At 41.7% G+C, this 144,179-nt stretch overlaps 1 non-coding gene across 1 annotated transcript; it reads right to left on the bottom strand.

The window, feature by feature from the left end:
* Nucleotides 1-52,065: 52,065 nt before the first annotated feature.
* On the bottom strand, nucleotides 52,066-52,169 carry LOC115032361 (U6 spliceosomal RNA). The gene has a single exon (XR_003838040.1). It is a non-coding gene; the product is annotated as a U6 spliceosomal RNA (small nuclear RNA).
* Between the last annotated feature and the right edge of the window lie 92,010 nt (nucleotides 52,170-144,179).

Here is a 144,179-nt window from a genome sequence, read left to right on the forward strand (position 1 = left end):
GTAAGATAAAAGAATACATGCCTCTTTCATCATGGACATGTGTAGAGAGAGAATGGGGGATCTGGAAAACAAATTTATATATATATATATATATATATATATATATATATATATATATATATATATTCTGGAAATGGGAACCACTCATAAAACATTGAATGAGTTCAAGGCCTCCTTGCTCTCCTATCCTGCATCCCATCCATAAAGCTCATTGGCAACCCTGAGGTAGTTGTGGGGACTGGCACATTGCTGAAGGCATCTGTTTATCAAAACCTCAATGACAGTCCCCACCCCCTAAAAAAGTCACTTCCCTTTCAAAAAAGGGCAAGGTTATTATTCAGCAGTCATGATATATATATATAATTAAAGAGAAAATGAAATGGACTTTTTATTTAGGCACAAGGACTTGGTTTAGTATCACAACAGAAGCTGGAGGTGTGTGGCAAAATGTTAAAATCTTGGCCTGGGCTATGAAGCACCTCTGAGGGGTTCTCAGCGCTGTACCCCCGCCAGCATTTTTTATGCATGTCGTGGACTTGTTTTCCAGCTGCGTTCGTATGTGATCTCAGATGTCTCCCGGTACCTCTGGCCTCCCTCCGAGCATATTTGTGTACTATATGCTCTCATTAATTTTGGAAAGAATTTTAAAGAGTTCTGAAATATCGCTTCCAATTAGTTGCCGGTATGTATGTGTGTATATGTTGCAGTGCAGAGCTCACTCAAAGAACCCCAGGTGGTCAAATTTTATTCTAAAAACAGTCCCAGGTAAGAAAAAGACTAAATGATATCTAGGGGGTCTCACAGAACCTTCTGACATGCTTAAAATTCTGTTCTTGCTCTCTTCCCATCAGTGCCGCGTCCCACTTAACGAGTTCTGGTTTTTGCCTCTCAACTTTAGACCTTGAGCAGGCCCACTTCATTTTCTCCAAAAACTCATCAATCTCTGTCTCACTTCCGGGCTCTAGTAGCCTGGGTGAATTTGCATCAAATCTTTCTGGACCCTTAAGTGATGTCGATGGTAATTTTGTGGAATTTCTGTAGGGGTGGCATAGAGGGGCTGCAGTTTTGTTATTGAGTTGTAGAATGCTTCTGAAGAGGAGAGTGAAAGAACAAAGGGACACAAAAGAAACACAGCGGGATTGGGGTGGAGCGGCTTGGGGTATCCATTGCAATCACCTTTGCATCCCCCCAAGAGGGTGGAGTTTAGTGGGCAAGGCCAACCAACAGGGTTTCCTGGTCTCTGTATGCAAGGAAGGCTAGCTCACATGGAGTTGCTGAGCGACTAGGGTGTGCAGAGATGCCTGAGAGGTAGGAGATGGACGACCGATGGGGACAGCGGGAGAGGTTAGAAGCTGTGTGGGTGTGGCTATTCTTTCCTTTACCCAATGATTGGCATTTTATCTTCAAGTCTTTGCTCAGCCTTCTGGGTCTATCCCATGATTGCTGTTTTCCAGTAGGGGAGGCACCTCACTCCGCAGGACCAGAGGTGATTGCTCTCATTGTGACTGCTCCTGAGATGGGAGGTTACTCACATCATGCCCTGCCACATTGCCAAACACGGCCAGAGCATCCTTTTCATTTTCATGGCTATGTGGCTGATACCTTTGTTTTCCTTAAAAAGGACCGTGCACTATATGCAGACTACACTTCAGGTTATCAGGAAAACTTGGGAAACCTCAAAGGGTATTTTTTTCCACTCTAAGAAAAGATTATTTTGACAAAAACTAGTACACAGCATTGCCATTTAACTATTGTCATACACTTTTAGCACTTCTGTTTATTATGTATTGACTGTTTAAATTTATTTTAAGTTAATTTTGTGAGTTTACTACACTTTCAGTAGTAAAACGGAAACCTTGCCTTACTATAATCTTGTTACACTATCTGTTGCTATAATGGTAGTTAAAGAGTGGGTAATTTATAAAGAACGGAGTTTAGTTTGGCTCATGATTCTGGAGTCTGGAAAGCTTAAAAGTCTGGTGCTGTCGAAGGCTTCCTGCTATTTCAATTCAGGGATGGGAAGGAAACAGGGCACAAGGGCAAGCTCCCCTTTAACACAGTGGCTCTCAACCTTCCTAAGCATAAGAAGGACCCTTTAATACATTTCTTCAGGTGTGGTGACCCCAACCATAAAATTATTTTTGTTGCTACTTTAGAACTGTAATTTTGCTGTTAAGAATAGTTCTATAAATATATGATATGCAGGATATCTGATATGTGACCCCCATGGAAGGGTTGTTTGATAACCCCTCCCCAAAGGAGCCTCAACCCACAGGTTGGGAACTACTGTTTTAAAACAACCTGCTCTTGAGGTAATAAATCCAGCCTTGTGAGGACAAGTAGGCATTTATATCCCAGAGGTGTTTAAGCTGTCCGTGACCCAAATACTGCCCACTAGGGCTTGCTTCCTAACGCTGCCCCATGGAAGAATTGAGGCTAACATATGGATTTGGGGGGAACATCTTCAGACTATCGCCATTATTACAAACGTGAAATCAGCACCATCTTACTTAAGTAAAAACAGAATTGCAGCCAAGAAGCAGAAATATGTCACTGAGTTCTGACTCGTTCACTGCTGTGAACTGCTGAGAGTGTCGAGCCTGAGGACGATTCCTTTTGTGAATGTTTGTCTGTTTACTGTGTCTGCGCCTGAGTGGATGCATAGGTACCACATGTGAGCAGGAGCCAGCGGAGTTCAGAAGAGGGGGTTTGGAGTCCCTGGACCTGGAGTTACAGGCTCTTGAGAGCCGCCATGTGTGTGCTGGGAATAAAACTATCAACTCTGGAGTCCTTTGCAAGGGCAGCAGGTACTTCAGGCCTCTGAGTCTTCTCTCCATCCTGAGGTCTACTCCTTCTGGCGAAGAGTTAGAGGTGGCATTCATTTTGCAGCAAAATGGAATCTCTCCCTGATTCACCTTTAGGCAGTAGCAGACCTGTAAAGGTGTAGTCCTCTGAGTGAAGTGTCTGAGTTCAATTTTGTGCCCCTGGGTCACTGACACACCCTCTTTACTCTGGCCCATCCCAAGGTAAGCTTGAATTATATAAATCGTAAGGAAGGCATGAGGAATGGTCTTTCTCCTTTGCATGAGAGCCGGTCTAGGTGGACAGAGCTATGTAGTGAGCTGCCTCCTAGAGTCCTTTATGTTAATACTTCACCCTTTTTCTCCCCAAATGGAAGGTTCTGAGGAGAAGGGTTAACAGGGAGACAGCGAGCCTTGCAAAGTTTGCACTCTGACGAACAGCAGCAAAGCACTGTGTATGTGTGCTGAACAGGGGTTATCTCACAGAACACAAGAAGGGTATCTCTGTGGGCTCCTTTACATGGGTGTATAAGTTGTTGACATGAAATCATTTTCCCTCCTGAAATTCCATAGAAATTACTTATTAATACACAGACCATGACCAAGAAAGATGTCTTCAGGGATATGCAATCTTAGAAGACACGGAATTCTCACATTTTAGAGTTTGGTTCATTCCTGTTAAACGCTGGATTCAACAAATAAAATCCGAACTGGCTGACTAGGTGACCCTATAAAATCCAGATGCTCTCTGCTCCAAAGACCTGCAGTTCTCCCCCCACCCCACAATTAAAACAACTAAAATTCCCTCTAGTTTTGGACTTTAGATAAAGTGCATAGGTGCGACCGAGGTTCCAGTAGACACTCTCTCTATAAATGTTAAATTTATAACAACTTTATGTCGTGGGTGAGTCTATGAATAATGCAGTTTAGGGTCTCTGGATTTGTGAATGAGCAGGCAGCTCTGAACTCCTTGAGGGAAGAGGCGCCATATGCCATTCAAAGGTAATTCTCCTTAGATTTACATTTCATTTATTCATCTTGCATCTCCAATGCCAAGTGCTGTGTCGGGCCTTGAAAGGAAACATAACTGCAAATGGCACTCCACAGGACGAACGATAAAGCTGACAAATGGGAGCTTCTTCAGTAAATCTCGGGTGCCGCGGAGGGCGGCCGGCTGCTCGGCAGGCGAGGGAGGGCAAGTCTGCCGGTGAGCGAGACGTTAGGAAACAGAAATATAGGAGAGAAAGAAAACACTAGAAAGCACCTTGCCATGGCTTTATGAGTGAGGAAACCTCACCAAAGATTAAAAAGTGTTTTATTTTGTGAAGCAAAACCTTTTAGAATTAATTGCTAAGCATCTCTGGGGGAATAAAAGCATGCGAGTAAGTATTATGTATAATGATAAGAAAAGAGACAAAACCAGTCTGTTTTTAAAAAGTTAAGGTCAGGTCAGCGAAGACAGCAAGGCTGCAGTGTAGAGATGAGAGCACACAGTGACTGGAGCGGTCTGAGATAAGGAAGGGACCTGCTCATGTACACACGAAAGGCATGCTGGGAATCTGTCTTCTCCCGTTTGCCTCGGGAGAATTCCCCCTCCATGCAGGTTTTCCAGGGCATTACGATGAAAAGACTTACTGCAGAAGTCTATAAGGAAAAACAAGAAATTATTTATTGACAGCCGAGCTGCTGATCTCAGAAGGTGTCTGTGTTCATAGGAACACTACTTCTGGTCCCTTTGAGACCCACGTCCAATGTGGCAAGGTGATAGGTGGACTTGGCGCTGCAGCAGAGCGAGTAACTTCCTTCAGACTAGCTTTCTTGTGTGAATGACTTGGTTACTCTATCTTAGCATAGGAACAGAAGGTTAAAATAGAGAGACCGTCATTAGGGAAAGCACAAAATAGCCTGCCTATTTCTGTATTGTTCTGTCTCAACACTGTAAAAGCATCAGTGAAACCTGTTTTTTCTGCCTTTAAAAAAGAAATTGGCTAGGTTTACCAGAAGCTGCTCTGGGCATATGGGATACAAAGAAGATGAAGGATGAGATGAAGGGGACTTGGAATCTGCTCTCAGAATGCCTGGGACTCTGGATGTGAGGGGTCGGAGGCAGAAGGAACCTGGGTTATCTCATCAAGGGGCAGACTAGCATATTCTAACAAACACGTTTTGAGTGCTACGGAGGCAGCAGTAATTAAGCGCAGACCCAGTGCCAGCCCATAAGAAGCTTGTGTTCTAGTGGCTCGGGACAGGTGGTAGCTAAGCAAGTTATGGATATAGGTATCAATATGTTCACACACATACCTATGTGGACCTGTGTGGTGATATAGAGTAAAACAGAGTACATCACAGAGTCAGCTCTCGTCTGTCTGTCTGTCTGTCGTCTGTCTGTCTGTCTCTGGAGCTGTGTGATGGTTAACGATGCTTACTTTTAATTATCACTATGATGCAGTTAGGAGAGGATTTGTGTATATCAGGGTGTCCTGTGGGCATGCCTGTGGAGCACAGTCTGGATTAGGAATTAATAGATGTGAGAAGCCCCATTCTGTTGGGCCAGGGCTTTCGCCAATCCTAGACTGTGTTGTGGAGAGAGATAGCTATGCACAAGCCAGCATGCATGCATGCATTTCTCTCTGCTCTTGGGATGATGTGATGGGACCTGCTGCTTAGGTTCCTGTGCTTTGGGCTTCTCTGCAGTGAAGGGCCAAACTCAGAAACTGTCCACCAAACTTCTCTTTTAAATCACTTTTTTTTTGTTGTTGAAGGTATCACTGTCTCAACAGAAGCGAAGCTAGGACAAGCTGGTATTTATTTGTCTACTTATTTATTTAAGTTGGAAACAGAATTTCATAGTCTGGGCCATCCTCAAACTATGTAGTTGAGGCCAACCTTCAACTTCTGACCCTCCTGCCAACTGCCAGGATTACAGCACCACCGCACCACACCCTGCTCACTGCTATTTTCTGTAAGACCCCAGAGATAAGATTTCAGAGACTTGCCATAAGCTAGGACAGGAGCTCCGTGGGGAGCACTTTCCATGCAGCAGGACGCCTAAGGTGTGCATCTTGAAGTGTCAATGTGTGTGGGGCATCTGAGGAAGAGCAGAAATAGGCAAGGCAGAGATGCCTTAGAGAGCCAGAAGGGTTAGAGTGCCAGCTCAGGGCACAGAAAGAGCTCTTCTCCCAGTGAGATGGTGAGCAGTTTCGAGGAGACATGTGAAGACTTCTTACAAGGTGTATCTACATACAGGGAGCGCAATGGGAAAATGACTGTGACAACCTGGTGGCTGATGATTGTTGCTTGCTCTGGTAATGTTGATGATGAGACCCTGTTTCTGATTATACTTTTAAGAGGGACTGAGATTTCCTGACATATCAGATAAGGTGACAAAGACACTGGTTTGTATTGAGGCACTAGGAGGTTAGAGTTGTAATTGAGTGAGGTAGAAGAGAGGAGAGCTCCAGGGGAATTTCTGCACTGAGCCATTGTTCGCGGTCTCAGTTAGAACCTAACCAGGGACCCTAAGTGGGAGGGTATGGGAGTTCGGGAGGTGGAATAAGGCTGGAGAGAAAGAGTGGCTCAAGGTGGCAGTGTTTAAAGCCACAAGATTAGATAAGATCACGAGAGAATAAACATTAGTAGAAAAAAATATGGTGTTTTGTTTTTCCTTGAGCTTCAGATGCTGCTGTCCCCGAGGCTCTAGGTGGGGCTAGATGTTTAGAAGCCTCTATCTATGTTTTTCCTCCCTATTTATAATAAGATTACATTTTCAGTATTCTATTCAGAGCTCTTCATAGTTGGACATGTAGTCTCTTCCTACAGTTTGACTTTGGCAAATAAGACCTCCACGCTGTTTCATGCCTCAGTGTCCATTTTGCTTACTGGAAAGCCCACTCTGCCCCCATTCTAGCACACACATGCACATGCTACACGTATGCTTCTGACTGCTCTCTCACACACGTACACATACACTTCTGGTAATTCCTCTTCATTTTAAAGACTCAGACCCCGTGTCATGTCCTCTGGAAATCCTTCCTGCCATTTCCTCTTGGGCAGGCTAAGACAGGTTCTGTATTCTCTCTGTCAACCCACGGCTGGGAAGAATTCCTTCTCCGTCTCCTTTAGAATGACTTTCTCTTATTTCTGACCAATCTTTGTTATGGAGAATTCTCACAGTATTTTTTAAAAGCCCAAATGGTAATTTGGAGACATGAGTGATGAGCGATGTTAAGTCCTTCAACCCCACCACAGCAGCTACGTCACTAAATCCTTCACTGGCCTCGATAGGAGTTGCTTCCGAGGCCTGACCTCACTGCATGTGGAGGAACAGGTCTTAAGTGGTCACTTTTGGAGAAAAAAAGCAACCGATTATAAATAAACATTTTTTTTTTCAGGAAGGAGAAAGAAAAGGAAAAGGAAAAGGAAAAGGAAAAGGAAAAGGAAAAGGAAAAGGAGGTCAAGCTAGAACATTCCAATTTAAACTCATCTCTCATCTGAGTAATGAGAACAAATGTTCTGACCAGTGACACTCTCAGCTAGGGGCATATAAATAACTTGAAAATAGCCGGGCAGTGGTGATGTACACCTTTAATTCCAGCGCTAAGGAGGCAGAGACAGGCAGATCTCTGTGAGTTCGAGGCCAGCCTGAAAAAAAAACAAACAAACTTGGAAGTAGAGACTGTCTGAGCCAAAGAGATAATTATTTTATTTTTATTAGCATTTTTATTTTATTTTTAAAACAAACCCGCTGAGCTGTTTAAATTCTACTATGTAATGTCATTGGATACTTAATTTCAGGATGTAAATATCATTTAAAAGAGTTGCTGCTAAAAATAGCATCTATCTATCTATCTATCTATCTATCAGCTATCCATCCATATCTATCTATCTATCTATCTATCATCTATCATTCATATCTATCTATCTATCTATCATCTATCTATCTATCATCTATCATTCATATCTATCTATCTATCATCTATCTATCTATCATCTATCCATTCATATCTATCTATCTGTCTTAGTCAGGGTTTCTATTCCTGCACAAACATCAGGACCAAGAAGCAAGTTGGGGAGGAAAGGATTTATTCAGTTTACACTTCCATGCAGCTGTTCATCACCAAAGGAAGTCAGGACTGGAACTCAAACAGGTCAGGGAGCAGGAGCTGATGCAGAGGCCATGGAGGGATGTTCTTTACTGGCTTGCCTCTCCTGGCTTGCTCAGCCTGCTCTCTTATAGAACCAAGACTACCAGCCCAGAGATGGTCCTACCCACAAGAGGCCTTTGCCCCTTGATCACTAATTGAGAAAATGCCTTACAGTTGGATCTCATGGAGGCATTTCCTCAACTGAAGCTCCTTTCTCTGTGGTAACTCCAGCTGTGTCAAGTTGACATAAAACTAGCCAGTACAATTGACCCCTTGTCAACTTGACAGGAAAACTCATCACTAGTAAGCCTCAACCCTTACATTCTTATTCATCCCCAAGGTCTAAATAACTTTAAACATCCCACAGTCTTTACATATTCTTAAAATTTCAATCTCTTTAAAATATCCATCTCTTAAAATCCAAAGTCTTTTTACAATTAAAAGTCTCTTAACTGTGGGCTCCACTAAAATAGTTTCTTCCTTCAAGAGGGAAAATATCAGGGCACAGTCACAATCAAAAGCAAACATCAATCTCCAACCATCCAATGTCTGGGATCCAACTCACAATCTTCTGGGCTCCTCCAAGGGCTTGGGTCACTTCTCCAGCCATGCCCTTTGTAGCACACGAGTCGTTCTCTAGGCTCCAGATGCCAGTACTCCACTGCTGCTCTTGGTGGTCATCTCATGGTACTGGGATGACCAAAACACTGCATGACCCCTTCAGTCCTGGGCCTTCAATTGCAACTGAGGCTGCACCTTCACCAATGGCCTTCCATGGCCTCTCACAGTGCCGAGCCTCAGCTGCTCTTTGTGACCTCTTCATGCCTTCAAAACCAGTACCACCTGGGTGACCCTTACATATTACCAAGTCCCACTGCAGCAGGAGTACAACCTTGGCTATCTCTGGAACACAGCCTCTTTGTGCTTTCAGAAAACACTTCCCAGAAGATGTCACCTCAATGATGCTGGTCTCTTCTTAATCACTGCTAATTTCTTAGCTCCAGTTAACCAGCATCAATAGTCCCAGTAATGCAAAGTTTTTGCTTCAGTAGTTCTGGTATCTTGTTAATCACAGCTGATTCTTCAGCCCCAGCTAACCAGAACCACAGAATCTTCACAATCAAAACAGCAATCGCCCTGAAAAGAGTCTTTAATTTTCCCTCTGAAATTTCACAAACCAGACCTCCATCTTCTGCACTGTTCTCAACATTATCTTCCAAGCTCCTATACAACCTCTGACAGAGCTCTTAACAACGAATGGATCTTCAAGCCCAAAGTTCCAAAGTCTTTCCATAGTCCTCCCCCAAAAACATGGTCGGGTTGTCACAGGAATACCCCACTCTGCTGGTACCCATTTGTCTTAGTCAGGGTTTCTATTCCTGCACAAATATTATGACCAAGAAGCAAGTTGGGGAGGAAAGGGTTTATTCGGCTTACACTTCCATGCAGCTGTTCATCACCAAAGGAAGTCAGGACTGGAACTCAAACAGGTCAGGGAGCAGGGGCTGATGCAGAGGCCATGGAGGGAATGTTCTTTACTGGCTTGCTTCCCCTGCTTGCTCAGACTGCTCTCTTATAGAACTAAGACTACCAGCCCAGAGATGGTCCCACCCACAAGGGGCCTTTCCCCCTTGATCACTAATTGAGAAAATGCCTTACAGCTGGATCTCATGGAGGCATTTCCTCAACTGAAGCTCCTTTCTCTGTGGTAACTCCAGCTGTGTCAAGTTGACACAAAACTAGCCAGTACTCTATCTATCTATCTATCTATCTATCTATCTATCTATCTATCCATCAGTTTAAGCACTGTTGATATTCTCCCTTCCTCACAAAGCCTTCCTCTATAGGCTGTGGCCAGGCCACTTGCCAACTGGACGGCACTGTGGGCATTGCTTTCTTTTGTCCTGTAGCTTGACTTGGCGATCTTTTATTTATCATGTTGCTCAGTCATAAATTCTTAGGAGCAGCAACCACATGATGCAGGTACACTTAAAACTTGAGAATGTACCTGTATGACTTCTGTACATTTTGGGTGTCTAGTACAGAGAGTGTAAGTGATTCCGTTACAATTGCTCTAAAAATAGCACATTCACATTGAACCAGCATTGAAGGTGTATACCTACTTCAGCTCACTTTGCCTTAACTAAAACAATCAGACCTTGGGGGATTTAAAACAATTCATTCAGACTGGAAAACTAATTTTATCTAAAATTTCCTTAAGCATTTTTTAAAAACTTTACTTGACACATGTAAACATACACATGTCTTTGTCTTACACACATTCAAGCATGCCATTAATTAGGGAAGCCTAGCCCATAAGTGGATTTGAAAGTTCTTAAAATATTCAGAATCCTTCCTGAAGCAGACTGAAGCAGGCTGTGTTCTGTCCCCATTCCTAACCCATGGGAACTTATAGCTATTGACAGCAATTGTCATTAGTAGTTCTTGTTGAGTTTCCATGTGTGGTGGTAGATGCTGAATTCTAGCCTAGCAGATGCTGCCAACCAGATAAAAGCTATTTACTAGCTCAGCAAATATTGGAGTAATTCTTTTCATGTCTATGATTGTCTATGATGTTAGTTTGTTTTTCTTTTTTTTTTTTTTGGTGTGTGTGTGTGTGTGTGTGTGTGTGTGTGTGTGCAGAGGCCAGAGCAGAATGTCTTGAGTCTTCCTCAATCACTTTCCACACTATTGTTCTGAAAGACAGAGCAAGGTTGGCTGACCCACCAGCAAGCTCTCGAGATGTGGCTGTCTCTGCTTCCCAATGCAAGTATCTCAGGTACATACAATGATCCATCTTTTTTATTTAAGTAGGTGCTAAAATGTAGACAAAGTTCCCCAGGATTTGGATGGCAAGCATTCTATTAAGCCATCACGGCAGCCCCTATAACTTAGTTTTCAATGGCACTTTAGATAATTTATGATATAAATCTATGGTTGCTAGTGTGTATTAGCAAAGTACATGATTTTCATGAAGTTTTTGGCAGCCAAACAGTGATAGTAACAAACTCAACTCCATCTCTCCAGCGTCTGTGTAGAAAAGTTAGTATTTGGGGATGGCTGATCCAAAAGTCCAGCTCATAGTCTAAACCTGTGAATCAAACCTGCCTACCTAAGTTTAGAGGTTCCAAATTTCTCTCTTGAGAATCAGAGGAAAATATGTACAGTGTTTCTCCAAAACAAATATACAATATTTACTGTGAATCTAATTCATTTTAAACAAGCCTCTTTCGGAACAAGTGAGTGGGGGTGGCTTCTATAGCCAGAGCTTCTTATAGCCGGAGCCTCCGCATTCTGTATGTGTGATGGCAACAGGGTTTGTCGCTTCACTTGCAGTTCAGATTTATGAGTCTTCCAGGATACTTACAAGGTCCTCTCCAGCCAAATTATGATTATTAAGTACTTACATTTTAATCACATGATATATTTCCTCTTTATAAAGGGAGATGTTATCTGAGCAAATTCTGACTGCCGGAGGCTGAGGGAGATCAGGGACTTCGTGGAGTTTTGGGTTTTTTCTTTCCCATGAAGTATGAACATTTAAAACATTACATCTCTCAAAGAGAAAAATCACCATTAATCAGAAATTCCTTTGGTCTTCCTATCCAGCGAATGATCTCGGTTGTGTCCTGGAGAGCCCCAGTTCATCTTATTTATTTGTCTAAATGCCTCGAGATGATAAAGCTGCTAACTCCTCTGTCTCTATTATTTCCTGTTTCCGATGATACGGAGTCTCTATATCATTCTGCGGAGTCAGGTGGAAGGAAAGGGAAGCATTGTTAAAACCAATCTGTAGAAAGCCAGGGACAGGGTGCCTGCTTTATATGCCTTGAAAAGAAATCAGCTAATCAGCTTCAAACTTCTAAGTTTTGCAGCATTTTGTAATTATGCTCTTAGAATACATGATGCGTTTTTATTTTCATAATTAACAGGAAGTTCATGTTATACATTAAATGTGACACAAGAGATATAAATTATGCAGTGAACTTGGTATGTGCCGATGAGGCCAAAGCCCAAGGCACGCTCAGGCCAGCTCCTATGAAGATCTATAATGAGCTTCAAGTACATCGTTTCCTGGTGGAGGAGAAGAAAACATCCATCAATGCAAATTTCAGCACATTTTTTTTCCAGTCCTTATGAATAGTTTACAACTTCTAAAAAGAGTGTATTTCCAATGTGCAACTTGAGGACGGTTTCCTAGTGATTTTGCGTTAGACAGTGTAAGTTCATCTAGCACACACCTTGATCTAAACGTATTATGGAGCTATCCACGAGGGTCCCTAGACAATCTAAACGTTTTAAGTTTCATGTTGGTATTTAGGCTCACCATGGAACAAAAGAAACTCACAGTTGCACATCCTCTGCATTCAGAATTGTAGTTCTAGGACACACATGGCCAGCCATCATGCAGTGCAGACTTTGTGGTTCATTTTGTTTTGGAGGAGTTAGAATTATGATAAAGGTTTTGATTTAGAATTTGCTCCAGATTTTACTTTCTATGAGAATAGTATTCAAATGCATAAAACACTAGTGAGCAAAAGAGTGGTAAGAAGTTGGATACCAGAGACACATCACAAGTCACAGCCCTGTGCTGAATGTGGGGGTGCAACGGTGGGTTCTCAAGGCTCTGGAGGCTAAGATAGGAGGAGCTCAAATTCAGAGCCAGCCTGGGCTACATAGATGAGATTCTGAAGACAGACAGACAGACAGTCAGACAGCAAAACATTCTGTGGTCTGTGGAGATTTTTAACTTTTTAAAATTAAATTATAATTATATCATTTCTCCTTTTCATTTCCTCTCTCAAGCTTTTCTTATGTATCCTACCCTTGTTCTTTCTTAAATTCATGGCCTCTATTTCTTTAATCATTTATACACACACACACACACACACAGACACACACACACACAAATACACATACAGACACAGAGAGAGACACACACATATAGACACACACACATACAGTCACATACACATAAACACACACATAGACACACACAAACACACAGAGACACATAGAAACAGACACACACACCCACAAACACACAGAGACACACAGACACACACACCCACAAACACACAGAGACACACAGACACACACCCCTACTCAGTCCATATATTGTTACTTGCGTGTGTATGACCTCAGTGCTGACCATTTGGTATTGGACAACCAGTTTGAGGGCCTCCTATTTTCATGCTCTCAGAATTCCTTAGCTGCCTGTAGTTCTTTGTCTAGGCTTGAGACCCCATGAGAATTTCCCCTTACCTGTTAGCTTGTCTATTGATGTTATCCTTACTCAGGTCTTGTTTAGGCAGCCGTGATGATGAGACTTCATCTGACCTTTCTAAGAGATGAAACCTCACAGCAAATTTCCAGTCCCTTAGGCTGTTCCCATCCCTTGCTGCTCTAACCCCTGGGCCTTAAGTGCTAGAATTGTGTTGTAGATGTCTCAGTTGGAGCGGGCCAGTACACTCTCACGCATTCTCAGCTTTTTGTCCAGTTACGGTTTTCTGTAATGTTCCTGTCTGTTGCAAGAAGACATTTCTTCGGTGAGGGTGAGACTGCACTCGTTTGTGGATGTAAGGATCAATATTTAGAATTCAGATGGGCATTGTGCTGGTTTTATAAAGTGGTGATTGTAGGTTCTCCCCAAGGATCCGTGACCTCACTGGCCTCAGGTAGTTGGTTATGTGTCCAGTACCGGCCATGATCTCTAGCTCCTTGAGTGGGTCTTACATCCTATTAGAGACCCACTGGTTACCACTAAGGCGTGTATGCCAATAGTGCACCCTCAAGGGATACCATACTATGCTGCTTGTTGTTTTAGTTCATTATCTGGGTAGGATTTTTTTGCCTCTCTCCCTTAGAAGCTTGCATGGCCTTCTTATACTATGAAAGTTAGTTCTCAGGGAGGAAGCCTCAGGTCAGACACAGCGTGGATCCTTCAGGTCCTATGTCTGGACTGTGTGGTGTCTTCAGCAATAGGGACTTGCCTTCACTTTAGGAGGCAGCAATGGGTAACGGCAATAGTTCATAATATTATAGGAGTCTCTTCAAAAACCCTGACCAACAACTTCAAAGGGGTCTTTTCATGACTGGCGCTGGAGTTTTTGTTAATGTATGGCTCTTGCAGGGAGCACTGTCAGCCCAAATGGGGAAACTACATTTAAACTATATATGTATTCACAGACTTAGGTATATATTTAGATATACTTAGGTATATAATTTCAGGTAGGTAAGTAATAATGGGATTCCTTTTTGACTTTTTCAGATATCCTATCCCTATAGATTTAACATTAGTTATTATGTATAAAAAATTCAGTGAAACAAAAACTTCTCAAATGGTTTCCTTAACATCTCCTTATCTCACGCCAGTTTCTCTAATAAAGGCTGTCATCCTAAAAGCTGGTCAACATGGCTTGGCTGGCTCTAGAGCCTAGAGGAGGCTTGCCAGCTCTGCCAGCCTCATTCCAGAGATTCCTTCCCCAACTGAACCCTGACAGGCTAGCAGGAGGCAGAGTCAGCTCTTACTATTTTACACCCAGATTGATAGGAAGTTTCACTGCCCACTTTTCTTACATGTCAATTTTGCCCATTCTCTAGTTTCTCCACCACAAAAAGACAACTGCCCAAGAGTCTCTTAACACAATGAAAGACAAACAGAACACATGTCATCGCTGCCTTCTTTTGTAGTAAATTTTGTCATGTGTGGAATGACACATACCAACCATGTGCTGGCAGAGGCAGGACATCTGTCATGTGGAATGTGGAGCTCATCTTGACAGTCCTTGAGTCAGAGAGGGTATTGTCTCCTGTCTACAAGGGCACATTGTTAGGGCTTCCTGGTGCTGAATTTGGCACGTTTGTGCTCTGTAGATGTTTGCTGAAGTCAATTTAATTGACTCATAGATCTTAATATTTAATAGGCTGAAGAAATGGTGTTATTTTAATATTACCAGATTCTCTCTCTCTCTCTCTCTCTCTCTCTCTCTCTCTCTGTCTCTCTCCCTCCCTCCCCAAATGTCAAATACTTTGCACAATATAGAACTGAATATTTGGTTTTGTTGAAAACATAATTCTGATTCTTTAGAATACTCTGTAGCAATAACTATAAATTAGTAAAGGCTCAAATGTGGTGGGCAGTTCATAGCCTATGGTCATTTTCTTCCTCGTGCCTCTGGATGACATCAGACCTTTATTTTGTACCCTGATGGATGGAGTAATAACCCCCAAGACACTTGATGCACCAAGTGGCTCACTGAGGAGTTGAGCCCAGGTTTGTCTGATCTAAAGGATTCACTCTTCTGATGTGCTACTGAGTTCATCAATATATAGAATATAGATTCCCCCTCTCCCAGTCTAGGAAGTCACCAATGTGAGGCTTCATCATTCCCACAGCACATTCTTTCTCAGTTCTCTGAAGTTTAATGGTGGGAGCCATGATTTGAGTTGTTTATGACATGGGCAAGGGAAAATGATTTTCTGTGAAGTCTACATAGGCTTTACTGCTGGTTAGAAACTAGTAACGTTCGAATCTTCAATTTCAACTCCTGTGACAGAAAGAAATATTGCAGAAGTATTTCCATATTAAATGATACAGGCACAAATTAAACTCCCACATCACTTCTATTGTATATGGAAGGCATGGTGCTCCACAAACTATTAAACCCAACCTTGCAGGCGTACAGAGGAGTCTGTACACCAAGTGCTTGATGGGGAGTTATTTGATGCTAACAAGCCTAAAGCTTGTCAACATCTCCAGAGTTAAGAATTCCTTTCCTTTGATCATCCAAAAAGGTTTCCAACCCTGTAGGTGGTCCTAATTATCAGGGAGCTGTGATCTTTTTCTGCAAAACTCCCAAGCCAGGCAGTAGAACACATTCTATTAATGCTTCATGATGCCATATTAGTCAAATGACAGGGTCTCCCCAGACACACAACTGCTTACAAATGTGTGTTTGCCGTTTCTTATCTAAATATCCTCAGGGTTCCTGTAATCAATTATATTATCTTGTTACAGACTAAGAGTGTTCCCAGTCTCAATAATCCACATCTGAATTATGGTCTGCCTGTGTTTGAATTTGCGTAATCTCTGGGGGTTGGAGATGGGTATAAGGGTGTGTGTGTGTGTGATGTAACCTGTGTATTAGTTATTTTTCTATTGCTGTGTTAAGACATCATGACCAAGGTAACTTTTTTTTTTTTTAAAAAGCTTGGGTTTATGGTTCCAGAGGATTAGAGTCAGTGATGGTTGGGCAAAGGTACGATGTCAGGAACAAGTGAGAGCTCACATCGCAAACTGAAAGCAGGAGGCAGAGGGCACATTGTGAAAGGCATGAGTCTTTTGAAACCTCACAGCCTTATCCCTCCCCTCCTAGTGACACGCCTCATTAAACAAGGCCACACCTCCTAATCCTTCCCAAATAGTTTCACTAACTGAAGATCATCTATTCAAACATACGAGCTTATAGGGTCCATTCTCATCCCAACTGCCACAGCCTGCATTTGAGTACTTCTACTTTTATAGCCCGAAGAAAGACGCCTTTTGCTTTAAACACAAAAATCGCCTTCGATAATTATGTCAATCCAAGAAACAGTCTCCTAGTTTAGATTTTGTAGATCACATGGTCTTTGTCACAACTTCTCAAATCTGTGAGAAAAACATCTTCACACAATAATAACTAGTGGATATGGATGAGTTTCAACGCAACCATTGACAAAGATTACACAGTATGTAGCTCTTGGCCCAAGAGGCTTAGTTTGTGGACCTTATTTTAGACACATCTTAAAAATGGAATCTTAGCAATAAGGCAAATCAAACCAAAGTAGTCCATAAAGTATTTGCACGAATTTAGATTCCCATGAGCAATGTGTGAAAGCAATCCTTGTCGGGCATCTTAGGGTGGTTTTTTTTTTTGTTTGTTTGTTTTTTTTAATTTCTTGTTAGAAATTCTAACTCTTCTGCTAAACTTGTTTTGGCATCTGATTTTGAGTTTAAGCCTTAGTTCCCTGGCCAGTTATGATGTTTTCATGCGAATGAACTTGGATATAATATATTCATATATATTCATAGTATTTATTTTATATATACACACACACACACACACACAGAGGGAAAGAGAGGGAGAGAGAGAGAGAGAGAGAGAGAGAGAGAGAGAGTTATGCCTGTTCAAGTTTCTCTTTGTTTTATTAATTTTTTATAAGAGTTTCTGTTATTTTCTTAATGATTTGGTTTTAGAGTTCAAATATGTAGGTATGAATGTTCACTTGTATGTAGACACTTGAGTATGCGGGGGTTGTGGGCATGTATGAGCATGCTTGCAGAGACCTGAAGCTGACATCAAGTATCATCGTTGATAACCCTCTGCATTATTTATTGAGCTATAGTCTCTCTAGCAGCTAGAGAGCTCTCTAGTTCCTGCTAGTCTAGCTGGGCAGCTTGCCTTAGGCATCCCCTGTCTGCATTCCAAGAGGTGAGACAGCTGCCAGCTTACCTGGTTTTCTTATGGATTCTGGGATTCTGATTTCTGTTTTCTATATTGCAGGGCAACTGCAATATCCACTGAACCATTTCCTGAGCCCCTTTCTTCCAGATTTTAAACTTCTATTTAAATATTCTAGATACAAACCTTTGAAGCTGTTTGTGTTTGTAAATCTTTCCACATTTTAGGATCAGTTTTTATACTTTGAAATGTAGTTTTGAAAGAACAGATAGATGCTTTCTATTCAGTTGTTTCGTTTACCCAATTTCTCAGAACACTAGAAGGTCTGTGCTCCAGTTTTTCTTTTTAAAATTTTCTACTCTAAAATCTATATTTTATTTTAAATCCTTCATAGGTTTATCCTTCAAATGAGCATTTACAATCTACTTGAAATTACAGTTTAAAACATAGTTAGTTGTTCTGTCAGCTTTTAATTGTCTTGTGTATGAATAAATGATTGACCCAGCTTCCGGGGCAAAAGACACGATCCCTCCACATCTCCTTGTTATGCTAACTTTATAATGAAGCAGGGCAACTAAATGTAGCTATTGTTCTTTTTTAAAAATTTTTAATATTTTTTATTACATATTTTCCTCAATTACACTTCCAATGCTATCCCAAAAGTCCCCCATACCGCCCCCTACTTCCCTACCCACCCATTCCCATTCTTTTGGCCCTGGCATTCCCCTATATTGGGGCATATAAAGTTTGCAAGTCCAATGGGCCTCTCTTTCCAGTGATGGCCGACTAGGCCATCTTTCGATACATATGCAGCTAGAGACAAGAGCTCCGGGGTACTGGTTAGTTCATCATGTTGTTCCAACTATACGGTTGCAGATCCCTTTAGCTCCTTGGGTACTTTCTCTAGCTTCTCCATTGGGAGCCCTGTGATACATCCAATAGCTGACTGTGAGCATCCACTCCTATGTTTGCTAGGCCCCGGCATAGTCTCATAAGAGACAGCTATATTTGGGTCCTTTCAGCAAAATCTTGCTAGTGTATGCAATGGTGTCAGCGTTTAGAAGCTGATTATGGGATGGATCCCTGGATACGGCAGTCTCTAGATGGTCCATCCTTTCATCACAGCTCGAAGCTTTGTCTCTGTAACTCCTTCCATGGGTGTTTTGTTCCCAATTCTAAGAAGGGGCATATTGTCCACATTTTGGTCTTCATTCTTCTTGAGTTTCATGCGTTTAGCAAATTGTAAATTATATCTTGGGTATCCTAAGTTTTGGGCTAATATCCACTTATCAGTGAATACATATTGTGTGAGTTCCTTTGTGATTGTGTTACCTCACTCAAGATGATGCCCTCCAGGTCCATCCATTTGGCTAGGAATTTCATAAATTCATTCTTTTTAATAGCTGAGTAGTACTCCATTGTGTAAATGTACCATAATTTCTGTATCCATTCCTCTGTTGAGGGACATCTGGGTTCTTTCCAGCTTCTGGCTATTATAAATAGGGCTGCTATGAACATAGTGGAGCATGTGTCCTTCTTACCGGTTGGGACATCTTCTGGATATATGCCCAGGAGAGGTATTGCTGGATCCTCCGGTAGTACTATGTCCAATTTTCTGAGGAACCGCCAGACTGATTTCCAGAGTGGTTGTACAAGCTTGCAATCCCACCAACAATGGAGGAGTGTTCTTCTTTCTCCACATCCTCGCCAGCATCTGCTGTCACCTGAATTTTTGATCTTAGCCATTATGACTGGTGTGAGGTAGAATCTCAGGGTTGTTTTGATTTGCATTTCCCTGATGATTAAGGATGTTGAACATTTTTTCAGGTGCTTCTCTGCCATTCGGTATTCCTCAGGTGAGAATTCTTTGTTCAGTTCTGAGCCCCATTTTTTAATGGGGTTATTTGACTTTCTGGAGTCCACCTTCTTGAGTTCTTTATTGGATATTAGTCCCTTATCTGATTTAGGATAGGTAAAGATCCTTTCCCAATCTGTTGGTGTTTTTTTTTTTTTTTTGTCTTATTGATGGTGTCTTTTGCCTTGCAGAAGCTTTGCAGTTTCATGAGGTCCCACTTGTCAATTCTCGATCTTACAGCACAAGCCATTGCTGTTCTATTCAAGAATTTTTCCCCTGTGCCCATATCTTCAAGGCTTTTCCCCACTATCTCCTCTATAAGTTTCAGTGTCTCTGGTTTTATGTGAAGTTCCTTGATCCACTTAGACTTGACCTTAGTACAAGGAGATAGGAATGGATCGATTCGCATTCTTCTACATGATAACAACCAGTTGTGCCAGCACCATTTGTTGAAAATGCTGTCTTTCTTCCACTGTATGTTTTTAGCTCCCTTGTCGAAGATCAAGTGACCATAGGTGTGTGGGTTTATTTCTGGGTCTTCAATTCTATTCCATTGGTCTATTTGTCTATCACTATACCAGTACCACGCAGTTTTTTATCACAATTGCTCTGTAGTAAAGCTTTAGGTCCGGCATGGTGATTCCACCAGAGGTTCTTTTATCCTTGAGAAGAGTTTTTGCTATCCTAGGTTTTTTGTTATTCCAGATGAATTTGCAGATTGCACTTTCTAATTCGTTGAAGAATTGATTTGGAATTTTGATGGGGATTGCATTGAATCTGTAGATTGCTTTTGGCAAGATAGCCATTTTTACAATGTTGATCCTGCCAATCCATGAGCATGGGAGATCTTTCCATCTTCTGAGATCTCCTTTAATTTCTTTCTTCAGAGACTTGAAGTTCTTATCATAGAGATCTTTCACTTCCTTAGTTAGTCACTCGAAGATATTTTATATTATTTGTGACTATTGAGAAGGGTGTTGTTTCCCTAATTTCTTTCTCAGCCTGTTTATTCTTTGTGTAGAGAAAGGCCATTGATTTGTTTGAGTTAATTTTATATCCAGCTACTTCACCGAAGCTGTTTATCAGGTTTAGGAGTTCTCTGGTGGAATTTTTAGGGTCACTTATATATACTATCATATCATCTGCAAAAAGTGATATTTTGACTTCATCTTTTCCAATTTGTATCCCTTTGATCTCCTTTTGTTGTCGAATTGCTCTGGCTAGGACTTCAAGTACAATGTTGAATAGGTATGGAGAAAGTGGACAGCCTTGTCTAGTCCCTGATTTTAGAGGGATTGCTTCAAGCTTCTGACCATTTACTTTGATGTTGGCTACTGGTTTGCTGTAGATTGCTTTTATCATGTTTAGGTATGGGCCTTGAATTCCTGATCTTTCCAAGACTTTTATCATGAATGGGTGTTGGATCTTGTCAAATGCTTTTTCCGCATCTAAGGAGATGACCATGTGGTTTTTGTCTTTGAGTTTGTTTATATACTGGATTACGTTGATGGATTTCCGTATATTGAACCATCCCTGCATCCCTGGGATGAAACCTACTTGGTCAGGATGGATGATTGTTTTGATGTGTTCTTGGATTCGGTTAGCAAGAACGTTATTGAGGATTTTTGCATCAATATTCATAAGGGATATTGGTCTGAAGTTTTCTATCTTTGTTGGGTCTTTTTGTGGTTTAGGTATCAGAGTAATTGTGGCTTCATAGAATGAGTTGGGTAGAGTACCTTCTGTTTCTATTTTGTGGAATAGTTTGTGAAGAACTGGGATTAGATCTTCTTTGAAGGTCTGATAGAACTCTGCACTAAACCCATCTGGTCCTGGGCTTTTTTTGGTTGGGAGACTATTAATGACTGCTTCTATTTCTTTGGGGGATATAGGGCTGTTTAGATCATTAACCTGATCTTGATTCAACTTTGGTACCTGGTATCTGTCTAGGAACTTCTCCATTTCATCCAGGTTCTCCAGTTTTGTTGAGTATAGCCTTTGGTAGAAGGATCTGATGGTGTTTTGTATGTCTTCAGGATCTGTTGTTATGTCTCCTTTTTCATTTCTGATTTTGTTAATTAGAATGCTTTCCCTGTGCCCTCTAGTGAGTCTGGCTAAGGGTTTATCTATCTTGTTGATTTTCTCAAAGAACCAGCTCCTTGATTGGTTGATTCTTTGAATAGTTCTTGTTTCCACTTGGTTGATTTTGCCCCTGAGTTTGATTATTTCCTGCCGTCTACTCCTCTTGGGTGAATTTGCTTCCTTTTGTTCTAGTGCTTTTAGGTATGTTGTCAAGCTGCTAATGTGTGCTCTCTCTAGTTTCTTTTTGGAGGCACTCAGAGCTATGAGTTTTCCTCTTAGAAATGCTTTCATTGCGTCCCATAAGTTTGGGTATGTTGTGGCTTCATTTTCATTGAACTCTAAAAAGTCCTTAATTTCTTTCTTTATTCCTTCCTTGACCAAGGTATCATTGAGAAGAGTGTTGTTCAGTTTCCACGTGAAGGTTGGCTTTCTATTATTTATTTTGTTATTGAAGATCAGCCTTAGTCCATGGTGATCTGATAGAATGCATGGGACAATTTCTATATTTTTGTATCTTTTGAGGCCTGTTTTGTGACCAATTATGTGGTCAATTTTGGAGAAGGTACCATGAGGTGCTGAGAAGAAGGTTTATCCTTTTGTTTTAGGATAGAATGTTCTGTAGATATCTGCCAGATCCATTTGATTCATAACTTCTGTTAGTTTCACTGTGTCCCTGTTTAGTTTTTGTTTCCATGATCTGTCCATTGGTGAAAGTGGTGTGTTGAAATCTCCCACTATTATTGTATGAGGTGCAATGTGCTTTGAGATTTACTAAAGTTTCTTTAATGAATGTGGCTGCCTTTGTATTTGGAGCATAGATATTCAGGATTGATAGTTCCTCTTGGAGGATTTTACCTTTGATGAGTATGAAGTGTCCCTCCCTGTCTTTTTTGATGACTTTGGGTTGGAAGTCAATCTTATCAGATATTAGAATGGTTACTCCAGCTTGTTTCTTCCTACCATTTGCTTGGAAAATTGTTTTCCAGCCTTTCATTCTGAGGTAGTGTCTATCTTTTTCTCTGAGATGAGTTTCCTGTAAGCAGCAAAATGTTGGGTCTTGTTTGTGTAGCCAGTTTGTTAGTCTATGTCTTTTTATCGGGGAGTTGAGTCCATTGATATTAAGAGATATTAAGGAAAAGTAATTGTTGTTTCCTGTTATTTTTGTTGTTAAAGTTGGCATTCTGTTCTTGTGGCTGTCTTCTTTTAGGTTTGTTGAGGGATTACCTTCTTGTTGTTTCTAGGGCGTGGTTCCCGTCCTTGTATTGGTTTTTTTCTGTTATTATCCTTTGAAGGGCTGGATTCGAGGAGAGATAATATGTGAATTTGGTTTTTTCGTGGAATACTTTGGTTTCTCCATCTATGTTAATTGAGAGTTTGGCTGGGTATAGTAGCCTGGGCTGGAATTTGTGTTCTTTTAGTGTCTGTATAACATCTGTCCAGGATCTTCTGGCTTTCATAGTCTCTGGTGAAAAATCTGGTGTAATTCTGATAGGCTTGCCTTTATATGTTACTTGGCCTTTTTCTCTTACTGCTTTTAGTATTCTATCTTTATTTAGTGCATTTGTTGTTCTGATTATTATGTGTCTGGAGGTATTTCTTTTCTGGTCCAGTCTATTTGGAGTTCTGTAGGCTTCTTGTATGTTCATGGGCATCTCTTTCTGTAGATTTGCGAAGTTTTCTTCTATAATTTTGTTGAAGATGTTTGCTGGTCCTTTGAGTTGAAAATCTTCATTCTCATCCACTCCTATTATCCGTAGGTTTGGTCTTCTCATTGTGTCCTGTATTTCTTGGATGTTTTGAGTTAGGATCTTTTTGCGTTTTACATTTTCCTTGATTGTTGTGCCGATGTTCTCTATGGAATCTTCTGCACCTGAGATTCTCTCTTCCATCTCTTGTATTCTGTTGCTGATGCTCGTATCTATGGTTCCAGATTTCTTTCCTAGGGTTTCTATCTCCAGTGTTGCCTCATTTTGGGTTTTCTGTATTGTGTCTACTTCCCTTTTTAGGTCTAGTATGGTTTTGTTCATTTCCATCATCTGTTTGGATGTGTTTTCCTGTTTTTCTTTAAGGACTTCTACCTGTTTGTGTTATCCTGTTTTTCTTTAAGGACTTGTAACTCTTTAGCCATGTTCTCCTGTAATTCTTTAAGTGAGTTATTAAAGTCCTTCTTGATATCCTCTACCATCATCATGAGATATGCTTTTAGATCCGTGTCTAGCTTTTCCGGTGTGTTGGGGTGCCCTGGACTGGGCGAAGTGGGAGTGCTGGGTTCTGATGATGGTGAGTGGTCTTGGTTTCTGTTAGTAAGATTATTACGTTTACCTTTCGCCATCTGGTAATCTCTGGGGTTAGTTGTTATCGTTGTCACTGTTTAAAGATTGGAGCAGACTCTGTGTTCCACTCACCAGAAGTCCCAAAATCCTGTGGCGGGTGTCGTGGGTAGCTCGCGGGTGTCAGCCGACCCTGCGCTCTAGCTACCCAGGTGCTGGTGTGACCGGATGAGGCTTGTGGCCCTACTCAGGCTGGATTTCTGCCTCCCCAACCAAAGCAGTCTCAGTTCCCGCGTGATTGGACTGGAGCAGAAGCTGTGTTCCACTCACCAGAAGTCTCAAGATCCTGTGGCGGGTGTTGTGGGTAGCTGGCGGGTGTCAGCCGACCCTGTGCTCTAGCTACCCTGGTGCTGGTCAGGCCGGAAGAGGCCTGTGGCCCTACTAAGGCCGGTTTTCTGCTTCCCTAACTAATGCAGTCTCAGGTCCCGCGCGCAATTGGATTGGAGCAGAAGCCGTGTTCCACTCACCAGAAGTCTTAAGATCCTGTGGCGGGTGTTGTGGGTAGCTGGCGAGTGTCAGCCGACCCTGCGCCCTAGCTACCCCGGTGCTGGTCTGACCGGAAGATCGCTATTGTTCTTTCTGATGTCTCTTCATGCTTTGTGAGTCCGTCCTTGCTCCAATTAAAAGGAAGCCTCATTTTTTTTAAACATATGGTTTTATTGTTTTAAATCATATGTAGGTGTGTATATGTGTGTGCTTGTATGTATGTGTACCTCTGGTTATGTCCATGTGGGTGTAGGTGCCTAGAGAGACTGATTGTGTTGGATCTCCTAGAGCTGGAGTTGGCACTGGGAACTGAACTTGGGTCCTCTGGAAGAGAAGTAAATGACTTTAATTCCCTGGGGCCATCCTCCAGCCCTACTATTTCTGGTTTTTGAAAAGATTATTTTTAAATAGATAGATATTGTGTGTGTCTATGGCATATTCTGATGGCTAACCTTGGTTGTCAACCTGATTACACTGGAATCAACTAAAACCCAAGTAGCTAGGCATACCTGTGAGTAATTTTGTTGAATGGAACATTTGATGTGGGAAGACCTACCCTACATCTGAGTCATACCTTCTGGAGGTAGCCCACATAAAGGGGCTAGAAGAAGGTAAGTTTGCTTTTACCTGTTTGCTCTCACTTTTGCTGGCAAGTTCATCTACTCTGCTGCTGAGGCATTCCTTCACTGGAGTTAGAACCTACTGTTTTGGGATTCTAACATACTCTGAAGACCAGTGGCTCTCCAGAACTTTTCTGAGACTCCAGCACTAGACTGTGACTGCTGAGACATTGGTATCATGGACTGAAAATCTGCTGAATGCCTGGTTGGTCAGAAGATGGCTATTGTTGGACTACTTGGGACCATGTTTGTAAGCTATTTTAATAAATCCCATGTGAGATATCTATCTGTCTGTCTGTCTGTCTGTCTGTCTGTCTGTCTATCTATCTATCACTTTATTCTATCCATTCTGTTCTTTAGAAAACCCTGCCGGGCGTGGTGGCGCACGCCTTTAATCCCAGCACTCGGGAGGCAGAGGCAGGCGGATTTCTGAGTTCGAGGCCAGCCTGGTCTACAAAGTGAGTTCCAGGACAGCCAGGGCTATACAGAGAAACCCTGTCTCGAAAAACCAAAAAAAAAAAAAAAAAAAAAAAAAGAAAAGAAAACCCTGACTAGTCAAAATATAATATGATGTTTTGAAATTTGTACATGTTGTGAGATAGGTTTGTTATATGCAACAGCTCACATACTTGTTTTTCTGTGGTTAGAACATTTTAAAAAGCTCCCATTTTAGCAATTTTCAGGAATATCATTCATGTTAATGACAATAGTCACTGAATTATACTTTATATGTCTTGATACCATAATAGCTTTACTCCATATCTGTGTGTACTAGAGGCCTCCATCCCTTGATGTCACTGCTGAGAAGCAAACATGGACACAGTTGTCTCAGAGGTAGACAATACCAGGAGTGCATCTCTTTTTTTGTTTTGTTTTGTTTTTTCAAGGTTTCTCTGTGTAGCCCTGGCTGTCCTGGAACTCACTTTGTAGACCAGGCTGACCTCGAACTCAGAAATCTGCCTGCCTCTGCCTCCCAAGTGCTGGGATTAAAGGCGTGTGCCACCATGCCCAGCTAGGAGTGCATCTCTTTATAACTTTGCCAGATGGCTAGAACTTGCCCCATAGAGACTCTGTCCTTGCTGGATTCCGGGTCCCAAGGGAGGCCTTTGCCTTGTGATTAGCCACAGCCTTGTCCAAAGATCTTCTGTGGAAGATTCTTAGAGATGAGCAACAATGGCTCTAGAGTTAATTAGCGTACACTTCCCTAGGAATCTTTAGCAGTGCTGGTATAACCTTGTATAGCTTACGTGCTTGATTCCTGGTTCTTATATTAATCACATTAATGCTCATTTAACATAGGAGTACATTCCCTTACAATAATAAGATACATTCACGATAATAAACACCATCTTTTGGTATTTTGGCCTGCTTTAATATAAGTAAAACCCTGAGGCACAGAGACAACATGACAGATATTGGCCACTAGAAGTTCGTCAGTATATACAAAAGGACCCTGGGAATGAGTAGCAATCAGTGTCTGCCAGCTTGAACATGCCTGAAAAGGCACTTGCTGCTGTTGTGTTTGTGAATAAAACAATGATGTTGTTAAGTAATAGATTTCTTTACACATAAGACAAGTTTTGCTTGAATTATTCACTTTGCTTTTTCCATTTGTCTTACTCTCCTGTTTGGCACTGGTTTGACATCATAATGTAGCTGGGTGGTGGTGGCGCACGCCTTTAATCCCAGCACTCGGGAGGCAGAGACAGGCGGATTTCTGAGTTCGAGGCCAGCCTGGTCTACAAAGTGAGTTCCAGGACAGCCAGGGCTATACAGAGAAACCCTGTCTCAAAAACCAAAACCAAACAAACAAACAAACAAACAAAAAATGAGGTGCTGGAGAGATTGCTCAGTGGTTAGGAGCACTGATTGCTCTTCCCCAGGTCCTGAGTTCAATTCCCAGCAACCACATGGTGGCTCACAATCATCTGTAATGGGATCTGATACCCTCTTCTGGTGTGTCTGAGAGAGGAATGGTGTACTCATAGACATAAACTAACTAAATAAATAAATCTTTAAAAAAATCATAATGTATCCTTTATTCTTTTTTGGTCTTTTATTTTTATTTTTATTTTTTCTATTGTTTTCCACCATTCCTGTCTGGTTTGTTGCGCTCACATGTTTTGCTAGTGGCACTGTTGCTGGGGACAAAACCCAGGCAATGCCCTCAGTCTAACGTGCCTTTCATATGGCTGTGCAATAGTCCCTCACATAAGTCTTCGCATACACACGTACACAAGCGTGTGCACGCACACACACACATATACACACACGCACACACATACATGTACATGCGCACACACACATACACACACATGCACACACACAATACACGCACATGCACACACACACTGCAGATGGAACCATGGATCCTGTGTGTGCTATGCATGTGTTCTACCACTAAGCTACTCTAGCTGTTTTTTTGTTTTGTTTTGTTTTGTTTTGTTTTGTTTTGTTTTGTTTTGTTTTGTTTTGTTTTGTTTTTTCAGTTAAAAATATCCTGTCTTTATTGAGATGGCTCTGTCATCTTGCTTTTCCACGGGATCCAGGTTCATTTCCTAGCTCGCCCATGGGCATCTTACAATTGTCTTTAACTCCAGCTTCAGGGGTCCATGCCATCTTTTGATCTACCCAGGTACCCAGGCACACACACACACACACACACACACACACACACACACACACACATATGGCAGGAAAATGTACTTACATAAAATAAAACCAAAAAAATCTTTAGAAAGATTCTGTCTTCCCTGAGGCCTGTTTTATACAATGTACATTTTGCTTATTTAAATTGGGACTTCCAGTTATCTGATTTCCCCGCCCACTTCCCACCCCTTCCCCACTCTAACTCCCTTGTTTGATCTTCTTTGTCCCCTACTTTAATTTTTACTCAAAAACCTCGTTTATTTTTTATTTTTATTTCATTTTTTATCAGGTATTTTCTTCATTTACATTTCAAATGCTATCCCAAAAGTCCCCCATACCCTCCCCACCCCCACTCCCCTACCCACCCACTCCCACTTCTTGGCCCTGGCGTTCCCCTGTACTGAGGCATATAAAGTTTGCGAGACCAATGGGCCTCTCTTTCCAATGATGGCCGACTAGGCCCTCTTCTGATACATATGCAGCTAGAGACACGAGTTCTGGGGGGGGGGGGGGAGAGAGGTACTGGTTAGTTCATATTGTTGTTCCACCTAAAGAGTTGCAGACCCCTTTAGCTCCTTGGGTACTTTCTCTAGCTCCTCCATTGGGGGCCCTGTGATCCATCCAATAGCTGTGAGCATCCACTTCTGTGTTTGCTAGGCCCCGGCATAGCCTCATGAGAGACAGCTATATCTGGGTCCTTTCAGCAAAATCTTGCTAGTGTATGCAATGGTGTCAGCATTTGGAGGCTGATTTTGGGATGGATCCCCGGGTATGGCAGTCTCTAGATGGTCCATCCTTTCGTCTCAGCTCCAAACGTTGTCTCAATAACTCCTTCCATGGGTGTTTTGTTCCCAATTCTAAGAAGGGGCAAAGTGTCCACACTTTGGTCTTCGTTCTTCTTGAGTTTCATGTGTTTTGCAAATTGTATCTTGTATCTTGGGTATTCTAAGTTTCTGGGCTAATATCCACTTATCAGTGAGTACATATCATGTGAGTTCTTTTGTGATTGGAAAACTTCTTTTATTTTACCCTGGTTTTAATTTCTAAGATTTAAATAGTTTTAATTATGAGTGTGTGCTTGCCCCTGTTGCTCTGTAAGCACATGGGTAGGTGCCTATGGAGAGCGTTGGATCACCTGAGCTAAAGTCACAGGAGTTGTGATCCAGCTGGTATGGGAGCTGGGAATGGAACTCAGATAAGAAAGCAGTCAGCACTCTTGACTACTGAGATGCCTACCGTGGCCCCCCACCTTACTTGTATAGAAGGGCACTATCTCTCAGTTTTCAATGACCACATATTCTGGTGAATTTTCTTCTAGTACCATTTGTTTTCCTGTGTCTTTCCTTTTTTATTTTATTTTTTCTGTAGTACCTCTGGGTAGCTCTGTGCTTGTTCTATTATTATTATATGTTTAAATGAGATAAGGTCTTTCTGGGCCAGCTCTTCTCAGCTTTGTGGGGGAACAGCCTCAGCGTGAGTAGGGTGTTCTAGGCTGGTGCTACACTCCTTGGTTTTTAAGAAATAAATGTCCTTATGACAGAAGTGTGTGGAGTCAAGGGAGTTCTTGTGACCACTTTTTCCCCCACAGTGAAGTAGAGGCCCTGAATCTGCAGTCCCCACCCCCGTCACTGTATGCTGGGAGATGTCTTTGGGCCAGGATTTCATGGCTCTGTGCTCTGTCCCTCATTCATTTTGTTTGCTCTATCAGACCCTCTGAATCCTTACGCAAATCCAGGCCTTGAATGATTTGCTCTTCAGCTTTTAACCTGTATTTGGGGAACACGCCTATGTAGAGTTTTCTGGAATCTAGTGTCAGTTGTGTTTCTTTGGTATCTTCGCACACCTCTGCTAGACTCCTGCTGACTTTCCTCATTTGGGGGTGTGCAGCATCTAGAGTTTCAGTGGTGATAGGATTTACATTTCAGATCTTCACTTTTATTGCCTTAAAGCCACTGAGGGAAGGAGGCACGGATAGCCCTTTCCTGCCACCCCTTTCAAGATAGAAGCCGATGGCTTATGAGAGACAGTCTTAGTCTCACCTCTGTTTGTCACTAGTATTTTGACTTGTTCTAGTCTAGCACCTTCCGATGTGACTTGTGTGGTCATGAAAACGTCACATATGTGAGCCATCCAACATAGCCAACCTGTAGCCACTTGCAACTGCTGAACCTGTGTAATGTGTGAAACTGATATCTAAATTTTACCCACTCTTTTAAAACTGAATTCAATTGTCCAAATACTAGTTCCTTCAGGCCTCCCTAAAGAAGGACATATTTAGAAGGCGTATATTTTCTCAGGTTTCCTTTTCTGTGCTCTCTTTTTCACAGTAGAGAAGGAAACGAGGACAAGGCTGGAGAAACAGATGGATAAATACGGCAGAGATCTTACCCCTTTGTGGGCTTTGAGTCTTGGAGCTAGAGGCCAGAGATAACGCCCCCAGCAACTCCTCTGGAAATGGGTGCCCAGCCATGGCTTATGGCTTCCACAGGCATGTTGGCACATAAAGCTAACCAATGGTGCCTCAATCTTTAAACAGTTGGACAGGCTAATGAAAACAGTCACCTGGGGTACTGAGTGCAAAGGAGAATAGTAACACTCAGACTTGGCCGGAAGGCAAGTGTGCCCTGCCTCCCAGGGAGCTGGACACTTATCAATTCTTGGGTCTGTAGTGTTTTCTCGAAACTTTGTATCCTGTTCTCCTAGCTCCAGTGTCCTCTCAGACTTAGAATACAACAACCATGTTCTCCCCTGAACTTTGAATATTTTTGCTTCTCTGTTTGGGAATCCCCACCAGCCCTCTGCCATCTTTTACCCTAACTTTTCACACTGTGCCCACCACTGCCAGGGCCGAGTTCCTTTACTCCCCGGCTTACGTCACTCACAACTTGCTGAGGTCACCTGTCCCATACCCTCTGCGGGGAGGGCCATATTGTTTCCAAATTGGAGCCAAGACTGGGAACACCTTTCAATCTTGGATGTTCTCTGATGGATGGTGCTTACATTTTATGGAGCTTGAATGATGTGATTATGGTTTTAGAGGCGTTATCTAAGCCAAGAGCAGAGGGTTTCCTGGTTCTACCCCATGCTGTAAACTGTTATTCAGCTGTAAGCATATTGTTCTGTTCCTTTCCCCACACATCAGTAGAACAGTGAATAGGTTAGGTCACTTGAAACTAGACTCTTTAGTCCTAACAACAAAGACATGTTTTCATTCACAGAACTCACAGAAATGGGATACTTGTAAAGATGTATATCTTCTCACTATGCAGGTGGGATAAATTATGGGACACTCTATCCAACTAGGAAGGGTGGCACTCTCCCAAATACACCACGTTTTCCAGTGTGGTTTCCTACAGGGTGGTGCTCCTTGTTCCATACTATTATGTAGGGGCAGGGCTGGATAATGGGTGCATAAAACAGCAGGGCAGGGAAGACAAGGGAAAACGAGAGGGAGATTGGCTTAGGGTGGAGAGAAGGAAGTTTCAAAGCCCAATTCTCTCTATGTGAGAGAGCTTGGAAAAGCAATTTTTCCCTTTCAAAACCACACTGGTTGTGCTGAGCTGGCGAATGCTGGGTTAATGTCTAACGGTCTGTTTTGCTCTCTACAATGCTTATCTGATTATTCATTGACAAGGGAGACTTGCTGACCAAATAAGATGGACTTGTGTGAGTCTCCCATTGTATTTGGAGTAAGTTGTTCTTTAGCAACTGTGTGAAAGGACAGATGCCACTTCCTAATTGGGGTTAACCCAGGTTGGATGGCAAGAAAACAGTCTAGGTAGAGAAGGCAGCAGGCCATTTCCAAACGATCTGGACCCAGAGAAGCTTATTTGTCCTTTACAGACTCAATTTAGGTTTAAACTTGTAAGTGCACCAACATTTCTTATACTTTGTTATGCCACAATTTACTTTAGCTTGGTGGGAACAGATCCACAGGTCTCTACAGATGCCAAAGGTCTACGGGGTCAGCAGAACACTTCCGCCATCCCCCTCCTGCCATTCTACCCTAGCAGGGGACTGGATTATAGGTGGGAACTTTGCTTGAGGCCTTTCACAGATGACTATTATAAATTAGTCATGTGACCATTTCAAAATAGTGTGAAATAACTCAGCCGAGGCTAAGAAAATATTCTGTTTGTATTCAGTCAAAATTGTATTGATCAGTTCTGAATAAATCTTCAGAATTACTTACCTTTCCCTACTCAGAACCTGGAGGCTATTTGTGAGTGGATCAGCTAGTGTCCTGTACAATGTTAGTCCTATAGGCTTCTGTATCTTCAGCCCATCTGAGCACTTTGCTGTGTTGTACTCTTCAATTGAGGATACCCACTGCTCAGGCTGTGTGGAGGTTTGAATAAGAATGGCCCCCATAGGCCCATGTATTCCAATGCTTAGTCATCAGGGTCTGTACCTGCTTGAGAAGGATTAGGAGGCGTGGGCCTTGTTGGAGTAGGTGTGGCCTTTTTGGAGGAAGTGAGTTCCGAGGTTCCACAAGCCAGGCTCTGTGTTGCTCTCCCTTCTGCTGCCTGTGGCTCCATCTGTAGAACTCTCAGCTACCTCTCCAGCACCATGTCTGGCTGCTTTCTGCCATGCTCCTTGCTATGGTGATAATGGACCAAACCCCTGAAACTACAAGCCACCGCTAAATGCTTTCTTTTATTACAGTTTCTGTGGCCATGGTGTCTCTCCACAGCAATAGAACAGTAACCCAGATGGGCCGACTGTGGACTTTGTTTGGGTGATCTGTGGCTTCTTTTCCAAAAGGGGATAAAGCAGAGGAGAGAGTCGATGTGGGTCTCAAGGTACTAGAAGAAAACTCAGTCTCACAGAAGCTGCTTCCTACAGAGTCTTCAAAATACAAATGTATTTATTGATTTGGACACAAAGCTATTAACATGTGTCAATTGGAATTATCTATAGGGTAGGATTTATTTCATTTTGGTTATGAATTTTTCTCCATGAGCAGATAACCATGCTTAATGTAACAAATCCTAAACTGTGAAGATTTCGTTTCTTGTATTGACCTAACATTTACATAAGTTCTAATAAATACCTCAGGAATTTTCCAGAGGCTGTTGTCCTTTATATGTAAATGTTGGTTGAATTTTGTGTCCATCCAGTCTCCAAATAGTAGAGCTGTCTGGGTTAAGGTAGTGCTGGATGTCTTGGTTGGCATTTCTCAAAACAAAGGCTTCCTGGATAGCTAATGTCCATCCCAGAACAAAGCAGTAAAAGTTTTACACTTTCCCTTTCTTAATGTAGAAACAAAGGCTCAATGAGTCTGCCCACCATAGTTTTTCTCTTTAGGATAGACAACTGGATGAAATATCTTCAACTATTCTTTCAAAATGAAATACTAGAATCATGAAATTTCCAGTCACATTTATACATTCTTTTTACTGCCAGTAAGATTCCACACATAGCACATGTCATTGTCCTTTCTGTCGTCACTACCACCAGGTGTGTGCACACCCGCTTCTTCCAAGGCTTCGTTGTGTTCCCTTTTCCTCTGTGGAGCCACACCGAGTTCACTATAGTTAGTGCTATAGACCTGTCTATGTCCATCCAATAGCCCTTGCCCTGGGATCCTCTGCCCAAAGGGGAAGCTTTAGAGTTGGTCTTGGAGACTCTTTTTCTTTTCTTTTCACACCCGTCTACAAAATTTCTGATGAGTTAACCACCCTAACCAACTGGAGAATTGGGCTAAGGTAAGGCGTAGAAGGAAAGGTTGTTCCAGGAAAGGACTCAGGAGGTGTCTTCTATGATTCCATTCCTCTAGTTCCTTAAAAATGTATGGACTCAGGAAAAAAAATGCCTTCTTTCTGAATGCCCCCCCCCCCCACACACACACATTTAAAAGAAAGTGAGAATGTTTGCTCCTGGAGAATCAGAAGCCGTCACCTGCCAGGATTCCTTGTATACAGCCTCTTGGGTAGGTCAGTAAACACAGGTATGGGATCCTCCTGCTTCTGGAGATGGGCAAGGCTCTCTGACCACAGGAATGCTTACATTTCTCCAAGAGAAGGCAGAGTGACATTCTGGGCAGACGAGTGCAGAACCATAAGACAGAGCCCTCTAAGGCAAGCCTCCTTAATTTATGATTTGATTGAGCTGTCTTACTGTCTTTAGTTGGGTACAAATGAATATAGTTGCATGCAAAAGATTGATGTCTCTGGCATCAATATTGATTGATCAATATTGACTTCTAAATATTCTTATCTCAGCGAGCCTCATGGAGCCCTGTGGAAAAACCCTTCATACTATGCAACCTTGCAAAATGATCTTTATAATTTTTTTCTTTTTTCTTTTTTCAAAATCCAGCCTTCCTCAGCCATCTCTCACTCTTAGACATCCTGGAGCAGATGACTCAAGATTCTGACTTGAGAAGTCTCCCTGTGAAGACTTGTTTTCTAAGATTGACCACCAGCCAGCGCAGTCAACCACAGGGTGGAAGCCTGTCGCACTAGCACAGCTATGGGACCTCAGATAAAGAGAATTTCGCCATCTCTAACAGATAATTTCTTACTCCTTCTATGATGCAACATATCCCAGGAGCTTTAAGCTAATGCTAGAATTAGGTTTTTACAGGATTTAAATATGATGAGTGTGTCATGAGCCAGAGGATGAGAAGATAGGCAATTTAGATCTGAAACAGACAAAAATACAAGCAAAAAATAAATTTTTGTTAAATTTTTTATTTTTAATGCTTTTATTGTTTGACATTTGACATTTTTATACTTCTGTACAATGAGAGGAGAGAACAAGCTACCAAGAAGTGTGTGTTTGTGTCTGTGTTTGTATCTCTCTCTGTCTCTCTGTGTGTCTCTCTCTGTTTCTGTCTCTGTCTCTGTCTCTTTCTCTGTCTCTGTCTCTGTCTCTGTCTCTGTCTCTGTCTCTCTCTCTCTCTCTCTCTCTCTCTCTGTGTGTGTGTGTGTGTGTGTGGTTGCATGCACAGGTCTACTTCTCCAATTCTACTTGGTTGCCAGCAAGCCAGCTTCTGGCTTGTTTCCTTGATGTTATTTACTTAAAACAATTCAGTGCGGACACTGCTTACTGTAGGATTCCTTTCTACATCCTATTTTAGGCCAGCTGCAGTGTGCTGGACTCTCACTCCTTTTCTGGACTCTTGGATAGGTGGGAAAGCAGGCTGCAACTTCCTACTGTTCTCTCAGGCTGTCACCAGGTCATGGAAGGCCAGGACGATGAATGAATCATGAGTGTTTTGTTCATGATCAGCCTGTATTTCTCAGTTAAATGATTCAGCGAGCTGATTGCTTAAGCTACTTCCCCACTTATTTTCCAGTGTCTAGGAATCAGTTTTTCTATAAATCTTCTCTTATTAGCAGTTCGACTACAGTTCGGACTAACCTATTCCAAAATAGCTCCCTCATCACCTCCTCACTGTGAGGCTGGGCAGTTTTTAGTGTTGAGAATGAGAAAACATCCATTGAAAAAACTCTAAGTTATTCATTACAAGGGCATGATAATTTTGAAGACATGACACACATAAAAACAAATTCAATCCTTTTTATAACAATGATTGTCACTTATCGAGCTCCTGCCTATGCTGGGTAATTTCATTCTCATTTATCCCACAAAAATCTGCTTAGCATAGAATGATGGTAACGCTTTAGGTACAGTGGCTTTGTTTAGCACACATTGAGCCCTGTGGTTAGGGTGCTGTCCTTGGTCCCTTTGGGCTGGTGGGAAGAGGACACAGCATCCCAAGTTAGGTCTCACTTGTGCTCTCATGGTTGATGAGTTTCAAACTGGGCTTTGGATTTTGGATGGTCTTTCTTCACAGTTAGTGGACTCTTTTTTTTTTTTTTCAAGACAGGGTTTCTCTGTGTAGCCCTGGCTGTCCTGGAACTCACTTTGTAGACCAGGCTGGCCTCGAACTCAGAAATCTGCCTGCCTCTGCCTCCCAAGTGCTGGAATTAAAGGCGTGCACCACTACTGCCCAGCGTTAGTGGACTCTTGACTGTCCCATATGCCTCTGTGTAGGACACTGTGAAGAACATCTGGGCTCCCAGTTAGAAGGCCTTAATGGGACAACGAAGGGACCTCAACTCGCTAATTTGCTATACATGTGAGTTTTGATGGCTTCCTGGACTTCATCAGACTTCGGTTTCCCCTTCTGAATAATAAGAAGACTGAGTCACAGTGTTACTGGGATGAAATGAAGTATTTTTATATTTATATTTCATTTTATTGTTATGTATGTATGTATGCATGTGTCTGTGTGCATGTATGTGCACATGGGTGCAGGTGCCTGCCGAGGCTAGGAGCGCGTATTAGATTCCATGAAGCTGGAGTCACATGAAGTTGTGAGCTATCAGATACAGTCTTGGGATCAAAAAACCATGGTCTTCTGAAAGAGCAGCAAGTGCTCTTAGATGCTGAGCCATTTCTCCAGGCCCCCAAAGAGAATCCTCTAAGTGAAGAGATGCTCAGCACAGCTGCTAGGGTCGTTGTTAAGGAAATGTTGGCTTCATCTGAATTACAAGTTTAAAAAAACCATTTTTGTCCCCTGTTTAAGTTTTTGTCTTAAGAGTATCATTGGGATTGCAAGCTTGTACAACCACTCTGGAAATCAGTCTGGCGGTTCCTCAGAAAATTGGACATAGTACTACCGGAGGATCCAGTAATACCTCTCCTGGGCATATATCCAGAAGATGTCCCAACCGGTAAGAAGGACACATGCTCCACTATGTTCATAGCAGCCTTATTTATAATAGCCAGAAGCTGGAAAGAACCCTCAACAGAGGAATGGATACAGAAAATATGGTACATTTACACAATGGAGTACTACTCAGCTATTAAAAAGAATGAATTTATGAAATTCCTAGCCAAATGGATGGACCTGGAGGGCATCATCTTGAGTGAGGTAACACAATCACAAAGGAACTCACACAATATGTATTCACTGATAAGTGGATATTAGCCCAAAACTTAGGATACCCAAGATATAAGATACAATTTGATAAACGCATGAAACTCAAGAAGAATGAAGACCAAAGTGTGGACACTGTGCCCCTTCTTAGAATTGGGAACAAAACACCCATGGAAGGAGTTACAGAGACAAAGTTTGGAGCTGCGATGAAAGAATGGACCATCTAGCGACTGCCATATCCAGGGATCCATCCCATAATCAGCTTCTAAACGCTGACACCATTGCGTATACTAGCAAGATTTTTCTGAAAGGACCCAGATATAGCTGTCTCTTGTGAGACTATGCCGGGGCCTAGCAAACACAGAAGTGGATGCTCACAGTCAGCTATTGGATGGATCACAGGGCCCCCAATGGAGGAGCTAGAGAAATTACCCAAGGAGCTAAAGGGATCTGCAACCCTATAGTTGGAACAACAATATGAACTGACCAGTACCCCGGAGCTCTTGTCTCTAGCTGCATATGTATCGAAAGATGGCCTAATCAGCCATCACTGGAAAGAGAGGCCCATTGGACATGCAAACTTTATATGCCCCAGTACAGGGGAATGCCAGGGCCAAAAGAATGGGAATGGGTGGGTAGGGAAGTGGGGGACTTTTGGGATAGCATTGGAAATGTAATTGAGGAAAATACGTAATTAAAAAAAAAGAGTCTCATGATTAGTCATTTAAAGTATTCATATAGTGCATTTAATTGCCCAGGTGATCTCTGATTTTTTGTTTTCTGAATAAGACTCAGTTTGGGTTCCTAGGATGAACCAATAAAGAGTTCACAAAGAGAGCAAGAAGATGTAAACAACAGCAGCAGCAACAACAACAACAACATAAACATCGCAGGTGCTGGGCATTGAAGTAGCTGTAAATGTGTCCTGAGTCTTTAAAGTACTTGTCAAGGTAGGACAGGAAAAGCAGGAATTGGGTAGGAACCTGGAAGTAGGAGCTGGTGCAGAGGCCATGGAGGGGTGCTGCTCACTGTCTTGCTCCCCATGGCTTGCTCAGTCTGCTTTCTCATAAAACTCAAAACCACCAGACCAGGGATGGCACCACCCAAAAAAGGGCTGGGCCTCACCCCATCAATCACTAATTAAGAAAGTGCTTCACAGGCCTGTTGACTTAGAGCCCCATCTTCTGCAGGCATCTTGTCCATTGAGGTTTCTTCCTCCTGGGTGACTATAGTTTGTGTCAAAACTCGGTAGCCCAGGGGTAGGAGGAGAACAGACGCCTGCACAGACTTTGCCTGCCTCTCTATCTTAGGATTCTTCTCTCATTGAGAGCTCTTCAGTTTGACGCATTCTCCTGCTGGCTTTGATGGCTTTGATGCTTTCACTGAGACTGAGGTTTCTTAAGAACTGAATGTCTCGCTTTAGAATTTTAAATATTCTGACATCACCCTGATGTGGCTATAAAGCCAGGGGCTTAGGGTTGGATTAGTCACAAAGGGCTGCTTGAGGGTTGGGAGTGGGGGTTGCTCACGAAGAGCTCAGGAACAGTGATAGTTCTGTTAGATCCAGCTCTAAAACGACAAAGTCTGCTCCTCTAGACACTGACTGCAGCAGACAATTTTTCAGAACATTTTTTTTCATGTATTTGATTTTACCTTACAGAATTAATATGGAGAAAAATGGAAGGCACCGTGAATGTGAAACTTTCCACAGAATCATAAGGCAGCATGTTTTCTGGATGAATTTTATAGCTGCCCACAGGTTCTCTTAAGTGGGTAGCTCAGCCCCCAAACTGGACACAACCAACTTTTAAAAACGTTGAGATGACTTTTAAAAACTTTACCCTGTACACCATAAGAAGCTATCTGATTTATAGATGATTATCGATTTTCATCTTCAATTAGTATAATGTGAATTTTTCTTTAAGATTAGCTGGCCAAGTATACACAAAGAGAAACAGGCTCGGCTAATAAAAGCCAATGTCTGTCTTCGGCTGTAAGCACATAGGTGTTGACAAAAGCTCTTGACTGTCAAGGATCATTTAAAATCAATGAATTAAAAACCAGGAGGTCAGGGAGAGCTGCCCAGTGATGAGATGGCTTTTCGTGTTTGTCTTAACAAAGGACGTGCTAACTAGAGTGATTTTCATCTCCGTTCTTTTTCCCTCACCAGGGAGAAATGTGCAGCTCAATTTTACCCTTGGTTGAGAAGGTGCTAATTTGCCTGACAAGCTGTTGGAACCTGCAATGCTCAAGGTACCCTTGATGTCTCAGACCTTCATGCTGAGTGAAGCACACCTCAAATGTGCCAATGTTTAGGAGGTATGCTATATCCCATTAGGTAGGGACAATATAAACCACATGAATGCAAATGTGATGGGAACGTGTCCCATGCTGAGGAGAAAACCTTCAGCTCGTTATAACCAAGGCAACTTAGAATCACCTTTATGCAACTCAATATTTCATTAGTCTTCAACTTTAGCCTTTTGTATTGTAGAAAACTTAAATGACCTTTCCCCCACTTGCTGCCCAGTTCTTGGGAGGGGCGATCTTCAAATCCTGTCTTTTATTGATTGTAGCACCAATGCGCCTGTATCAAGAAGGCTCCAAAGAGAGATGGCAACATAAATATGAAAACTCTAATTCCTTTTCTTTTTTAATTGCATATTTATTGATTTTTTTCATATGCTTCCTAAAGCCAAGAATTAACTGTATGAATGACCTTTGCATATTAACTAAACCCTAGTTGGTAAACTGATGCATCATTGAGAAAAAAAGTACCATCAGAGAAAAACACTTCTTCGCAGCACACGATTCTTCCCAAGTTTCACAGTTCATAATATCAGCAAACGCTTGTAACCTTTCCTATGGTTTGGTGCTGTTTGAAGTGCTTGCGTCCAAAGTAATGCAGGGAATCCTCTTAATTAGCCCCTGCTGGCTATTATTATTTCAGCTCTATAGACTTTGGAAATGGATGACAACTGTCTCAGGGATATGAGAAGGGCGTGCTCAAACTCAAACTCACAAAGTCTGACTGCCGAGTCCCACTCCTAACTCATATCCTGTGTTGCTTTTTCTCATCTTCCAGGAGAGATGATGTCTTGTGCCCTGTAGAAGAATATCATCATAGTCAATATCTCCCATGAGATAGATCTGCTTGCATCTATTTTCTAAAAAACTCCAAATTATAGAACTTGTCTTTAATATCTACAATATCATTTTGGGTTTTTTGTGCAAGATTTTATATATATATATATATATATATATATATATATATATATATATATACACACACACATATATATATATATACACACATATATATATACTCATATATACTCTTTATATAAAACACTATATAAAAACTGTTATACATATATACCTCTCTCTCTCTCTCTCTCTATCTATCTATCTATCTATCTATCTATCTATCTATCTATCTAAATGAGCATGGTGGATTTTCATCTCTCTCTCTCTCTCTCTCTCTCTCTCTATCTATCTATCTAAATGAGCATGGTGGATTTTCATTTTGTAATTCACTTGGGCCATCATTTTTAACCATCATTAGTTTTGCTGTGTAGTCAACTGTCTTTACTGGATTTTGAAGAGGACGAATGTCAGCTTGAGTTAACTGGAACAGTTAGATCATATTGTAAAAGTCTAATAAAAGGGGATCATGGCTGTAGAGCAAATCAGCGGCCCCAGGTTTGTTTGTATGTCAGACCCTGCAGGAGAATATGGAGAACTTCTGCTGCCCAGACTGTGATTTGAATCAGATTGAGCAGACATTCTAGGTGGGCTTGTCAAATCTTTCTAGGTGGTTTCTATATGAAGTCAATGTAATACATGGGATTTAAAAGTCATTTTTATTAATTTTCTCCCTTGACGATTTTATGTTTGTGTATAATACTTTCTGGTTACTTTCACTCCCTTCCTTCCTACATATGCCTCTCCCACCCCTGTTCACGCCCCCTACAAGCCACACCTCCTTACAAGCCATCCTGTCACATTCCTGTTTGTGTGTTTTACTTTGTCACCCACTGAACTTAACCAGAGCCACCCACATAACCACGGCTTTTCAGCTATCTATCGGAGCCTGCTTGGCTCACCTGTGAGGATGCAAGTGAAGACAGTCACTGACTCCACCCAGAATCCAATAGCCAGGAGTTCAGCAGGGTGAGAATTGCCTAGTCATGACTGATGATGAGCCAGTGCAGGAAGCTAGCCTGCATAGCATTGGCCGTGTCGTGCTTGGAAGACTGCATTTTGTAACCCTTCTCCATCTCCATTCTTGCATGCTTTGGACCCCTCTTCCCCAAGGCTCCCTCAGCCTTCCATGGGGTGATGTAAGTGTCTGTGGAGGGATGAAAATAAGTGACTGGGACACAACCGGTCACTTATTTACAGCACCTTGAGCAGCCACAAGTTTCCCAAGTTCACCGGAGTTCCTTTCAAAGAGTAGCCACTCTGGCTAAGGCCGCCTGAAGCAAAACACATGGTGAAAAATTATGCAAAACTCTGTATCTAGTCAGAAAACACTTACAGTAAATATTAAATGGGTTTTTTTTTTCTTGGAGTTTCTGAATAAGGAGTTGCAACATAATTACTTGAATATTCTAGTACCTGGCAGATAGATTTACTTTGAAAGCGTGAGAGGTAATTTGCTAAGGTTTTTTACTAAATGCAAGCAATCCTGCATAGCAATCAAGAGTCAATATAAAACAGAAGCATATTTTGATAATTTTCCATTATTCTTGAAAATTCGGCAATGATTGCACATCCCCAGTGGACATTTTTATGCATGTCCTGGTGGCCTCCGTTTTCCCAAAGAGTCCCTGACACCCTGTCTACTTGCTGGCTTATATGACCTTGATGCTTGTGTGCTCTGACTCTCACTTAGCGCAGTTCCCCCTCACCCCCACCCCCAAAGGGTGAGAGAGAAATGAGACTTTAATCTCACTCCCTGGGTTCCTTTCAAGGTTTTCTCAAACTGAAGGCAGAACTGTGCTGCCTTCAAGGTCACTTTCCCACAGGCTGTGCCACATTTGGGTTTCTTTATCTCCCTTCTTCCTCATGCTTTTACAGCCACACCCTCACTAGTTATTATTTCCCTACACTTCACACCCCACCATAGCTTCTGTGGAAGAACCCGCCTCAAACCATCCCACTTTTGACCATGTAGTTAATTTCTTATTGGGATTCACTGATAACAGTACATGATACCAACTGAACCTCCCCTGCCTGACAATGACCAGAAGATACTGGATTGGCACCCCAACCCCCCCCCCCCACACTATGTATATCAGAGGCAGGGTCTAGTGTGGAAAATGTATTGGAACTGTTTTTAGAAACATGTTTGCCTCTGTTGTCATAGGCGAATTACAAGTTAAACTCTGTCGTACATTGACAACCGTGCTACTTACAAGCAGCAACTCAAGACTGTCTCAGACACAGGTGTCTGCGTAGCATAGCCTTTATTAATTGTGTTGCTAGTCAGTTGCCTTCAAACGCTTTGATATTTTTGCCAGTGTTTTTATTACCCTTGCTTATCCTGCTAACTCCGTAGACTCCATGGCCTCCATCAAGTGCCACCTATGTCAAGAAGTTTTCCCTGACTTTTCTCAGCTCAAAGGATACAGACACCTGTATGATCTATTTTACTAGATGCAGACAGTACTTTACTGCATGCAGACATGCGGCACACATTCTACCTGGACTTGCAATCTCAGAAGAGTTCTGTCATAGCCAGCAGGCTCTGTTCAGGCAGCTGCTGTTTCCCATGGTCCGCTCTTCTTAGCACTTGAGAGCAGATAGCGATGAGTTCTTGATGAGTACTGAGGGTTGGATTATATAAGGTAGGCAGAGTATTTCAGATAGCATCTGGTCCACGACGAACAATCAATATCAGGTATTTTATTATAGTTATATCATTGTTATAGTTATAAATAGTGTGAAACAATTTACACACTATTATTACTCTAATTTACTGCAAAATTAGAAGAATGAGAGAGTATGCCCAGATACAGCACTGGCTTGTAGGTAGTTGTGAATTCTGCACTCCTTGGCTGGAACGGTTACCGAGCAGACAGCTCAGAAACATCTGGGTTCAGATATGATTTCTGTCACCTGGTACTAGGCAAATCTCTCCATCTTAGTTTGTCTCGGCTGTTATCCTCTAGGAGTGGAAGTAATATCTCTGTTCTCTCTCAACGTTGTTGAGGTGTTGATGAGATTGTTATGTAAATCACCTAATAGTGCCTAGCAGCAATGGATAACGGTACAAGCATTGTGAACAACAGCGAATAATAACAACATTATAAAAGGAGTCACAAGACAACAAAGAAAGTAGTCCAGGGGAGGAAGAAAAAATACCCACAATGCAAAAGAGATTACGATTTAATGAGTACTGAATTGAAGGACTAAAAATTACAGCAGAAACATATTTCTGCTAGATAAGAGAGCTTCCGATGCTGAGAATTATGTCAGGACAGGGCATCCTTGTACAAAACTGCTCTAGTGATGGAAAAAAGATTCATAAAGTCTATCTCTTGCCAAAGGGTATGTCAAGTGTGAGATTTACACTCGCCGAGAGTTGCGGATTGTGATACATGCCATTTATTTGCGTGTCAGTAACTCCATAATCATTCCTACCCAGGGTCCATCCATGTCTCGCTGACCTCCTCTTTCCACTCCGTTCATTCCTCATTACATACCAGATGTGCACTCTGATGAATGGCCAAAAATCTAGGTGAATCAAGAGCGCCAGTCTAGAATAGACAGGAGCCCTATCCGGCAGTGATTCATTCTAATTACACCCAAATCCAACTAATCGAGAAGTCAGTGCCGTCGGGAGAGGGAGAGGAATGTGGCTCTGCTTTCTGCCTTTTTCTCTTCTCAGAGTCTGACCCCAGCGAACTGCTGGAACTTGATAGCCATAATCAATAGCTTGGAAAGCAATAAGGTCAGCACTGGGAAGATTCAGATTTTCTACCTCCAAATGGAAAGGAGACCAGACTGGTGTGCTGAGCCATTGAGGTGAGTCTGACCTTAGCTGACTGACTGATGAAAGCCCGAGTTAGAGAGAGAGATTAAGGGGAGCAGAGAGAAGCCGGGGTTGTAAATATGCTCCCAGTGTGATCCCTAAGCCTAAACTGCAGGCGTGCTGACTCCGGACTTTGCTATTGTATTAAGAGTAGACAATCCAAGTTCAGCTAAGACAATAAAAGTGTTTAAAAACTTGCAGGAACACAGTGTCTAAATGCATGGGAGTGCCACTCACATATCTCCAAGGTGTCTATACATCTGGGCTGATTCCATTAGCTTGCGTTTATTTCCTAAATAATAATGTCCCATAAAATTCTGTTCAAAAGTAAGGGATTATTGTATCTCAAAACTCCCACTGGAACTCGTGCCTCAGAAGTCAGGGTTTTCTACGTGGTAAAAGCATGCCTGCGGGGTATTGTAGGCCTGCATGTTTGCAGAATGGAGCTGCTCTCAAAAGAGCAAATTGTTCGTTCTACTATATCTCTGCAAACTTCTTTAGGATCTGATTAGAACATGTAGAGGCAAAAACTAAGACTTGGTTGTTAAATTGATGCTGTCTCCAAGTGTGGAGGTGACTTCAAAGGTTGATGTATCTGAGCTGAGACCTGAAGTTACAGGACAGCTACAGACCAGGTAAAAAGCCATATCCTGTATGAGAAATACCTTTAATTTTTTTTTCTGAAAATACATCAGTGGCTTCAAAAGATTTCTGCTAAGCAAATAATGCTCATTTATTCCAAATAAACAGTTAGGCATCTGAGAGTGTGCAGACCTTCTTAGCACGAATTAGGTGTTTGTTGAAGGCAGCTCACTCAACAGAAAAGTGATGATGATATTGACCGAGCCATTTTGTGGTGAAAGACTGTTGAGCACACGCCAGCTGGGAAGCAGAGACCCTGATTTAGCCAGAAGTCAAGCCAACAATGTAGGATGTGGAACCAAACTGAATCTTGAGTTGAATACAATCAGAATTAAATTTATAATAAAATCTGTCTTAGTACTAAATCACTGGAGTTTATTTTATGAATATGGACAAGCATAAGACCCCATCTATGTCTACAAGAACAAATGTATCAGGGAAAGGCCAGAAGCTTTGACTTCATTAAACTTAACAGTGCCGGGCGTGGTGGCACACGCCTTTAATCCTAGCACTTGGGAGGCAGAGGCAGGCGGATTTCTGAGTTCGAGGCCAGCCTGGTCTACAAAGTGAGTTCCAGGACAGCCAGGGCTATACAGAGAAACCCTGTCTCGATAAACCAAAAAAAAAAAAAAAAAAAAAAAAAATGTTGAGTGTCACACGCATTGGCATACTTCAGTATGCTCTGCATGTGGGTGGCTGAAGAGAGAACCTCTTGGATCCAGGAACTCAAGGCCATCTCAGAATCATTTAGGATTCAATCTCAAGAAGGGAAAACAAAAAAGGTCAGAAGAACAATAACCTAGAGTGTTTGTGTACTGCACTACTCATTAGAGTAATTTTAACAGTCATAAGAGTTCCCAGTTGTACTGTTAAACTATCATGAGTGTTGATAGGAAGCCGGAGTCTGAGACTTGCATGTTATTCTGTAAGTACAGTTAGATAGAGTATAAGATGCTTGTATTGTCTCAAAGGGGCTCTTTCAGACACACTAAGACTTCTGTGCATTTCTCAGGACTGTGAGACCCCACTGATACGCAAAGCTGTATTGTAAAAAATGTCACGTGACTTTCGAAGTGGAGCATGTCCTTTGTCCTTTAATGCACTAGGCAGAAAGTCCTTTGAGAAGACACAGAGAGAAGCTATGCCAAAGCGTTTCATTTATGTCATTAGAAAAAGCCTGATTTTAGGAAACTCGAAGATTTCTCAAGATTTCTCAAGGCCTTAACTACTCTTCTGAAGTATGGGTGGTTTCTAGGGCACGGTGGGGGACCCATATTGGTATCGCTGAATTTGGCTGTTGTTCCAATTCATCTGAAATGTAAATACTTCCTTTAGTCTTAAAACGAAAATGTAGGAAGTCATGTAATCAGACAAACTTTGTTTGGAACAAGCTCACAGGTCAATAGGATGCCAGCCCTAGCAGAGAAAGCTGGTCAGCATGGAATCAGACCTATAAGTCTCTGACTGGAGTCTTAATTTTTATTTCAAACAAAGCTTCCTATTGTAAAATGCTTGCAAAAAGTAGTGTTGTAGCCCAATGCAACTGAGAGCGTTCGCTGATCTTGCAGAGGATCCAGTTTGATTCCTAGGATCTACATGGTAGATCACAACCATCTGTAACTCCAGTTCCTGGGGGATCTGACACCATCTTCTGCCCTTTGTGGGTGGTGCACACATAATGGTGCACAGACATAAACACACATAAAATACATACATACATATATCTTTTTAAAAAGTTTTGTTGAAAGCTTGCAGTCTATAGGTGCTTATGTATTTCCATAGTAACTTCTCTACATATTATACATTGATTTAGTAAAAAATCACCATTATCTTTACTCAGATCTTGCCAGTTTTTCCTGTTCTCCCTTTCTATTCTAAGGCACAAGGCAGGGGTTATCTCATGGTGAAATTACTCGTGTGCAACAGTGAGTGAGCAGTCTTCTTTTTCTTTTTTGTTTCTAAGAAATAATTTTTTAAGATTTATTTATTTTATGATATGCGTACACTATAGCTGTCACCAGACACACCAGAACCCATTACAGATGGTTCTGAGCCACCATGTGGTTGCTGGGAATTGAACTCAGGACCTCTGGAAGAACAATTGGTGCTTTTAACCCCTGAGCCATCTCTCCAGCCCTGTGAGCCATCTTCTTCGTCTCTAGTTTGTGGTGGCCTTTCCTGTGCTTCACCATGTGTGAGTCACTGGGACTTGGCTTTACCTGCTGTTCTCCCTTGACTAGACTTAGGCTGTGCATTAAGTCCAGTGGGCAGAAGACGCTGCTTCCCTTTCTCTAATTCTGTCAGGAAGCACAGGGTTGGGTCCATCTTGGTAATGGTGGTGCTCTGTATTTTAGTTACTCCATTCAGATTCAACTCATTGCCTAGTCTAGCACATAGGCTTTTTCTGAATTTACATAAGCTAGCATGGTATGTAGTTCTGTGGGTTCTGATAAATCCATTGATCTGCTGTTCCATCATGAGAATGGTAATTTGAATTTCCACGCTCATTTTCTCTTCTTCTTAGTCCCGTCTCTGCATCCCATGCTGACGGCTGTTGGTTTTGGTTCAAGGCACTATGGTTTTGCCATGGTAAAATGAGTTTAAAGAATTTTTCCATTTCTATGTGAATCAAATTGGTCCGTTTCTCTTCTGCTCAATGGGAGTATAGTTTGTTCGTTTACCAGATTCAGTGGCATCAGTTTTTGATAACTGTCAATAAAGATGCTACAAATATTGCATACAGATTACAGGTCAAGGCATGTGGCTTTTGTATAGGGATGCTCAGTTGTTCCAGCATCCTGGAATTGCCTGTGCCTTTCTAGAGAGTATGTTGAAACATCCACATGAGCCAGTTTCTGAACTTCTGTATGCGCTGCTGTGTGCATCTTTTACCAAGGCTTCAGAGTTCGCATTGCTATCAATGTATACTAAGTCTTGACACTGGGTAGTGTGAATTTTGCAATCTTGTATTTTTGTTGCGAGATGATTTGGCAATTCAAGTTCTTCATTTTCCCACATGTATTTTAAAATTAGTTTAACAATAATCACTCTTTCCCCTCTGTCCCCCAAAACTAACCAAATAGACAAACAGAAGACAATCCAGCCAGTCTGGAATTTTCACTGGGATTGCAATGAATCTATAGATTCATTTTAAGCTTTGAAATGCTCCATTATAACAGTATCTAATATAATGTCAACTGTTCAAATTAAATGTTATATAGTTTCTGTAAAGTTACAACACACTTGAATCAAACACAATGTATTTACATTATGATTATAATGTTAAGAAGTGTTTTTAAAATATCCAGGGCAATGTTATATTATTGAGCTTTCCACTTTGGGAGCAAGTATATCTCTCCATTTATTTAGGAGATTTTTATTTATTTGATAGTACTTAGCATATATTTATTTAGATTTATATTTTAATATATTATTTGTAGGTTTTCATGATCAAATTTAGGGGAATTTCTATTCCTTGTTTGTTGAGTGTGTTTATAATGAACAATTATCTATCTTTTGATTTTTCCAATCTTAGTCTACCGTGTTTATTTTTGCCCTATGTTTTTGTTTGTACTACCTAATGTTTTTAAAGAACAAATGTTTATCTTAAGATGATCTAGGAACCAGCCTAGCTGTCCACTAGCAGACAAATAATGAAAATGTGTTATGTATGTTAAATGGAATATTATTCAGCTCTAAAGAAATAATGAAATTAGACTTGTAGAATGGGTGAACTTAGAATGTATAATATTAAATGAGGTCACTCAAAAAACTCAGAAAAACCTCATATGTGGCACTAAATAATAGTGTGTAAACGAGTGTATATAAAGAACCATAAGTATTGGTGTACTATAACATTTAGAAAAGAGACAAAGGAAGGTAATATTAGGTGTGTGTGTTGGGGGGTGGATTGCAGGTAAGGGATACATGAATCATGGAAGAGAATATAATGTTAACTGGCTTTCTAGTTTAAATTCTATCATAGTTTTTTTTTTCTTTATGGTAGATAAGCATAAATATGTAATGGAAGGGGAAGTTCCCAGAATGGGCATTTTAACTAGGGAGAAGTTCCGAGATGCAGAGAGTGTCAGACTGGCCAAGTATGTACTTGTGTGGCTTCCTTGATTCTGCTATGCAATGTTTTCATTTGTGAGTTCATTATAATAAAGCTATTTCAAAATAAAATAAAGCCAGAAAATCTAGAGATCTAAAATGTGAAGTCATTGCCACTATCTGGTTTACATCTTCAAGTTTTTATGTACTTATATATGTAAAACATGGGTTGATATGGTAGTGTGTGTCCTGTGAGTAGTACTTGAATAATTGTGTTTATAAATATTTCGGCTCTCATGAAATTAAAGTGCCATTTTGAAGTAGAAATTGTTGATGACAGTAGCTAACACATAATTGAAGCAGGATTGTCCTGAGAATCAAGTAATCAGAGACCTCTGTAGTATCAGTACTGTGTTCTTCCTGGGAGGCAGGTAGAGAAGCCAAGGCACAGAGTAGATTAGTGCCAATTCCTGAAAAGCCATGCAGTTACAAGAGAGTGGGTCTGCCTTGGCTATCAGTCTATTTTCAGTATGTCCACTCTTCCTTCCTTCCTTCCTTCCTTCCTTCCTTCCTTCCTTCCTTCCTTCCTTCCTTCCTTCCTTCCTTCCTTCCTTCCTTCCTTTCTTATTTTGGTGGTACAACACAATCTTCATTTCTTTAAAAGCTCTGTTGCATCATTTATTTATTTAAGGGCACTTGTGCATGTGCAAGTGTGCGCATGTGTTTGTGTGTATGTGTATCCCAGCACCTGTGGAGGTCAGAGGACAAATTGTTAGAAGTCAGCTCTCTCCTACCTTGTAGATTGTGTCACCAGGCTTGGCAGCAAGTGCTGCCACTGAGCCTTCTTGCTGTTTCAATATATGCAACTTGAGTCATCAAAGTCTATCTTGACATGAAAACACGTTGCTCTACGGATAGCATAAGGCTGGTATGGTGTACCTTGCAGATCCCCCCCCCTCTTGTGTCTTGTCTATACATTTTTTTTTATAAATGTGCATGCTTTTAGTCGCAAAATGTGACTATACATTCACTTTTGTAGGTAGTTGTCTTTTAAGAAATTAAAAACAAAATGTTTTTCTTTCTCTTTATTCTGTATCTAGCACTCCTTGCTTGTCTGTCTGGTATTGTGGTTCTTTCATCTGAAGGAATTTCTATTGCCTTCCCTACAATGTGTGTCCCTGGCCATAAACTCAGTTTTCACTTTTTTGAGGGAATTACTCCCCTCCCCATTTTTTTTTTCCTCTGGGACATAGTCTCGCTGTGTATCCTATCCACTCTGGCCTTGAACTACATCAACAATTGCTCAGGCTCAGCCTCCCAAGGGTCAGACCTACAGGTGTGCAGCGCCACACTAAGCCAAACAGTTTATATTTCTACTTGATCACTGAAAAAATATTTTGGCTCTGCAGGGAATTCAGGCCTTATCACAGGTTTTATTCTTGTGTTTTAAAAACATTTCTGGCTTGCACTATTTCTGAGATGTGTGCAGCAATTCTCTTTACTTCCCTGCATAGCTAATACAATCTCTGTCTACATATTTTTGAATGCTTATCTCTCTCCTCCAGCAGCCCTGAAGACAGTTGGTTTTCACCCATTGCACATGCTCTGTGGGGTGGATAGCATTTTGTAGTTACACCATGTTTTGCTTTTGTATCTGTGTCTTACTGCCTGCCATGAATTGAAGAAATTTCCTAGTTATTGTTTTCTTAGGGATTTTTTTTCTTCTGGCTCACTATTCTGTCTTCTCACTCGAGGATTCAAAGTTCACATGTGCTAGTCTGTTTGATCAACATAAATACTCAGACATCATCAAGATGTTGTTTCTATACTTTTATTATCTGACCTAACAATCAGTGCAATTTAAAACTTAAAATAATTTTTAAAAATTACTAAAATATTTAAGAGACATATCCTATTGTATTGCCTCTAAAAAAATCCCTATCTAAGTATTTTGTGTGTAGCATTTTCAAGGCAGAAAAAAGTTAAATATATTTTCTTTCCATTCACACATAAGGTTAAAATTATGTATGGATAATAATATACTTATTTCACTTTATACAGGTCTTCTTGTCATGTATGGGTATATATTTACACCAATCTTCTTCATAGCAAATTATATTCTAGTGTATGGATGAAACTCTATTTGAGGGATAAATCCACTATTTATGGGACACTCATGGAATTTTGATTTACAACCAATGAACAACCATGTTGCAACAGGCATAGGCTATATATATTTGTCTTGTAAATATTATATTGACATTTCTAGATGACATGTCTAAATGATGAGACATTTCTACTGAGCCACACCTTGAAAGGCGGGGTTTACCATGGAAGATGACTTGAAAGGGAGGAAGGGCATGAAGAGCCACTGAAACTGGGAATACTTTGAACCCCTAAGCATGAGGCATCTTCAGGTGACACACTCTGAGAGCTTGGGGAGCAGGGAGCAGGGAGCATGGGCCAGGACAGCAGCACTGGAAGATGGCATGCTGGGCTCGATTCTGTGCTTTGATAGTGATTGGCGGGTCTGCTTTCTCCCAAATTCTGCAGCCTGAAATGCCCAGGTAGGTTTCCTCCAGCGGAATGTCTGTTTTTCTTATTCTTTTAACTGCCCTCAGACACATTGTTATAACCTTGAGATGATTTGAAGCCAAATCATGATTTGAGAAAGTGTTGGGTTTGATGCTCTGGTCAAGGAGAGATCAAAGCAAAGGTCAAAACCTTTGCTAACTGGTACATTCAAAAGAAGCATGGGTAACCCAGTCACAAAAGAACACATATGATATGCACTCACTGATAAGTGGATATTAGCCCAGAAGCTCAGAATCCTTCTTAGAAGGGGGAACAAAATACCCATGGAAGGAGTTACAGAGACAAAGTTTGGAGAAGAGACTGAAGGAATGACCATCCAGAGGCTGCCCCACCTGGGGATCCATCCCATAAACAACCACCAAACCCAGACACTATTGTGGAGCTTGCTGACAGGAGCCTGATATAGCTGTCTCCTGAAAGGCTCTGCCAGTGCCTGATAAACCTGATAAATACAGAAGTTTATGCTCATAGCCATCAATTGGATGGAGCACAGGGTCCCCAATGAAGGAGCTAGAGAAAGTACCCAAGAAGCTAAGGGGTTTCCAGCCCCATAGGAGGAACAACAATATGAACTAACCAATACCCCCAGAACTCCCTAGGACTAAACCACCAACCAAAGAAAACACATGGTGGTACTCATGGCTCTAGCTGTGTATGTAGCAGAGGATGGCCTAGTCAGTCATCAATGGGAGGAGAGGCCCTTGGTCCTGTGAAGGTTCTATGCCCCAGTATAGGGGAATGTCAGGGCCAGGAAGCGGGAGTGGGTGAGTTGGGGAGCAGGGGGAGGGGGAAGGGGATAGGGGATTTTCTAAGGGGAAACTAGGAAAAGGGAATAGCATTTGAAATGTAAATAAAGAAAATATCTAATTTTTAAAAAAGAAGCATGGGAAAGAAAAGGTCTACAAACTGACCTTTAGAAAGGAATGCATAGGGACCCAAGGATACAGCTCAGCAGCAACATACGTGCATGTCAGAGGCCCCACGGGGTGATCCTGGCACCTCAAAACCAACAACCAGCAAATCCAATAGTGTAACTTCCTTCCAGCACAGTTAACATGGTGCATGCTAAGCTGTAACCCCCTGAAGCCCGAGGCACCTGCTATGTGATGATGTACTTCAGTGGAATGACTTAGAGCTAGCGGGCACTCAGGGCAAAGGGAACTCTTCTAGTCTAGCATAACCTGGCCATTAGCTGGCCACCCAGGTGCTGGCCTTTGCTCTGGTGCCACAGTTTTAGGGCCCCACAACCCTTCCCCTGTCTCTGTCTAAAGAATTCATTAATTTTCTTATTATCTGCATTCCTCTAACTGGCTTGTGGCCTCCTTCGTTACTCCCTTCCTTCCTTCTTTCCTCCCTCCCTCCCTCCCTCCCTCCCTCCCTCCCTCCCTCCCTCCCTCCCTCCTTCCTTCCTTCCTTCCTTTTTCATTTTTCTTTTAAATATGGAAGATTTCATAAATTTGAGTGTCATTTTGTGCAGGGGCCATGCCAATCTTCTCTATATTGTTGCAATTTTAGTGTAGTGCTCCTGAGGTGAGCATGTGCCCTGTTTCTGATAACTCAGGGTTGATGTAGTTTATTTGTTTTTACCCAGGGGAAATTCAGTTGACACTCCTGTAAATTATTATACATGATATCATTAGATATACATACACTTATTCGTATGTGTTCATATACTGCTCACATATAGTCTGATTCCAACTCCATACCAACAGCTGTCCTTCAAATACATTTTACTTAACTAAAATGTAATTCATGCTTGAAGCATTATGAGCTTACAGGACGGTGTCTTTATACATGGTAGCCTTTTCTGGCAACCCTCTTACATCACCACTGCTATGGTTTAACCACTGACCTCTCCCCCAGCGACCCTCTTTCTGGACCAATGTCAAGCTTCGTTGATGGTTGTCTGCTTTTCTCATGTCCTGCAGTCTTCCAGACTTGGACATGGAAGCAAACATAAAATTGCTTTGTGTCAAGTATGAGGTCTATGCCCTCGTCTGCAGTGCTGCAGACTACAAGTCCTCTCCCCTGCCAGTCGACATCCTTTCTCTCCTGACTTCTCACTAAGTAGCCAAGGGTAGCCTCCTTGAGATCCTCCCGCCTCATCTTCCTAAGTCTTTGGAGTATAGCTATATATGACCATCACAGTCAAAGTCTTCTCATTGCCGCTGATCTCCACAGAAGACATGCAATGTGTGATCGATGGCTGCGCGCCCAAGGTGAGCATTCCATCAGAGTCCCACGACTGTGCCTGAGGTCACACATTGTAAAGTCCGTTGAGTCAGCCTTCCTCCCAAAGCATCAGATACCCCTCTCAAGCTGCTTTCATGGAGCCGACTCCTTCAAATTCCCTCTCAAGAGCTTCACTTCGTCACCTGCCTCAGGGCTCGTCTGAAGTCTTATTCTTGGGGATGTCTCCTTGAGAACTTCATCCAAATTTTTTTTTTTTTTTTTTTTTTACACCTTTCTAGAGTCTTTGTCTCAGCCTCACATTTCCGTTTACTTTCGGCATTTAGCTGACATGTCATATTTGCTTGTTGGTTGTTGTATTGCCTGTGTTTACTGTGAGCCTCGGGCAAGACTTTCTTCATCCCTCTGGTTCTGGTGTTGATGCATGTTTGAGACATACAGGGCAGGCTCTTCAGTCCTGTATCGTGAGTGAATAGATGAATTAAGCTGCTACCTCATTCTTCTGTCTGCTTTCCCGTTCTTCTCAGGGATCCGCCGCTTCTGTGTCTGCAGGTCTAGCATAGAGCCAGCTCTTCAGGCTCCACAGTAAAATTCCCTTCACACTCAGAAGCTGAGCGGCAGCGTCTCAGTCTGCCAAAGTAGAATCAGCACCATTTTCAGGTATGTGTCCAAGTTCCATCTTTGGTGGCCAGGGGAGCAAGGAAACTAACAACCATGCAAGTTGTTGTTAGGTAGGATCTGTGTGTTAGTCAGGGTTCTCTAAAGTCACAGAACTTATGGAATGTCTCCATATATTAAGGGGATTTATTGTAATGACTTACAGTCTTCAGTCCAACTAACCCAACAATGGGGCAGCTGTGAATGGGGAGTCCAAGAATCTAGTAGTTGCTCAGTCCTACGAGGCTAGGCGTTTCAGCTGCTCTTCTGTATAAGCTGGAATCTTGAAGAAGTAGGTTCCAAGCAGATGTGCTGGCAAGTAAGTGCAAACAGGTGAAGAAGCAAGCCTTCCTTCTTCCATTGTCCTCATGTAGGCCTTCAGCAGAAGGAATGACCTAGGTTAAAGGTGTGTGCCACCATGCCTGGGTTTGGAACTTGCTCTGTCCCAGACTGGCCTTGGACTCAGGGATCTGCTTGCCTCAGTCTCCTGGGATTAAAGGTGTGTACGACTTTGTTTGGGCCTAAGCTTTTGATGGCCACTATGCCTCAAGATCTGGATCAAAAGCATATGCCATCCCATGTCCAGATCCGGGTCAGAAGCTTGTGTCTTCCAGCCTCAAGATCTGGGTCACAGGTGCGCCTTCCGTTTCTGGATTGCAGTTTATCCAGATGTCGTCAAGTTGACAGCCAGGAATGGCCATCACAGTCCTGCTTTCCTGGGGATGGAGGTAACACCAAGGGACACACCACTGTGCATTTGATAGGCATTATGCTTCCGGTTCCAGACTGACAAATGCCTTCCAAGTTCTCTAAATGCGCTGGATAGTTATATGTCAACTCGATTCAAGCCAGAGTTATCTCAAAGGAGTGAACCTCAGTTGAGAAAATGCCTCCATAAGAACTGATTGTAGGGCATTATCTTACTTAGTGATTGATAGAGGAGAGCCATCCCTGGGCTGTGGGTGGTGCCATCCCTGGGCTGTGGGTGGTGCCATCCCTGGGCTGGTGGTCCTTGCTTCTATAAGAAAGCAGGCTGAGCAAGCTAGTCTAAGAAAGCGGTAAGTAGTACCACCCCTCTCTGGCCTCTGCATCAGCTCCTACTTCCAGGTTCCTGCTCTGTTTGAGTTCCTGTCCTGAGTTCCCTTGATAATGAACAGTGCTATAGATGTGTAAGCCAAATAAATCGTTTTTTCCCTAACTTGCTTTTGGTCACGGCATTTCATCATAGCAACAGTAACCCTAACTAAAACACTAAAAATCTCAAACATTTAATTTTAATTTTATGTGTTTTTATTTTTCCTGCATGTACCTAAATTGTATTATCTACATGCAGTACCTACAGAGGCCAGAAGAGGGCGTCAGGGATTATAGAACTGTAGCTTCAGATAGTTATAAACTGCCTTGTGGGTGCCCAGAATCGAACCCAGGTTGTCTGTCAGAGCAGTAAGTGTTCTCACCCATTGAGCTATCTTGGTAGCTCCATTCCTAAACACTGGAGAAGGGTCCATAAATAAGTGTTTCATTCTTTTTCCTCAGCACTTAGCACTATTTATTGATGTCTTTGTTCTACTGAGAAATAAGGGAGACCACCTGGAAGCTGATTGCATAATTGTGACGGAATGAAAAGGAAAGCTAACTCTGGGCCAGCAAGGGGCAGGTCATTTTAAAGGGTGTCGATCATGAAGAGGTTTAGAATTTGACCTCAGGAAGAGCGGCCCTATTTTGAAATGCACAAATGCACTACAGTGAGCTAATGTTTTGGATGCAAGGCTGGGCTGCAGGATAATAGCTCACAAGTTGTCCCTTGCTGTTTGGTAATGTTAATGCACAGGAAGTGGGTAATGATTTATAAAGTGATGCTGGGCTGTAGTTAACAAGCCTTCCTGACCGCAGCAGCTGCTCAGGGCAGAGGGAAGGGGCTTTGCACACTCGTCTGTTCCGGTTTCCGGCAGGATTCAGCTTCTGCACCGTTTCCCTCCTTCTGACACCCCTGATAGTGTCGTGCCCGTGGGAGATCTTTGAGGAATCTTCTAGAACAGGGAGATAGAAGTTCTTTGATCTTGGAATCTCAACTAAATGAGAAATTGTATTTGATTTTATATTTTCATTGTAAGCGTATCCCGAGCTTTGGGAGTGAATGTAACCTGAAATTCAAAATAACTGTGATCTTGCCCTGGGCTGGCTTGCTCTGCTCACTCTGCCTTGCTCCTTTAGTCCCGCATGCAGAGGAGCTGGTTCTACTATCCACCCTCAGCAACAGTATGGACATGGCAGACCTGCTGGGGAGCCCAGGCGGAAGCCAGCCTTGACACAGGCTGATGCAGGAATAATCTGTATTTCTGAATTGTGCTGACTTGACATGTGCTGAGAGTGTCCCCAGCTTTTGTTAAAATCTTCTTTTTTCTTTTCATGTAAATGTGCACACGTGTACAGTGCCCGTCGAGTCTAGAAGATGTCAGAGTCACAAATGGTTGTGAGCCATCTGACGTAGGAATTGAACTCCCATCGTCTGCAAGAACAGTTCACCTTCCAAACTGCTGAACCATTTCTTCAGCCTGTGAGTGGCACTGTGAATGTGGCAATCTAAAAAAAAAAAAAAAAAAAAAAAAAAAAGAAAAAGAAAAAGAAAAAGAAAACAATTCCAGTTTACATTTAGATGAGAAACCTCGTAAGTCACAGACAAACCAGCCAGAGAGAATTAACGATGCATGCTTAGTTTCATTTTACAGAAAAGGGACTGGAAGGGGCAGAGAGGAAGGAAAATCTAGGGGTTTGACCTAAGGAACCAGGCTGCATCCTTTAGAGCCTGGAGGAAATGGGCCAGAACCTTTGCTCACCACCTTAGAGAATCCCTCTGAGGACTAGCCTACAGGGCCACTTTCTAAGTATTGAGGTACGTTGCTGCTGCCTGGCCTGCCAATGCCTGGCTGGCCACACCTGTGGCCTGGTGAGTCCCCCTTCTGCTGTCTTATTGTCAGATGACAGCTTGAGTCACCGTTGTCTGTTATTTCCAAAGCAGGGTACAGAGAGTCTACTGCAGTGGACACACTGTCCATACTAACACTGGCCATGCCACGTGAGCCAAAAATGTATGGAGAAGAGGGACAAGAGACCCTCATCTAAAACATACAAACAAACGAATGAACAAACAAACAGCAACACCCTAGACAACACTGGGTCATCTTTCCTCAAAGATCAGGAAGGTGCTCTGATTCCAGAGATCAAGGTTCAAGCCAACCAGACACCTCCCTTCTATGTTGGTGGCCTTTGTTGATACTGTCCCCAAACTTTGGTTTTAATCCTCTTGAGTCTTGTTTATCCCAATAGAGCAGTTGTTCTCCCCAACTGCTCAATTTCACATGCCCCAGAACTACAATTCTCAAAATACTGTCCAGGGAGCCAGGGACAACAGCATCAGGGAGCACATATTCTCAAGGGGCCCCTGCACCCCGCTGCCCATGCGCAGTAGCCTCCCCACCCTCGGGTCTTCCATCCCCTTTGTGCTGATAGCCACAGACCCGGCTTGTGTCTTTGTCCACTGTATCTAATCATGATTTGTGGCCATTCACTAACTTAAATGACAGCGTGGGAAGGAGAGACATTTACATTAATTAAATATTGTCCTCATTTAATCTATTGAGTTGTGACTGAGGGAGCTCACACAGAGGTCAAGAGTAGTGACAGGAAAGCTTGCTGCCACCCCAGTACCCCAGGAACAGGAGGGGTGGGGGTGGCAATGGTGGTGGGGGTGGGGTGGGGGTGGGGGCTAGTACCAGGGCGGGTCAGTAGGAAAGGGCAGATCCAGAAAAGCCATGGCTAGTGTCTTTAATGGGGTTTCTCTGGGAACAGTGAGGCAGGAGAAGGGAAGAGCTTAGGTCAGGCTAAGCATGAGCATCTTGGATGGGTTCTGGGCCATAGGGTAGCCTTTGTTAGCTCTTAAAGATGGCTAGGTCTAGGAGGTACAGCTTGTCTCTCATCAACAACTTTTAAAGACGTTTAAAAAAATAGATGGAAAAGAAAAACGAACACGGTCAATACAAGTGCGTGGCAGGTATTGTGCTAGAGATAACGGCAGCCCTATAGGGTTGGTATCATCTTAACATTGTATAAATAACGAAGGTGAAGTCAGCGAAGGTGAGTGATTGGTCCAACCTCACACAGTGCAGAGTTTAAGACCAGCTTGACTTTGGAAGTCCTTTCAGACTTCGGAAGGTAAAAATCAGTGCTTGGGGTTTCCTTTAGGAGCCAAAGGCGATAGGGGAGCTTAGTTCTTCAGCTTGTTAGCAGCCAAGGAACTATGGGTCAGGAGGGGGCACCTCTTAGAGAGCCACAGCTGCCAGCCATTCTGCCTCGCTCGCCAGTCGGGGAGGCTTGGGTGTCCATCGCTACATTTCTCACAGCCAAGTTTAAAACAATTTCAAGGAAGCAAAGTATTCAATTAGAGATGGTTGAGGAAACCAGGCACGTATCATCTGTGTCGGCAGAAAAAAAAGAAAAAAGAAAAAAAAAAAGAAAATATTTAGCTTTTGCAAGCTGTGAGCACTTAACGCCCCGCAGGATGGTGTTGCCTCACGGAAGCGCAAAAGAATCCACTGAATACCTCAGAGAGATTAATTTCCCTAGGAAGAAAAATAAAACAAAGGAAGAGCCTCAGATCACATTTAAATATTTCCTTGCCAAGGCTTGGGGGAATTCTAGCATTCCTCCCTCGCAGAGGAAAGCTTTTGTGCCTGGGAAAAGGGCAATGGGGACCCGGGGTGCCTGGGAGGATGGAGGCAAGGGAGGGCTGGCCTCTAGAGGAAGGGGTGTTTCAATAGCAGCACAGGTGCAACTGTTTGGAGTGAGTGATGGCTTTACAAATGACCCTGGCACAAAGCAGAGGAAACCCAAGGAGAAGATGAATTGAATTACAGCTCCAGCGTGGATACATTTGATTTTTGCCGCGGCGTCTAATGGATTGTGGGGCTGGCTGACCAGCTGGGGAAGGTCAGAAGACTGAGGAAATGGGAGGGGCTAGTGATGAACAGTTTTCTGGACCAACCGACCCGGACCGGGGATAAGCTTTAGGTTGTTGGTTTTGGGATGGAGTGTTTGGAGTAGGAACCAGCTCTGTCGTAATCTCCTTTATCTATGAACACTAATTGTGTTTCACGCTAATACACTGCCGATCTCTGAGTTCACTTGAACACAAGGGAAGGCAAGATGGGCTAAGGGGTAACATATTCACCTTATTTTCTAAGACAAATTCACATTGCTAAAGAGAATTAATAGTTTTTCACTTCAACTGAAAACATGATTTGTTTTTAGAAAAATTGACATCATACACTTTTTCTATGGCACTCCCCACTGCTGTGATATTTTCCTTATGCATATTTTATCATGCATACAAAATTTTCTAATATTGTCAATATGACTTCATATTTCCTTAGAATGTTAATCAAATCAATTGAGGAGTGTGATCACCTCACTACTCAGATACTTAATTAATTTCTTAAAAACATGAATTTATCTTTAGATAATTAAAAGCTTTAGTCATCCAGTTGCTCGGTTTTTATTTAGTTACTTTCTCATCTCCCCTCTTTTAATTCTGTCCGTGTAAAGTCTGCGCCCTTGTCTGCCTCTGCGTTTTGAATTACGCATTGTAATATTTTTCCCAATGTCCTTTCAGATAACCAGGAAGGAAGCAACCCCATATATCTCCAGATCTAGACAACATGGTTTTGATTCAGAAAATGCATAGTAAGTCTCAAAAGTAGACAAGGCACTGCAGATTATAGAAATTACAGTGGGAAGAAATATGAGTAGTTTCCAAATTATCCTGAATTTCTGAGTGAGTGAGACAGACTTGTATCCCCATCCAGGCTGGCTGACTTCTTGTGGCCAGAGGACCCAGTGTGGCACCTGTCCAGAGTCACGGCTTCCTTATCTGTAAAACAGAAACCATCCAGATGGGTTAAAGGGTTGCAGTGAGAACTGACTGAAATGTCTGCTCAATGCGGGGCTGCTTCTTGGCTATTCTAGGCTATCCACCCGTTCTGTTTTAACATTATATTGACCAAAACTATGGTACCCTAAAGGACCACTCTGCGAGGGTCTGTAGTCTGGAGTTCAGTCTAACTGGGAATCCGACTTGTGTTGCTTTACTCGGCTCATTTGCCTGAGTCCACGTGCCTCCAGGGATCACACTGGTGTAGACCCGCTCTTCCCATCCATGCTGGCCTCCATCTGGGCCACTGGTAATGTAGTGTGCTATCATCTGATTGGCCAGACCCACCGGAAGCCTGTTGCTCGGCGCTCTAAGGTCTCAGTGTTTCACTGTGACTTCCGTGAGGACGTGGACTACCGCAGAGAGACCTGTATCTGCTGTCTATTGTGAGCTGATAAGAAAACACTTGAGAGCCACTTTAAAGGCAGCAAGTACTCAACAAACGCTCATGAAGTCTGCACCTTCCCTGGATGCGACAATTACCTTGTGTGGTGGGTTGTTTTTTTTTTTTTTTTTCCTTTTTCATTAAGTCTTACCACAGGCCTTTGAAATAAAGAGCTAATTGCTTGGCTTAATAAACTTCTCCCTCTGACAGTCTATTAACTATTTTGCCCTTTATAAATATCACCTTTGAGGTCTTCCTGATTTTTCTCCTTAAGGTTTTCCCTGCAGAGCCCAGCACCAACTGTCCAGAGGTAGGAGAGTCTGGCTTTCCTTTCCGTACTCTGCTGTTTATTTATTTTTATTTTTCAATTAGCAACACCCTTTGGCAAGGCCTTTGAGAGACTAAAACCACAGCTAACGTCAAGAACAGTGGCTTCGAGTATATTCTGTGAGCAATATATTCCTCAGGCTGTCAGGACCCCTGAGCTCTGTGGAAGGATTCTCCAGCACCCTCTACCCATGCACAGGGCTCTCTCTCTGGAACTCCATCTCTGTTGTTTGCATGGGATTCTTCCTCACGTTGGAATAGGTTGCCTGGAGAATCTACACTTATGCTCTGCCCAGCTCCATCTCTCACTCCACAGCAGCTGTCTGCAGCAATGTGCTCTCTGATGACACGGTCTTCTCACTCACTTCCCGTTAGAACCTTACAGGCTTTCAACCATCCCTATTTCCTACGAGACTTTCCATTCTTTGAGACCAAGCTTCATCTGCCTGCATCAGGGGCTCATTTCAGCACCGAGGGGGCTGGCAGTCATGTGCCTAGTAGAGGGATTTACTTTGCTAGTGATGTGGGGATGTGGGTGGAAGCTGGCCCATGTCAGATGGAGGGCAGCCTTTCGTGGATGCATCTTAGAACATCAAGTTCATTTCTTGTTCCTCCCAACATGAGTGACGGGCACATAGTTTGCTTCTCTGACGCCCAGTGGTGGCATCCGGTGTTGGGGACTTCATCAGCACAGTAGAATGGCCTCACCAAAGGGGAGATGTGGTTCTCATCACACGGGGACACACTGTAAATATGAGCACTCTCTTGTCTGTGAGTTCATCTGCCTCAGAATTTAGGCAGGAGGACTAATTCATTCTCCAAGCTCTCTCTCTCTCTCTCTCTCTCTCTCTCTTTCATCTTGTGCAATGGGAGTCTAGGGAGGGAGAATGTTGAGTTTGAGCTGGGGGCTGAAGAATGAGAGCAGAGACAACACAAAGAGGAGACATCCTTGCCTTTCATGGGGCATCAGAATGGTGGACATTCATGTGGAGAAACAGGACAGGGTTATTGGTGAGCAATGCAAAATAGACACTGACATTCTTCAAGAGCCAGCATGTTCCAGTCAGTCAGCAAAAAGGTTTTTTTTTTTCATTACTTGAAGGAATATTATATTACATTATGAAATCACAAAACTAAAGGAGGTAGAAGAAAAGTTTGAGAACATTTAAATGTGGTTTCTTTGTTTTACTAAGACTTTCCCCAAAGTGTTCGTGGGTCTCATTCCTATTTTGCCTCCTACATTAATTTGGTAATTGTGTAGAATTATAGTGAGAATGGTCATGTGGCAAGGAGTTCATATACAGGTCATGGTGGTAGCTAAGACATTGAACAAGGCTGTCAATCCACCTAAGGACTTGGGTGAACAGACAGAGCTAATCTACCTGACAAACGGGTGGATAGCATTTTCTCCCTTCTCATAAGCAACATGCACCTCACATGACACTTTCAGTGGGAATCCTTAAGAACATTCTTATAAATTGTACACACTCTTTTCTTCCCCGAGAAAAGAACATTAGGCATTTGTAGAGCAGAATTCATTCATGATTTTGGTGATAACAACCCAGATGCTTTGTTGATTCTTAATTTTCCCAAAACTCATTCATTTTTCATTGAATCAGCACTTGTTTTTTGTGTGTGCTCTTTGAAATATTCCACATACGTAAGACATATGCTGCTCTCCAGTTCTGTAGTCCCAGATTTAGTCTTTTGAACCTTGCTCTCTGAAACAGTAACATATTCTTTCTCATGAACTGACTGCAGTCACCTCAAATTCCCCTAGCACAGTTTTCCTTAAATAACCATGACACTTGGGGAAAGCCAGTGTTTTCTTAATGGCTTTAGCCCTTTTTAGAGCAGGACAGGGTTTCCAGTCACCAGACCAGACAACACTGTGAAGTTCCAGGCTTCTTTGTGGTACACACTACGTTCACCCAGGGTCTGGAGTACATCCTATGCTTCTGATTGTGTCATTGGGATTAAGGATGTAAATTGATGCTAACTGCATGACTGACATCTAGTGGATAAAAGCCAGTGGTGCTGTTTAGACCAGTTTCTCCCCCATCTAATCCCGTTCTGCCCTTCCAATAGGCTTTCTTAGATGCAGCAATCTATATTTATATATAAGAAAATTGAAGTACAGAGTCATACCACTAGAAGGAAAACGGGGGGTGGGGTGGGAGGTCGGACTCTTCTATAAATGAAGACTATTTCCTTTGTAGAGACTTGTAAGAGTGTACCATATCTTGGAGTTGGAACAAAACCCCTGTGATTATAGATTTACTTTGTTTATTGGAGAGCATACAGCACAATGGCCAAAGAGAATTTCAACATTATTTTTTATTGTGTTTTTAAAAATTTGTTCACTTTGCATTATCTTTATAAACACACTGTAAAAGACTGAAGCTTTGGTTCTGATATTACTACTATATATGAATATTATAATCCCTTGTTAAAATTGTACTGTTCTTAGACTCAAATACTGATAAACATTGGTATAAATTTTAAATTATTTGTGTCCTTTGCCTGCTGTAAAACTTCATCGGTTATTATTAAAGGTATAAAATAGAGTTGATTTTGCCAGGAAGACTTTTAAAAACAGATTTATTTATTTTATTTAACTAGGGATACACCATAAGATTCTGTTTCAAAATAGGACTTATTTTTCAAAATTGTGTGTGTATGTGTGTATAGGTGTCCACAGAGACCAGAAAAATTTAGGCATGAAATATTTTAGAAATACACACTTATATAGGTATTAGAATGTGTATGTCTTTAGAAATGTAAAATCTGATTTTCAAAATATGGATGATTGAACAATGTGGCATAGTGGTTTATTTTTATATATCCAGTTTTCAAAGTTAACTTTAATGAAAATTTATAGTTTGTTTTTATTTTATATGTGTGGTATGACTGTTTTGACAGCAAGTATGTGCACTATGCATGCAGTACCTGTGGAGGCCAGAAGAGGGCACTGTGTCCTCTAGAACTAGAGTTATAGATAGTTGTGAGCCACCATGTGGGTGCTGAGAGTCAACCCTGTGTTCCTTGAAAGAGAAGCCAATGCTCTTAACTACTGAGCCATTTCTCCTGGCCTTGTCAAAGTTAACTTTTTAAAAGAGAGATTCGTTGATTTTTATTTTGTATGTATGAGTGTTGAGTCTGCTTGTATGTAAATACACTCCGAGACTGCCTGGTTCTGAGGAGGCCAGGAGAGGGCGCTAGAACCCCTGGTTGTGAGTTAACCAAGTGGTGCTGGGAATAAACCGGGGTCCCTTGCAAGAGCAGTAAATGCTCACGACCTGTCCAGCTCATCAGTTAAATTTCAGTTGCTAGACAGAAGACCTCGGCATTCAATTGGTAGATTTTGTTTGTTTGTTTAAATGTGTGTTTTCTGAGAGAAGTTTTCTTCAGAAGAAAATTACTGCTCCTCGTATCCCATTTCCTCTTTGAAAAGCTAAGAAAGGTTGAGCAAAACCCAAAGCCCCACCTCACCGAGCATCTGGCGGCGGCCTGCAGCAACAGCTGTGTAAGCTGTGTTATAGCACTGCACGGAAGGAAAGCCATGTCGATGTGTGTTCACTCTTCCAACTGTCACTTATACACGACCCTCACTCCTGTGCCTTAAGTCCCCTATGTCCCCTGGGAATGGCTAGAGGCAGCTTGGCCATGACTGACCTTTGATTATCAGGTCAAAGTCAAAATAATTTTACAGGCAATTTCTCACTGGTGTGGAGAGGAGAGGCTCTTAGTTTGCTGTGTGAGCACTGTTAATGAGAACAGTTTCCTTGGCAATGAAGTAACAAAGCCAATTATTATGTGACATGTAAATTATGCCTCGATCTTCTTTTTTTTTTTAAATTTAATTGAGTTATAATTTGCATGTAGTTGAAAGGCAGCATTGCATTTAATGAGTGATCTGCGCATTACAACCTATGTCATGTATAAACAGTACTTCCGTCTCCTAATGAATCCTTCCACATCCCCATCTCTCCATCTTCTTCCCCTTTACTATTTTGTCTCACCTAGAGTTTGACAGGGACAGCATCCCACAGTATGCACTCCTCATATGCAGTTCCTCCGTGGAGTTTTCAATGTGCGTCCATGTTGTTGTCATGTGACTTGTATCATACGCGTCACCTTTTTATTACTGGGTGACTTTTCATTATTGGGTGATATTGGACGTGCCCAGTTTTCCTTCTTCAGCAAGTGTGCTGTCCTTGAAATATCAAGGTTACCAACACAGGTTGCTCCTTCATTCAATACTACAAACATGTCAGATAGTTTCAGAATGTTACAATCACATCAACATACTAGATCTACTTTGTATCAGTATCTCTATCCCAACTTTGTGACGCTGTGCTACTCAGAAGTTTCTTGTAGTTAGTTTTGTTTAAGAGTGATTATAGAAGTCTTTGAAATGCAGCTCAGTTGCAGTGAATTGTTTGTTTGAATTTTGACTTACTTTTTCCCCCTTTCAGCACTTTAAAAAAAGCATATAGAGTGTCAATAGGCACATATATGCAAACATATTCTAATATTGTATGCGCAATTGCGTTTGCACTTTATGACCCAATTAAAAAACATTTTTCTTATTAAGTGGATTAGTTTCTCATTTGATATCGCAACTGCTGTATTTGGTCTCCTGTTTTGTTGTGATGCAATTACCATTTATATTATGTTTCATTTAGTGTTTGTGTCTTTATTACATCTTTCTACTAGCTGAATTTTTCCCAGGAACTTAGGGTTTGGTACTCGTGTACCAATTAATGTTGGATCCACTTTTTATTATTATGCAGTCTGTCATCTTTAAATATTATTTTCTGACTCACATTGAACCATTTAAGTCAGAAAGCTAAGAGGTTTTTTTTTTAACCTATGCTCTACATCTATGAAAACAAGTCCCATCCACAGACTACATACACAGTGTTCAGAGGCTTATCATTATAGACTTACTTCTGCAGAGATAAATATCCCAGCTGTGGACATCTCTCCTTCTGTCACAGATGCCCCAGGCACATTTGGTTTGACAACAGTATTCTTTAGGATATCACCCAGGAGAGAAACATGTTCAATCTTTCAGGAATTCTACTATTTTTGAGCCGTACTGACACCACTGATATTTGACCTACATTTGGGTGGATATAAACTCTTCAGCTTGTGATTTCTCTAAGATTTTGAAAGCATAACTTTTTAGTTGCTTTGTGGCTTCTGGAAATGCTCTTGCTTTTGGAGTCAGCAAATAGATTTTCTTTTTGTCTCCGGACCTGAGGGCTTTTACTTCATCTGTAAACTTTGAATGTTTTCACTGATGTCTGCCCTGGACTCCAGGTTTCTGAGCCTTTCCCCAGCTCTCCACTGTATCTTCCATATGTAAAGCTAGCTTCTTTTACTTCTATAATGTCTTCTTTGGTTGTGGTTTTTAACATTAATCTTTTCCTCTATTTCATGGTTTCCCTTATTTCTCCTCCCCCTTTCATCCCTTTCTCTTCCTTAGGCGCTCCAGTAATTTATAACATTGATCGTTCCTTGTTTTCATTTCACCCAGTTTTTCTGTGAATGGTTTTACAACTTCATTTATTTACATACTGGCTTTATTATTTTTTATTTTTAATATTGCAATAAAATGACATCATTTCCCCTTCCTTTACCTCCTTCCAAACTTGCACATATGTCTTTCCTTCCTTTCTTTCACATCCATGGCCTTTTTCACTAATTGTTATTACATATGTATATGTATTCTTACAGCTTTAAGTCAGTTTTTTGGCTTGAGAGATAGCAAAGGGACAGAGAGGTCTATGGATTAAAGAGGGAAGGGAAAAAGTAGGAAGCAAATGATGAAGTGATTATTATGGTAGCCAAGAAGGAGGGGTTGGTATGTCCCGTCCAGTCCATCTGATAAGCCTTTGGCAATGCCATGAGGCATGCACTACTGAGCCATTAGTGGAGACATAGGAACCCAGGTCCCCAGGTGTTTTTGGTTGGGTTAGGAATAAGGCCAACGTGTCTTTGAATCTCTATCGTTTCTGACAGTTTGATCTTAGGCAACATCTTCATGTTCTCTAGTACATAGCTGTCTCTGATGCAAATTAAAAATAAGTCCCTATAATTCTGTCATGAGGATAGAAGATAGTAAAATGTAGGTTTCTAGATAAGGCAAGGGATCACTACATATCTTTTGATATGTATTTTAGCAGGGGTAGTAGATTGATTTTATTTTTAAAGTCAAAAAGAAATGCATTTGTTATTTTTCTAGTTCATTACCCAGTTCATTCCATCAGTTGATTAAAACTCATCTATTGATGGTGGAAATACAGACTGGTACAGCCCCTATAGAAATGAGTGTGGGGACTGACTCTACAAGCACTGGGAAGAGATCTACGTCAAGATCCAGCTACACCACTCTTAAGTCTATACCCAAAGGACCATGCATTTTGGTACAGAGATACTTGCAAATGCAAGTTCATTGCTGATCTATCTATTCATATCTGCCAGAAATCAAAAAAGCCTAGATGTCTGTCAGTTGCTGAATGGATAATGAAAATCTAGTATATTTATACAATGGGATGTTAAAGAGACAAAATTATGTAACTCACAGATAAATGGATGGAGCTAAATAAAAAATATTCCGTGAGGTAACCGAGACCCCTCAAAAGAAATATGTTTTCTCTTATATATATGGATGTTAGCTTTTAAGCATTTGATAAACATGTTATAATCCATATAACCACAGAAGTTATGCATCAAGTAAGGGACTAGGAAGGAAGGGAGGATCTCCAAAGGAAGGGGGAACAAAATATGTAATGATAGAGACAGAGGAGAGACTGGAGTAGGAGGGCTAGGTGGGGATGAAGATGGGAGGGAGAGTAGGGGGATGCAGGGAGGGACAGCGAACACTAAGGCCATTTGAGGGGTCATATGGAAACCTACCATTGTAGAAGTTTCCTCAAATATATACATAAACGAAAGAGGTCTAAATGGAGTCACCAAATAACAGGGGAGACAAAGTGAATCTAGTGCTCAGAATGGGTTAGGTATAGTTTAGTCACTGGTCAAAAGGGTCCCATGAATACCCATAAACAGTTCAGGCTATTGTCAAGGTGGTCGATTGCTCTTAACAAATTGATGATAAGGCCCTGTTGTTGAGGACGACACTCACATATCTTGTTGAATACAGGTTAATTGATCTGGTGCCTAACTCGGGGCCTTAACCCCTACTGACTGGTGTTTGTAGTACTGGGAGGTACTCTGCATGTTACTGGAGGAGAATCATAACCACCAACCCAGCTACAAACACTGTGGCCTACGATGGTACCTTGTTTGCATGATATGCCAGTGCAATAATGGCACACACGTTTTGTGAGTGACCAACCACTATCTGATTAAGGCAACTCTGTGGGATGCAACCTATGCCTGACACTACTTAGATAGCCAAGAACCTGAGACTAGATAGGCATGGGCCTAGGGGGAAGGTAGGTACTATTGTTCTGCTAAAGGAAGTTAGCAATCAAGGGACATGTCAACAATATTCTGCGATACCTATAGATCAATGCCTCTCCAGGCCATCATCAGAGAAGCATTCTCCTGCAGTAAATAGGAACCAACATAGAGACCCCCAACTGGAAAAATGTGCAGGAAGGGAGAGATTTTGAAACATTCAGTCCTAAATGGGATGTTTATACCAAAAGGTTGTAAAAGCCAGAGAGGATGAATGATACCAAGGGATTAACGTGAAGACTCCAAGAGTCAATCCAAGTGAAGGGTCTAAAACCAAGCCCAACAGGACTGGTGAGATACGCTGGCCTGTAAACAGTGTAGGCAAGTGTGCTGGAGTTCAAATCCTTAGCACCATGTAAAAAAAGACAGCTGCATGCACAGAGACAGGCAAATTCTAGGAACTCACTTGCTAACCAGCCTACTCAGGGGCTTACCTCAGGGTATAGTGAGGGCCCTTGTCTCATAAAATAAGTTGGAGGATGACAGAAGGAGGCACTCAATATTGATCTGTGACCTTCATATATGTGCACATACGGATGTATCTTCACACACACATGCATACACAAGAACACACTCATCAGTTTAGGACTATAGCACCAGTAATTTGAGTTGTTTTTTTCTTGTCCTAAATCCGTGGAAGAAAAGCAACAGATCCCTTGTACACCAACACTATCTCCCCAGCATTGCTTGGTGTCGCTAGCTATTTTATTCATCTGTACGTGTGCACACATGTGTGTTCAGGGACTCGAGTTTATGCAGACACCAGAGGAGGATGGCTGTTATCTTCCTCTCTCACATCTTGTGATTGGGTCTCTTATGGAAACGGAAGCTCACTATTTCAGTCTAACTCACTGGCTAGACTCTTGGATGCTGCCTGTCTCCCCCTGCCTTCCAATGCTGGGGTTCCAGGCATATTGGCCATACCTTCCTCAGGTCCTCATGCCTGCACAGTGAGCGCCCTTACTCACCGAGTCACCTCCCTAGCTCCTTGCTTTTTTTATATTCATCTTAGCCTGCAATTGTGAGCCACACCAAGCCTTCCTCCCCTGGGCTGTCTCTGTCAGGGTATGTTTTATTTCAGCAATAGGAGATGAAACTAGCACAATATATAAGAGTGCTTTTAAAAAATTATTTCTTTTATTTTTGAGATTATAGTATAATTACAGTATTTTTCCCTTCCCTTCCCTTCCCTCCCTCCAAACCCTTCCAGATGCTGTTATCTCCCTTGCTCTCTTTCCTCAAATTCATGGACTTATTTTATTTTACTTATTGTGGTAGCATATATATATATATATACTTAAATATAACCTGCTCAGTATGTATGAAATTACTCATGTGTATATTTTCAGGGCTTATCATGAATAACCTTTTAAAGAAGATACTATGACAACCTCACAGAACATTTGAATTATATGTTTTAGGCAAGTTCCAGGTTAATATTTTTTCCACAGAAAATGTTTAAAGGTTATGTCTATGAAACATTTATTCATTTTAATGTCTTGAGGCCTGAGTAGAAAACTGTCCCAGCAGAAACACTATGCTGTGTGCACCAGCGTACAGCCTTATAATGAATGTTATGTCACGGTAATGGTGAATTTATACACCTTCTCTTTTTAAAAAATAAATTTTATTATTTGTTATTATTTATTTAAGCTTACAAACAACAACAACCACCACCGACCATACACCAGAATTACCCAGAGTCGAAGTCTATGCAGTTAGAATAGGATGGGCATTCAGAGCAGAAACCGTGGAGCTTCACATTAAATGTATACCTTTAGTGTCGAATATATCTTCTGCATGTGTCCACCAGTGAACCCTGACATAATCAGAACTAGAGAGACAATGGTCCTTACATCTGTGTCCTTTATAATCTGAGTCCATCCCTGCTCGCAGGCCTCCCTGTCCACCTGTCTTTAGCTGTTTTTGGTTTCCTTTCCTTCGTACTATACTATACCCATATCCATAATTGTTTGCACTTATGCATCAACTATAGGCTACATTCCACATAGGAAACAGAACATGTGGTTTATTTCCTTCTGAGATCGCATGACCTTGTTTAACATTGTACATTCTGAGTCCTTCCTGTAAGATTTTAACTCTATTTTTCTTCTGAGATGAAGTAGTATCCAAATATACATATATAATTTCATTGTCCATTCATCTGTTGATGGACAACAAGGTTGATTTTAATTCCTTGTGATTCTAATGCTTTTAGTGAATCAAGCAGCCACAAGCGTGGGATGCAGTTATCTCGGCGGTGGGATGTAGAGTTCTCTGGGAATCTGCCCAGGAGTGCAGTTGGGATGCAGTTATCTCGGCGGTGGGATGCAGAGTTCTCTGGGAATCTGCCCGGGAGTACAGTAGCTGGTCACTGATAGTTGTACTCCTAAGCTTTTGAGGACTCCTCAAAGCTGTTTCCACAATGGCTGCATTAATTTACCCTCTCCACCCCCCAACAGTGAATATGGCCTTTTTTTTCTCTCATCATCTTCTCCAACCTTCTGATCAGGGTGGGGTAGTAACTCAAAGCAGTTCATTTGCCCATTTGGTGGTTGACAGTTTTAGTTCCTTGGTATTTTATTTCTGCAATTATTTGTAAATTCTGATTATTAGCCCCATGTCTAAACTATAGCTTCTAAATATCTTTTCTTTCTTTTCTCCCCCTTCCCCCTTTTTGAGAGAAGGTGTCTGTAGCCCTCACTGTGTAACACAACGTATTCCTCCTGCCTCCCTAGTGCTGGGATTGCAGGTAGAGGGTACCACACCTGTCTTTGCTGACATATGCTTTCTTCTTGAACCATATGATAACTTATATCTATTCCTTGAAGAGGTGCGATGAAGTCTCACTCCTCCCTGAGGAGCTATTGGTGACTGATGACCTCAAGAAAGGAAGAGTCAGTTTTAACGGTGTGTCCCTTGGTAGGCTGAGCACACTCCGTTGGGTGGCCACACATACCCAGGGTATATACGAGCTATATGAGCAGCACTTACTGGATTTGATGGGTTTTAAAACCAAAGGACACAGAGTTGGTTATATGGGGAAGCAAGGAGTGAATATGGTCAAAATTCATTGTCTAGCTGGGTGGTGGTGGTGGTGGTGGTGGTGGTGGTGGTGGCGGCGGCGGTGGGAGGTAGAGACAGGTGGATCTCTGTCTTTTACACCCAGCCTGGTCTACAGCAAGAATTCCAGGACACCTAGGGCTACACAGAGAAACCCTGTCTCAACAACAAAAACAAAAACACTAATTCCAAAATAATAAAAAAATTTCTCAAAGAATTAATAAAAATAAATGTGTTCTTTGACACAGAGCTTCCTTTAAAAGATGTTCTGTCTGGAAGTAGAGAAAGAAGACCCTGTAGGTCTGGCCCTCCAGCAAAGCACCATCCCTTTTTTTTTGTTTTTTGTTTTGTTTTGTTTTGTTTTGTTTTTTTTTTCATTCTTACTTATTTATGATAGTATTCTGTTTGCCTGCATACAAGAAGAGGACACCGGATCTTATTATAACTGGTTGTGAACCACCAGGTGGTTGCTGGAAATCGAACTCAGGACCTCTTAACCTCTGAGCCATCTCTCCAGCCTTCTTAAAATGTGTATCCCAGTACCATGCAGTTTTTATGTTGTTGCTGTTGTTTTTTTTTTTTTTTTTTATCACAATTGCTCTATAGTATAGCTTGAGGTTGGGGATGGTGATTCCACCAGAGGTTCTTTTATTGTTGAGAATAATTTTTGCTATCCTAGGTTTTTTTGTTATTCCAGATGAATTTGCAAAGTGCCCTTTCTAACTCTGTGAAGAATTGAGTTGGAATTTTGATGGGGATTGCATTGAACCTGTAGATTGCTTTCGGCAAGATAGCCATTTTTAACTATATTAATTTTGCCAATCCATGAGCATGGGAGATCTTTCCATCTTCTGAGATCTTCTACAATTTCTTTCTTCAGAGACTTGAAGTTCTTATCATACAGATCTTTCACTTCCTTGGTTAGAGTCATACAAAGGTATTTTATATTATTTATGTTGCCATCTCACAGTCAAAACTCCCACCCATAATTGTTCCTGTCTGAAAGAACTGCAGGGATGGGAATGGAGAGGAGCCTGCAGAAAGGAAGGTACAGCAACAGGACCAAAGTGTGATCCAGGTCAAGGGGAGGTCCCAAGGCCTGACACTATTACTGAGGCTATGGAGCACTCACAAAAAGGAACCTATCATGACTGTATTCCGGAAGACTCAACAAGCAGCTGAAAGAGTCAGATGCAGATATTTGTACCCAGCCAATGGACAGAAGCTGCTGAGCCCTATGGTTGAATTGAGAAAAGGCTGTAGGAGTCTGAGGAGAAGGGCAACCCTGTAGGAGGACCAGCAGTCTCAATCTGGACCCTGGAGATCTCTCAAACACTGAACCACCAACCAGGCAGCATACATCAGCTGATATGCAGCCTCCAACACATACACAGCAGAGGACTGCCAGGTCTGGGTTCAGTCAGAGAAGATACACCTAACCCTCAAGAGACTGGAGGCCCCAGGGAGCTTAGAGGTTTGGCGGGGTGGGTGGTGGAGGCATCCTTGTAGAGACAGGGGAACGGGGAGAAGGTATGGGATGTGGAAAAGTTGGAGGGTAGACCCGGAGGGGAATAAAATCTGGAGTGTAAAAACATAAACAAACAAACAAAAGATTAAAAAAAAAAGATGTCTGTCCCTGTAATTTGAAGTCGACAGCAGATCTCCTCAGAGCACTGTCTGTGAGTCTCAGTTCTGCTATCTCATCACATGAACCAGAGGTGTTTATACAGTTTTTAAAGATACAGTCAATTTAGCCAGGTGCCCTGAGACCTGCATGGGAATTGTTAATTTCATATTGCCCACGACAGCTGTCTTGTGACTGCTTGTAGAGTTTATAGGAGTTCAGCTACAGATGTGATTATAACAGCCATTTCTCAGTCCTGACACCAGTTTCAAATTAAAAACTGACAGCCCTCACCTGCTCTTGGGTTCACCCACAGGTCACTTTCTTGTCACTTCAGTTCTCCCCCTATTAAAATGACAACTGTGCTCATGGAGACACTGAGAGGAGCTACGGGGGCTTAGAATTGTTGGTGGATTTGAATAAGGTGTTGTCTCCCCAGATAATGGCGTGTTCAACTTTGGCCTTTAAGGGGATAGGAGGCCAGTGATGTCCAATGGATCTCCAGACACAAGAACAGAGATGCATAGAGGGCAGTCAGTGTCTGAGTGAATGACCCATACACTAGAGCAGGTATGTCTTATGAAGAATGGGCTTGTCCCACTGAAAGAACAGAAAAATGGAATTATATAATAATCTTTAAGGTATCCTTTCTAAACATTTAAAAAATTTCTAGACATCTTATTAATTTTTTCTTAGGGGAATCTTTCCCTCTTAAGAAGTATAAGAAAAATTTAGGAAAATACCCATTTAAACAAAATTTTAAAAAAGTTTGAAATACTGCTGAGACTACTTAGCATCTATCCCTATAATGCTTGCACAAAATGTAACAATGTATCATTCTCACATTGCCAAGAAACATGAAGTGGCCGATAGGTAGTATTTCAATTAAGACAAGTGCAAAAATTAAGCAAAAAATATTTCTTCTGAGAGACAATGAATTGATAAATCATTTGAAATAACAGCTTAGTAATCTAGCATCTAAAGATAGTATAGTGCAATGGAAAGATTAAGTACACATATGTTGAAAGTCATGGGAGATTATGGTCATTGAAACAGCCACCCCCTGGTCCCCACCCATGGTACTGGGGAGTCAAACCCAGGACCTCGTGCATGCTGGATGAGCATGTCAGCACTGAGCTACACCCACAATCCCTAGAGGTCACAGCTTTGAGAAGCTCAACATCGCTGATAATGAAAACTACGTGTTCTCCCTGTGGTCTAGGTTCTTTCATTTTTGAAAACAAAGTTATTTGCAAAAGACTTTTGTTTGTTTTACGGCTTAAAGTTGTTTTTATCTAAGATTTATTTCTTTGAGATTCTATTTATTTGTGTTTTATGTGTAGATGTGTTTGGCCCCCATGTATGTCTGTGTGCCACAGTGTATGTAATGTCCACAAAGGTCAGGAGAGGGCATCATATTCTCTGAATCTGACATGGATTCTAGGCTGTTATTAGCATCTATGTGTGTGCTGGAAACTGATCTCGGGTCCTCTGGAAGAGAAGTGGATGTCTTAAACCTGACCTTGTGGGGCGTGGTGGTCTACATTAGGGAAATCCTTGGTGATATACTTTATGACCTGTGTGGCCTACTTAACTCAATCAATTTGTCTCTGCTTCCTGATTGGAAAACAAGGACAACAAAATGACATTCATCAGTGAGCAGTATTGAGTTAATATTGTGAAAAGCACTTAGCATCTTGCTGTGTTTTATTAAGTGGTAGTCAAGTGTTTGCTGGTTGTAAAATGAGAATAATTATAGTATTTATATTTTTGAGAAGTTGATACAAAATGAAATAAAAAGTAACATTTAAACTCATATATCATTACTTGATAACATTGTTATTGGTAAATTATTATTAATTATTATTATAACTACAAAGACCTTATGGTACAATGGTTGCACACCTGACTCCTAATTATCACTACATGTATACAATAATGTTGGATTAGCTGCTGAGAATAGGACATTTCTATGCTTAAGGAGACCACCTTGGCAGGTACAATGTGATTACTCACAAGCGTCTCTTGCTTCATACTGACAGAAGTCCTTGGCTTCAGGCAGACTGCAAGTCTGAGGTGTTAAGGGAATCAGGGGCTTACATGAAGAGGTCATGATGGTATCTGACATGAGCCTAAGAGGGTAGATTTTGAGAAACACAGGCAAAATCTTATGCTGTAAACCAGATAATAGAAAATTATTTGTCTGAGGGTAAAGATTGCCTTGCTTTTATTTAAAATTATTGAAGAAATCAGGTTGTGTATACACAAAGGCTTATATAGTTTGTGTGAGTTCCTCAAAGGTCAGGACAGGAGCTCAAACTGCCTATGTCATCCCAGACTAGCCATCGCTGACATAACAATGATGTCACCATTTGTCATCTGCTTATTAAATAAGTGGCAGTGTGTCAACAACTTTAGAGTCATTCTTAATTTAATGTGCAATACTCTTATAGAGATAGTTGTTACTTTTGCCTGTTTTATGTTACTATTGAGGTGATGAGGTCAAGCTACTCATGGTTACAAAGTAGGAAGTAGCTCATCCGGCCAGATCAGCACCGGGGTAGCGGGAGCGCAGGGTTGCCTGACACCCGCCAGCTACCCACGACCCCCGCCGCAGGATTTTGGGACTGCTGGTGAGTGGAACACAGCTTCTGCTCCAATCCAATTGCGCGGGACCTGAGACTGCATTAGTTAGGGAAGCAGAAACCAGCCTGAGTAGGGCCACAGGCCTCATCCGGCCAGATCAGCACCGGGGTAGCGGGAGCGCAGGGTTGCCTGACACCCGCCAGCTACCCACGACCCCCGCCGCAGGATTTTGGGACTGCTGGTGAGTGGAACACAGCTTCTGCTCCAATCCAATTGCGCGGGACCTGAGACTGCATTAGTTAGGGAAGCAGAAACCAGCCTGAGTAGGGCCACAGGCCTCATCCGGCCAGATCAGCGCCGGGGTAGCGGGAGCGCAGGGTTGCCTGACACCCGCCAGCTACCCACGACCCCCGCCTCAGGATTTTGGGACTGCTGGTGAGTGGAACACAGCTTCTGCTCCAATCCAATTGCGCGGGACCTGAGACTGCATTAGTTAGGGAAGCAGAAACCTGCCTGAGTAGGGCCACAGGCCTCATCCGGCCGGATCAACGCCAGGGTAGCGGGAGCGCAGGGTTGCCTGACACCCGCCAGCTACCCACGACCCCCGCCGCAGGATTTTGGGACTGCTGGTGAGTGGAACACAGCTTCTGTTCCAGTCCAATCACGCGGGACCTGAGACTGCTCTGGTTGGGGAGAGAGAAATCCGGCCTACATAGGGCCACAACCCTCTTCCGGTCAGAAAAGCACCAGGGCAGCTGGGGCGCAGGGTCGGCTGACACTCACCAGCTACCCACAACACCCACCACAGGATCTTAAGACTTCTGGAGAGTGGAACACAGCTTCTGCTCCAGTCCAATTGCACGCGGGACCAGAGACTGCATTAGTTAGGGAAGCAGAAAAACGGCCTGTGTAGGACCACAGGCCTCTTCCGGCTGGACCAGCACCGGGGTACCGTCAGCTACCCACGACCCCCGCCGCAGGATTTAGAGACTGCTGGTGAGTGGAACACAGCTTCTGCTCCAATCTTTAAACAGTGACAACGATAACAACTAACACCAGAGATTACCAGATGGCGAAAGGTAAACGTAATAATCTTACTAACAGAAACCAAGACCACTCACCATCATCAGAACCCAGCACCCCCACTTCGCCCAGTCCAGGGCACCCCAACACACCGGAAAAGCTAGACACGGATTTAAAAGCATATCTCCTGATGATGATAGAGAACTTCAAGAAGGACTTTAATAACACACTTAAAGAAATGCAGGAGAACACTGCTAAACAGGCAGAAGACAATAAAGAGAAAGCACAAAAATCCCTTAAAGAATTGCAGGAGAACACTGCTAAAGAGTTACAAATCCTTAAAGAAAAACACGATAACATAATCAAACAGGTAGAAGTCCTTACAGAAAAACAGGAAAACACATCCAAACAGATGATGGAAATGAACAAAACCATACTAGACCTAAAAAGGGAAGTAGACACAATAAAGAAAACCCAAAATGAGGCAACACTGGAGATAGAAACCCTAGGAAAGAAATCTGGAACCATAGATACGAGCATCAGCAACAGAATACAAGAGATGGAAGAGAGAATCTCAGGTGCAGAAGATTCCATAGAGAACATCGGCACAACAATCAAGGAAAATGTAAAATGCAAAAAGATCCTAACTCAAAACATCCAAGAAATACAGGACGCAATGAGAAGACCAAACCTACGGATAATAGGAGTGGATGAGAATGAAGATTTTCAACTCAAAGGACCAGCAAACATCTTCAACAAAATTATAGAAGAAAACTTCCCAAATCTAAAGAAAGAGATGCCCATGAACATACAAGAAGCCTACAGAACTCCAAATAGACTGGACCAGAAAAGAAATACCTCCCGACACATAATAATCAGAGCAACAAATGCTCTAAATAAAGATAGAATACTAAAAGCAGTAAGAGAAAAAGGCCAAGTAACATATAAAGGCAAGCCTATCAGAATTACACCAGATTTTTCACCAGAGACTATGAAAGCCAGAAGATCCTGGACGGATGTTATACAGACACTAAAAGAACACAAATTCCAGCCCAGGCTACTATACCCAGCCAAACTCTCAATTAACATAGATGGAGAAACCAAAGTATTCCACGACAAAACCAAATTCACACATTATCTCTCCACGAATCCAGCCCTTCAAAGGATAATAACAGAAAAAAACCAATACAAGGACAGGAACCACGCCCTAGAAACAACAAGAAGGTAATCCCTCAACAAACCTAAAAGAAGACAGCCACAAGAACAAAATGCCAACTTTAACAACAAAAATAACAGGAAACAACAATTACTTTTCCTTAATATCTCTTAATATCAATGGACTCAACTCCCCGATAAAAAGACATAGACTAACAAACTGGCTACACAAACAAGACCCAACATTTTGCTGCTTACAGGAAACTCATCTCAGAGAAAAGGATAGACACTACCTCAGAATGAAAGGCTGGAAAACAATTTTCCAAGCAAATGGCATGAAGAAACAAGCTGGAGTAGCCATTCTAATATCTGATAAGATTGACTTCCAACCCAAAGTCATTAAAAAAGACAGGGAGGGACACTTCATACTCATCAAAGGTAAAATCCTCCAAGAGGAACTATCAATCCTGAATATCTATGCTCCAAATACAAAGGCAGCCACATTCATTAAAGAAACTTTAGTAAATCTCAAAGCACACATTGCACCTCATACAATAATAGTGGGAGACTTCAACACACCACTTTCACCAATGGACAGATCATGGAAACAGAAACTAAACAGGGACATAGTGAAACTAACAGAAATTATGAATCAAATGGATCTGGCAGATATCTACAGAACATTCTATCCTAAAACAAAAGGATATACCTTCTTCTCAGCACCTCATGGTACCTTCTCCAAAATTGACCACATAATTGGTCACAAAGCAGGCCTCAACAGATATAAAAATATTGAAATTGTCCCATGCATCCTATCAGATCACCATGGCCTAAAGCTGATCTTCAATAACAAAATAAATGATAGAAAGCCAACCTTCACGTGGAAACTGAACAACACTCTTCTCAATGATACCTTGGTCAAGGAAGGAATAAAGAAAGAAATTAAGGACTTTTTAGAGTTCAATGAAAACGAAGCCACAACATACCCAAACTTATGGGACACAATGAAAGCATTTCTAAGAGGAAAACTCATAGCTCTGAGTGCCTCCAAAAGGAAACTAGAGAGAGCACACATTAGCAGCTTGACAACACACCTAAAAGCACTAGAACAAAAGGAAGCAAATTCACCCAAGAGGAGTAGACGGCAGGAAATAATCAAACTCAGGGGTGAAATCAACCAAGTGGAAACAAGAAAAACTATTCAAAGAATCAACCAATCAAGGAGCTGGTTCTTTGAGAAAATCAACAAGATAGATAAACCCTTAGCCAGACTCACTAGAGGGCACAGGGAAAGCATCCTAATTAACAAAATCAGAAATGAAAAAGGAGACATAACAACAGATCCTGAAGACATCCAAAACACCATCAGATCCTTCTACCAAAGGCTATACTCAACAAAACTGGAGAACCTGGATGAAATGGAGAAGTTCCTAGACAGATACCAGGTACCAAAGTTGAATCAAGATCAGGTTAATGATCTAAACAGCCCTATATCCCCCAAAGAAATAGAAGCAGTCATTAATAGTCTCCCAACTAAAAAAAGCCCAGGACCAGATGGGTTTAGTGCAGAGTTCTATCAGACCTTCAAAGAAGATCTAATCCCAGTTCTTCACAAACTATTCCACAAAATAGAAACAGAAGGTACTCTACCCAACTCATTCTATGAAGCCACAATTACTCTGATACCTAAACCACAAAAAGACCCAACAAAGATAGAAAACTTCAGACCAATATCCCTTATGAATATTGATGCAAAGATCCTCAATAAAGTTCTTGCTAACCGAATCCAAGAACACATCAAAACAATCATCCATCCTGACCAAGTAGGTTTCATCCCAGGGATGCAGGGATGGTTCAATATACGGAAATCCATCAACGTAATCCAGTATATAAACAAACTCAAAGACAAAAACCACATGGTCATCTCGTTAGATGCGGAAAAAGCATTTGACAAGATCCAACACCCATTCATGATAAAAGTCTTGGAAAGATCAGGAATTCAAGGCCCATACCTAAACATGATAAAAGCAATCTACAGCAAACCAGTAGCCAACATCAAAGTAAATGGTGAGAAGCTTGAAGCAATCCCTCTAAAATCAGGGACTAGACAAGGCTGTCCACTTTCTCCATACCTATTCAACATTGTACTTGAAGTCCTAGCCAGAGCAATTCGACAACAAAAGGAGATCAAAGGGATACAAATTGGAAAAGATGAAGTCAAAATATCACTTTTTGCAGATGATATGATAGTATATCTAAGTGACCCTAAAAATTCCACCAGAGAACTCCTAAGCCTGATAAACAGCTTCGGTGAAGTAGCTGGATATAAAATTAACTCAAACAAATCAATGGCCTTTCTCTACACAAAGAATAAACAGGCTGAGAAAGAAATTAGGGAAACAACACCCTTCTCAATAGTCACAAATAATATAAAATATCTTGGCGTGACTCTAACTAAGGAAGTGAAAGATCTGTATAATAAAAACTTCAAGTCTCTGAAGAAAGAAATTCTAGAACATCTCAGAAGATGGAAAGATCTCCCATGCTCATGGATTGGCAGGATCAACATTGTAAAAATGGCTATCTTGCCAAAAGCAATCTACAGATTCAATGCAATCCCCATCAAAATTCCAAATCAATTCTTCAACGAATTAGAAAGTGCAATCTGCAAATTCATCTGGAATAACAAAAAACCTAGGATAGCAAAAACTCTTCTCAAGGATAAAAGAACCTCTGGTGGAATCACCATGCCGGACCTAAAGCTCTACTACAGAGCAATTGTGATAAAAACTGCATGGTACTGGTATAGTGACAGACAAATAGACCAATGGAATAGAATTGAAGACCCAGAAATGAACCCACACACCTATGGTCACTTGATCTTCGACAAGGGAGCTAAAAACATCCAGTGGAAGAAAGACAGCATTTTCAACAAATGGTGCTGGCACAACTGGTTGTTAACATGTAGAAGAATGCGAATCGATCCATTCCTATCTCCTTGTACTAAGGTCAAGTCTAAGTGGATCAAGGAACTTCACATAAAACCAGAGACACTGAAACTTATAGAGGAGAAAGTGGGGAAAAGCCTTGAAGATATGGGCACAGGGGAAAAATTCCTGAATAGAACAGTAATGGCTTGTGCTGTAAGATCGAGAATTGACAAGTGGGACCTCATGAAACTACAAAGCTTCTGCAAGGCTAAAGACACCATCAATAAGACAAAAAAACCACCAACAGATTGGGAAAGGATCTTCACCTATCCTAAATCAGATAAGGGACTAATATCCAATATATATAAAGAACTCAAGAAGGTGGACTCCAGAAAGTCAAATAACCCCATTAAAAAATGGGGCTCAGAACTGAACAAAGAATTCTCACCTGAGGAATACCGAATGGCAGAGAAGCACCTGAAAAAATGTTCAACATCCTTAATCATCAGGGAAATGCAAATCAAAACAACCCTGAGATTCCACCTCACACCAGTCAGAATGGCTAAGATCAAAAATTCAGGTGACAGCAGATGCTGGCGAGGATGTGGAGAAAGAGGAACACTCCTCCATTGTTGGTGGGATTGCAAGCTTGTACAACCACTCTGGAAATCAGTCTGGCGGTTCCTCAGAAAATTGGACATAGTACTACCGGAGGATCCAGCAATACCTCTCCTGGGCATATATCCAGAAGATGTCCCAACCGGTAAAAAGGACACATGCTCCACTATGTTCATAGCAGCCCTATTTATAATAGCCAGAAGCTGGAAAGAACCCAGATGTCCCTCAACAGAGGAATGGATACAGAAATTATGGTACATTTACACAATGGAGTACTACTCAGCTATTAAAAAGAATGAATTTATGAAATTCCTAGCCAAATGGATGGACCTGGAGGGCATCATCTTGAGTGAAGTAACACAATCACAAAAGAACTCACACAATATGTATTCATTGATAAGTGGATATTAGCCCAAAACTTAGGATACCCAAGATATAAGATACAATTTGATAAACGCATGAAACTCAAGAAGAATGAAGACCAAAGTGTGGACACTGTGCACCTTCTTAAAATTGGGAACAAAACACCCAGGGAAGGAGTTACAGAGACAAAGTTCGTAGCTGTGATGAAAGGATGGACCATTTAGAGACTGCCGTATCCAGGGATCCATCCCATAAGCAGCTTCTAAACGCTGACACCATTGCATACACTAGCAAGATTTTGCTGAAAGGACCCAAATATAGCTGTCTCTTGTGAGACGATGCCGGGGCCTAGCAAACACAGGAGTGGATGTTCACAGTCAGCTATTGGATGTATCACAGGGCTCCCAATGGAGAAGCTAGAGAAAGTACCCAAGGAGCTAAAGGGATCTGCAACCCTATTGTTGGAACAACATGATGTACTAACCAGAACCCCGGAGCTCTTGTCTCTAGCTGCATATGTATCGAAAGATGGCCTAGTCGGCCATCAATGGAAAGAGAGGCCCATTGGACTTGCAAACTTTATATGCCCCAATATAGGGGAATGCCAGGGCCAAAAGAATGGGAATGGGTGGGTAGGGAAGTGGGGGGCGCTATGGGGGACTTTTGGGATAGTATTGGAAATGTAATTGAGGAAAACATGTAATAAAAATATATAAAAAAATAAAGTGTAAAAAAAAAAAAAAAACAAAGTAGGAAGTACTGGAAAAACCATATTCACTCCAGTCTTCTCCTAACTGAATTTGCACTTAAATGTGCCTTTGCTCTGTTTGGTTGGCATTTTAATATCTTTGCTACAAAAGTACACTAAGCAAATGGCTGCAGGTGACACACAGAATCACACTAGGGTGAGCCACCAGATCTCCCAATACTTTAAGTAGCAGAAACAATCTCCCCAGTGTCTCACAAGGTTAAAGTGGAAATGGAATGAAATCAAGCAAGATCGCAGAGCCAGGATTCCTGGAATGAGTTATGCGATTGTTATTTCTTGAAGGTCATAATATGCTTGAAGGATGAGTGTTCGTGTCAGAAAACACTTTTAGACTCCCCCTAAGGTCAAATGTATTCTTAGCGCTTCATCTGATCCTGTGTGTCCAGTGAACTCGTCAATGTAATAACCGTACATCATCTTTCACTCAGATGTTATTGCTAAAGACACATATAAAATGTCGCTAACTGGAAGGGCATTGCCCTGCAGATCTCAAACAAAAGTGGTATCTTTGTTCTTTTCAGAAACTTGAACATGGTATAAGGCATGGCATGTGCAAAGTTGTTGACTCTCCAGAAAAATCAGCCAAGTCATAAATGCTTTCAGAGAGGTATAGCAAGAAATATACAGGGAGAGGAATGTTTGTGTGTCCATGCAATGTATGTATAGATTATTTGGGGTGCTGCGGAGATGGATTGGTGGGTAAAGTATTTGTCGTGCATGCAAAAGGATCTAACAGCTATATAAAGGCCAGGTGTAGCCCCACAGATCTCAGCACCAGAAGGCAGAGTGAGAAAGGCGAGCACTAGAAGCTCACTTGTGGGTCAGCCGGACTAGCTAAACCAGCAAACTCCAGGTACAGGGAGAGCCTCTGCCTCAAAACATAAGATAGGGAGTGACAGAGGAAGACACGAGGATTGAACTTCTCACATCTGCGTGCAACCCCATGGGTGAGTGCATCTGTATACACACACAAAAACACACTTATCACACCACACACACAGACACACTTATCATACCACCACACACACACACACACACACACACACACACACCCCTTATTTAGAAAGATAAAATCTGAGGAAGATAGAATAGGAAGATAATTACAAAGACATGTTTGGCTAGGATGAAATACTAATACTCATTACTTTTATCAATGGCCTGAAGGCTGAGTCTAGTCCACCAGCATATATTTTTCTGTGGCTGTAAAGTAGGAATGGCTTTAACATTTTTAAATAATTGGAAAATTATTTATGTTGCATGTGAAAATTATGTAAGATTAAAACTCCATTGTCCATAGTAAGGTTTTACTGGGACACAGGAATGTTCATTTGTTTGTAAATTACCTGTGGTAGAATGGGGAGTGTATATGGGCCACAATGTCTGAAACATTTGCTACATGGCTCTTTGTGGAAAACTGTGCCCAGCCCATGCTAGGCCACTTAAAAGCAGCATAGTTACACTGTAGGAAAGTAGACCTATGAAAATAGATTCCCATTAAAAAGTAGCTTCTGAAAATATTTGAGGCTTTGAACTTCTTTTGGCTGTAAATTCCCTGTGTGCCTGGCTCAAATATGACCAATTTTATGACACTTTTCTTCATTTGGCTTTGGGAACATTTCTCTGTTCTGCCCGAACCCAGTGTATTATGTACTCTCTGTGCTGTGCCTTGGGGTCCTGCTTGCTAGAGCTTCCTTCATTTCCTGGATGGATCCTTAGCTCCCCAAGGGGCAGGATTAGGTGCCTTTGGCCCCACTTCCCTCCCCTCCAAGCAGTGTTTTCTCTGAAAAGTGACCCAGAATTTGTTGAATGAACATCGATGACTTGGTTCTGTATTTTGAAGAAGCTTGACTCTTCGGAGTTTATGACACAAAATTCTTTTTTTCTTTTAAAGATTTGTTTATTTATTTATTTATCTATTTATTTATTTATTATTGTATGTGAGTACACTGTAGCTGTACAGATGGTTGTGAGCCTTCATGTGGTTGTTGGGAATTGAATTTTTAGGACCTCTGCTCACTCTGGTCAACCTCACTCACCTAGTCCCTGCTTACTCCGGCCCAAAGATCTATTTATTGTTATACATAAGTATAATAATAAATAATAAGTACACTGTAGCTAACTTCAGATGCACTGGAAGAGGGCTCCAGATATCATTACAGGTGGTGGGTGGTTGTGAGCCACAGGTGGTTGCTGGGAATTTAACTCAGGATCTTTGGAAGAGCAGTCAGTGCTCTTACCTGCTGAGCCATCTCACCAGCCCCCAAACTCACTTTCTACACTGTTTCAAATGTAGAGATTTGGGCAACTTCCTTCATCAAAACAGCCTGTGTCTTGTATGAGCTACCACTGAAGTGATTGACTCAGATGCAGTGGCTGCTGAGGTAACTCAGCTGTAAAGGTTTGAGCCGGAGCTCAGGGCCCACAGAAAAGTCGGAGGAGAGAACACACTAAATGGTTTTTTTCCCATTTGTTTGTTTGTTATTTATTTGTTTATTGAGACAGGGCAGCACTGGCTGACCTGAATTTGCTCTGTAGAGCAGGGTGGGTGTCCTCAACCTATAAAACAGATCCTCCTGCCTGTCCTCTGAAGTGATGACATTAAATGTATGTGTCTACTTCTGGTATCTAAGAACAGGTGACAGGCTTTAATGCACATTATTTTCTCCACTTGCAGAATAAAGTACCTCAGCATTTTATGTTCTAATAGTTTTTCATCTTTTTATTATTTAGTTTTATTTGGGAAAATACATTTTATCCTGAAAAACAACTGTTTAAATAAGAAAAAATTAAGTCTGGACATGCTTCTCTTTATTATTTTCTCATTTGTTTGAGCTATTTCATAGTATTCATCTCCTCTCCAATAGTTCTCTTTCACACTGCAAGTAGAAACTTCAGTGTAAACTTCAAGAAGTGGAAACTTACTACATAAGTCCAAAGAAAAATTTGTTCAGCCTACACCATGATATGCTGAATTCCTGAGGACAGAGTAAAGGATTGAGGCGAAGAGAGAGCTGTGTGTGCAGTTTTGGCTTTAAAGAAGGCATCTTCTCAAGGTTTGTAAAGCCAGGCTTGACAGGGAAAGACAAGCAAACAGGGTTTTACTGAGGGAAACACTCTAAAAATGATTGAGTATTGATAATTCTTAATCATTTGCTCGGAACAACTAGGAGTTGTGTTATCACTAGCGCCATCAATGAAAGGCAGGCCTGCTCTTTAACCTGTCCCAATTTGCTTTGACATATATATTTTTTTTTATCTCAGAGGATTTGGCCACGGTGTCCATTAGAGCTTTGGAGGCAGTCAGGTCAAATCAATTGTTCACACTGCAGACAAGGTGCCCATCATTCACGGTAATTCTCCCAGCCGTGGTAGAAGAGAGGAAAGGTTAAAAGCTGCATTGTCATGAACGCATCTCATCCATCTTTCAGGCTATGGTGGCATCCAAACACTGTCTAAGGAACAGGGTGTAGGACTTAAAGTTGCCTTTCAGGCTTTATTACACTCATCACCAAAGGAGTAATTCACACTCTAGAACCAAACTGAGTAGCTGCTCATGCCTCTAAGGTGTATACAAGGTGTAGAGAGTGCTTAGCAATGGAGTCTATTGAGAGGTTCAGAGTAATTTGAACAACTAATCTCTTGTTGGGCTTTCCCCCTCCCCTCTAGCAAGTTCTTCTTCACAGTTACATGATAGAGGAAATTCACTGATCTACCATCTATGTTCACCAGAGGAGGAAATATCAATTTGAGGCTATTGGTAGTTGTTGTCAGGAAGAAGCAAATATGATTACTGAACATGGCATGCTGAACTGTATCAAATGATACTTCATGGTGGGCACCAACCTGGTACAGGTGCATTCCTCCTGCCTTGTTAGTGTGGGGAAGCTGATGTTCAAGTCGTAAGCCCAGCTTCATTTTCAAATGGCATCAGTGGCTTGTTAGTCAGTGGTTGGAGCCAATGCATCCAGAGACACCTGCCCAGAAATTCCAAGTGAGAGGCAAAGCCATTTCCAGCTTTGCAGGATGGGGTGGATTGAAGTGCATGTGACAATAATTAGCTGTCCATCCTGTTCTGTTACCTAGTGCTGCTTGCTTTACATAGATTCCCTCTAAGATTATATTTTCCTCCACAGAATTTCTCGTGGAAAAGGTGTGTGTGTGTAGTGTGGCATATGCATCTTTGTGTGGGTGTGTGTACATGTGCATGCAAGCACACATGTACCTGTGGCAGCCAGAGGTTGGCATCTGGTGTCTCTCTCAATTACTCTCTATTTATTCCTTGAGAGATTCAAGTTTTAGATAATGTCTTTTGATCATACCTACCCTTAAATTCTTCCTAGATCCATTCCTCTTCCCTAGACATCTATCTTTGTGTCGCCTACCCACCCCTGGTCACTATTGCCATTCAGGTCTAAAATATTCTTGGATGTATGATTTTTAACTTGAGCCTGGTTGATTTACCAGGGCCTACACTCTTCGAGAACACCGACCCTTCTTTTCCTAGCAGTGGCTAAACTTGCTGGGATTTGATCAGGCTTGGATTTGAGCAGGTTTCTTAAATGCTGTCTCAGTTGATGTGAGTTTGTATGTACAGATGTCCTGCTGTGCCCAGGAGATGCTCCCTGCAGTCATCCACCACCTCTGGTTCCTGTGCTGATTGATTGTGCTTTCTTTCCCAGAATCACCACTGAGGCTTAGCAGGGGTGGGAGGTTGTTGTGTGTAAACTCAATTAAGGGCTGAGCATTCTGTAATCTCTTACTCTCTGCACCTTGGCTAATTGTTGGTCTCTGTCAATGACTGTGGTGGTTTGAATATGCTTGGCCCAGGGAGTGGTATTATTATTTCCTACTCCCCCTTGTTGGAGGAAGTGAGTCACTGTGGGGGCGGGTTTTGAGACCCTCCTCCTAGCTGCCCGAGGAGTCAGTCTTCTCCTGTTTGCCTTTGGAACAAGATGTAGAACTCTTAGCTCTTCCAGTGCCATGACTGCCATTCTCTTCCACCTTGATGATAATGGACTGAACCTTTGAACCTGTAAATGTCCCTTCTAAGAGTTGTCTTGGAGATGGCATCTCTTCACAGCAATGAAACCCTAAGACAATCACCATGTACTACAAATAGATGATTTTTAGATGGCGATTGGAAAATACATTGATCTATGGGTATAACAAGTCATTAGAAGTCAGTTTAATACTATGTTAATGTAGAAAAATAGTTGTAGTAGGCTCTCTCCTAAGGCTGGTGACCTATCTATCCATAGGTTCTTGTGATAATGGTGCCAGGTATGGGTTCATCTTGTACAACAGGACTTAAGCCTAATCAGAAAGTGGCTGATTACTACCACGATATGCATGCCACTACAGCACCAGTGGACAAAGCTCTCCAGGCCAGTCACTAAAGCAGAGTTCTTAGCTGAACATGACTGATGATCAATTTTCTCCTCAGGTGGCTTGCATAGCACCTTCTAGTCCATTGAAAGCAAGCTAGAAGAGAAACAATGAATAGCGCTGCATTTTCATCTTTTTTTTTTTTTTTTTTTTTTTTTTTTTTTTTTTTTTGTGACAGGTTCTCTCACTGATCTGGGAGTTCATCCATCCTCCTAAGCTGCTTGGCCAAAGATCTTCAAGATCTGTCTGCCTCTACCCAACTACTAATGATGCAATCATTGCCAGAAATGTCACCAAGTCCTTGGGCTACCTGCTATATCAACTTTTATGTAGATGCCAGGAATCCAAACTCTACGTCCTCATACTTGTGTTGGGGGTACTTTCCTGACTGTACCATCTTCCCAGTCCCAGAAAGCAATTGTTTTTGGTTTTTTGTTTGTTTGTTTTTGTTTTTTTGTTTTGGCATGAAGTTTGTATCTTGGTGGAGAAGAGAACAGGATATGAAAGAGATTTATTTTTGTTTGGGAGACAATCTTAAAAATACTGAAATCAGCATACTCTCTGAAACTAACATTTTCCAGCCGTTTTCCTCTGTGCTTGATTTTATTAAAAGAAGGATGCAAACAGAGTCAAACAATCAAAAACAACAATAGCAACAGAAAGGCTTCTAAGTGGATGCTTCAGAGCCATTCCTTCAGAGGAGAGCTGTTTTGATGACAGTTTGAGGCAAAGGTTGTATTTCACTTGAATAACAATTAGAAAGCTCCAACTAGGCATTTTTCTCCAACATTTACTCGTCTGTGAAGCAGATCTGGATTTTCTTGCACTTCTTGGTCAGATCTTGTGTCCTCTTTCCTAAGAATAAGTGGAAGACATGGGTGCAGAGTGAACAGGGGTAAATTAAGAAGGAAAACAGAAGAGACTGCGTTGGTGACAGGAGATCGCTTCTTAAAAAGAACCAGCCATTAGAACTGGGACTCTAGGTAGATGGCAGAGGGAGTCATGAATGGAAGGGAGGATTTTGGTTTTGGTTTCCTTCTCATTGATCCTAAAAACATAATAAGGAATACTTTTTCAGCCTCCTCTCTTTCTTTCCTTGATCACCAGAGTTACAAATATTTTCAGAAACACCAGATCAGGAGAATTTAAAAACTGGTGGTCAAGACACTTATTCTGGCTTTCAGCGACTCTGAAATGTTTAAATGCATGTGGTCTCCCATCAGAGGATAGTTAACACATCTTAAAATGTCGTTAGAAGCTTGCCTCTGCTCTAAAAACTCCAGACTCAGATTTCTGCCTAGTACAATTTGCAATAGGTGAAACATTTCTGGTACTAATTGAGTCTCGAGTAAAACTGGTGATTCTTAGGCTTTGAACAAAGGAGAGCTATAGAATGGAATTATTCTCAAGTAATTGGTTGTTTGAGGAGTATAGGCAAAATGTATGCTTTAGAGAATTCAAAATAACGAGGCTTCATTTGACCCGAATATCTGTTACTAGTTATGTCTGTACTTGTGACAAAGACAAAGGATAAGCGGAAGGGTGCAGTCTCTTCTAGGGAATTAAATAAATAGTTAACCTTAAGTAATTGACCAAAAAAAAAAAAAAAAAGATTCTCTCAGCTGGGTCGAGAGGATCGAGGAAATGAATGAGATACTCTTTAGAAGTTAGATAATATTTTCATTTTCTCTGGTAACCCTTTGAGAAAACTCAAAAGAATCGAGAATTTTAAATTTAATTTTAAAATTTAAAACAAGACTATAAAATACAAGAACATCAGCTCCTAATGTGATTTAGACCCACCCGGAAACTGCCTCGCCCACCCTCCTCAGGCTTTGTGAATGAGGGAAAGCATAGAGAACTGTTGCCCTTTGGCATTTAGACCTGCTAGAGATATCTGCATATCAATTTGATCTCCGTATAGACAAGCAGTGTTTCTTTGTAGTTATGAGTTATCAAGAGAGGTTGGGACAGTAAGGACTCTCTCACAGAGCAATTGGCACACAGTGTATTGAATAGCTGGGCAGGGAAATGGATAAACAAGAAACATGGCGATTTTTCTCTGCTGAGACGGCATGCTGCCTGGTGAGAGTGGACTTCTTGTCCAGCATTTTGCTTAACACAGCCTGTCTTTCCACCCTTAACACAGCCTGCCTTTCTACCCTTTTCTCATTGCTTCATTTTTCTCCACTGAACTGATGTTTTATTGTGCTTACTTATTTAGAGTGTGAATTCTGAGAATGCAGGTCTTTGTTTTGCCCTTAGCTGTGTCCCTAGAACCTCTACGGGAGCCTGGCACATGACAGGCAGAGAAGAAATGTTTGTTAAATAAGTGGATGGATCAACGCATGATCACATTCATTATTATCTCTTCACCAAAACATTAGGAAGCATAATTGCCCACTTTACTAAGTACATCTGACTTAGAATTACATTATACTATTTCCAAATAGCAAATGTTCTTTTAAAAAGAGAAAACTTGGTATTCATGAGCATTTAAAACAGCATGATACGCATCTCAAATATGATTATATGGAAATTCAGTTCTTTATAGGTTTTCTTTCAGAGGAGTTGAAGTAAGATAATGCATGGATGGAAATGGGTAGAAAATATGAAAACATTCCCTTTGAGGATATTTGAAGTTTGACTTATGGAATGAAACATCATATCTTAGAAGTTTGACAGGACATTTCATCTGTAATGTAGAGAAAAAAGTATTTTTTTTCCCACTCCAATACCTCTGTATTATCTGGCTTTCTGGGGCTCTCACAAATACACGAGATAATCAACTTACAGAGAGGATTGTGCTGTCTCATGGTTCTAAAGGTTTCAGTGCTGGCTAGTTGTGGCAGTAGTCATGATAGGATTTGTGGGGGAACAAAGCCACCTTTTTCATGGGAGGGAAATAAAGGAAACTTGAAGAAAAATCCATGGTCCCACAATCCCCTTTAAGGGCCTGTTACCAACAACCAAAAGGCATTTCACTAGGCTCCTCCTCTTAAAGGGTCTGCATGAGCTGGGACCAAGCCTTTAACACATGGCCCTTTAATTTTGAAATTTTTATTTTTAACTGTGCATATATCTGTGAAGATATGTATATGTGCATGTGAGTACAGGCCCTGTGTCATCTACAGAGGGAATTGGATCGCCTACAGCTGCAGTTACTGGTGACTGTGAGCTGCCCAAGGAGGTGCTGCTAACTAAATCTTGTTCCTCTGCGAGAACCATGCATGCACTTAACAACTAAGTATCACTCCAGCCTACACATGAGCCTTTGAAGGATATTTGATACCTAGAGACCAGCAGCCTCTCCATGCAAATGTTTACCTTATTTCTAAGTAAATCCATCCAATCAGGTAGAAAAATGATAGTCAAGGAATCCATAAGAGTATTTATTTTGAATTTCTGTTCGCCAGGCTGGTCCAGGAGAGTCCACATCAGAGCCCCTTTCTAGATAGCCTTCCCTTACTTCTTCTCCTAGGCCTGTTTTCTTTCAGTGGACCTTGCTCCTGTCCCCAGCTGATTATGGGCTTTATTGGGAAACAAGATGAACAAAAACACAAGTTTGCTAATGGTCTTAGCCTTCAACATCTAATTATTTTCACACCCTTCCATTTTCTCAATTCAGTGAAGAGAATAGGTTTTGTGGAAATCCATGTTTTGCGTTTGGTTATCTTTTATGTAGCACACAGGCACTGACTACAGCACCCACTGATTTAAAATGACTTCATTTTGTTGATGAGTTTCAAAGTGAGGTTCATTCCAGGAAGTGTAATGTAGGAATTATAGGAAAGTGCATTTGGGCATAAACATAAAACAAAATTAGAAAGATGAAATACATGTCTTGTGCTTATTTTTCAAAAACTAACCATAACCAAGACTGTGCATAACAGCCTCAATGAAAACATTGTGATGAATCGTTATTACCTTTGATTTGACAAAGTCTTCTCCAGTATGGCGCTGAAAACACTGTTCAATGAATAGAAGAAATATTGTGCTAGATTTCATGTAACTAGGAACTTTTGTGTTTCAGAATATGCCATCGACCCCACAAGAAGATGGTCCACAAGAAGGAAGGATGCTTTCTGAATTGTGTGCATCACAAAGATCTTGTATCTAAATGGAGTAAACATTTCCCATCACCCTGTATTAGAAACAGAAATAAACGAACAGAAATGGTAAAGGAATCTAAACTTACCAGAGATGTACCATAGATATGTGAAAAGATGCTTATCAATATTTGTCACCAGGGATGGGCAGCAATACAAATGAGCTACTAGGGATGGCTAGATTTAAAAGTTAGAAAATGAGAATGGTGAGGTGGGGAGAACAAAGAAAGTGGAACCTTTAGACATGGCTGAGGGAATTCACAAATGCCTGGCTTTATCAACACTCTTGACAGTTCCTGAGACTGTTAAATATGTGAATTAGCACACCCTATACGCCTGCTTTTAGTATAACGCAAATACACAAAATGCATGCCTATAAAGCAATGTATGCACATGTCTTTATAGCGATATTATTCACTACAGCTCAAAGCTGTAAGTAAACCAGTCTATCAATGGAAGCAGGAGGAAGTGAGACATGTCGGATCTGTGTTACAGGATGGTGATTAACCACACAAAGGAACTAGGTGTGGACATAGGTAATAACTGAGATGAACTTCAAAAGTCTATTGAGTGAAAGAAGTCAGACAAAATCCGTTAATTTGAAAGTCTGGAATAGGAGGTGTGGAGGCAGAGTATAGACTGGCTAAAACAGGAAATGGTAAATAAACGGTGGCCTAGCAATCATATGAATGGGAGGAGGGCCCTAGAAGTGGTGTGGTTTAAATGTTATAAAATTGAAGTGTATCTGTGAATACACTGACCTCCATCTGCTGTGAACTGTAGGGTGTGTGAAGAACATGTCTCAGGAAAGCCAGGGAGTATCAGGGAACACCAGATCTGAACAAATCCCTGTATAATCACTGACTATGGGTATTGGATGGCATTATGATCATCTCAGGTAATATTTAGTTTGATTTGTATTTTTGATGATTTAATTATGAATTGTATGGATGCCTCTGACTTTCTAAGTTTATACATGCCTTTATATCACCATGAGTTTTTCTTCTTGCTTTTTTTTTCTTTTTAAAAGAATTTGAGAGAAGACATTTTGCTCCCAGAAAGCTTAGTAAATAACGTTCCATAAATAACAACTTAATGACTAAGAAGTATCTCAGAGATGGCTCACTGTTGAACTGCTTACTTCTTGCACTGGTTAATATTTTATTTTATTTTAGTCAACTTAATACAAGCTACTGTCATCTGAGAAGAGGAAATCTCAGCTGAGAAAATGCTTCTACCAGAAGCCTGTAGGCAAGTCTGTGGGGGTATTCTTTGAATTAATGATTGATGTGGGAGGGTCCAGGCCCATGGAGGTAGTGTCATCCCTGGGCAGGCAGTCACATATATATATATATATATATATATATATATATATATATATATATATACCAGGCTGAACAAGACATAGAGAGTAAGCCAGTAAGCAGCATTGTCCATGTCCTCTGTTCCTGCCCCTGGCTTCTCTTCGTGATGAAGTATATCCGTAAGCTGAAATGAACCCTTTCCTCCGATGGTGCTTTTGGTGCCAATGTTTATCACAGCAGCAGAAATCCTAATTAGGACACTGCTCTTGGAGAGGACCAGAGTTTGATCCCAGCACTAATGTCAGACCCCTCACCATGCCTGCCACCCCAGCTCTGGGGGATCTGGTCTCTGCAGGCTCCTATACCTGTGTGCAATTATCATGTACAGATACACAGACACATTCATGCATATTATTAAAAATAACAAAAAAGTATTTTATAAAGCTTATAATAATACAAATCCCACTAATCAGACACTATAGGCTATAGTGATTAGGGGTCTGAGTTATTTCAAGATATATATATATATATATATATATATATATATATATACACTAAAGAAACTAATTCCACAAAAATGAAATTATCTACTCAAGGCATTCCTTATAGCATGGCACACAAAATGTTCCCTCCTTATCAGAGCCCCATGCTCACGGTTATAAAATTAAAATTTACATTTGGGGAAATATTTAGCCACTGGTGCCTTGACACAATGGTCAAGCCACCTCTATACACCAATAGCATGCAAAAGAATTTCAGTGGACATGGATGCAGAGTACGGGGTAGGATAGGAGGAGGGAAGACATATCAGAGGCCAAAGCCTTCCAAAAAAGGGAGGAGGCTCTTTGTCACCAGGGAAACTGTTTGCTTCTCTACCCTGGGCTCAGAGAAACTCCTTTCCTCATTACTGCCGCTCACTCAGCTGCCTGGACAGCTCCAGGCATGTTTCCCTTTGAATAGGATGGCTTCTTTGATTCTGATTCTGTATATTGTTATTACAAACAAGAAATAATAAATCAAGCATTTCTACTGTGGGAGATTTTATATTTGTAAAAATTATTTTTGAATGTAATTTTAATGGCTCTTTTATTTTTTGAAATTGACTTTTATGTGTGTGATGTTTAATCTGGATGTATGTTTGTCGTGCACCACATGTAGACAGCACCTGCAGAGACTGGAAGAGGGTGTTGGATTCCCTGGAGCTGGAGCTGTAGAAAGTTGATAGCCAGCATGAGTGTGCTGGGAATTGAACCCAGGTTCTCTGCAAGAGCTGCAAGTATTCTTAACCGCTGAGCCATCTTGCTGTTCTTGCAGCGAACCCGGGTACACAGAGAACTATGCATTCATCAGAAACCATGAGATCCTCTGCAATTGTGGAGGTATAAGTGTGACAGAGTATCAGGACCAGCGAAGGGTGCCTCTTCATTGCATCTCTAAGGGCTTCCATGATTGACTGCACAGTTTCCACCCATATGTCAGAGATGATTAGCAAATGTAGCAAATGATTTTTTAGCGCTGATGGGTGTATAGATACCAGAAAGATCTCTGTCAGAGTCATTGCCCTATGGACCAAATTCCTCCAAGTTTGGAATTAGTAGACTTTATAGCAGGTGGTATCCTGTTCCAAAGATATCTTGTGTAATTTGTGTCATTCTGGAGCAAATACAAAGCTAGAAGCTAAGGGTGGCAGTGCGGCGCTTCCTCCAGGAACCTCAAGCTTCAGCAGTTTTCTGAAATGGAAGGCGCTGTCTGCTCTCATTGCCAGCTTTCGCTGTCACCTGCCCTGCCAGACTAAAGCCCAAACTGGCTCTTCTGGTCTTTCATATTGTTAAATCTTCTCTGTGCTCTGACCTTGAACTTCATTAATTTATCTTAAAACTCTGAGCAGATTATCTGAAGGTAATTTTCTATGTACAAATATTCTGAATATATACATATATTATATAATACACATATATGATATATGCATTTTTTGCTTAAAATATTTACCTCTATTTGAGGGAAATCTTAAATGAATTGTAGTACTATTTCAGTATCTTTTTTTTTTTTTTTTTTTTCGAGACAAGGTTTCTCTGTATAGCTCTGGCTGTCCTGGAACTCACTTTGTAGACCAGGCTGGCCTCGAACTCAGAAATCCTCCTGCCTCTGCCTCCTGAGTGCTGGGATTAAAGGCGTGCGCCACCACGCCCGGCTCTATTTCAGTATCTTAACCAAACTGTAAAGATTGCAGCTTGGCCCTTTAAATTCATGTCTCTCTGCCCATTAAGACCTCACACCTCACCAGAAGAATGTCTTTGTGCCATGAACAATAGTTAACACAGAAACTCACTACTAGTTAAAGTCTAGAGAACTTATTACAGTGATGTGCTCAGCCACAAGTATAACATCCATGTCTGTGGAAAGCCGTGCAGCGTGCAGCGTGCAGCGAGCAATCGCTGTGGAGAGCCATGCGTGTGCCGCGAGCAATCACCATTATAAGATGGCGCTGGCCTCCGCTTTGACAAACTAGTAAACAAGCCTTGTGCGCAAGTGCGAGAGTGAACTCACTCCTAGTCACTGCCTAGTGAACTCACTCCTAGTCACTGCCCATTCTCGGGGTGTAATAGTGGTGTGATGAGCGAGCAACGAATCAAGAGCTGTCACGCCACATCAGGTGCTGAAACATCATGGCTGAATGCTATATAAGGGACTCCATTTTCTGGGGTCGAGATCTTCCTGAGAAGTAAGCAATAAAGCTTTGCTGCAGAAGATTCTGGTTGTCCTGAGTGTGTTCTTGCCGGCGGGGACAAAAGCTCGGGATAAGTGGCGCCGAAGACCCGGGAACTACCATCACACCGGCGCAAGGAAGATCCCTCGTTCGCGGGGCGGAATCAGAACTGCGGGACACTACAGCTCTGCAAGGTAAGTATTGTCTTGAAATTTCTCCAGAGTTAGATGCCCTTATGATTGTTTGCACGGCGATCGCACTTTCCCTTTCAGTTTCGTTTTGTTTCCACCGCTGGAACTGCTGACTGGTTCCCAGTCGCAGTCAGGCTCGGACAGCACCTGGACAGTGCCTGGACAGTGATTAGTTTCAGTCACGGTCAGGACTGGATAGCGGCAGAATGGGAATTTCTCACTCTGTAGTAGTGGCGTTAAGGTCAGTCCTGAAGCAGTGTGGCCTAAAAATCGCCACTAAGAGTATAGAGGCATTTGTCAGGGAGGTAGACCGTGTGGCACCATGGTATGCTTGCTCAGGTTCGTTAACTGTCACTTCTTGGGATAAACTGAAAGGAGATCTAGTTAGGGAACAGCAGAACGGCAAACTTAAAGCAGGGGTCATGCCGTTATGGAAATTGGTGAGATCGTGCTTAACAGATGAGGATTGTGAGCAGATGGTAGAAGCAGGGCAGAAGATTTTGGACGAAATTCAAGACAGTCTATCAGAGGCAGAGTGGGGAGAGAGATTGAAAGTTGGGACGAAACAAGGTGCACCGAAGAATTTAGGCCTTTCCACGGGCCTTGAGCCCGAGGAAAAGAGATACAAAGGAAAGAATGCCTTGGGAGAGATTAGAAAAAGGGATGTAAAGGGAGAGAAGAAGAGAGAAAGAACTGGAGAGGCACATAAGGAAAGGAGCCTCTACCCGCCATTAGATGAGTTTAAGGCACTAGCTGTCAGTAGCTCAGAATTGGATAAGGAACTTAGCTCCTCTGAGGAGACAGACTTAGAGGAAGAAAGATACCAGCCAGATGAAAGACGAGTTAATCAGTTACAGAATAACATAAAGAAAGCAAAAGTAGCTAGAGACAAATGTCAAATCACTATGCGATCTTCAGATCCGCAACCTCTGGGTCCTAGTACACCTCCGCCCTACGTGCAGAGGTATCAATCAGACTCATTCATTTCAAAAGAGGAACAGAGAAAAGTGCAGCAAGCGTTCCCAGTCTTTGAAGGCGCAGAGGGTGGACGCGTTCATGCCCCAGTGGAGTATATACAGATTAAAGAATTAGCAGAGTCAGTTCGTAACTATGGAGTCAATGCCAACTTTACTGTAGCCCAAGTCGAAAGGCTTGCTACTCTGGCAATGACCCCCGGCGATTGGATGACTGTAGTAAAAGCCGCATCTCCTAACATGGGAATGTATTTAGAATGGAAAGCTTTGTGGCAAGACTCCTGCCAAGCACAGGCAAGGGCCAATGCCAATGTTGAAGGGGACCAAGGAACATGGACTTTTGAGTTGCTTACAGGTCAGGGACAACACGCTAATAACCAGACAAATTACCATTGGGGAGCTTATGCTCAGATCTCAGCTGCTGCAGTTAAGGCATGGAAGGCACTCTCTAAGAAGGGAGAGGCAAGTGGGCATTTGACCAAGATCACCCAGGGCGCACAGGAGTCATTCTCAGATTTTGTGGCTAGAATGACAGAAGCGGCAGGGAGAATTTTTGGGGATCCAGAAACAGCTATGCCTTTAATTGAACAGTTGATCTATGAACAGGCTACCCAGGAATGCAGGGCGGCTATTACACCTAGAAAGAGCAAGGGACTGCAGGATTGGTTGAAGGTTTGCCGTGAGCTTGGAGGACCACTCACTAATGCAGGTTTAGCAGCTGCCATTCTACAAGGGCAAAAACGCCCTGACATGGCTGAGCTCAAACTCTGCTATAATTGTGGCAAACCGGGACACTTAAAAAAGGACTGTAGAGCCCTTGTCAAAAGGAGAGCACCAGGACTGTGTACTAAGTGTGGAAAAGGATATCATTGGGCTAGAGATTGTCGTTCAGTCAGGGACATTCGAGGCAGGCCCCTGCAGCCAGGATTCCCTCAAGCAGTAGATAATGAGACCATTCCAAAAAACCAGTACAGGGCCCTCAGGTCTCAGGGCCCGAAAACATATGGGACCTCGACAGGCAAAAGGTGGACCCCACAGTCCGCAGGGCAACAGAAGGATCAGCTGGGTTGGACCTCCGTACCACCACCCGATTCATGCTAATGCCCCAAATGGGGGTACAGCCTATTCCTACTGATTATAAAGGACCTCTGCCATCCGGGAGTGTTGGCCTAATATTGGGCCGGGCCTCCCTTACCTTACAAGGTCTTATTGTTCACCCTGGAGTCGTAGATCAAGACTATGAAGGGGAACTTCAAGTTCTCTGTTCCTGTCCTCAGGGTGTCTTTTCTATTTCACAAGGGGATAGAATAGCTCAGTTAATAATTTTGCCAAGCCTACATGGCTGTTTTCCTTCCTCTGGTGTCCCTCGAGCTACCAGAGGGATTGGTTCTACTGGAAATGATTCTGCTTACTTAGTGATGCCTCTTGACTCCAGGCCATTCTTAGAATTAGTTATAGAAGGAAAACAATTTAAAGGGATTTTAGACACAGGAGCAGATAAAAGTATCCTGTCTTCCCAATGGTGGCCAAAAACTTGGCCCGTTACTCAGTCATCACGTTCTTTGCAAGGTTTAGGTTATCAGTCCTGTCCCACTATTAGTTCCCGTTCTTTGAGCTGGACAGCTCCTGAAGGTCAAACAGGACGATTCACTCCCTATGTTTTACCACTCCCAGTAAATCTCTGGGGGAGAGACATTTTACAGGCACTAGGACTGACCTTGACTAATGAATACTCGCCACAAGCTGTTCAAATAATGAAGAAAATGGGCTATAAAGAAGGAAGGGGATTAGGGAAAGGAGAGCAGGGTAAACTTGAACCTATCCCTCATAAAGGTAATAATGGGAGACAAGGTTTGGGTTTTTTCTAGGGGCCGTTAAGGGCTCCATGCCCATACCATGGCTTACAGAGGAAGTTGTATGGGTTCCTCAATGGCCTCTCTCCTCTGAAAAGTTAGAAGCAGCTACAAAACTAATTTCTGAACAGCTACGCTTGGGTCATTTAGAGCCCTCTACCTCACCCTGGAATACACCTATTTTCGTAATTAAGAAAAAATCTGGCAAATGGCGCTTATTACATGATCTTAGAGCCATTAATGCACAAATGCGTCTATTTGGACCAGTTCAGCGAGGGCTACCATTGCTTTCTGCCTTACCCAAAAATTGGGAAATTATAATTATAGATATTAAAGATTGCTTTTTCTCTATACCTTTATGCCCTCAAGATAGGCAAAGATTTGCATTTACCATCCCAGCCATTAATCATTTAGAACCGGATCAAAGATACCAATGGAAGGTCCTACCTCAGGGGATGGCGAATAGCCCCACCATGTGTCAACTGTATGTGCAATTGGCACTTAAGTCAGTTAGAGAGCATTTTCCATCATTACAGGTGATAATTTATATGGATGACATTTTGATTTGCCATAAAAATTCAAAGTTATTGCAAGATGCATACCCTATATTAATAAAAACGTTAGGGCAATGGGGATTGCAGGTGGCCACTGAAAAGGTGCAAGTTGCTCGAATGGGAGCCTTCCTAGGGTCACTCATTTATCCTGACAAAATTGTTCCTCAAAAATTAGAGATTCGCAAAGATCAACTACATACCTTGAATGATTTCCAAAAATTGCTAGGAGATATTAATTGGCTAAGACCATTTTTGAAAATTCCATCAGCAGAATTAAAGCCCTTATTTGACATATTAGAGGGAGATACCCACATCTCCTCCCACAGAGCACTTACCCCAGCTGCATGTCAAGCTTTACAAACGATAGAAAAGGCCTTACAAGATGCTCAATTACAACGCATTGAGGAGTCAAAGTCATTTGAATTGTGCATATTAAAAACTGCACAGTTACCAACAGCAGTCTTATGGCAAAAAGGACCCTTATTGTGGGTCCATCCTAATGCTTCCCCTGCAAAAATCATTGAGTGGTATCCTAATGCAATTGCTCAACTTGCACTTAGGGGGATAAAAGCAGCTATTACTTATTTTGGGAAAGAACCTCATATGCTAATCGTACCTTATACTTCTGCTCAAGTTCAAACCCTGGCAGCAACAACAAACGATTGGGCAGTCTTGGTTGCCTCTTATTCAGGACAAATTGATAATCATTATCCAAAACATCCAATTTTACAATTTGCCTTAAGCCAAGCCATAGTGTTTCCAGTAATAACAGCCAAACACCCACTTCCGGATGGGGTAGTAGTGTATACAGATGGATCCAAATCTGGCATAGGTGCATATGTAGTAAATGGCCAAGTAACATCTAAACAATATAATGAGACATCACCCCAGATTGTAGAGTGTTTGATAGTTCTAGAAGTCCTTGAAACTTTTCCGGGACCGCTCAATATTGTATCTGACTCTTCATATGTGGTCAATGCAGTTAATATGCTTGAAGTTGCTGGCTTAATTAGACCCTCTAGCAAGCTTGCTCACATTTTTCAGCAAATTCAGTCAGCCTTGTTACATAGAAGACATCTTGTGTATATTACTCATGTTAGGGCTCATTCTGGCCTTCCTGGCCCCATGTCTCATGGAAATGACTTGGCAGACAAAGCTACTAGAATAGTGGCTGCTGCTCTGTCCTCGCAGTCAGAGGCTGCAAGGGAGTTTCATAAACGCTTCCACGTGACGGCTGAAACATTACGCCGCTGTTTCACTTTAACTAGGAAAGAAGCTCATGACATTGTCACCCAATGTCAAAACTGTTGTCAATTTCTGCCTACTCCTCATGTAGGGGTAAACCCCCGAGGCATCAGACCATTACAGGTCTGGCAAATGGATGTCACTCATATTTCCTCCTTTGGAAGAAATCAATATTTACATGTTTCCATTGACACCTGCTCTGGTGTTATGTTTGCTACACCTTTAACAGGTGAGAAAGCCTCTCATGTTATACAGCACTGTTTAGAAGCATGGAGTGCTTGGGGCAAGCCCACAATTCTTAAAACTGATAATGGGCCAGCATATACCTCTACTAAATTTCAGCAATTTTGTCATCAAATGGATGTCACTCACTTGACTGGCCTTCCTTATAATCCTCAAGGACAAGGCATTGTGGAACGTGCTCACCGTACACTTAAGTCTTATCTCATAAAACAAAAAAGGGGAGTTGATGAGACTCTGCCCTCAGTGCCAAGAGTAGCTGTATCTATGGCACTCTTTACACTCAATTTTTTGAATCTTGACGAGCAAGGTCGCTCTGCATCTGATCGACATAGCTCAGACCCTGATAGACCAAAAGAAATGGTCAAATGGAAGGATGTCTTAACTGGTCTGTGGAAAGGCCCGGATCCTATTTTGATAAGATCCAGGGGAGCTGTTTGTGTTTTTCCACAGAGTGAAGACAACCCATTTTGGCTGCCGGAATGACTCACCCGCAAGATATTCATCAAGGATGGTGCAGAAGATGCTGACCTCCCGAGGACTGCTCCTGATCCTGACAATGCTGAACTTGTCTCAGGTTCCTAGTATGAGGGGCGAACAGAGATGGGCCATTCTCTCGACTTTCCCTAAACCAATGCCAGTTCGCCATAATGCTATAGTTTTTCCAAAATTCTTTACTACTAATAAAACATTAGATTTGCCATATCTACCCTATGATCCCACCCGAGCACCATTAGGGGAAAATCGCTCTTTATTAGAACAGGGTTCTTTATGTTTTCAAATGAATGGACCAGGAAAATGTATCAACCTCACAGCTCGAGCTTTGGGGAAGTTTAATGAGCACCGAGGAGGTTGGGTAAGCACAACCCAAGATACTTCCAATGCAGATATAACCTTTACAAATCGGACCTTTTGGCAGGAGGCAATTTGGGTTAATGGTACATTTCTACCACCTAACTTTTCAGACAAAGAACGTCCCTACCAACCAAAAATAGCCCCTCATTGTAGCTTGGAAGATGAAGGGCTGATATTGCCTTGGTCTGATTGTCAATCCTCCATCACTCGTTGGGCAGATCAGAGTAAAACCTTTTCCTTTTCTCCCAACATGATAGATGATCCAGAGAAGGAATTTGTTATGAAAAAGGGACTTTTCATACAGGACTTTAGAATGCATCCCTTTCACAAGTGGGTGCTTTGTGGAGTCAATGGCAGTTGTACAGAACTCAATCCTTTGATCTTTATCCAGGGAGGAGCAGTTGGAAAGGCTTCTTTTAATGGCATCTCAAGATTTGCTCAGTATTGGGGAATACATGCTGCCTCCCAGGATTCTTATGGATATACTAATACCAGTGTAGAGATCACTGGGTTCAATAAAACTTTGGTAAACCAGATTAATTATCCATCTACCCCAGTCTGTGTTTACCCCCCTTTCTTGTTTATTCTTTCAAATGATTCATTTGAAGTCTGTTCCAATGATTCTTGTTGGATTTCTCAATGTTGGGACATAACAAAGAACACCCGTGCCATGGTAGCACGGATCCCACGTTGGATCCCGGTTCCGGTGGAAACACCCTCCACCTTATCCCTGTTTCGACAAAAAAGAGATTTTGGAATTACTGCTGCCATGATCATAGCAATTTCAGCCAGTGCAGCTGCTGCTACAGCTGCAGGGTATGCTATGGTTAGTACGGTTCAATCAGGCACAAAATTAAATCAGCTTTCAGCAGATCTGGCTGATGCCATCACTGTCCAAACTTCTGCTAGTACCAAGTTAAAGGGAGGGCTGATGATATTGAATCAGCGCCTTGACTTGGCAGAAGAACAGATAGGAGTTCTATACCAGATGGCCCAGTTGGGTTGTGAAAGAAAACTGGAAGCCCTGTGTATTACCAGTGTCCAATATGAAAATTTTACTTATGCAGCTAATCTGTCTAGACAGCTTTCCTTGTATCTTGCAGGAAATTGGTCTGAGGGATTCGATGAGACTCTTGAGGCCCTGAGGGTGGCAGTTTTAAAGATCAACTCAACGCGAGTGGACCTGTCATAAACAGAGGGCCTCTCCTCCTGGATTTCATCTGCATTTTCTTATTTTAAGGAATGGGTGGGGGTGGGTTTATTTGGCGTTGCCACCTGCTGTGGACTTGTGTTCATGCTCTGGTTGGTTTGCAAGCTCAGAACCCAACAAACACGTGACAAGGTTGTGATAGCTCAAGCACTTGCTGCCATTGAGCAAGGCGCCTCCCCCGAAATCTGGCTATCTATGCTCAAAAATTAGTTGACATTGGTGGCTGGCCTCTTTTGTAGAGTTCGCCCTAGGTCATTTAGTAGTTACTGTCACATAGCACTGCGGTATCCAGGGACGGGCAACTTTCCTCATGCACAGATCATCCTAAGACACGGGGCCCAGTGGCGATAGGGTTACCCTATGACAGGAAAAGGCTGTGACATTGGAGGAACGACCTAAGACAGGAGCCACAGCGGATGGGCATAATTACACAGACCTAGTCCAGCCTCAATTTAATAAAATAAAAAGGGGGAGATGTGGAAAGCCGTGCAGCGTGCAGCGTGCAGCGAGCAATCGCTGTGGAGAGCCGTGCGTGTGCTGCGAGCAATCACCATTATAAGATGGCGCTGGCCTCCGCTGTGACAAACTAGTAAACAAGCCTTGTGCGCAAGTGCGAGAGTGAACTCACTCCTAGTCACTGCCCATTCTCGGGGTGTAATAGTGGTGTGATGAGCGAGCAACAAATCAAGAGCTGTCACGCCACATCAGGTGCTGAAACGTCATGGCTGAATGCTATATAAGGGACTCCATTTTCTGGGGTCGAGATCTTCCTGAGAAGTAAGCAATAAAGCTTTGCTGCAGAAGATTCCGGTTGTCCTGAGTGTGTTCTTGCCGGCGGGGACAAAAGCTCGGGATACATGTCACCCTGCCTCTCTAAAGCTTAGAGACCATTGCAGAAGAAAAGACAGAAAAATGGTAAGAACGAGAAGTTAGGAAGGATGGGTGAATTGTGCAGGACAGGCATGCACTCATAGACTCAAGGGAGCTGTGGATGCCCACACAAGATCTGTGCAAGCTGAAGCCAGTCAATAGTCTACTGTGGGATAGAGTCCCACGCCTAGCTAAAAGCTATTGGTAGCAGCTGGTGTCTAGGTGAGGGACAGTGAGTGTTTTAAAGGATATATCCTCTGTTAGGTGGATCACATTCCTATGGATGGCTTTATACCCAGGAGTATATGGGCAGCACAAATTAGACTTGGTAGATTATTTTAAAAGAATAACGGATACAAAGTTGGGAGGGGTTTGAAGGTAGAGAGTGGATTTGGGAGTAGTTGAGCATGAACATGCTCAAAATATATTATATGCATCTAGGAAATTCTCAAGAAACAACAGTATATAAATGTATTAAATAGAAATACATAAATTAAAAGTAAGTAACTGGAGTTTGGCATTAAACTGTGACCAGCATTGTTCAGACAGAAGGAGGTATGTACAAGAGATATTGTTTCAACTTTCCAGGGTATTCTGTTTCTTTTAGGAAAGGTTAAGGCTTTCATAGCCTGGGTTTATCTAGGATGTAGCTTGGCTCAGACTTACAGGGCTCAGAGTGAGCTGTTGTGATACTCAGGAAGCTGACTGGTGTTTTATAAACTCACAGGCAATACTCTTTGAATCTATGTTTATGAATCAAGTTCTAGCATGATATCTTTAGTCACTGGGTATTTGTAAGAATAATGTTGTATAAGATGTAGACAGTAAATATAGTTATTCTCTTTCAGATTCTCATGCATATTCTCCATTCAGTAATATCATGTATGCCTATGATGTAATGTGGATTAATTAGAGCAGCTTGGCAATTGCATAGAATTCTGGTATTATAAAAACATGATATTTGGCATATGATTGGTTTTGCTTATTCATAACTCTGCTACTTATTATGCTAGGCAGTTATTTTGATTTTCTGCATTTCTGTAAGAGGAAGATAATTTGGCAGTTATCCTTCCCTGGTGGGTGGTTTTCATATCAAAATTTAAATGAGATATTTAGTGTTTTATAAGATCTATAATCTTTTGGCAACAATTTTTAAACTTACATTTTTCTCTTTATTTAACATATGATATGGGGGAGCTACAAGTACCTAATGTGGATAATTTAGGATTATTGTGTCACATAATGCCATGTTCATGTTTGTGTTTACAACTCTTTTGCTGCTAAATGGAGGTCAAGTCATGTCGCTACAATGTGATGAATTTATAGTTATTTGAATATTTTGCATTGAAGGCAAAGGGAAGAATTTCTAAGAAAAATTCATTTGAATTCAGAGTGTTTAAAACTGCTGTTTCCTCATTTTCCTTTGGTCTGATGACAGAATTAGAAATGTTTTCAGTAATACTTAAGAAATTAGAAACTGAGATCAGATACACATTCTCATTTTAAAATGTCATTGTGAATGAGCTAATAACCTAAATAGATTTTAGTGGAATAAAATGATAACTTTATAAGCAAGTAACATATTTATGTTGTTATCAATTGCACTTAATGGAAACTTTATTCACACCACTTTGAACAATTGATGGTTGATGTATATGAGAGCTTTGAAACTTTCCTACCAAGGACCAGCCTCAGCTTGAAGAAGGGCTCTGAGGAAGGGGTGTTTGGGAGCAGCAAAAGAACAACTAGAAGTCAAATCTTGGGTACAAGCTGACAGTCTGTGTTCTGATTTCTGAAGATCACCAGACAGCTTAGCTCTTGCAAACCAAAGCCCAGTCTTTTATTTATATATAATTCAATTGCCCATACCAGATTCCTTTTGATTATATCACCAACCAGCATTTTTTGACCTTAGCCTCTTCACTGCTGGGAAAAGACAGCAAATACATACTTCTTAACATTGCAAATGAATTCAGAGATCTGATTGCCTTTGTAAGCACAGACAATAAGCTGGCTGGATGAGATCAGGCTCTGAGATCACTGGTCTGGGCCTAGATTCTCTCTGTTCCAGGCTGACCTTGAATCAGGAATCTGTCTGCCTTTGTATCTTTCTGACAAGCTCCCTCATAGTACAGCTGCCTCTGTTCTTTTAGGTCCATGAAGCCCCTCATATAATTCATATTGTGTCCTTGTATTTTGCATAGTTGAGAAATTATATAATTTTGAACTCACATTTTCAGAGTTTTTTCCCACAGCCTTAAGGGCTGTCCTGAAGGTCACAGAGGCCTACCATTTTACTGAGACATTAGATACATCTTTACCTCCTGGACACATGCTGATTTTAATTATCATGGAGTCCTTTACCTTGGCAGGGAGAACATTCCTTGATAATCTTGGCAGGGAAATATTTCTAAAAAGAGGAACATAAAGTAATACACACACACACACACACACACACACACACACACACATCTTATCTTATGCCCAGCAACTCTCAACACTTGTAGAGGCCCACGCCCTGCTGGCCCTGTTCCAGGGCCAGGAACCATGTCATGCCATCCCTTCCATGGCCATGCAGAACGTGACACTTTCCAACAAGATTTGCCTTCTTTTTTGTCAAGGATGACATTCAAATTTGTAGTAGCAGGGTTGTTAAAAATTAATCTTAGATGATAATTAGACAATAGTAGTTAAGAAATTCAGTTTTACATAGAGATAGCAACATGGTCAGGTGGGCAAGCATAGCACTGTATTGTTCTCAAGGCATCTTGGACTTGGTGTGTAGAACAGACCAGTGTTTCTGGATGGACAGCTTAGTAGAAAGTTGAGTGTTGCTATGAATCACCACAGTGGAGACTGATGGTTTTTCAACGAAGACATGGATGTACAAAGCCTCAAATGTGACCAGAACAAATGGAAGTTACATGTGGACTTCAGTGGCATGCACAACAGTTGCCAAGAGAAAGCCAAGACATGCTAGCAAAGGTACTTCACTGAAATGTGTCCAAGTGGGAATAGAAAGACAGTTACAAATGTAAGAACAGAAGCTAGCAGGATGTCTGGTTACAGGACAGACTAAAGAAAAGATCTGAATATTAATAAACAAGAAAACCTTCTTCACCCATCATTGAAGAGGAATCAGGAGAACTTCATCTGGAGAATACAGGTGGGTTCCTTTAAGGTAGAATGCCCCACTCCACTCTTGCAACTTACAAAATGGCTGGCTATCCAAAGGAGGATCCCCTGGGGAGGGCACATCAGGGAGGCTAGGGAGTCCAGAGCCTGGAGGGCCCCAGTAGCCTATAAAAAGTCTGACTCAGGGCCTCCATGCTGACTACCATCTCTGGTACCTCTCCCATTTCATTGATGGGAGCTGTGTCTCTTCCATTAAGATTTGTCTTTTGTTGTTGTTGTTCTTTTTCTTTTTGAGGCTAATGTAGGGATCTATAATGGTTACTTTGTTTCCAAGATCTTTAGGACTTATTTTTATGTCTGGGCTCTGGCAGCTGTTTTAGGATGGTGGTGATCCATTTAACACTTTTAGATCTGTAACTGTTACATTCTGTCTGGAATCCCCAAGCTCTCTGCTGCTTTCCCTGTCAGCCTCTGCTTGCTTTCTGTTCCCTGCCCCAGCTCTCCAGCTGCCTGCCAGTGGCTCCCCCTCTCTGAGTGGCACTTCACTTTTCTGTCTGAATGGGTTTTCTTTACAGGGTGTTCTGTTTTTTGTCCCATGGGATGAACTTACTGGTAACCTAGACAACCACCCTTTATCCAAAGCCCTTGAAACTCCACAGACGCCAAATATCAAGAACACTTTTCATCTTATAAACCCAGACATGATAATGGGAGCAGACTGTCAGTGAGGGGTGGGATAAAGGAGTTTTAAAGTGGAGTAGACTTCTTGGTAACTTCACTCTTCTGCACAGTAGTTAATGGTGGTGTGCTGTTGGTGAATTTTAGGTAGATCAGAGAGGTATAAATGACTGAATTAGATTTTTTGGGGGGAAGACAAAGGAATTAGTAGTGTTTGTTAAATTTAAACTTAAGATACACTTTAATAGTTAACAGACACAGAAAGTGTTGGAAACCTGTGACTACCCTAACTAGATTCAATGTTAGACTTTAGCACTTAAACAATATATATTGTGCATAGGTTTTTTTCCCTCCACCCATTCTAAGTCCAACTGCCTTCATCTGTAGGCTGTGTTGTTCTGAAAGCCAGAGGAGACAATGCTAAGAAAGTATGAACAGTTTTTTTTTTTTAAATAAGCTTTCTACTTTGCAAACAGTAGCTTGTCATTAAGTGCTCTATTTCTCTGTATATACAATGGAAACTTGATTGGGAGTTCAGAAACCTATATTTAATATTTTTCCTTCTGCTTCCCCGTGTTTGACTCTTGGGAGTTTGTACGAACTATCCGGTACTTAATAGACCTCTGACCTTGAGCAGACGAGTGAGGGACTTTGTGTCTTGGTTTTCACAGATATAAATCTTGGTTAGCATATTCCTTACTTTGCTGTTAGACTTAAGAGGGGACTTAATATGCTTAGAACATTTCTTCTCACACACAGAAAGCTTGAGAACAGTTGGGAGACATCAACATCACTTGACGTTTTTTTCAATTGCTTCCTTCTGCTTTGTCACCTGTTCCCAGACTCAGGTGCAAAGAATAGTCTGATTATGAGTGAAGGCACTTAAAAATAGGAACACTCTGTAATTGCCCTACAAACTCTGCAAAGCAATCTGTTTTCTTAATTCATTATTCTGACAAGTAGAAGTGATCAAAACTAGGTTTTTAGTTAATCTCTCCTTGAGAGTTTTATTGAAGAGTAATTACCACAAATAAACTGTCCATATTAGGAACCTGGAGTTAATGCGTTTTGACATGCACATACACCTGGGAAACTGTCATGGCAGTTAATGAACACACCCACCACTCCTACAGCTTTCTTTGTGCTTCTTGTAATCCACCTATCTGCATGTATCTCCCCAGGCAACAACTAACAGGCTTCTTTATTTACGGTTGCTGGTATTTTATACAAGAAACTGTGCACTGGTTCATGTGTGTCTTATTTCTCCTCCTGTGATTATGTTATGATTTATCCATGACCAGTTTAGATCAAATGTTTTTTTTCTCTTTGCTGTTATGAATATTTGTGTCTAAGCCTTTGGATATTAGTTGTAATTTTTGTGGAATAAAGCTAGATGTTTTGTTGTGAAATTTTCATACATGCCTATAATGTACTTAGATCATATCTAACCCCCCTTACCCTCGGTTACTGTCCTTGCCCTCTGTGTCCACCTGACCTTATTCTGCCCTTGTCATCTGTAATGTTCAGGACCAGCCAGTCATGCAGTGCACATCCTGTGCTTTGGCTCAGCCCAGTCAGCCTGTCTGAACTTAGCGCATCCTTATCCTCTCCAACCCCTAGAACTAACACAGTTTGGTTTGAGCATTCTACTGTCTGGAGACCCTGACTGCTTCCAGATTTGGACCCCAATGCACAGCTTGGTACCAGCCCATCCCTCTGTGTCAACCCGTGTCCTTGAAGTACCCTGCAGGCCTTGGAGGAAGCTCTGCTGTCAGAGAATCTCTTCTCCCTAGCAGTCCTTACTGCTTGTAAAACCTTAGGCAAAGGCCTTGTGAATCTTAAATGTTTCAGTAACTTTAGGAAACATTTCATGTATTTAGATCCTGGTTTGCAAGTTTTGTTTACTTTGGGAGTCTTATCAAGCTTCTCTCCAGGGTAGAATGGTTCAATTTAGAAGAACCTACTACACAATAGTGTCTAAGTCCAGAATTCTGCAGTTTTCTTTTTTATTAGACTTAGCTTAAGTAGGAAAGCTTTCCACTGGGTTTTGTACTAAGCTTTATAGCTATTAAATTCAAAGACTTCTATTTTTTTAGTATCTTGCTTTCTTTATCAGACTTGTCATTTATCATCTGAATTGTAGTCTTCATTCAACTATTTTAAAGCATTTTCTTAGACTTCATTAGTCTTTTTCAAAAGATTTTTAAAGGTGTGTGTGTATGTGTAAGAGACTAGGTCAGACCCTCTGGAGATAGAGTTATAGGTGATTGTATGCTACCAGATATGAGTGTCGGGAACCCAACTTGGTTCTTGGAAGAGCAAAACGTATTCTTGGCCCCCTTATAAATATTTGTTAAAGTAATATCTATCTATCTATCTATCTATCTATCTATCTATCTATAATTCTTCATCTGGCATTTCACCCATTTCAGCATTTTTGGAGTGAGATTTTTGGGAATTATAAATTTTTTAACTAGTCATTTTGCATTATACTTTTTAAGTGTTTCTTGTATTTCTGTGTTGAGCTTGGTGTGTTAGGATGGTTATCTCTTCTGATTTTATGTGAGAGCATTATTACAAAGCAGTCATATTTTGATGAAGTGTCCTGAGATGTGTTATTGTGAAGTGTTATGTCTGATAGTCTTTGTCTCTTCTTCGGTGACACATATATAGTCCAGATTTGACTAGATTAAAAGTAGATAAAGGCAAGTATATTAGGAAGCAGCTCTTGGGTGGGTTCACTGATCTCGCAGGCAGAGGTCAGTGAAGTTGCACATCCAGGTTAAAGCAAGGGGGGTTTATAGAGTTTAGGTGAGGAGCGGTGATGTGCTAGCTAAGAGCTGAGACTGTGCTCATACACAAGTGAAAACTAAGCCCCTGGGCAGGTACTCTTGGGTAGGTTGGCAGATACATAGAGACAAGGAATGATGATGAGGTAGCCTGGGGTTTTCTCCAAGCATGTGGGGGAGTTTTCTCTCTGCAGTGTGATTGGGGGAAGAGGGAAGATGGGGTTTCCCAGCTTGTGTAGGGCAAGCAGGGGTTCCAGCCTAACATCAGTTACATGTGTTATGGAGAATGGAGTGCATAGGCATTACCGTTGAAAGCACTCCTGTTTTATCAACAAGAGGTCTTCTAGGTCCCCCTCCAGGCTGTGCTTGTTGGAGGCTTGTGACCAGTTTTGGAATTATCTCTGCCCAATTCTTTGAGTTATAATACTCCCTCAAGTTTAAAGGGGTGGGGTGTGTGTGGCTGGCTTTAAACTCTCCTGGGACTGCTCAATGGCATGTCTACATACTCAAACCTCATTCTTACTATATGGAAATAGACGAATAAACTACAGTGAACCAGGAACAGATATAATGTGAAAACCAAGACTATTCCTCATACAACTCTATTAACAATGAGCAGGAATGGTGGGCAAACTAGAGAATTTTTAAAGATGATGAAAAAGAAAAAACTGTGCAAAGAAATAGGAAAGCAAAAGAAAACTGAGAGTATACAAAAAATAAAAAGGGAGAAGAGAAGAGAAAGATGGTAACTGAAGATGGTAATTACGAAAACAGAGGTAAATACAGAGAGAATCAATGAAGTTGGTTATTAGAAGGAGAAGGGAGGAAATATACACACACACATATATATATGTGTGTGTGTGTATGTGTGTGTGTGCGCGTGTGTGTGTATGTATATGTATATTCAAAAGAAAACGTGCTCTCGCGCACACACACACACACAGAGGAAGTAACTAAAAACTAAAAAATCCCTGCATGTCCACTGAGTGGTTGTGTAGGCACTTGTTCCTGTGTTTTCTTAGGTATGCCCACTTTGGAGAGAGGGAAGTCTGAAGGATATTTTGTTCTCTTTACCTGCATTTTCAGCTGGTCAGTCAGGAGTGCTCTGAGTTGAGAGTGCCTTGTAATGGCTGTTCCATATTACAAAAAGTCACAGAGCCAGTTTCTTCCGCTGGAGTTTTCTCTGGGAAGTTTATCTCAACACCTCACACAGCACGACCAAGAATGAATGCAGCTGTATTTGGATCTTGGCCACTCTCATGAATGCCCACACTGGGGGCAGAGCGTCAAACCGTGTGACATGGATGGATGCACCAGGCTGTATGCGCCCCCCTCATGACAGTTTTCTGAGGTCCAATCCCTATGTCATCTGATGTGCCAGCTTATTTTCCCGATCCTCCTGACTAGACACATGAGCTGCGGTTGAAGAGAAAGCAAACTGCATTTCCACACACAACTACATCTGGTTAAAGCAATGGTGAGGACTGAACCCAGGGGTTCTCGTGTTCTAGGTGACGTTTCCACCAAACTGAGCTGTGTGCTCTTCCTCTCTAACCAACCATATTGAAGTTTTATCATTTTAGCAATTAATCTCATCGAGTCTCATGGCTTTTCTCTATTTTGTTGATTTTTAATGTTATTTAAATTCATTTCAACCTATTCAAAGTCACATTTACATAACTTGAGTTTGAACTGGGGTAATCCTATTGACCTTATGAATTTAGAGTGTCATTTTTCAACTGTTATCTTCATTTCTGCCAAATGGTAGCTCTGGGATTTCCAAGTTAAAGGAGAAAGATTGCTGTAGCAAAGGAAAAGCAGGAGGGATTGCCTTTTCACTTCTGCAACAGTTCAGTCAGCACTAGGGACAGGAGAGCTGGTGAAAGCTTTCCACATGGGTGTGGTCTCTGGCTCTGCCCTATTGTAACTCCATCTTGCTTTAGGGCCTGTGGAGCCTTTCTCTTCAGCCAGTAGCAGAGAGGCAGAAGGATTTCATGGGCCTGGACTGCAGTCAATGCCCACTGTATCCACTCATCATCCACTCCACTGAGCAGAGGTATCTCATGGCCTCTCCTAGATGCAGGGATGTGTAGCTCACGAGGTATCGATAGGCGTTCAAGAAGAAAGGACCCCGGCATAGTCTCACAAGACCCAGCTATATCTGGGTCCTTTCAGCAAAATCTTGCTAGTGTATGCAATGGTGTAAGCGTTTGGAAGCTGATTATGGGATGGATCCCTGGATATGGCAGTCTCTAGATGGTCCATCCTTTCGTCACAGCTCCAAACTGTGTCTCTGTAACTCTTTCCATGGGTGTTTTGTTCCCAATTCTAAGAAGGGGCAAAGTGTCCACACTTTGATCTTCGTTCTTCTTGAGTTTCATGCGTTTAGCAAATTGTATCTTATATCTTGGGTATCCTAAGTTTCTGGGCTAATATCCACTTATCAGTGAGTACATATTGTGTGAGTTCCTTTGTGATTGTGGCAAACACAGAAGTGGATGCTCATAGTCAGATATTGGATGGATCACAGGGCCCCCCAGTGGAGGAGCTAGAGAAAGTACCCAAGGAGCTAAAGGGATCTGCAACCCTATAGGTGGGTGGAACAACAATATGAACTAACCAGTACCCCTCTGTAGCTCGTGTCTCTAGCTGCATATGAATCAGAAAATGGCCTAGTCAGCCATCAGTGGAAAGAGGCCCATTGGTCGTGCAAACTTTATATGCCTCAATATCGGGGAACGACAGGGCCAAGAAGTGGGAGTGGGTGGGTGGGGGAGTGGGTGGGGGAGCCTGTGGGGGACTTTTGGGATAGCATTGGAAATGTAAATGAAATAAATACCCAATAAAAACAAGTAAGTTTAAAAAAAAAGAAGAAGAAGAAAGGACAACCAGCTGTTCAGCCACGTAGTCTCAGATCCACTGCCAGTCCCACTCAGCCTGAGTTAATGCTGACTAAAGCAGTTTGCAGAATGCTAAAGCTCTTAGACTGGCCAAAGCTGGTTTCCCCCAAGATCCCTTATGGATTGGTACTTCTAGATCCACCAAACTGTACTGCTCCTTGCCAGCATCCAACCCAGTGTGTGTCCTCTGAGTCTAGCTCTGTCTCAGTGTCCTGACTGTACCCAGTTTCCCTACTGGCCTTATATTTTCCTGGAACGTTAGTAAAATAGTCTCAGACTTTTATGCCTCAGCAATCCTTTGCCATTTCCCAGATACCTCAGATATTGCCTGGTCTGATTCAAGTCAGGTGAGTCTATACCTCTATCCAGGACCATAGTGTATCATCCCTTACATGGAATGATACATTGAGTGGACTCTGGTTGCTGTAGCCTGGTTTCCAGAGTACTTAAATAACACAGTCAGTGCAAAGTCGGTCACATTTCTGTAGCATCCTTGGGCTTTGTAATCTGAACCCCAGGCCCCCTGTATATACTCTTACACTTTCAAGTATTTTATGGATTATATTATGAAAAATTCCAAATGTAACAGTTTCATTTAAGATGCTGTTGTAACTAGTGCTTCCAAGCTTCTTCATGATTCAAAATTTCTTTTAACCTACTTCTTTAAACTACAAAGTGTTTTTCCCTCCCTTGAGTGTGCCTGCACGCATGCTTGTGTGCCAACTCTGCATGGGGAGGCCAGAGGGTGACCTGGTGTTCCTTAGGTGCCATCTTCCCGGGTTTGAGATAGGGTCTTTTATTGGTCTGGAACTCACCAGGTCGGCTAGACAAGCTGGTCAGGGAGCACTAGGGATCTGCCCCTTTCTGCCCCTCCCCCTCCTCAGTGTTAGGATTTAAGCTCATGACTTGTTCATATGGGTTCTGGAGTTTTAAGTCAGATCCTCACACGTGTAAAGCAAGCACTTCACTGACTAAGCCATTTCCCTAGGCCTAAAAAGTGTGTTTTTTTTTTAATTATGAATATATGGCTGGAGAGATGGGTTAGTGGGGAAAAAGCCATACAACACGAAATAAAAAAAATCTCATGATTTTTAAAAGAATAATATGCGATTTACATTAGTTTTTATTGCAGTGCTATAAATAAGTGAATGTGCTCACTAGACATTTAGAGACCTGACTCATTCATTCACTCATTCATTCATGAATTCAATTATGCTGGGATTAAACCCATGTGTAACACAAATGCTCTCCTGCTAAGACATACCTACAGCTGCTTTTTCTTTCTTTTTAAAAAACCATCACCTTGGGACTTCTTATCTGAAGTAAAACATATTTGGCCTTGGCTTTGGGCCATACATCTTTTTTGCTAACCATAGTTGATTCTGTGTTCAGGCGTTTTTTTAAGCCAGACTGTCTAAAGGTGGGTATTGATCTAAGGGCACGAGAACTGAACACAGTTTAACTTTCTGAGAAAGTAACTTCCCTTTTATTCAGGCACCATTCATTTGCCTGTCCCTCATTACTGGCCACATAATGTTTTGTTAGCATCCTTGTCCTCAGAAGCACGGATTAACAATATATTCTGTTTCGCTCTCTGCAACAGAGGTAGCAGATATGTATCTTCGGTAATCTCTGTCTTCTCTATGAAGTTTTCAGTTAGGCTCAAATTGACACATGTTAATGTGTTGAGGGCGAAGCAAGAATTCCTCTGATCATAGCATTTTCTGCCAAACAAAGCACCTCTGGGTGTTTGGAAAGAAACCACAAGACCTGTCCATCTTCTCAGCGGAGAGATGCTGTGCTAGTGATAGTGGGCTGCATCATTTAAGTAAGTGGAAGAGGTTAACTCATCCTGCTTTCCCGTCATATTGATCCCCCTTTCTCTAGAGAGAAACAATGTGGTTGATTTTCGAGGTTGTTATTCTTGGGATGGGGAGCCTGTCAAAGGAAGGGGAGGGTGACTGAAAATGAGGCTGTAATGAGTGGGATAACCAATTACCGCAAACATGGGGCTGACAAGCAGTATGAAATACAAATCTTTGTTCTCAACCAAAGTGCTTCATTTCTAATGGAGATTACGGTAAGAGGCTGGAGTTGTGTAAAGGAAACTGACGTCTCAGGAGTCTCCATACCAGCCTGGCCACAAGTGAGTACTGTGTCCAGTGCTCAATAGTGAACAGCAAGACAGCATTATCTTTTAACAGATGCCACTCACGGGCAGTCCAAACAGGTCAATTACCAGCAATTTTCTGATGCTCTCAGAACACTTGGAAGGAGTCAAAGAACAAACTCAGAGGTAAAGAGGCACAGAACAGAAACGGGGACAAACCAACTAACAAGAGATGGAGCCTCATCCAGCAGAGAAGTGAGAACAGGCTGCTGCAGATTCATGTCTATCACATCAACTATTTATACAGGATGAAGCAAAAGTTGACAAACCAAGAAGAGCATATATTCTTAATTCCCTTTTCATAGGAAGTGGTATGTCCTTTAGGGAGTGGGAGAAAAGAGAAATACAGGCTGGAGAAGGTTTTGTCTTCTTTTAATATGAAAAAACAAACAAACAACAACAAAAGCCCATATCTTTGTTGCTGGGAACTCTGTCTAGGTTCAACACTCCAGGTTTTGTGGACAAGCAAACACTCCTGCAGTAAACACAAGAAGAGTCTATTCATCTCTCATAAATGCATATGTCTAACTCTCATTAATATTAATGGAGTTGCATACAAGCATTGAGGCGATAATATGCCCCTATTAAAATCCATTTGTATTCATGAGCTATTTTTTAAAAGGTTACTCTTCAGTCCCCTTTTTTTTGAGGATTGTGGGTGAGTGAGCTTCTTAACTTCAAAAGATATTTCAAATGGATCTGACTAAATGTGTAAGAACCCAATTAACGTTTATTTGCAAGAGATTTCCATATGAAACTTGACAGTAAATTGACACAGTTTTTCCCTCCAAATCACCTTCCTTGGCTCTTAATTTGTATTAACCAGGAAGCCTCAAACGAGTCCTGCTTCTTGCTTCTCTTAGTCTTTGTATTCTGAATTTGAAAGATTGACAGCTGTCTGTCTGCAACTAAATCTATCAACCGTCTGTCTGCAGGTGGAGAACAACCCAAACCAGCCTCGGTGACATTGCCATTTGGATTGTACATCTCAGACCTCTCAAAACCAGAGAGGCTTTAGAATATCCCAGGCTGGGAATCTATGGGAAATCTTATGTTCAGGATCTAAACATTCTATATGAACTTACTCAGATCTCTTGATTTCTGATTCCTGAGATGGACTGATAATTAAGCAGAGGGGATTAGGAAAATAAATCAGTGGAGCAGAGCCCATTTTCTAATGGCTCACGATCACTGTGCTTGTCTGAGGAGGAGGGGAGGGGGAGGACATGTGATAAAGTTATTCTGGATTTTATTATTAAGGCTATATTTTGTGATTGGGGAGAAAAGGCCCTTATACTTTCAGAATTAAAATTGTAAGGCAATTCAAACATTCCTGAAAAGAAGACATACTAAATAAAGAAGGTGATGCATCTGTCAATAATTCCTCCTTGTGGAAAGGACTGAGTTCAAACCACTGGGTTCAGTGAAATATTACTGTGTAATTTCTTGTGTAATCTTTATGTGAGCTGGTGAGGTCCCCAGATATTTGGAATCAAGAAAGAAGAGAAGATCAGTAATGAAATGGCTATTTATATTCTAAGCAACTCCATCTACAGCTTCAGAGAGGTAGAATAGATAAAACTAAACACAGGTGGAGCAGGAGTAAGGACAGAATATATATCAGATGCAAAAGAATCACAGGCATCCATGGAGCTAAGGAAACTGCTAGTGGGGATTTAGGAAATAGATACCTGTTGCATAATAATGCAACCTGACCCCCCCAAACTTATCCATATACTTATATGTAAGGAGCCGTCCTCACATTCGCCATTATAAGATGGCACTGACACCTGTGTTCTAAGTAGTAAACAAACCATCTACACATGCGCTGGGGTAGTTTCCCACCCCATGTGCTCTGCCTTTCCCGTGATGACAACTCTGGCTGATGGGCTGCAGCCAATCAGGGAGTGACACGTCCGAGGCGGAGGACAGTCCTCCATAAAAGGGAGGGGGCTCCGCCATCTCTCTCTCTCTCTGGCTCTCTTCTCCACTGGCTCCTGATGGGGTAAGCAATAAAGCTTGTGCCGCAGAAGATTCCGGTTGCCCTGAGTGTGTTCTTACCAGGGGGGGAACAAAAGCGGCGGGCAATACTTATATATTTATATATACGTGTACACATGCATCCAATCAATTATGCATTCCACTGCATTCAGTCATAAGCATTGGAATGCATATATGAAAGTTCACTGAGTATTTAGTGCCTAACAAATGCTAGGACTATTAAAGCCAAGGAATTGGAGTGTGTAGGACACCTGAGAAGGATACAGTCTTGAACACTGCCTAACTCTCTGACTTTGTGGGTTTCACATGACACGGATAATGTCTACAGTCAGGACACAGTAAGCATTACAGAGCAGTGTGGACCATGTCCGTGTTCTCGCTTAACCATGTCCATTCAGACACCTCAGTTAAAAGCACTGTTTATCCAGGTGCTGGGCTAGATGATCCAATAAAGGATAGAAAGACACATCCTTATTTTTGTCCTGGATTGTTAGAGGGTGAGAGAGGCAACAACAGATGGATCTAACAGGTAAGAATCACAGATGGGGCATGATGGCCTCTATGAACTGGCTGGCAGGGAGAGACTCTGGGACTCAAAGAGAGAGACCTTAGACGAAATGCCCTACATTGGGGAGAGGGGACTTGTAGAGCCCATACCCAGCAGAAAGGCAGGGTATCAAGTGAGGGATGGGGTTGTCATCCCATAGTCAAAACTCTGACCCATAATTGTTCCTGTCTGAAAAACTGCAGGGACAAAAATGGAGAAGAGCCTGAAGAAAAGGAAGTCCAGCGACAGGCCCAAAGTGGGATCCAGCTCAAGGGGAGGTCTCACTATTACTGAGGCTATGGAGTGCTCACAAAAAGAGACCTAGCATGACTGCCCTCCAAAGGACTCAACAAGCAGCTGGAAGAGTCAGATGCAGACATTTGCACCCAATCAATGGACAGAAGCTGCTGACCTCTGTAGTTGAATTAAGGGAAAGTTGGAAGAAGCTGAGGAGGAGGGCGAACTTATAGGAGGACCAGCAGTCTCAATAAACTTGGACTCCCGAGATCTCTCAGATATTGGACACCAACCAAACAGCATACAACAGCTGTTATGAGGCCCCCAACACATGTACAACAGAGGACTTTTCGGTCTGGGTTTAGTAAGAGAAGATGCATCTAACCCTCAAGAGACTGGAGGCCCCAGGGAATTTAAAGGTCTGGTGGGGTGGGGTGGGGACATCCTCATGGAGACAGGGGGGCAGGGATGAGATATGGGATGTGGTATGGGGTGGACCGGGAGAGGAATAAAATCTAGAGTTTAAAATAAATAAATAAAAAGAACACACACACACACACACACACACACACACACACACACACACACACATCTTAAAGGCAACATTAGTGAATGCTTCCAAAAAAAGATAAAAAGTCAGTAACTTATTTAGCATATAGTTATACAGATAATTGTTTCTTTTTCCTCCTCCTCCTCTTCTCCATCTTCTACTTCTTTTGGTTATCATTGCCTTGGCTCCATCTCAGGAGAAGTTGAGATGTGCAGCATTTAAAACCACATCAGCCTAAGACCAACACATCCACGAGATGACTGCTCTAATTAAGTCTATGTCTTTATGTGGGAATTTAATATAAAATAGTAAAAATAATCCCCGCAGCTTGTTAATTGTTGGTGTTTTTTTTTTTTTCTTCTTCAAATTTCCTTTCCTTATTGTGGATATCAGAGAGTGTCTGTATGTAATTTTGGCATGCATAAATTTGAGGGAAAATTTATTTCTATGGCTAAGAAAAACATGAAAAATTATGACTTTATATGCAATGTGCATGAAAAGTGGGAACCAATACCAATATGTAGTAGCTTATTTATGCATATTTACACTGCTTTTCACTTTCTAACACTACTTACTCTGGGACTTAAGACTTGAAGAATTATTTTTAAGTTTATGAAGTTTTTATGTTAAGAGTAAGACTTAAACCTTTGGCGATGTCCTTTATAATTAAAATGGTTTCTTAAAGTAAAAAGAAAAACTAAAAGTGTAGACACATATTTAAATAAAATATATATCTATTTAATTTTACATGTACGATCATTTGCCCACATATATGTTTGTGCACTATATTCACGTCTGCTGCCTGAGGAGGTCAGAAGAGGGCATTGGATCCCCTGGATTTACTGAATGGTTGTGAACCACCACGCAGGTGTTGAATCCTGCACCTGGGTCCTATGCAAGAGCAACAAACTTTCTTAACCACCAGCCCATCTCTCCAACCCCTGAAGCATCTTCTATAAAACCATTGTAAGTCACTTATGGTTCTGTAGAAAGTTTTATGTTTGACAGTAGCTGAAATTTGCATATTCAATATATAATTTAAATATTTCCCAGAAGATGTGTAAATGTGGTTTTTTAAATTACTCCTGACATTCTAACTCTTTCTGAGAACCAAAAGGCAGAAAGCTGTGTCAGTACATAAATTTTTCTAATTTTTAAATCTATTGCTGAACTTGTTAGTGTACATAATTATGAGTAATGGTTTATTTTATGTGATATAGACACTATAGGGAAGTAAAAGGAACATTGGTCTTGTTTGATCTTTCTCTAATTAATTGGTTCTTACAATGGCTCTTGGTCCTAAGCGGGCCTTGGTTTTCTCACCCATAAAATGCACTGGAGTGGGCTAAGTTATTACCCAGGGAATATTCTGTGGGCTAGCAATATCACCATTTTAGAAATATTCTTTGCTTTCATCCTGGCCCTACTAAATCACAATATACATTTTGATGAAATCTCAGACCATTTATGAGATGGTTATAGTTTGAGAGAAACTTGGGTGGCTTGAACAGCACCAAATCTGAAACTGTCAGGAATGTTATGTTTCTTTACATAGAGAGATCTACACACTCTTAAATGATAGAAAATGCCCTAGGAGATATAGCATACATCTGGATATGACTCAGCTAACTATGGGCAATCAGCTCCCCTCTGTATGACCTTGGGTAAATGATTTAATTTCATGCTCTCTTATATAAAATTCAGACACTAAAATCTATTTCTTAGGGATGAGCTTTAAATGGAGAGAAAAGCATGGAGCACCTGTCCTTACCTGTGTCACCATCCCATCACACTCAAGTTTATACACAGAGCACAGGGCAGAGCTGGTGACAAAGGAAGATCAGTCCACTACCTCAGGAGAATCTGTGCACCCACTGGAAAGCACAGACTGCACCTCTGTGTTTTACAGCCTGGTACAGTGCGGGGATGGTGTCTCAGTGGATGAGGAGGGGTTGAAAGGTCAAAGAGCACTTATCAGAATGCTCTAATGAATGCTTAGAAACGGGGTAAGCCTGTTTTTAGGTTTCAAGACATCAAAATGGAAGAAAGGAGACCCAGAAAATGACAGAGTTACTAGCGTCTTTAAGACGTCTTTAAGACTCTCTTGCCTATATCAGGCAAGAGAGTGGAAACCAAATATGGAGGGAGAGAAAAATGGAAGTAGACTCATTGAGCTGTTTCAGAAATGACAAGAAGCCAGCTCTTAAAATCTGGCATCACCTAAGTACAGGGTCCTTGGCAAGACTCATGTGGCTGTTTCCACGGGGGCCATGGGAACGGAGAAAGACTGTGGCACTGAAAACAAATTCTCTGTGTCTCAGATGGGCTTTGGGATAGATTTCAGTTAAAAGCAATAAGATGCAGATGGGGAAGTGACTGTCCTGAAGGATGAAGGTTACAATAGTCCAGAGGTGGACGACATGGGGGTGTGAAGAGGAAGGCAGAAGAAAGGCTTTGTGAGGCGAACTCTTTACAGTGTATACTGTAAGGAGTGGGGAAGACTAAGTTCCTTATTGTGTGCGTGAGGCACAGGTGTGTTTAAATGTGCCTGTGGATTGTACCACGTGAAATTGTCTTCCTCACAAAAGGAGTGACACTTGCTCTGCCCAGGGTGTTAAGCAACAGTGGCTATGGGAGACTGTAGTCTACAGAGGATGCTAAAGCATGAGATCAGGAATGAAATGATGGGAACCGTACCTTGGTCAGTCTGAGGGAAGAGCCCTATAGAGCTCTGGGCCCTCTAGGGGTGGTCTGCACAAGGAGCATCCTGAGAAAGCAGCTGGATACCTGGTTGCGTGTGTGTGTGTGTGTGTGTGTGTGTGTGTGTGTGTGTGTGTGTGGCGGGGGGAGGCATAGTGTCAGTGATTGCTGGTCTCTATCATGAATCCTAAGCACCTGGTAAGGTCAGAAGACACGGGTAGTTTACAGAGCTGTGGGCTAACATGAATTTGCTTGCCATCATATCCTCTGAGAAAGGAACAACTTCTGGTGCTGATAATGCAGGATGTTGTCATAACTCTAGGGATAAAGGGTTTGTGTGTGTGTGTGTATGTGTGTGTGTGTGTGTGTGTGTGTGTGTGTGTGACCTTGTCAACCTGTAGGGCATAGAAATTCAGTTAAAAATTAAGTCCATTATGAAAACACTGACTTTGAGCTGTAGTGGTGCCTATTACAAGTTGACAGTCACTTGGGCCGTAGGTGCACATTTATCCCATTTGTGAAAACAGAGATGGATAATGGAGATAAGCATTTGAACAGAATCTGCCATCAATGGTGCCATGGATATGAGAACAGCTCAATTGGAGGGCAATCCCTTCTCTGAGTGCATAGGGCGGCATTTCCCAAAATACCCAGCTTCCTCTGCCAGTTCTCAAACATGCTGGGCTTTTCAGTTGCTTGGAAAGGCTGCCCTTAGTGTGTGTGGAACTCTGAGATGTTGCTAGGGCCAGTTCTCTAGCCTCTTTAAGCACTTTTGGTACTTGGTGCACAGTCTTGAACATCTCAAAGAGCACCTGTTTCAGCTTCTTAGGATTACATCATTCTTTTAGGGAGTAAAGCTAAGTACTTATCAACATAATAAACATAGTACATTCATTATCTATTAATGTGTTACAGTGAGTTAAGATCTCTTGCACTGATTTTTTTTTTTTTTGCAAAAAAAGGTAGCTGTTTTCTTAGATCTTTCTTCTCTCTCTCTCTCTCTCTCTCTCTCTCTCTCTCTCTCTCTCTCTCTCTCTTCTTTTATGTTTTAGACAAGGTCTCAAACTGACATAGATCCACCTGCCTCATGAGTGCCTCAGTTGAAGTGGTGAGTCACCAGCTCAGTTGGTGTGATGTCATATTTTCAGGTCTCGCACGAATGCTACATGGTCAGTAGGGAAGGGTGGACTCTGCATCTCTCTAGAGGATCTCAGGAACCGGTGATTCTGGTTGTACAGTGTGAAAACTGCTAGCTTTAGTTTACTTTGACGGTTTTTTGTCCTCTTCTATTTACCTATCTATATTTAAAACTGGTATTTAAAGATTTTAATTAGTGCAGCTCACAATTTGTTTGATACTCCACAATAAATTTCATTCTCCTTCTCTCTCTTTTTTTTAATGCCAGTGTTTTGCAAGAATTTTCACACATTAGTTTTCAACTTAAACTTAGAATAATTGTGATGTTCAAAGATACTTTGCAAGAGTTATAATTAGAATGGTATTGTTTAAAAAGAAATTTGGAGAGAATTGACATATTTACAATGAGAGCTTTTTCTCTTTTGTTCTTACTTGGTGTCTTAGAAAATGGAAGGAGACCATTGGCCCTTTGTACTCCCTAATGCAGCAGGATTCACGCTCAGTATGAAATAGCTAAACTCCACATCTGGACTAACATTCTGTGAGGATAATGAACACTTCGAATCTTAGCCACTGCTTTTGATGTGATATTAAATGAAAAAAGGTTCACTTTTCTAGGCTTCAATGTTAAACTAGGGAAGTTGGCAATCGGTTATTTCTCTATTAACATCTCTAAAGTGTTGTCTTCATGCATCTGATGAAACTTTGAGAAGCTTATTTGAATCTTGCAGAAATTAAAATCATTAAGCCTGATTGGAGTGAACGGTATGGGAGGGAGCACCATGTGGAAAACGCAGTGCTGAGAGCCTCTAGGGTCTGCCCAGAGGGTCATCCCTAACTCACCACAGATGAGAGCACTCCCATCTCTTCTAGGTTCAGCTTCCTCATCTTTAAAACAGATATATGATACCATTTGGAAGTCACAGGACAAGGAGGTATTGAGGTATGGCAGTGGACTTTGTGCCTTACAAATGCTTCACTTCCCAAATTTTGGTTAGTAAAACTTTTCTGTGCCATATCTATTGATGTCAAGCATGTATGATTCTGATATGCAAGTAAGAGGAGTAGATGGATATTTTGTTTGGCGTTGGTTTATTCCCCCTCAGGTGAATCTCCTATACAGGCATGAATAAATGTATTATTGATTTAGAATTCAACACTTCTGAAATAAAAAAGGATGATGTGGTAGATTCTTTTTCTTTTTTTTTTTTTTTTTTTTTTTTTTTTTTTTTTTTTTTTTTTTTTTTTTTAATATTTTTATTACATAATTTCCTCAATTACATTTCCAATACTATCCCAAAAGTCCCCCATAGCGCCCCCCACTTCCCTACCCACCCATTCCCATTCTTTTGGCCCTGGCATTCCCCTATATTGGGGCATATAAAGTTTGCAAGTCCAATGGGCCTCTCTTTCCATTGATGGCCGACTAGGCCATCTTTCGATACATATGCAGCTAGAGACAAGAGCTCCAGGGTTCCGGTTAGTACATCATGTTGTTCCAACAATAGGGTTGCAGATCCCTTTAGCTCCTTGGGTACTTTCTCTAGCTTCTCCATTGGGAGCCCTGTGATACATCCAATAGCTGACTGTGAACATCCACTCCTGTGTTTGCTAGGCCCCGGCATCGTCTCACAAGAGACAGCTATATTTGGGTCCTTTCAGCAAGATCTTGCTAGTGTATGCAATGGTGTCAGCGTTTAGAAGCTGATTATGGGACGGATCCCTGGATACAGCAGTCTCTAAATGGTCCATCCTTTCATCACAGCTATGAACTTTGTCTCTGTAGCTCCTTCCCTGGGTGTTTTGTTCCCAATTCTAAGAAGGTGCACAGTGTCCACACTTTGGTCTTCATTCTTCTTGAGTTTCATGCGTTTAGCAAATTGTATCTTATATCTTGGGTATCCTAAGTTTTGGGCTAATATCCACTTATCAATGAATACATATTGTGTGAGTTCTTTTGTGATTGTGTTACTTCACTCAAGATGATGCCCTCCAGGTCCATCCATTTGGCTAGGAATTTCATAAATTCATTCTTTTTAATAGCTGAGTAGTACTCCATTGTGTAAATGTACCATAATTTCTGTATCCATTCCTCTGTTGAGGGACATCTGGGTTCTTTCCAGCTTCTGGCTATTATAAATAGGGCTGCTATGAACATAGTGGAGCATGTGTCCTTTTTACCGGTTGGGGCATCTTCTGGATATATGCCCAGGAGAGGTATTGCTGGATCCTCCGGTAGTACTATGTCCAATTTTCTGAGGAACCGCCAGACTGATTTCCAAAGTGGTTGTACAAGCTTGCAATCCCACCAACAATGGAGGAGTGTTCCTCTTTCTCCACATCCTCGCCAGCATCTGCTGTCACCTGAATTTTTGATCTTAGCCATTCTGACTGGTGTGAGGTGGAATCTCAGGGTTGTTTTGATTTGCATTTCCCTGATGATTAAGGATGTTGAACATTTTTTCAGGTGCTTCTCTGCCATTCGGTATTCCTCAGGTGAGAATTCTTTGTTCAGTTCTGAGCCCCATTTTTTAATGGGGTTATTTGACTTTCTGGAGTCCACCTTCTTGAGTTCTTTATATATATTGGATATTAGTCCCTTATCTGATTTAGGATAGGTGAAGATCCTTTCCCAATCTGTTGGTGGTTTTTTTGTCTTATTGATGGTGTCTTTAGCCTTGCAGAAGCTTTGTAGTTTCATGAGGTCCCACTTGTCAATTCTCGATCTTACAGCACAAGCCATTACTGTTCTATTCAGGAATTTTTCCCCTGTGCCCATATCTTCAAGGCTTTTCCCCACTTTCTCCTCTATAAGTTTCAGTGTCTCTGGTTTTATGTGAAGTTCCTTGATCCACTTAGACTTGACCTTAGTACAAGGAGATAGGAATGGATCGATTCGCATTCTTCTACATGTTAACAACCAGTTGTGCCAGCACCATTTGTTGAAAATGCTGTCTTTCTTCCACTGGATGTTTTTAGCTCCCTTGTCGAAGATCAAGTGACCATAGGTGTGTGGGTTCATTTCTGGGTCTTCAATTCTATTCCATTGGTCTATTTGTCTGTCACTATACCAGTACCATGCAGTTTTTATCACAATTGCTCTGTAGTAGAGCTTTAGGTCCGGCATGGTGATTCCACCAGAGGTTCTTTTATCCTTGAGAAGAGTTTTTGCTATCCTAGGTTTTTTGTTATTCCAGATGAATTTGCAGATTGCACTTTCTAATTCGTTGAAGAATTGATTTGGAATTTTGATGGGGATTGCATTGAATCTGTAGATTGCTTTTGGCAAGATAGCCATTTTTACAATGTTGATCCTGCCAATCCATGAGCATGGGAGATCTTTAGATTCTTTTTCTAACTTGTCTTGATTTCAGCACAGTGGTCCTCAAGCAGGAATCTCAATGACTCTGGCTTGGAGGAAGAACATGCCTTGCTGGTGTCTTCTTGTGAACAGAGGAGGCATATGAACTGCCTGGTGTGCCAGTTCTGGAGTGATGCTCAACACATGAGAGAGCAAGCATTTAACAGCATGGTAAACTGCCCCTGAGGAGTGGCTTCCACTAGGGAGGACTTCCCCAGCAACAGTCAGGTGTATATGCCCCTCACTGCCACACACACTGTGGGGCATTGCCCAGCATCTGACATGAAGGAAGCCCATTTAAGAGGAGTAAGGATCTTTCTAATTTCTTGGTTGCGGATGTACTTTCCTTTCCTGTCTTATCATCAGAGACCAGGATCCCATATCAGGAAAAATTGGAAGCAGATGACTTAAGTAAAATATTCAGAGCTCCTTAGCTTGCGGAGTCCTTTAGTTCTGCAAGGTAGTGGATAAGCATCTTTAAATTTCCTGTTAACATATTGGGCATGGCTTGAAGTTCATACTCCTGAATTATAGCTACATGGAAACCTTCTGTGGCAGGGCTTCCACCCCAGGGTCACACAGTAAACTCTACAGAAAGCAGTGAGACTTGGGATCAGTAGGTGTGGCATATGTATGCAGACAGTATGCTTCCTCACTAATGGGCCTTTGTTATAGAAAATGATCTGTACTGAATGCCGGGTCCTCTTTAAACCAGGAAAATATAAGTCTCATTTTACACAGACTCTGTTTTAAATTATAATTTGACAAAAGAAATAACCACATTACCCATTTGATTTGCCAGAACCTTATCTAGTACCACCTGTTGAGCCCAAGGCACTCAAATGCTGACATATTGCAGGGAACAAAATTATGTAGCTGGCATACTAACTAGCATGAATGCCAACAAAAGCATAATATAGCCTTTGTACTCGAAATAAAACAAAAATATATTAAGCTACCAACTGCAAAGGTTTAAGAAAGCCACATTTAATTATACACAAACAGATCTTTCTGACAAAGAAATATAATGAAAAATGGTCTTGGAGTTAAAAGGCTGAAGTTTGCGTGGTCCACACTTGAAACTCTTGTGAGCTTAAACAAAAACAGGATTTCACGGTGCAGTTGACTTATATTGAATATGACAAGGGGATACTGAAGTTGTTTTCATGAACTGATGGGTTCAAGAGAGGAACATTTGCAGCGCGAGGGAATAGCAAAGTGTGTTGTCAGAACTGGCAGAACAAAAGCTGTAATTAGTTATTAGCTTATGAGTGTGTAGCTCACGGGGCTCAGGCTTTTGACGGTGTATTGCCCTTGAAAGACTACCTGCCCTTGCTTTTGCGTGTGAGTTGGCTTACAGAAAGCCAGTGCTGGGAGATTCAGGGCTGTTGTCCAGAAGTGTGTATGTACCCCTTGCTAAAGGCCAACTTGAGAGGAAAGTAATGCCAAATAGTTGGATGGGTGGTGGTCTAAGTCTGTTGGCCCTTACCCTGGGCCAAAGCATTGAACTTTATAACTGTTATCTTATTTATCTTTTCAACAAATCTTAGGCTCATGTGTTATTATTACTGGGTTCCAGGGGCTGATTATAAGGTGAAGACGTTAACCCACTTTTCTGACTCTACTTATGAATGTGCCTATGTGGGGTCCATCTCAACACGTGTTCTCAATCTTCAGGCAGTAGATATGGATGGAGATGTACAACAATTACTAGAAGAAGGGATCCAATTGGAAAGGGAGCAAAGAGGGAGAGATGTGGAATACTTGGATGGAGAAAAGGGGAAGGAGAAATGTAATCACACCAAAATCGAAAGAAATACTTAAAATGATCTATGAAGGTCTTCTTGTAAAGATGACTTGCAAACCCTTGGTTTACTATGATCAGGTTACCCCATGTGGACAACGTATAGTTTATTGCCAAGGTGTACTAAAGAGGTCATGTGTACATTACATTTAAATGTAACTGCATGAGAAATGATTATTAATGTAATGGCAGAATTCTATGTGGAGATTACAAGAAAAGGGAAGGATTCTATAAGAAAGTAAATTATGTTCAAATTAGCATAGAACAGATGATGCTTTAGGTCCAAAAGACCAGCTGATCATGGGGGCAAAATATGTGAATAGAAAATGACTGAACTCACATTGCTCTATCCTGTGGATGATGGTTTAATTATCTTTAATGTTGATTATCATCTTCTCGGGCAAATTTCTAATTTCCAATGTAGTCTCTAAGGTAAATTGATCCAATAGGAAGGGTCTAAACTTAGATGACAAAGCCTGTTAATCAGACACCATTTATTCTGAGTGAATAATGCTTGTTCAGGCTTTAGTTTGCTCAAATAATTCTCTTTATATTCAGTTGCCTCAATACACTAGTCAGAGGTAGTCCCTGCACCTGAATTAAACTCAAGGACCAGAACCTGAAGTGCATTTTCAATGAGGTCATGTCTGCCATTATCTTGTGTTCTCCTTTTTCTGTTTGGGTCCTTGAGGGGCAACAAAGCCTTCAAGCTTCTTAGTTAAGTCCCCTTATTTGTGTAAATGGAGAAAACAAGGCAGAACATTAAAACATCTTGTTAAATAGGAATAATGATAAGTTTTGACCACGCTCTTCCTGCTATGCTCATTTATATATTTATCTTAGGTTCACATGCTCAGCACATACAGTTCAGTTGTCATTTACCCTCTAGTCACCAGCTCTAACTTTAGACAAAAGCATTTAAACCTTTCCAATCTGCTCAATGTCAAAGTGTAGTGTTTTATCAGTTGCAGTCAGCGGGACCCTAAAGTATCAAAAGTGCTATTGAGTTGTACAGTATGTTTACATAGCATCATGATAAGTGACTTTGAAAAACATGTCACTCATAAAATATGCCATAAGTTTTTCACAACTTTTGCAAATGACAAAACTGATTGTCAAGTTGTTTATGTAATTTTTCTGTGGTTTAGAGGGCCCATGAATGCTTCAGTGGTCAGCTGTCACTGACTTGAAATTCTTAATCATTGATGAATAATTAAATATGTTATCATTACTCTCACATAGCTATTAATTGGTAAAGCCATAAACTGACTTCAAGATTTTTGTATTTTTTCCTGAAATAATGCTGCCCTTGGGTTAAAACATCATAGTTTATAAAGATGGATTTAAAAGTACTGGATAATGTTGAAAAATGTGCATGATTTAAGTGAAATGTGTTTAAAATAATAGCTCCCATTTGTAAGTTGATGGAAGGAACTTCTAAAATTCAAAGGCTGTTTATAAGTATTTACATTCTCATATACACAACCAGAAATACACAGCAGGAGAGGTCTTCAATTAGGAGTAACTGTTCTATTTTCTGAGCAGCTATATCAAGCTATTTGTGCTGCTGAGAGGTGGCAAAACTACCTGGCATTGTAAAACAGAAAGCATTTGGTAAGCAAATATTTTCAGATTGCTTGTTATGAGACAGACACTTTGTAGGGTTTTAACTCATTAAAACCTATTCCACTCATTAAATGATACTCTCTATCCTCATTGGGCATACATCTAATGAGGGACAGAAGCAATAGATAATCCACACAGGAGTTCCACGATGGTATGTGGTAAGAAATGCAGGGAAGAATATGTAGTGGTTGCAGTTTTCAAAAGAGTAGCTTGCGGGGGGGGGGGGGGACGACCTCAATTAGTTGACACTGGACAAAGACTTGAATTTGTTGGTTTCCAGGAAGAGAGGACAGCCAGCATAAAGGCCTAATGTAGGAACATGCATGTCAGTGGAGGACCAGCAAGGGGCTCTGTGTGGCTATGCAGAGGGGGTGAAGAGAGGGGGTAAGGAGGTCAGAGGTGCCATAGGACAGGACATCTAGAGCACAATAGCACAAGGACATGAGATGCCTTACCCTTTAACATGATTATTCTGGGTCATCTACTGAGTATTGTGTGGGGGTCAGAAGAAGAGTGGCACTAGGTAGGTGGGGATGAACACCCTCAGTGGTCTACTGCAATAGCCGAGGAGCAGGTGATAGTGATCTGGTCAGGGGAGTTAGAAAGAAGAGAAGGAATTGGTTGTGCTTTGCATCTTAAAGACAAAACCCCACAGAGCCTTCTGAGAATTGAATGGTAGACTATGAAGCACACCAGTTAAGGATAACATTAAGACATGTACTGCAGACAGATGGAGAAGATGAAGTTGCTGTCAGAGCAACTGGAGACATTGTAGGTGGAGAAGCTTGCTGGTTGGAGTCTGAGATGTTGGTGAATAAAGAAACAAAGCTTTCAGACAGGCGGTTGGGTGTTTAAGTCTGGTGTCCCTGTGAGAGTCAGGTCTGAAGATGTGATTTGGAAGCTTGACGGCACATAGGTGATATTTAAAGACATGACTGTGTCAAATGATTATAGAGAAATGGAGACAACATAGAAAGCTTGGTGGCAGTCCAGTATGACAGGGGAGAAGGAATTAGCAGTGACAACTGAGAAGGACCAAGCAAGGGGAAACCACGATGCCCTAGACACTACATGTAGGAAAGAAGGATAGGACTGGAGAGATGGCTCAGTGGGTAAGAGTACATGTTGTTCTTTCAGAGGACATGGGTTCAATTCCCAGCACCAACATGACAACTCACAACTGAGTATAACTCTAGTCTCAAGAGATCTGACATTCTCATCTGACCTCCCCTGGGTACTAGGCACGTATACCTTTTTTGGAACACATGTATACAGAACACAGACATACATGAGAGCAAACCACTCATATCCACTGTGGTGGTTTGACTACATATGACCCCAATAGGCTTATATGTTTGAGTGCTTGGTTATTAGGGTGTGGTACTATTTGACAGGGATTAGGAGGTGTGGCTTTGCTGGGAGAAGTGTGTCACTAAGAGTGGCCTTTGGGGTTTCAAATGCTCAAGCCAGACCCAGTGTCCCATTCTTCCTGCCTGCACATCCAAATGTAGAACTCTCACTCTAACACTGTGTCTGCCTGTATTCTGCCATGTTTCCTGCCATCATGATAATGGACTAAACCTTTGAATGGAAGCCGGTCCCAATGAAATGCTTTTTTTTTGTAAGAGTTGCTGTGGTCATGTGATCTCTTCATAGCATAACACTAAGATGCAAAAAATAAATACATCTAAGTAAACAAAAAAATAAAAGTGGAAAGAGAATGGAGGGGCAGACAGCTGTGTCCAGTTCTGCTGTTATAGCCAGTGAACGGGGCTGAGGTTGCCCAGTGGATGTTGAAATGTGGCAGCAGCATTGAGTTACTTTAAATGGGGCAACGGCTCTAGAGCTGAATGGAGTAGGCACAAAACTCTGGTTATCAGCACGTTTAGATAAAGTTTAAAATGTAGTTGATAGACAAACTTTTACTTTATTGTAGGGCACAAAAATCAATGAACCTGGCTGTACTACTTAATGGATAGCAATATTTGCCTCATTAAAGTTTGATTTATAATAGTAAAACAAAAAGTTTATCTTAACAGTTGTGGATTACTGGAGGAATGCTAAGGTTCCAGAGAACACAATTTAAGAACTACTCATACTGTGGTATGAGCCAGACACGGTCACACCCCTGCCTGGGGAGCCAGGCTCTCACTCAGCTACAGTCTCCCACACCAGCCCCATGGTTTGCCAGGCAGGGCGACCTCACGGAGACTTCATTTTCTAAGATGTTAAAAGTGGATCATGACCTTTACCACACTGGAGTTTTGCCAATACTAAATCTTTTACTATATGTCAAAGTACCCAGTGTCTAAACCATGAAGAAGGCACACAGTAACACTGGATGGATCTTTGCTGGATGTATTGGAAGAAATTGAAAGGATTTCTATATCTTTAGAAAAATACAACAAAAAGAAAAAAATTTAAAGGAACAAAAGTGATTATTTGTTTGATGTGAGAAAAAAATGATTTTGTTAGATTTTTCCTAGTAGGTCACATGGAATAAAATGTCCTGCTTTGGAATGGGACAGAAATGTTTGCAGTATTAGATCAATGTTTGCTGTACTAGATCAAATGCTCTGGAACATTCACTGTGGCACAACTAATTTAACTGTCTCACTGTTAGCATTTTTGTTTTTTAAATTTAATGTTCTCTTCAGCTTTCCTGGAAAGCACTAGGAAATGACCAACAAAATATATAACTGTTGAAAGGCACATACCCTCAGGCAGCTCTCTAATAAACAGATACTGTGTTCTAGAATTGAGGTTAGCAGTGCTGGCTCCTGGTGGGCAGAGTGGCACGGGTCAGCTCATTATTACCAAGCTGGAACTGAACACTGCAGAGCTCTCTTATCATAGATGCAGGAAAATCACTTCTTGTCTGCAGGTCCAAATGAACCCATACCCCCTGAATGAACTTTGCTTGACATCCAAGAAAGAGCCAGAAGTATCCATGGTTTAGTGACTTTCAATTATTTAAGTCTATGGGCCAAAATTCAGTGATACAAAAGATTACATATTAGTGGTTCCCAAACTCGGCTGCTCCCTGGCATCGCCACGAAAGCTTGTTTCCAGGGCTTACCCAGGAAATGCTGATTCAAGTACAGCTCTCGGCTCTGCACTTAGGAGAATGTAAAGTCCAGTGTAAACAAGCTCACCGTGAGACTAATAGACATAGAATGGTGCTTACATTCAGCTGGACAACCACAGTCCTGTTCTGGTTCAAGGCATGGAGATCACAGACTAATTCACACAACCCCTCATTCCACCCTTTGCTTCATTCAGGCACCGACGATGCAATTCGGTAGATTAGGAATTGCCCCTTTGTTTGAACTCTTTTCGTTTACTCTCTGTGCTTTCCCACCACTCCCAGAATTCCCTTCGGTTTTTCCCTCTTAGGTTTCCTATAAATGCTTTGGGGGCAGGGCAGAGTGGGAAGGATCCAGCTAACAGGTTAATTTTGAGTATAGAGAGACTACAAGACAATTTAGAGGAGCCTTGAGTAGAACTTGAACTTATTCATGTAGTTTCTGCATTTTTCACGTCAAAGGATCCTAAGTCGAATTAATCAGTACCTCTGTACCTCCTACCCTTTACGTAGATATCCTGCCACAGGAGGGGAGGGCAGTCAAGTAATCTAGCCTTATTGTCGTGAACATTCTTTCTGAAATTACCTTCAGTTTCAAAGTTTTACTTATATAAAAAAGTTTAGAGTCTTTCAAACATAAAGGATTGAACAATAATTCAATAAACATTATGTATCCACCATGCAAAATTAGCAGACTTCAGCATCTTGTTACAATTTAATCTTTACATATTGTTGGCAAGAGTCTACATGAATTCAGCCACTTTAGTAGGTTGTTTGACAATAGCCACTAGAGCTAATCCTATGCATATATGGCAGCTCAGAAATTTCACTCCTGGGTTCATAGTTAATCTAAGTGCACACATATGTGCATTTAGCAGATGTAAAAAAAAAAGTCCTATTGTGATATTTATAATAGTCCCAACCTGAAGCCTTTTAAATGCCCACCAAAAGAGAAACTAGAATAAATTGAGATAATAGTCATAAGCGTCAATGGAGTGCTGAACAGCAGCGAAAAGAGCAGACCATTTTCGTCTCACAAGACTGACGAGTCTGACAGAATAGAGTGTCAAATGGAAAAGACCCAAGAAGGTACATTATTGTGTTATTTATAGAAACAGTGTAAAAAGCTAATAAATGATGATAGAAGTCAAAATTGTTTCACTTCTGAGACCTTGGGAGTGTCTTTATTATTATTATTTTTGTTTTTTGAGATAATATAACTTCATTATTTCCCCTTCCCTTTCCTCCCTCCAAACCCTCTCATACGGCCCTCCTTGCTCTCTTTCAAACACAGCCTCTTTTTCATTAACACACACACACACACACACACACACACACACACACACACACACACACCTCTCTCCTCCTGCTCAGTGTGTGTAATGGCTGAGCATTTGGTGTTGGATAACTAATTGCTGTGCTTCTCCCTGAGGTGGGGAACTAGCTCTCCTACTCTCAGCATTCCTCAGCCGCACGCACGCAGTTCTTTGTCTAGGGTTGTTGCCTCATGGTCTTTTCCCTGTTTGCTTTGGCTTGTCTGTTGATGTTGGTGAAACGTAACTGGTGCAGCTTCTGACATTGCCAGGAGCCAGTCTCAGCAAGCTGGGATGTTGAGTGGTCATACTCAAGTGTATTCACTCTGTGAAGATACTGAACCGCATGCCTAGCTCTTGGATGCTGGATGTGGCACATGTTACCCTTCAGTCTGACCATTTACATACAAGATAGGAAGTAAAAGATGGATGAGTTTTGCCTTCTGAGATATAAAAGTTTTAAAGAGGGCAAACAAGAGAAATTTCATTAGCTTCACTCTAACTATATTTTAGAACAACCACACAGAGGAACATCTAGTAAGTCCTAAAAGGAAACGAATAGGGGTAATGTTAACTTAAAAATTCTCAACTATATTCAAGCCAGGAAAGAAAGGATTAATATTTTTAAAGCCATAAAGGAAAGGAAAAGTGCCTCCCATTGTTTCTACAATTTTATATCTCGTCAAATTCACACAGAATGTTGAAGGCATTAGAAAAAATACTACTCTCAGATATAGCATACTAAGTTATTTGCAACCTCTTCTTTTAGAAGAAGCTTCCAGAAGAAGAACATAATATTATCTGTGCTATAGAACAAGATGCCAGTGAAGTCAATATGTCTGAATTAGTTTACTTTACTTTAAAAACAATTCACTTCCTTTCAGGCTTTTAGGTCACACAGTTCAAGTCATTCCAGTGGCGAAGATTCTAGAATTACATCTTCCTCCTCATGGTCATGTTATACATGACCTCAAGTAAGCCATCCTGAAGCTGGGAGGAGGGATAGGCAGGACCTGGGGAGTGATTTTTAAGTCTAGGCAAGATTCTTGGCTGTGGATCCTTGCATCTGGAACTCATGAAAACACGTAGGGTTAAAAGCCCGTTAAGGATCTCAGGAAATTGTGTTTTCAAAGCAACACAAGCCTGGCCAGCAAGTGCTATGCTTGTTTTCCACCTAATTCCCCCCCCCCAAACCCTTCAACCAGAGTTCTGGACAGGCAGTGAGTGGACTGTAAATCTGCAATGCTCTATGAGGGCATCCCTGCAATCACCACACGGGATGTAACTATGAGCAGAGCACAGTGGACAAAAGGGAATCTCAGAGAACAAATGTACCAGGTGTGACAGATGCAGGATATAACAGTCCTTCCAGGTGACCAGTACTGTATTCTGTGGAATGGCTTCACTGTGGACTTTGCGGCCAGGTCAGGGAAAATAGGAATTAGCATTTGAAAATGTCTCTGGACCAGGGATTCCTCCGTTAGTACCAGTTCCCCCTTTCTATATAGACACTTCTGTTGCGAGGGCATTCTTTTCTTTCTGAGGTTACAAATAGAAAAAAGGGGAAGAGACTGCTTGCGCTTGGGTGTGTGTTTGTGGGAACATGAGGCACTTTTTGGATCTGTTGCAGAGGATCATCTAGAAATCCAGGACCAAGACCTGGATTCACAATGGTGGAAGTTTCTGGAATTCCCTCTGGGGGAGACTTTGGATGTAGCAAGCCGCCCTCAATAGCATCTCTTTGCTTCTTTTTACAGAGATTTGTCTAGAATGCTGATGTTAAATGTCTTTTGCTAGTATGGACGTGCCAGCTATGTTATGGCCAGTGGAGTGTTATTGGACGTATGAATCACATCTTAGAGGAAAGAAAAAAGGACAAGTAAAATTGAAATGAGATGAAAATCAGACCTCAGAGAGTCATAAAGTATAACATACATTGGCAATCACAGGAGATTCAAAGAATCTCAAATCAAAAACACTTATATTACCCATAGTTAGGACCCGGCAGAGGCAGGCAGATTTCTGAGTTCAAGGCTAGCCTGGTCTACAAAGTGAGTTCCAGGACAGCCAGGGCTATATAGAGAAACCCTGTCTCGAAAAAACAAAAACAAAAACAAAAACAAAACAAAACAAAACAACAACAACAAAAAAGAATCTTGCCTAGATTTAAAAACCACTCCCCAAGTCCTGCCTATCTCTCTTCCCAGCTTCAGGATGGCTTGCTTGAGGTCACGTATAACACGACCATGAGCAGGAAGATAAATTCTAGAATCTTTGCGGCTGAGTAGCTTGAACTGTGTGACCTAAAAGTCTAAAAGGAGGTGAATTGGTTTTCTATCCTGTGAAATGAATGTATTTATTAGGTGGAAGCCAGCATGGGTTATATAGTGAGACCCTGTCTCAAACAAATGAACAAATCATATAAATATACCCAGTGTGTAGCGTATGAAAGAAAGCTGCACTAAGGATTTTAGTATCTGAGAAAATGTAAGTCAAGATAAAGAGATTGAGAGTGAGTACAGGAGCTCCTGGAGCAAGAAGCACGGCCACAATAAAATGCTCGCATAAGCAGGCAAGGTAGTTAGGGGAACAGGAGCCACAGGCAGGCAACAGAGTCAGGGATAGCCCCTGCTCCAGTTGTTGGGGGACCCAGATTCAAGCTACACCTCTACCACACATGTGCTACAGGCTTAGGCCCAGAGAATGTATGCTCTTTGGTTGGTGGTTCAATCTCTGGGAGACCCCAGTTTCCAGACTAGTTAGCTCTGTTGGTCTTCTTATAGAGTTCCTATCCCCCCTGGTCTCTCAAGCATCCCAACTCTTCTACAAGACTCCCTGAGCTCCGTCTAATATTTGCTGTGGGTCTCTGTATCTGTTTCAATCAGTTGCTGGGTAGAGCTTCTCAGAGGACAGTTGCAACCATCTCCTCTAACAAGGTGGAACTCCTGTCGATGGATAAGTACACCAACTCACCCACAAAACCTTAACCCCAAATTTGTCCTACCTACAAGAAGTACAGGGACAAAGATGGAGCACAGGCTGATGGAATGGCCAACCCAATGACTGGCCCAACTTGAGACTCATTCCATGGGCAAGCACCAATCCCTGACACTACTAATGATACTCTGTTATGCTTATAGACAGGAGCCTAACATGTCTTTTAAAGCATACCAAGTTTGATTGATCTTCACATACTATCTTTATTTTAGTTCCTTCCCCATTTTGTATTAATCTTTCTTCCTTTTCATGTTTCATTTCTAGTTTCATATCACACACAGACACACATGCACACACACAAACCACTTTAAATCTAGGCTTTGCATATGAGAGAAAACATGGGATGCTTTTCTCTCCAGGTCTTGCTTATTTTGCTTAACACAGTGACCTCTATCCAGTTCATGAAAGGGTCATGATTTCAAATTTCTTCACATCGAAATAAAATTCCACAGTGTAAATTGGGGTCCTTTCCAGAGAGTCTGTGGATACTTATATCTTGAAGTGTTTTCCTTCAGCAATTTCCCAGTTTCAGGTCTTACATTAAGATATTTGATCCATATTGATTTTTGTGCAGGGAAAAAAAAATAGCTTTCTAGTTTTACTCTTCTAAGTGTGGAAATCCAGTTTTCCCAGCACTGTTTGTTAAAGAGATTATCTTTTCTGCATGTTTTTGACATATTTATCTGACAGATTTATTTTTGGGTCTTCTATTCACATGCCTGTTTTTCTTTTTTTTCAGTCACCATGCTATTTTTATTATTTATTATTTATAATTGTAATGTAAGACCAGGTATTATGATATTTCTAGCATTATTCTTTCTGCTCAGAGTCTGTGTGGTTAAATGGACCCTTTTTTGTGGATTCCATATGAATTTCAAGATTTTTGGGGAAGGCTGATAAGATTGCTTCATGGATAAAGGTTCTTATGGCCAAGCCTCATGGCCTGAGTTTGATTCTCAGGTTTTACGTGGTAGAATGAGAGAACTGACTTTCCCAGGATGCTCCCTGGCATCTTCTCACACACCATGGTACATGCATATATCTGTGCACACTCATACACACATACATTTAAAAATTAGATAATACTTGTGAGAAATGATTTTTATGAGTTCTTTGAGAGTTTTACACAACAAACTTTGATCATATCCACTTCCATTACCCTCCTGCAACTGGTCCTCTGTTCATTCCCCAGGTCTAGTCCCTCTTCCCGATACATCCAACTTTGTGACCTTTTTAAAGAAAACCAAAATTCTTTGTTTGGTGGTTTAGTTCCTGGGAGCTCTGGGTGGTCAGGTTAATTGATATTGTTGTTCTTCCTATTGGGTTGCAATCCCTTTCAGTTCCTTCAGTCCTTCCCCTAGCTCTTCCATTAGGGTCCCCAGGTTCAGTCCAATGGTTGACTGTGAGTATCTGCATCTGTATTAGTCAGGTGCTGCAGAGCATCTCAGAGGACAGATCTACGAGGCTCCTGGCAGCAAGTACTTCTTGGCATCAGCAATAGTCTCATGGCTTAGTGTCTGCAGTTGGGATGGATCCTAGGTGGGGTGGTCTCTGAATGGCCTTTCCTTCAGCCTCTACTCCATTTTTTTTTGTCTCTGCATTTCCTTTAGATACATACAGTTTTGTGTTGAGCTCCCAGGGACTAAACTACCAACCAAAGAGTACACATGGAGGGACCCATGGCTCCAGCTGCATATGTAGCAGAGGATTGCCTTATCTGGCATCAATGGGAAGGGAAGCCCTTGGTCCTATAGAGGCTTGATGCCCCAGTATAAGGGGAATGCTAGAACAGTGAGTTAGGAATGAGAGTGAGCGGGTGGAGGATTACCCTCATAGAGGCAAAGTGGAGGGTGGATGGGATGGGAAGTTGTGGAGGGGAAACTGGGAAGGGAGACAACATTTGAAGTGCAAATACATAAAATAACCAATAAAAATAGAAAATAAACAAAATTCTAGCAAAAAAGAAAAACAAAAAGAAAAAAAAAAGGAAAAGAAAAAAAGAAAAAAATTGTTCTGCCAAAATATTCTTGACTGTGTGGTCTTCCATTGGAGAGTGATCCACTTACCAGGGACTACACTCTAGAGAAAACTATCTCTCACTTTCTCATGAGCTAACAGCTGCCAATGACGGTGCCAATGCCAATGCTAATACAATAGCTCGGGCTGGAATTGTGTGCCCAGTTCCCCTCTCCATGATGCCAGTCACTGTTTGTATGTGCTGCTGCCTTGCTATGTTCAGAAGACAACACTTTCTATTGTCATCTATTACCTGTGGTTCTTACAGTTTTCTCTTCCCTCTTCCACAAAGATCCCCAAGCCTTGGGAGGGAGCGCAATATGTCTGTTTCATTTAGATCTGAGCATTCTGTAGTCTCTTATTCTCTGTATCTTGGCCAGTTGTGGGTCACTGCATTAATCACCACTCACTGCAAATGGATGCTTTTCAGATGAGGACTAAGAGAGATGCATTGGTTTGAGAATATATTGATGAGTCATTATGAGTTGGTTTAATACCGTCCATTTAGCGGCATGTCAGTAGGGTCTCCTCTAGCCATAGACTCTGCTGATAATAGTGCCAGGTCTGGCTTTCATCTTCTGGAGAGAGACTTAGACCCAAGCCAGATGTGTTTGCTTACTTTCATGATGTCATGACACTACTGCTCCAGTGGCTATGTCTTGCCAGGCCAGTCACTGTTGTAACTCCTGGGATTAATAGTTAGAAATGACTGATTGCTTTTCTCCTCTGGGAACTCTCATAGTATTTTCTAATTCTATGAAAGTTAACCAGGGATGAAGCTTCCAGGTGCATAACAACTCAGCATCTTCATGTTCTATGACTAAAGTGTGTGGTATTTTAGCAATAAGGTCTTACAATTAAGTTCTGAAGGTCAACCATGAGAAATTGTGATAGCCTTTAATGACCTCAAAACAAGTATATATATATATATATATATATATATATATATACACACACACACACACATATATGTATGTATATATATGTGTGTGTGTATGTATAATTTTATATAATTTGAAACATATTCAATATAATTAATTTACTACTTGTTTGTGGTGGTTTGAATATTCTTGGCCCATGGAAAGTGGCATAATTAGGAGGTATGGCATTATTGGAGGAAGTGTGGTCTTATTGGAGGTAGTGTATCACTGTGTCGGTGGGTTTTGAGGCCTTCTATGCTCAGGTAGCACCCAGTGCAGAAGAGTCCCTCCTTCTGGCTGCCTGCAGAAGATAGTCCCTTTCTGCTGCCCTCAGATCAAGATGTAGAACTCTTGGCTCCTCCATCACCATGTCTGCTTGCACACTGCCCTGCTTTCCCATCATGATGATAAAATAAACGGAACCTCTGAAACTATAAGCCAGTCCCAATTAAATGTTTTCCTTTGTAAGAGTTATCTTGGTCATGGTATCGTTTCACAGCATAAAACCCTAAGATACTCTTCATTATACATATAACATTATATTTATGTTAATTTTACATATATTACCAAATACAGCTATAAATATCATGTATGTTATACAGTTAATTTGTTAATCAAATTTACATGTTTTTAACTATATATAATTTTTTTATGAAGCATCTACAGTAGTAGCTTTTAACATGTCTTTTTTGTATTGCTTATTTTTAAAAGTCTTTTCTTGCTCTGTGAAGAATGTCTTGGGCATTTTGAGGGAGGCTGCACTGAATCTGTAAATTGCTTCCAGTAATGTCTTTGTTTTCATGATATTCTCCTACTGTGCAAGCTCAGAGGGCTGCTGAAGTAGGACTTTCTGGATATGTCAGGTGATGCAGAGTCACGGGTTGCTTTGCTGAGGTAAGACCTGGGGGAAGACACGTGATGTTTGGCGAGAGTATAAATAGGACTCAATGGACAGTGATGGCATGTTTGCATAGCTAGCCCTGCAGTGCTTCATGGGTCTCCGGTCTTCATCTTCGCTGATTTTCACTTCGTTGAGAGAGGCATTGCAGAGAACGTCTTCTGGTGTCCCTGGCAGATCCTGGTTGATCCTGCCAGCTCGTGTTTATTTAGCAGAGGCCTGGCAGTTTCTGTTAGTTCGGGCCATTACTGCTGATTCATGTTTGCTATCCTGACTCTACTGAACTGGACTGTTGGTATCCTGATAAACTGAGATTGGAATCACCCCAAAGAACTACTTCTAAATAGGTCCACATCCCCTTGTCCTATTTACCATCTTTGTCCTCTACCTTTGGATGGTGGACTAGAAGAGGGGGTTGAAGTGTTTGTTAACCTTCATTAAAAGTAGGTTTTCAAAAATATCTAAGCCTAAAGGCTGTCTGTCTTTTGGCATCATCTTCAGTTTCTTTTTCTCTATGTCTTAGCATGTTTTCTGTCTTTCATCTCCTTGGCTCTGCTTGCCACTGGCTGTGCAGGTGGGGAGAGGCTACCTGGTCTCAGCCATTCAGACAGCCTATTCCTTCCCTTTTGAGAGGCAATTCTGAGCCATCCCACCTGCCAGGTGGGACCCTGTCTCTGGTCTTCTGGGGACTGCACTCTGCACACAGTCTGTGTCCGAGGCTGGGAGGGAGCACAGAAGGCACGCCCACACTTTTGTATTTACCTAAACTATGGAATAGTCTCTTTCATCTTGGCTGTTTTTATTTTTTTTTTTCTGCCAGTGCCCCACAGTTCTTGACTGAGAATATTTGGATCCGTACATATATTGCGTCAGGGTCAGTACACTTTCTGTGTTCTTGTGTTACAGCGGGGAGGGGCTATTCATTCCGGACTACCCCCAGATTAGTCTCAGCCTCAGACTTTTGCCTTGTTGTTCTGCGTTGTGTCTCTATGAAAGGCAGACTTGGGTTCTCAACTATCTGTGCAAACCACACATTCTCTCTACAGCTTATCTTTCCCGGGGGACCAGTGCCAAGGAGCGGGAAGTCTCTTCCTGGTGCAGATCCCATACAGGCAGCATGGTTCATCCGGGCACCACCTGGCAACCACTCCGGCTGTAGTTCTAATGGAGGGTTTGGAGAGCTCACCCCGCCTTTCATATTTTCTGCTACTTTGCTCTTTCCTTTCCGTTGCTACTGTCCTACTTCTTTATCCCGACTCTTCTCCTTTCCCATGTCACACTGGGGCAACTTCTTGTGTCTTTCTAGAACTCCCCAGTTTTGAAGCATTCTGAGCCAATGTGTCTCCAACCACCATTTCCTTTGTCTCCTCTGAAACCTTCTACTATCAGCTTGCCTGAGACATAATGAAGGTTTTTGGTTTTGTTTTTAAAATAAACTTTGGCTTCTGTGCCTCATGTTAGTTTTTCTCCCTCTAAATATATTTGCTGCAGACTAGATAATTTCTCCAATTGTGTCCCTTGAATTACTCATGTTCTTTTCTATCTAATTGGCTCTTCCAGTTGTAGAAATTTTATTTCCACAGATTCTATTTTCTTTTCCAGAATCGCCTTTGAATATTTTCTATAGTGCTAATTCTTTTTTGCTCAGCTTGCTTTCACGTTGTTTCCTGTCTAACTGTTAATCACAGTTAAGACCCTCACTGCCCCTTCCCGCCACCCCACTTACATGTTGAATTCTTCGCTTCTACTTTCTTAGTCCATGACTGCATGTGAACAGGGTCTTTAAAGAGACAATTTAAGTGACATCATTCATTTACTTTTGAAATGAAACGAGGCAAACGTAGCACAAGAGGCAAAGTGAGACACGGAGGCAATTAACAGTTCCCGGAGAAAAAGAAGATAGAATTGGTGGCGAAGACCACACTGTCCTACTAAAAATGCTCTCAGAGCAGTACATGCTTACATGCAGGGGACAGACAGCGTGAAGACGTAAGAAAGCAGGGGCGGCTAACCCAAAGACAGAGAGAGGCCCAGAGGAAACCAGTCCTGTAGGCACTGTGGCAAGCCTCTGGACCTTGATACAATCAATGTTCCTACTCTGTGAGTGCCAACGTCTGGGGACATTGTTGTGGTAATGCTAACAAGCAAGATGATTATTTAAGGTTCTCTCTCTTCTCATCAACTCTTTGCTTTTTATGGGTAAATGTATTCATGGTGAATGATTCCCTCTGGTCTCATTTTAATTTGTGATTTGACTGTGTTTGTATTATGAGCCAGTCTGTCTCAGAGATTTTGTTTTTCCTGCCCATGCATGTGGAGGTTACAGGTTGACATCTGGTACCTTCTATTGCCCTACTGTGGGAAGCCACATACACCATTACAAGGTGGCGCTGGCTACCACCCATAAGTTTGGGTAAACAGCCAATGTGCGCATGTGCAGTAGAGTTTTTTGCAGAGTCACTGCCTGGCCCGAGGCATGCAAATGAGGTACTGAAAGCATAACCAATCGGGTGTAGACACGCCTCTCCTAGGCCTATATAAGCAGCGCCAGTTCTGGGGCTCGGGGTCTTTTCGCCTGTGCAATCAAGCTCTCCCAATAAACATGTGCAGAAGGATCCTGTTGTGGCGTCTTTCTTGCTGGCGAGTCAGGCACTCACACCGTACACCTTCCTTTTGAATACAGGCCTCTCAGGGAACTCAGAGCTTGCCATTTTAGGCTAGTCTCGCTGAGTTCTTGGGATCTGCCCCTTCACTCCCTCCTCCTCAGGTCTGGGGTTACAGGGCAACCCTCCATGCCCAACTCCTGTGTGAGTGCTGGGGATTCAAACTCAGCTCATTATGCTTGTACAGAAAGCATGTTGCCCCATGAGCTTTCTCATCAGCCCCCAGGCAAGGGATCTTTTTAAAAGTTAATTTTTCTTCTTTGGAATCTTAAAACTTTCCAAATTTGGGTCTTCAAACCACATCACGTGCAAGATGGCAGTAGCGGTGAGTCACTGTGGTAATTTCAAAGAATTTCTCCTCTTCTTCAAGCCCCCGGGCTGAAACCAACTTGCTTGTCTCCTTGTGCTTCTGTTAGTGATAGCTTCTTTGCAGCCTCCACTGCCTGAGAGTGCAGCTTTTTCCTTTCAACCTGAGGGTGGAGTGCTGTCTCTGCTTCACCTGGTCCTGAGACACAGCTGTTATTAGAACCTGCTCGTCTCATGCAGCACCTTGGGCCGGTGCAAGAGTAGCCTGGTTGCTTGTTCTTCATGCAATGGTTTCTCTTCTATTCAGAATGCAGAATGATTTCTCTACATTTTTATTTAGATCTTAAATGTGCATCAAGATAGATAAATGCTTTAATACCTTATGATTGTAGCAGGAAATTTTTGAGTTTTATCATCTTCCCCTTCTGCTGGAACAAGAAGGCATTTGTTTAATGGCCCCAGTGCTAGAGACACCCTGTCATAAAGAGTCCTTGAAGGTCATGATGTTTGGAGCAAGCAGACCAACTAAGGATCTTTTCAATTGCAAAACATTTAATATTTACTTTATACAACATAGCATTGATAATCCTTGCTCAGTTCCATTGTAAAAAGTACATATCAGTTTTGTTACTTTAAAGTCCTTCAAAGTTTTTCTCCCTCTCTGTACTGGCTACTTTTGTGTCAACTTGACACAGCTGGAGTTATCACAGAGAAAGGAGCTTCAGTTGAGGAAATTGCCTTCATGAGATCCAACTGTAAGGCATTTTCTCAATTAGTGATCAAGGGGAAAAGGCCCCTTGTGGGTGGTACCATCTCTGGTAGTCTTGGTTCTATAAGAGAGCAGGCAGAGCAAGCCAGGGGAAGCAAGCCAGTAAAGAACATCCCTCCATGGCCTCTGCATCAGCTCCTGCTCCCTGACCTGCTTGAGTTCCAGTCCTGACTTCTTTCAGTGATGAACAGCACTGAGGAAATGTAAGCCAAATAAACCCTTTCCTCCCCAATTGCTTCTTGGTCTTGATGTTTGTGCAGGAATAGAAACCCTGACTA

Source organism: Mus caroli, unplaced genomic scaffold (genome assembly GCF_978045245.1).
Source record: "Mus caroli unplaced genomic scaffold, Mus_caroli_1 scaffold_1, whole genome shotgun sequence".
NCBI lineage: Eukaryota > Metazoa > Chordata > Mammalia > Rodentia > Muridae > Mus > Mus caroli.